The sequence below is a fragment of the Pogona vitticeps genome, chromosome 2 (genome assembly GCF_051106095.1).
Source record: "Pogona vitticeps strain Pit_001003342236 chromosome 2, PviZW2.1, whole genome shotgun sequence".
NCBI lineage: Eukaryota > Metazoa > Chordata > Lepidosauria > Squamata > Agamidae > Pogona > Pogona vitticeps.
The window spans coordinates 94,001,672-94,115,997 of record NC_135784.1 but is presented as its reverse complement, the minus strand read 5'-3'; the positions used below and the strand labels follow the sequence as shown (position 1 = coordinate 94,115,997).

The 114,326-nt window shown below is 42.1% G+C and overlaps 3 protein-coding genes across 8 annotated transcripts in view; 1 reads left to right on the top strand and 2 right to left on the bottom strand.

Annotated features, from left to right (window-relative positions):
• Nucleotides 1-14,837: 14,837 nt before the first annotated feature.
• Nucleotides 14,838-71,178, bottom strand: ANXA6 (annexin A6). Of its 5 annotated transcripts, none has more exons than XM_020809951.3 (26): nucleotides 71,042-71,178; nucleotides 65,953-66,008; nucleotides 54,312-54,402; nucleotides 53,980-54,074; nucleotides 52,271-52,384; nucleotides 51,816-51,906; nucleotides 49,472-49,551; nucleotides 49,256-49,312; nucleotides 47,835-47,928; nucleotides 46,423-46,518; nucleotides 43,012-43,070; nucleotides 41,058-41,180; nucleotides 40,283-40,341; nucleotides 39,169-39,247; nucleotides 36,082-36,163; nucleotides 29,143-29,237; nucleotides 28,336-28,449; nucleotides 28,102-28,192; nucleotides 27,178-27,257; nucleotides 26,059-26,112; nucleotides 21,497-21,514; nucleotides 18,892-18,985; nucleotides 18,357-18,452; nucleotides 16,999-17,057; nucleotides 16,263-16,385; nucleotides 14,838-15,220 (listed from the first exon to the last, which is right to left on the bottom strand). In XM_020809951.3, the coding sequence occupies exons 2-26, from the start codon at nucleotides 65,968-65,970 to the stop codon at nucleotides 15,161-15,163; spliced, it is 2,022 nt and encodes a 673-aa protein (XP_020665610.3). In that variant the 5' UTR covers nucleotides 65,971-66,008; nucleotides 71,042-71,178; the 3' UTR covers nucleotides 14,838-15,160. The 5 variants fall into 5 exon arrangements, with proteins under 5 accessions (XP_020665610.3, XP_072846148.2, XP_020665612.3 ...); XM_072990047.2 differs by having other exon boundaries at nucleotides 14,838-15,217; XM_020809953.3 differs by lacking the exon at nucleotides 71,042-71,178 and adding an exon at nucleotides 70,572-70,734.
• Nucleotides 71,179-78,876: 7,698 nt separating this feature from the next.
• Nucleotides 78,877-90,068, top strand: LOC110087957 (platelet-derived growth factor receptor-like protein). Of its 2 annotated transcripts, XM_072990046.2 has the most exons (7): nucleotides 78,930-79,195; nucleotides 81,506-81,839; nucleotides 82,467-82,618; nucleotides 84,294-84,587; nucleotides 87,495-87,634; nucleotides 89,371-89,582; nucleotides 89,743-90,068. In XM_072990046.2, the coding sequence occupies exons 1-7, from the start codon at nucleotides 79,141-79,143 to the stop codon at nucleotides 89,750-89,752; spliced, it is 1,197 nt and encodes a 398-aa protein (XP_072846147.2). In that variant the 5' UTR covers nucleotides 78,930-79,140; the 3' UTR covers nucleotides 89,753-90,068. The 2 variants fall into 2 exon arrangements, with proteins under 2 accessions (XP_072846145.2, XP_072846147.2); XM_072990044.2 differs by lacking the exon at nucleotides 89,743-90,068 and having other exon boundaries at nucleotides 78,877-79,195; nucleotides 89,371-89,715.
• Nucleotides 90,069-91,374: 1,306 nt separating this feature from the next.
• Nucleotides 91,375-114,326, bottom strand: part of CCDC69 (coiled-coil domain containing 69) — a 44,430-nt gene continuing 21,478 nt past the window's right edge. The window contains exons 2-9 of the mRNA XM_020809955.3: nucleotides 112,601-112,670; nucleotides 107,797-107,969; nucleotides 101,881-101,968; nucleotides 100,156-100,229; nucleotides 99,232-99,333; nucleotides 97,359-97,478; nucleotides 96,643-96,740; nucleotides 91,375-96,020 (exon numbers count right to left, since the gene is read on the bottom strand). Of these exons, the coding sequence (XP_020665614.3) occupies nucleotides 95,855-96,020; nucleotides 96,643-96,740; nucleotides 97,359-97,478; nucleotides 99,232-99,333; nucleotides 100,156-100,229; nucleotides 101,881-101,968; nucleotides 107,797-107,969; nucleotides 112,601-112,670 (891 nt within the window). The 3' untranslated portion in view covers nucleotides 91,375-95,854. The remainder of the gene's footprint in view (nucleotides 96,021-96,642; nucleotides 96,741-97,358; nucleotides 97,479-99,231; nucleotides 99,334-100,155; nucleotides 100,230-101,880; nucleotides 101,969-107,796; nucleotides 107,970-112,600; nucleotides 112,671-114,326) is intronic.

Genomic DNA, 114,326 nt, shown 5'->3' with positions numbered 1-114,326 from the left:
GAATACCTGAAATTGCCTGTGAGATAAGCTACAAATAAGATAAGCTATTGATAACTCATTAGGTAATTTTAGAAGTTCCTTCCTTCCTTCCTTCCTTCCTTCCTTCCTTCCTTCCTTCCTTCCTTCCTTCCTTCCTTGCAGGGTGTTGCATAATTTAAAATTGTAATCGTTTATGAAATATAGGTAAAATTAAAAACAAGTTTAAATGGTAAGATAATTAGACTGATTTTGACCAGAAGTGGACTACTTCAATAGCATGATTTCAGCGATTTGCTGGACCTTGTGCACACATGGTGGGGCATAAATTACATGCACAGAAATGCTGCCTTGACTTAATTTATCTACAGATATATTTGTCTATATCTAAGTAGCCCCATTTTACTTTGATTATTCTTTGATCTTCCTACTTCGCTTCAGAGTCTGTTAAGCAGCTTCCAGAAGGTCCAGCCACTTGAGTCTTGCCCACTTCTCGCATTACAATGTGAAGTTTACCTTAATCATACTACTCACATCCATGTTCCATTTGTATGCATTATGCGGCATTGGACTTTCGCTTCGCTAGGCGTCCTTTTGGATTTAATCTAGTTGTGTAATTGCCAACAGAGTTATTCATATTTGTCCTATGCACTTCCCCAGTAGCTGAATGAGTAGCTCTTGCATGCACAAATTAATGCAGTGAAAGGATCTGAGTGTGTTAAAGAAGCTGAGAGCAATGATGTTAGAAGGCTAGACTCCATTATGAGTCTGGACTCCTAGCAGGATCACACAGTGCAGAGTGGTCAAAGCTGAGATACCAGAATAAGGCACTTCTACCCTCTTCAGGAGTAACGGACGCATAATCAGGAGAGATGATGGTTGCAATGGTGATGTGGCTGGAAAAACTCCTGGAGCACAGCTATTGGGAGGTGACACTGTTGGGTGATCTTTCACATGGCATGGCAAAGGTGCCATGGCCTATTAGGGTTTCATAAGCTGCCTGACAGATGCTTTGCAGAGTCTCGGAAGAGATTAACTATTTTTTCCCATACCCTATTGTGTGTGTGTGGTCTCTGCTGTCAAGTCAGAATCATTTTATAGAGACCTTAATAGGACTTTCAAGGTAAGTGAGATATCTAAGGAGTGGTTTCACTAATTCCACTTCCCAGTATGTTCTATGGCCAAGTGGGGATTCGAACCCAGTTCTACAGAGTCCTAGTCTGTCACTCTATCCACTACACTATTAACCTGATCCATTTAATGGGAAATGCCAGGAACCAAATCTATCGTTAACTGCTCTGCTCAGACAGCACTGGCTTTGCTTATTGAGTTTCATGTTATGTAATCCTCTCTTGCTAGTGCCCCACTCCTTCCCTGGCAATATTGTCTTCTCCTTAAGCTGTCAATATAGTTTAACAAACAAACAAACAAGGTTCTGCAGACTAACAGCTGCGGCTCCCTTTACTGAGATAATCAGTCTCATGTTGCATCTTGCTCTTTTTCTACTGCCTCCACTACCACTTTCCCAGCAATATTGTCTCTTTTTTGATCAATTTGGTATTCTCATTATATGTTCAAGCTTCAGTTCACTCAGTTTTTCTGTATGAAGAGTTTGGGCTTGACTTGATTAAGCACCTACACACTGATCTTCTTTTCTGGTGTTTGCCAGTCTCTTCCCCAACAATACAGTTCAAATAAGTGGATTTTTTCACCCTGTCTTTCTTCACTGTTTGTCTTTTGACCCTGGTTTCCAGTGATGATCTTTGCTGACTCTGAGCCCTCTTTCTCTCTCTCTCTTTTTTTTTTTCAAAAGCCAAGCGGACATCTTTTAGAAAAACAGACAATATGTCCATAGAGCTTTTGGACTTACTGTATGTAGCTCTTCTTCCTCAGCTTGCCTACTCTCAAGAAAGGATTTGGAATTTGGAAGATAGCTTTCTAGTCTGCGTTCTGTGGATGCAGATGTTTCTCCATTACTGTATATGTATTGCACTAACTCATACCTGTACTTCAACCATTTCATTTAAGTCCAAAACAGCCCTTGAAAGTATTTTGGCACAGAGGGACTGTAGCCTCATCCCAGAGTTTCTTGGTTCTGTCCCCCCCCCCCCCAGCAACTATAGTAAATATCATGTATTCATCTTCTGGGATCATCTAGAACTTTGTAAACCTACATGAGGGAATTTTCTGTTGGAATGTGTGTGCAGTGTACGTATATGGAAACTGACATTTAAAAAAACTAGGAAATTCAATTATTCAAAAACCTCTCTCTTTTATAAATGTGGTTTATCGTACTTCTGTATCCATGATTCAGAGTGCCAGAAAATGGCTCAGTATTGCTAAACAATATCATGCCTACATTGTCGGCATGAAAAAAAGATGCCAAACTTTACATAGCAAACAGCAGCCTGAATGTTGGCAACACCCATGTCAGCAGTCAAGACAGTCTACAGGATATCCTCTTGTGCTCATTAGCATTCGTAAAGAGATAACAAGCAGGGGAAAATCCCAGAAGCTGACTTATTTTTTCGTCAGGTAACCACTTCTCACCCAAACCAAACCAGTTTTCAGGGTTGAAAGCCCCTAAGAGCCTGCTTGGGTTGATTTCGCTCCACTCTTCTACAGATCCCTCGCACAGAGGCAGTGCCTCTGTGCGTGCATAATGCAGCTGTAAAGTGCACCAGCTCTCACTTCCATACATCACTACAGGAAAAACCATAGCTTTGACTATTCGTACTTTTGTCGGCAAGGTGATGTCTCTGCTTTTTAAGATGCTGTCTAGATTTGTCATCGCTTTCATCCCAAGAAGCAGGCGTATTTTAATTTTGTGGCTGCTATCTCCATCTGCAGTGATTATGGAGCCCAAGAAAGTAAAATCTGTCACTGCCTCCATGTCTTCCCCTTCTATTTGCCAGGAGGTGATGATCTTAGGTTTTTTTATGTTGAGCTTCAGGCCGTTTTTTGCACTCTCCCCTTTCACCCTCATTACAAGGTTCTTTAGTTTCTCCTCACTTTCTGCCATCAGAGTGGTATCATCTGCATATCGGAGGTTGTTGATATTTCTTCCGGCAATCTTAATTCAGGCTTGGGATTCCTCCAGTCCAGCCTTCCTCATGATGTATTCTGCATATAAGTTAAATAAGCTGGGGGACAATATACTGTACAGGCAGCTTACATTTGTTTAATTCCTTGTAGGATCAGGTTCTAAACAATTTTGCTAAGATGTACAGCATATCAGTGTCCTCAAAAGTTCTGATATAACCACCAATAAAATCTGCAGCTGTTCCTGGTCATGTGATGGGTTGATGATGTTCCAGCCGAATCCAATTGGTATTTTTGAAAGCTCTCTTTTATAGGGCAAGTTGCTTTGAACTGATCAAGAATGAAAGAAGGGGTTAGAACCCACAAGTCAAGGAGGTTATATAAAGTACAGGAGTTAAGGTGCACAGTTTTGTGTGATGGTCTCCCTGTCAACATAAGGAGTGGATGTTAATATGATTTGTTGTCTCTCCAAGCTGCTCTGTTTTATTGCTCCTGGCTGGCCTGAAAGAAACCAGTGAAACAAAATAATGATGCCTTCGGAGCCCAGGGAGGAAGTTTTGGTCAGAGAAGGGGATTTCCAGAATACTGAGATCTCTGATGCCTATGCAAATCATGCATTTGGGTTAATCTGAGTTCATCTGAACAGGCCCTACATAACACAGTCTTCTGCACCACAGAAGATGAGTCTTAAGACCACCCAGAGTGAAAAAGGACACAAGGACCAGTGAGGGAAAGGTGATACGAAAAGCCCAAAAGGGAGAATGGGAAAAGACAAACTAATGAACAGAAGCAAAAGCACTGCAGGTGGCTGATGAAAAGCAAAAGGGCTTAGGCAAAATCATGAAGGATAAGTCTATCCACAGCTACTAACAGAATAGCTGTATGTTTTCTGGTAGTAGCTGCTACTATTACACTGGTACTAGAAGGCGACTATTACACTGAAATCCCCCTTGTAGACTCACCACGGGCATCTGGTGTCCAGCGTAGGAACAGAATTCTATATTAGAAAGGCCTTTGGAATGATCCAGCTGGGTTCTTCTTACGTGGTTCATATTCCTTCTTAGCACCAAACTCAATCTGCAGTGACCATCTCTATGGTCATTCTATAGCCACCCCACAGTAACTAGGACATACGGTATTGATAATGGGCTGCCGGTGCCCCTTCTTTTAGCCACCTGAGTTGAGAATACTGGGGGAAAACTTGATCGTGTTTTCTGTGGGGGAAAACCAATGGTTTTCATTGGGAAAACCATTCACTCATAAGATCATGGTGCCACAGCGCAGGGCTAGAAGCCATGCCTTGCCCAGAGAAGATCGCAAGCTGAATCACTTCACAATTCCAGCCAAAGTCCTGCCAGTTTTGCCCCATGGTTCCCCACTGCCCGCATCAAATGAACTGAAGGCACTTACTTCATGGGAAAAATTGGGCACTTCGTGATGCACACTGAAAACTTTTTTATGTGCTTTGCCACTCCACTGTATGTAATTCAGTCTCAGAGTCATAGTCGATGATATGCCTAGCATATATTTAGAAACAATATTCCCACCAGGTTGCAAAATGCCTATCACAGCACATGCTTTTCTTCCTATTTGGGTCTTGCAATATAATATGCTGATGAGTCATTGGAAGGCCAGATTTGCAAGTCTGATTGCTGAAACTTTCAAATTTCAGGGCATCCTATTATGGGAAGAAGAGTGAGTTTATTGCAAAGCATATTAACTTCCCTTAATCTATCAGCTGACCCATAGTCTCAACTCAAAATGAGGTATTTAATCACCTTCCCCAACAATCAAAATGTTAAAACATCAATTAAAGGATGAATAATTATGCTTCAAGCTGTACTAGAAAAGGCAAGGGAATTCAGGCTGCAGATCACCTCTCTTTGTCAAACAAAACATGGGCACGTGGATGTACCACTGGGCACAACAGCAAAACCCCACTGGTTACTTTCTAATCACTAATGTCTCTTGCACAATTGCCATCTGCTCTGCATTTCCTCATCAAGACTCTGGCTAAACTTTGATAGTGCCAACATTTGCAAAAAATTAGATTTGCAATAGAGTCCTAACTGCATTTACACCACCTTATTTGTCTAGTTTAATGGTTCCCTACATTGGGTCCTCACATATTCTTGGAATACTTTACCACTAGCTGGGTGTTGTAGTCCAAGAACATCTGGGAACCTAAGTTTGGGAACCATTGGCCTAGATGAATTGATCAGTATTTGGAAAAAAGAAATCTTGTTCTGATTAATGGGCTTAATCCTAGATAAGAGAAGAATTCTTCTTTTCGGGAAGTCAAAGTATGAACTGACTTATATTTACTTGTGGTGAATGTTAAGATACAAGGAAGATATATGATTGTGTCCAGGTTTTTTTAAATTAAGGATGGGGTGGAGAATGTATTTGATTTCAAAGGGAGAGGTTCTACCATAACTATTTGCTTCAAAATTGAAGACATTTCCTTTTCCTCTTACTGGGAATTTCCCTGTTTTTCATAATGTAGGACATGTGGGAAAAGAAAACCTGTATTTACTAAATAGCTTAATAAAAGAGAAAAACTAAAAGCCCCATTTAATAAACAATGGAAACAGTCAACAACAATATTTGCCAGAAAAACATTTCCTAACCCAAGACCTGGGTCTGGAAGCAACCACATCCACTCACCAAGGAGAAAGAATTGCAATGATTTGGACAACTATGATCATCTATTTGTCCCAGATTTAACAGTTGTCAACATGCTATTCAAAGATTTCCTGGGAAACACACCAGAATGAGCTGTATTCCATAAAAAAAAAGCTTGCCAAAGGGGAGAAAAAAGCAGTCTCTGCTGCTCCTTTCTGTTGGAAGGTAAAATGGAAATCTATTGTATAAGGAAATCAGAACTACTGTAAAAATCCAAAGGGAGACTTAAAATTCACCAGTAAAGAGTGATTTGAATTTTGGTGAGGGCGGGTGGAGGAAATGTAATATGATCTGGTTAATTGATAAACACTTACTGGCTTGTCAAATGCATAGCCTTTAAATAAATTTATTTTTATTAGCATCCAAAATCATTATTTATGAGCCAGATTTACTATGTACTGTACTGGCAAAAGTGTGACCTTTAATTCTTGATCAGATAAATTTCTGATAGTAAGAATTATGGTAACATGATGTGCCTGAATGCCTGTTAGTTCAAATATGTGCCGTTCCAACCTATATAAGCTACAGCACATGGGTATGCATGCCTCTACATTTATATGCATTTGTCTGAGGTAGGGCTGTATATGTCGACTCAGTACTGATGTATGCATGCATGCATGTCTGTGTCTGTGCATGGAGAGCTAACAGAACAACATCAAAATGACATAACAATAAAAGAAAAAAATCTGAAAATCCACAAAAAGCTAATAAAAATATGCCCCCCCACAAGAGCAATCTCTCAGAATGTTATACAGTGTAAGAGTACTTCTTATACCATTTCTTTTGAGGAAGTGTACAGTGACTGAAACCTTAATCAGGGCCAGTCTTACCATTTGGCAGACTGAGGCAGCACTTTTAGTAGACAGACACTGGGAGGCAGCAGGAAAGTGTTGGAGGAGATGCATGCTGCACCCCAAAGTTAGCCCATGCCCCCTCAGGTGTGGTGAAGGATGCCACCCCACTGCTCCTAATGAACAAAGGTTCTGCTGTCAGTCAGATCGGGTTTTGTATATGGAATGGAAAGGGACCCCACCTTGTCCTTTATCCCTGGCAGCTCCTTGGTTGGCCTGAGCAGCTGAGAAGGAGTGCTAGGAATCTCTTCTGCTGATGCAATACTGGAACACCACCTTAGTCTGCAGTTCGGACCAAATGGATCAGCAGAAGCTGGACTCCCTCCATTTTTATTTTTTAACAGGAAAAGATCTAATTTATTATTCCCATAATTATTTTCAGCAATGCTTTGATTCTAGACTATCTTGATTGTCTGTTCATAAGGTCGGCCATATAAAATGGCAGGTGGCTATTTTTCTTGTTTTCATCCACATACAGACTGAGGCTTCTGGATTAAGCAGCTAAATTAATTGGCTGGAAACATTTCCCTCAAGTGAATAGATTCACAGCAAAACCTTGAAGCTCTGTTATGTACCTTGACCACTTCTCAAATTCGATAGTACAAAGGCTGCTAAAAATCTCTCAGCGTGCCTGGGAGAAAAGAGACCACTAACAATTCATTTTTACCAAACAGCCACTTCTTCGTTTTCCTTCTGTCCAGAGATCTTCTGGGTTTTTTTTGCCTATTCCTTCCCATCAGGCTAGTTTTGTACTATCCAATCATTTCCAGCCCAATAGGGATTTTGAGATACATGAGATATTCCAAGAGTGATTCACCATTTCCATATCACTGCAACAAGATTCCACAGCCAGGCGGGGATTCAAAGTGTTGCGGGGGGGGGGGGGCTCACACTGGCTCTCTTAGCTTCAAATGCCCCAAAAGGAAAATGATAATGATCTGGACTAGTTGATTTATTGTGACTGTTTTCAGACACAGCCTTAGAAAGCCCTTTTAGCAGGAGGCGACCACAGTCCTCTATGCCTTTTCAGACATAACCCCCACTGAGTTCTAGGGGGTTTATGACTAGGAAATCAGAATCTAAAACTTTCATGACCTCTTTGGGTAATAGAAAACACAGAATTAAATGCCCAGGAAAATGTCATCTTGAAGGATCATGGTTTGTATATGAGTTTCTGCTTGGTTACGCTTTGCACTTATATAAATTCCTGTTCATAAATTAAAATTTGTATTCCTTAGGACTACAGTACTTGGGGCCGCATTAAGTTTAACTGATTTGTGCTAGTCTAATGATACAGGTGGGTGATATATTTTAAATGTGTTTGTCCTCTATTTTTTTTTCATTTTTAAACATCTGAGTTGTTTCATTTCATAAAGAGTTGAAATTAATTTGTTTCTTTTCTTATAACAGTATTTTATTGTTCAAATTCATCTGCATGTGGTCCACACCTTCATCTGTAGTCTTGAGACTACGTTTGCAAGGGCCCCCTGTGAGTTGCAGTCCATAAACATCTGGAGAGTCATGCTTTCCCCTTTCCAGATATACAGTAGAAGACAGACTGCCTGTCCTCTGAAGATGCCGGCCACAGAGACTGGCGAAACGTTAGGAAGAACCTTCAAAACCCATAACAACCAGTGAGCAGTACCGTTCCCACTGAAACTAAATGAAACCAAAGTTAACGCAACCAAGACCCAACTGCTAAACTATTATTTAGATTCCTCCCAGAATCTGTTACTGCAAGAATAAGTTGGGAAACATTCTCGCCAGCTGAGTCAGGAGGGTATATTCCAGACATCTGGATGCAATATGCATAATGTTAACTAGTTTTTAAATGTTGCAAGTCACGAAACACAATCATGCCTTTACTAGAAGTTTCCCTGGGATGCCCAGTACAAGGCAAGGCTATGCAACAAACAACTGTATGTGGTTATGAACCTGTGACTTTTAGTAACAACATTTTTCCTGAGGAAACAATTTTGGGTTTGGCTTTCCTTGTGTCTCGTCCTTTCCTTCTCGCAATTTTAATGTGAATTTCCCAACCCCACACCCATCTCCTAACTTGTTTCTGTTTCATTTCTTTGAGAGTCCCTTAGTGGAGGCATGAGGTAAAGAAAAGGAGGGACTAAAAGAGAAAACTGACAGAAAGGATTCAGGCCCTTACTATTGTGGAACACTAAAGGTCTCTCCAGATGGGTATATAGATCAGCATTTGGACTGCTGTTGGTACGGTTTGGTTTAAACCACATTTGGTTGTCCACAAGTGTTTCTACTTAGATTGATCCATCCTGCCCCTTTAACAACTGCCCCATTCCTTTCTGGCAGAGTACGAGGGGCTTTTTTTTCCCCACAATTCAGTGTACGACTAGTTATGACGTTGTAGCCTGTGGACAGTTAGCTTGCACTCAAATGAAGCTGTGGGCAGTGTTATCAGAAGTGACAACCCTGTGACCTATTAGGTGCATTGTGACATTAAAAGGGAGAATAGAGAAACCCCCTCCTCCTCATATTTTGAAATAAGACAGCACAAGTCTAACACCATGCTAGCTTGATACATCCCTGTTTCAATAGTCCACTTTATTTATCAACAACAAACAAGTAAAGCCACTGCAGCTGGCTGAATGATATCTGTGAGAAAAGGTGAGAAAGAGGGCTATGTCTGCTCCATGTGCTCCATCACACAAGGCAGTGCAGCCCCAGCAGAGCCCTGGCTGAGGAGAAAGGCGGTGGAGTAACCTCCTTTTCATCTCCCTAACCTTAACTCCATTGTTTTTCCCTTGTGTCAGTACCACTGTCACGGTTACTCACTGTTACCTGGGTCCACTTACATACAAGTAAAGCTGTGATCCAAAGACTTGTGTGGCTCTTTCTCACAGGACAATAAAAATCTACAGTGTGAATGGAAGGATTGCTCAACTGAGAGGGAACACTTTTAACTGTGAAACAGACAGCTCCGAATTCCCCTCTCTGGACAGGCCCTAAGACTAAGATTCACCCCCCCCCCAATTCTGCAACACACACCCTTTTTGATTGTTTTCCCCTTGAAAGCATCATTTCTTAAATTTTATTATTTATTTATTTGTTTATTATATTTATATCCCACCCATCTAGAGTCCCAATAAAAAAAATTATTTGTGGACTAATGATTGGCTATCTCTGCTATAACTAAGTCGTAGTAAAGCTCAAGTGGCCGCCTACAGCACAGAGATGCTCCCTTAAGTAATTACGTTCCATTATGTATTTCTTCCAAACATGTTGCAGGTCATAGTTTCCACTTCCCACAATTAAGGTGTATCCCTGTCTTAGATGTTTGTGCCTTGTGTCTGAATGAATAAGGTTCTGTAACAATGTGTGAGGCCTTTATTGCTTGTGAGGTAGACTATTCTTCAGCACACTGTTTTGGAGAAACAGGGTGCTGAAGAGGCTCCCAAAAATAAATTGGTAGTTTTCCCAGTTTAATATTAAAAACAATCTTCAAGAACAGGTCCGGGAAGCCAGTAACAGTCAACTTGTCAGTTTTTAAATCAAAATCTGTTGGGAAATTTCAAAGTTTCACAGACTTGAACATGAAAACACTTAAAATAATCCATGGCATGCAGAGGTGCTCTGAGTGAATAGTGGTTCACCAGACAGGAATCTTTTGACAGGTTTTAAATCCTTCTAGTGGCAGTAACTGGGCTAGGTCAATTAACAAGCTTCCCCTTAAAACTGGATGTATTGTTTACTTTAGTAGGCTCTGTGGCTACCTCTTAGCCACAAAGCTCATGAAGTGATGGAAGGAAACAGAACATGCAGAAAAATGGTTGGATTAGTGCCACCATTACAATCTGCGTGGGCTGGTACAGATTTAGATATAAGGTGAAAATTGTATCAGATTCTAAAGAAGACAATAAGAGAGCAATCATCAAGTTTGATCAGGGGGCCATTTACCTTCACATGCCTTCCTGAGTATGGTAAACATTTACGATTTATGCACTAGAAATCTTTTCTTCTCCCTGAATCCATTTCAACCATAGCTTAAGCTGAGTTGAAAGCAGCTAAACACAGTATCAATTGCTTTTGCCCCTCTATTTTAAAAGTAACAAACTGTAATGTCAATAAGCAATAGCTTTAGGTGTCTGCTCAACTAAAGTCTGCCTTGGAAGCTTGAAGTCTACGTGGGTAATGACCCAACCCTAACCCTAACCATGGAACAGCTACTTTCTACTTTCCTGGATGGCCTTCGAGCATAGCCCAGATGTGAGTAACCTGTGGCCTTCCAGAAATGACTGGATTACAACTCCCATCACCTTGACCCAACATAGACAATGGTTTAGGGGTTATGATGTAGGGTTTCAGACTTTGGTCTTCTTGAGGCTTAGGTTCTGAATCTGAAATTGCATGCTTTGAATCTGATGTCTCCGGAAATGGAATACTTCCCAAGTGGCAAGTCAGGTTTTGGGAATTTTTTTCCCCCTCATGGCTTCAGCTACGTTCAGGAGAATACCCCTACCTGCCTTTTTCATCACCTTGGACTAAAGCTACTGCTCTTGAAACTGACATGCAGCAGAGTGTCTCTAAAATGGCAGACACACACCATTTCACAGTTGTTGCTGCAAGGCCAACCACTGTGACATTGCAAAGGCCCACCTTCCCTGCACCACCACCAGTACCTCACCTTAGGGTTTTAGACTTTGGCCTTAAACAATGGGATGTTGCTGAATGTATTCTTGAAGGCTTTCACGGCCGGGATCTGATGGTTGTTGTGGTTTTTTCGGGCTCTTTGGCCGTGTTCTGAAGGTTGTTCTTCCTGACATTTCGCCAGTCTCTGTGGCCAGCATCTTCAGAGGACTGGAGTAGGAACTCTGTCCATGCTCTGTTGCTGTTTGTTGGATAGTTGAGTATTTATAGCTGTGGGAACAGCTTTTGTCCTTTTCAGGAGATAGGGTGATCAGCGTGTTTTTGTTGTGGGTGTATTGTGATAATTGGGAGAGATTATCTATCACTGTGATTGATGGGTCTCTTTAGCTGGTCTCTTTTGTGCAATGATCCCTGGTCCTTTTGGTGGGTAGAGTTTGTTGACCTTCTGCAGGCTGTATTTTCCAGTGCTGGAAACCAGGCCATGTTCATTTTCAGACTTTCCTCTTTTTTTTGTTGAAGCTATGCTGATGTTTATGGATTTCAATGGCTTCCCTGTGCACTCTAACATAATGATTGCTGGTGGTTGTCCAGTATTTCAGTGTTTTGGAAGAGAATTTCATGTCCAGCTTGTTTTAGGGCATGTTCAGCTACTGCTGATTTTTCTGGTTGTTTTAGTCTGCAGTGTCTCTCGTGTTCTTTGATTCTGGTGTGGGTGCTTCATTTTGTGGTTTCAATATATACCTGTCCACAACTGCAGAGTACCCAGTATACTCCTGCAATGATAAGGATGCTGCTGACTTGGTAATCTTGACTGATGAAAATTGCAGTGCAAGGACATCTGTGCCCACCTTAACATAGACAGAAGTCTGGTGTTCCTTTTCCTTCTCAAGTGAAACCGTGAGCAAAATGTTAATTTTAGAACTACACTTTGGTGGAGCCTTGAGGGTCACCTGCTTTGAAGGTATAAGATATTACAGGAAGCTACCTTTTTACAAGATTAGATTGTTGAACATTAAATTCTGTCAGTCTCCCACAGATGTATTTCTTACCCTTTGCTGCCTGAAATCTTTTACTGATAAGAAATCCTTGTGGACTCTTGCTTTCTTAAAATATAACACTAACTGTATTTCCGTCCTCTGTATTTGAGGACAAATGAATCCCAACACAATCATAAACCACTTGAGGGGTTATGCTATTAAGAAATTCTAGATTTCATGTGAAAGAAGAATTCTTTGAACAGGCTGAGTGTCTTGGCGGAAACCTGTTTAAAGGCTTATGTGTCTTTCTAAGAGTGTCAGAGCTTTAAGAAACCTCATCAGTAACCCCCCCTCAAGCTGTCAGACAAACTTCCACCGTCATCTGGATGACTTATTGCTTCTTGGAATAATAATTGTGTAGAAATGGAAAAACTGGGTGACAAAAAAACTAAGTTATAGGAAGCCAATGAATTTTACTTACTACAGGAGAGTCTAGTAACTAGTATTGTAGGTTACACAATCCAAAATGTCATTATGTTAGCAACGTTTATTTAACTAGGGCCAGGATGATGTAGTTCATTCTACTCATTCTAGGCTCCACTCACCCCATTCTGCTGTGGAGTAATATCTTGTTTACACGTGCATTACTTCACAACAGGATGAATTACTTTAAAAATCTTCTCAGGTAAGCTGAGCCACAAGTGCTTTAAATACATTAAAACCAACACATAGTTTTCCTCCACCAGAAGCATTGGGTACAATTTTAAGGAAACTGCATTAGCTACATACCCCGTGTTCAAATCAAAACTGAAAACAGAAGCAGGATTTTAAGGTTTATGACGTGATTTTTTAATTTTTTTAATTTTTATTTTTTTAAAATCCTCATACGCAAGAGGAAAGATGATACTTACGTCAGCCTTTCTGGCACAGATGGATAGGCCACATTATGAGCAATTTCACCACTGGGCCTCTGGCCAAAAGCAATGAAAGGTAAGCAGATTACTATTCTCCCTGTTGGTTCCCCCCAGCTCCATGGAAGCTTTGGTATGCTTGCCTTTTTGACCTGAACAACATGTTTGTCGTTTTGCTAAGCCAAGAGGTGTATCCTCCCAATGTATCCAGAGGCAGGCCAGCCATTTCCTTGCTCAAAAATGGAGCTATGCCCATAAAAGATGATCATGCGTGCTCACAGTTCCTTCATGTAATGCAACATTCTCATCCCTTGCATATCTAATAATATAGTCCTAATCTAATTTGTTATTTCCCTTGGGGGTGATGTGACTATTATGGCAAAAATTGACTTTATAGAGGAAATACTACTGGAAGAGGAAAATCTTCAAACGCTGTTTGTCAGTGTCATGGCAAAGGCTTGTCTCACTTCCCATAGTGTGCAAAACAGTGTGCAAATTTAACATCTAACTTGCTTTGTTTTGTGATTGGTCTTCAGGACTTTAAGCAGGGGATTCCTTTAACATCTAACTTCTCAAACACAAAACTTTGACAAAGTTACCTGCAAATACTTACAATGCTACTGTCTAAAACAGGTGCCTCCTACTACCACAAATAATTGCAAGAAAATTCTAATTTGTTATTAGAGTCAAACAGTCTGCTTCCTACAGTGTTTTGTAAGAAGCAGCTGCATGCTGTTGGATATGAACTGGGATAACAATTTCATTGCAAAATTACACTTAACAGGTTTTTTTCAGCTTATCCTATGTGCTGTTTAAGCAAATGGCAATTCAAACTATTCATACCACATCTCAGGGAAACAAACAATAGGAAAAAGGAGCTTAAAACCAACAAGACAGACATGAATCATACTGCTTCAAGATAGATGTGTGTGTAAAAAGCATTTCTGTGTCCTACTACATGTGACTAAAACAGTGTCTTACATTATTTTATGCTATGCAGAAGCCCTATGCATGAGGGTAGGTCTAGGAAGAAAGCCACACTGGTGGGCACATACTGCATTTGTAGAGGTTAGCAGGCATTCATGCACACTTTAAAGGAGATGTTGGGCTAACCAGGACCAGGTAGTTTTAGATTTGGTCCACATCTTTGGTACCCAGATGTTATTCATGGTCCCTGCCGTCTCAGACACTGCTTTAGGAAGGAGATTTTGGGCTAGGAGTGGAGAACAATTGGTTCTCTAAATGTTTTGGACTTCAACTCCCCAAAGAACCAGCTAGCATAGCCAAGAGAAACCAAATGGAGAAATGGTTTTCCAAAGTATCCACAGGGCCAAAAGTTCCCCACCTCAGAGAAGACAGAGGAAGTATGAGATCTTTGAAATGAGCTGCAGAAACAATCAGAACAATGGAAACCTTCTTACTACTTGAAAATCTCTCACAATTCCAGCTCAAGAACAAATATGAGACCCCAATTTTCTTCCCAAAAGCTGGACACAAGACCTGACCCTTTTCCCATCTGCTTCAGCTGAAAATCATGGACAGAATGTTGTTCCTTCCTTTCCTGAAGCTTAGTTGCAAGAAATCCCACTCTGCCCATCTCTCAGTTGGTGCTGGGTCATGTACACAGATGTGGTCCACCAGTGACCACCTTTGCAGATTGTTGCATGGGAAGCATGCGGGTAAATTCCCCCCCCCCAAGTCCTGAATCTTATGTAAAATTATACTCTTTCATTCTTATTTGCTTTTCCTGAATTTTTTTAAAAAGCACACTAGAACCATTTCTTGGCCAGCAACATTTGACAATTTATTTCTTTGGTTTAAAGCACCCATAACAGTATTATGTTGTTGGACGTGTGTTTACGAATCAGATTCATGCCCGTTCAAAGGATTCCCCCCAAGAGAACTGAGAATCCCCTGTGAGGTTCTTCTGTGTTAAGTTCTGCGTGAAAGCTATTTTTCCCCCCAACACAAAGTGAATCTTCTCAGTGGCTCCAAAACATTCCCAGAAGCTTCTAAAAGCAACAGTGACACCTAGACTGCACATATGTGTGTGACAACAGGTCAGACAGGACAACGGGCTACTACATCGGTCAACAACTGTTTAATCTTCTCCTCCACAAATTGCTAGCAGTGCTTTGCAGTAATCTCCGGAGGTATCCTTCTGGGAAGAAGAAAACAAAAGTCACAAGATCAAAACATCAAGCTGTCAGACTGAATGCGTCACTCAAGGATAAAAGAAACATTTCACTAAGCTCTTAACATGCACTGGGTGCGTGTGTGTCTGAATCCCCTGGGTGGGGAATCTGTCCCTGATCAAAAACAACTGTAATACTTCTCAATTATTGTTGATGGTGGCCAGTGATGTGAGGTGAGAGTCCAGCAACAACTGGAGGACAAGAGGTTCTTGACCTCCAAGGGACTGTGGGAACTGTAGTTCTCTAACAGTCTTACACCTGTCACTAGAACTCTTTGGGGAAAGCTCTCAATGCTGAAACGAGCATGTAGCTATACAGCAGAGGTGTGAAGTGTTGTGTTTTTGGACTACAACTACCAGAATTCCTGGCTGCAGTCCAAAAACACAAATCAAAACACCTCTACTACTGTATATACATATGCAATGGAGATACACCTTTCTTTTGCCAGCAGGCAACTCTATGATCATACTTTTTACAGAGGCTGTGTAAAAATAAGACTGCTTTGCCAGTTACACAGCTCAGTATGGATAACGAGAGTGCATACTTCAAAATTATTCAACCTGAGCAGGCAGACTAGGAAATGGCTAGTCCGACCAGCTCTCTGATTACTGCACTTCTAGTAGAACACATACACATTTCAGATATTACAATAGGCACTTGATCTTTACAGGAAGATAATTAGGGGATTTCCAAAGAGGAAATCCTAATGTCTGGTGCATGCTATGACTCAAAACTTAGAAAAGTTACTTTTTTGTGGCCATGACTCCAAGAATCCCCCAACCAGCATGATCAGTGGACACTGCAGTCTCAAATTAACTTTCCAGAGCTCTGCTACAATTGCACCTTTCAGTATATGCAGGAAGTCTGTATTTGTCTGGATTGAACACCTGCCTCACTGCCAGGAGCACAATTCCTGCCAATAAGGAGGCAAGTTCTAAAAAGGGAAGCAGAGTTCCCTACTTGGACATAGGCAAGGTTTTGCTCATGAAAGGTTGAACCAGTGGTTACCTCAATCATGTGGTAGAGAGATTTTTCGTATATCTCCCAAAATTCGTGCCGGATGTTGAGCAGATCAATCTCACTCCTTGAAACCATGATCCTGATGAGAGTTCGGTCATCTGTACCGACACCCTTGTGAGATTGAAAAAAAAAAAACAGTCAGAGAAATAGAGAGAAAGAGGCAGAGGCAGGAAGTGGTGGGATTTCCCCTCACATTCTGTTTGCAAAATATTTTGAAGAGGTGGTAACAAGTAAAGCCACTCGGAGACAGGGTACTTTTGTCTACAACCACCAAAATGGGCAGGGAACTGAATGACAGCTTCAGATCCTGTTTTGTTCAATTGACCCTAGCACTGAAATGTACATTCAGTGCAGAGCTGGGGCTCGTTTCCTACTGCGAGTGCCTTCATTTTGTGGCTCCTTTCCCTCTTGTCCTTGATTCCTACGCCTGTGATGGGAGAAACATGCCACGTCTGGCAGCAGAGTGCCATATCTCCCATTGCTAAGTCTATCTCCTTGACCGCTTTATCGAAGTGACACAGCGCTGTTTGAGCTGGCTGGATCATGCAGGGATCTCTCTGTTGTTAGGGAGGTCGCCTCAGGGGGACAATCATAAGTGGTGCCAAACCACTTCTGGCCCTCTCAAAAGCAAGCTAGCAAGTAGGCTGCCCTTCCCACTTTTTTCCCTATAAAAGTTACTAATTTTTCTTAAGCAAAGATAGAGTCATATATAAATGCATATTACCTTCATAGAGTTGTACAGCTTGTTTGCAAAGAAAGCTTGCTTGTTCTTGACACTCATCACTTAAAAAAAAAGGGGGGGGGACAAGAAAGAGCACAACATGAAAGTATTGCCAGGGAGGGGCCAAGAACTGGCTCTGTACAAAATTTTCTCCTTTGGCAATCCCTCCCCAAACATTTCAAAGAGACAACAGACAATTCAGGTTATATTATAGCTTGTCTGTATAAACATATATTCCCTTCATGGAGTGCAACTACAGTCCAGACACATTTATGCCAAATATTTGCTGTTAAAGAGTCACGCGGCACCTTTAATTTGTTATGGCTTTAATTTTTCAGGACTATGGTCTACTTCAATGTTTTCTGAATTAACAGGCATATATACACAAGCACCAGATTCTGTATGTGATGGACTGAAAACATCCAGGTCAGAAGGAAAGGAAATGCAGCAAAGACAGTGGTGGTGTTATTACTACTAAAGGCTATTAAATAGTGATAACACAGGCCTCGTGGTGTTGGTAATGAACACCTGCAGTGTGACGGCTGCTTCCTGTTGGCCTTGGTGAACATTCTCCATAGTAGCCTACTGAGGAGAAACGGTAGGAAGCAGACTACTGAAGAAGTCAACCTATTAGGGCTGATGAGGAAGACACGAGAGAATGTTTCTGGATTTGCAATCTAAACATCCAAAAACAAATTGCAAAACTAAGATGAAGTTCTTGAAGCAACCCATGATGTGAATGCGATTCTGTGCATAACCAGCAGCAGAATTTTAGTCTTAAAGATCTGAAACGTTCACACCACTGCCATGCCAGGTAGCATGGAAAACACTTACCATCCATGGCACCTGACACAGATGTGGGATGCCTGGAATTCCAAGTTCTACTTGACAAGAAAGCAGTCTCCCCCCCCCCCCCCCCGACACACACACTCATGCAGAAAAGACAGAAAATAAGTTAGCAGATTTAATGGGAACTTTATCTTGATTAATGACCCTAAGTTACTGTTCCCAGTGGTTTGAATGAATGTTGCCTAGCTTCCCTTTCCCGGCTGCCACAAACTATGTTCCCAAGATATTCAGCTTCATGTGTGACTCCTGTGCTACAAAATAGTTAAATACTCTGAAATATCATACTCCACTTGTGAGTTGCTGTGTTTTTTTTTTGGGGGGGGGGAGGGCCAATGAAGTAAAAAAAAAAAAAAGATACTTAGGCCAGGTTGCATTATCTGTGCAAATTATGCAAAAGCATTTGACTGTTGTGAAGATTATGTTCAGTGTGACAAAGCTTAGCAGATAGGACCCACAATCTATAGGGAAGGTATTCATAAGCCTTGTGCTATACTCATGCAAGAAACACTCACCAATGGCTAAGAAGGCATCCCGCTCATCTCCAGACATCCGCTTCTTGATGGCATGTGCCACGTCATGGTTGGTCATCTTAATGAACTCCTGGAACACTGCAAAGATAAAGGGCAAAGCATAAGAATCAGAAACAATGTGCTTGGCAGAACAGATCGAAAAGGTATGTTGGAGTGCAAGACACCCCCTCCACTAAGCCTCAGGGCAGGCAACAATAACAGGGCCACAAGTTTCTTCACAATGTTTACGTTTCTGAGCAAAAGTGAATCTAACAAAAGGAAGCTCTTGTCCCCTGGGTTCCAACTGCCAGACAAGCAGGTTTTCTTGAGTTGAGGGAGAGTTTCTATTTTCTTGTAATTAGCTGGTTGCATCAATAATCCCCTCCTTTTCTTCAAGGTCCATACAGAGTGTGTGTGTGTGTGTATGTGTTACACCAGCCTCCCCGCCTCCGAAGAGCAGTAACAAAAGCCTTGAAAGGTCATGTTAGTTAGCTTATCTTGGCCATGAGCTCACACAGACTCCCTGAACTTTCTTTACCTCTCCTGAGTTGAGGGTAGCTCTGTGTGCACAAGATGCTCAGGAAGCGTGTCTCGAGGGATGTAGAGTCATCGCTGGAAACATCAGCCAATTTCTGAAAAAACAAGAAAGAACCAAGGGGTGGGAGGGACGAACAGCAAAGAAAGGAGGTACAAAACACTTCGTTTAACTTACTGAATCTGCATACTAGTACAATTCTACACGATGATCAGCATATTGCCTGTGTATTTCTACCTGAGGTATAACGTGGTCCATCCAAATCTACCTAGTTTAAAGGAAACTGTACACTCTCTCATTAACAGAGCATTAGGGGATCAAACAGCATATTACTTTAAGATACATGTAGCAGCTAACACCTTTTCTTCTTCCGTATTCTGCACACAGGAGACTCAGTCCAAACTTAGCACTGAGCTAAGGGAGCCTTTAAGGGACATGGTGGCACTGTGGGCTAAACCGCAGAAGCCTGTGCTGCAGGGTCAGAAGACCAGCAGTTGTAAGATCGAATCCATGCGACGGAGTGAGCGCCCATCGCTTGTCCCAGCTCCCGCCAACCTAGCAGTTCGAAAGCATGCAAATGCAAGTAGATAAATAGGGACCACTTTGGTGGGAAGGTAAAACTGTGTTCCCTAGTCACGCTGGCCACGTGACAACGGAAACTGTCTTCAGACAAGCGCTGGCTCTACGGCTTGAAAAACGGGATGAGCACCGCCTCCTAGAGTCGGATACGACTGGACTAAAAATGTCACAGGGAACCTTTACCTTTACCTAAGAGAGCCTTTAATCCATAGTTCCCTGTTGTGACCCTTATCCAGATCAGGGGCACCTCACTTGCAATTTACATTGCCAAACAGCGACCTGTTGAAACAAATTACTATAGTAACATGTAATTTGGACCAGAGAGCCTGAGAGTAATTCAGATAAGCTTTTGTACCCACTTTAAAAAGTCTGTTTATTTAATTATTTTATTTAAAATATTTTTACCCTGCCTTTCTCCTTGTGTTGGCAACCTATGGTTTTTCTATCCCAATGACTAATGGGAATATTGTTTATCTTATATTCTGCCAACAGGTTTAATCACTGGCAGATGTTCCAGTGGGTTACGGCACATGAAGATGACTGTTTTAGCAGGAATTCTACCTGGAACACTCAGTCACTCTAACACTACCTCTCCATCTTCAACTGACTACTCAATTGGCCTTTCCACCTGGTCCAAAACACAGAGGTCACCTCTTGTCCATCCAATTCTACCAATTCTTGGTAGGTTACAATAAAAAGGTAAAGGTTCTCCTTGACAATTTATCCAGTTGTGTCTGACTCTAGGGGGCGGTGCTCATTTCTGTTTCCAACCCACAGAGCTAGTGTTTGTCTGAAGACAATCTTCCATGGTCACGTGGCCAGCGTGACTAGACATGGAACGCCGTTACCTTCCCACCATGGTGGTACCTATTTATCTACTTGCATTTGCATGCTTTCGATCTGCTAGGTTGGCGGGAGCTGGGACTAGTGACGGGAGCTCACTCCGTCGCGTGGATTCGATCTTACGACTGTAGGTATTCTGACCTTGCAGCACAGAGGCTTCTGTGGTTTAACATGCAGTGCCGCCACGTCCTGAGGGTAGAATACAAAGCAACAATGCAAATGAACAAAGTTTGGCAAAATGGTGAAACAAAATGATCAATTAAAAGGGGAAGGGACTGTGTCCCGATAGCAACTATTTAGTTCTCTTATACTGTGAGAAATCAATGGCACATCTGGGAGAACTAGGTCAGGATCTCTTTCAGATCAGTAGACATATCCCCAATGAATTTAGTAGTCTTCACTGTCTTACAGACTTTGCTCCTCCCCAAACAACTTAAGTCAATTCATCCATTTGAATAGTGTGACTGCACTAGCTATTTACCCAGTACTGGATTTGGCACAGATAAAATTGAAGTGCAAAATGGCAACTACATGGAAAGCTCAAGGTGGAGAAATCTTTTCACTGGGAAAGTGTCTCTTTATGTTCAGCCAGCGGGGCGTAGTTTGCTCTGCTTCATGTGGGAACACTTTTCTCTGCTTTCTGACATGCATGACTGCTTGATCCTATGCAAAAGAGTGGTTGTAAGGGGTCAGTGGGTGCACTATTACACTGGCTCCCCTCAACTGAGTGCTTGTTGTTTCCCATCCTCCAGCCAATTTTTCAATTTTTTTTAAAAAATATGCTTGTCAAAAGTAGCACTAAACCGCATGAGCATTATGTCATTTTAAAAGGGGGGAAATATAAAAATTAAACTTCTACGCAAATCCCACAGAATTAGTACTAAAATCCCAATTTACCCTTGGTCCTTCCTCAGAGTAGACAATGCTATATATGATGGTTTCATGTTTCAATCTGACTACCTCTCTCAAGGCAATTTGCCCCCAAAATAGGAAATGGGTGCCTATGGGGAAAGGCCCTTATATCTAGATGACAGGGCTACAGTGAAATTGTAGAGGTGAAATTTTGAGAAGACCGCATTGAATGCTGGAGAATGCAGAATCCTGAGAACACAACATGGTGTTCCTCTAGATCAATCTTATCCTTAGATGAGAGAACTGTCAAAGGACAAAAAGGGCAGGCACTCACCAGGGTTTCAGCAACAACCTAACAACAGAGAGAAAGAGAGAGGGAGGGAGAGAGGAAGGCAACAGGGTCAGAGTTGGTACTGTACAAGCCTTTCCTGGTGTTTGACAGATAAAATGGAGTCAGTCCCATGATGTAGGCACTATTATAGACTACTGAATAATGGAAGCAGAGGAAGATTTTATTTCTCATTTCACCTTCAGAGACTCAGACTATATCCTTCAAAGGATGTTAAGTATTTCCAATTAAATGGCTTAAAAAAACACTTTAATTTGGGAACAATCTGTTCATAACAAATAGATGTACATCTGAGTGTGTGTAGCTTTAAAAGCAGCAGGGAAAAGAAGAAGAAACCAAAGCTTGTTTAGTACAGGAATTAAAATTAATTTATTATTAATCATGTTAATGGCTATTATATAATTAATTTGTTGCATTAGCAGTTAGCAATGCATTTGTGGGTTGCTACTCTTGAATAAAGAAGATATAAAATGGATAAAAATGGCCTCCACAATTTAATCCCCCAAATAATGAATTAAAATTGAGTAAAAATATTTAGCATCATTCACACAGCTAGCATCGGTGATGTTAAATAACTAAAACGTGAAGTTTTAAAATGGTTGTCAAAAGTTATAACAGACAATGAGTTACTAATTTTACTAAATTAGTTACTAAAATGAAATAATGTCAAGCTCTGAAAGCAACTGTGTAAAGCAACATCCGCTTGGGACAGAGACTTGATGTGCGCATTACATTTGCTTATCACAGGCATCCATGTGAAGGCCTCTGGCCCAAGGTGTTCCAAGTATAAGGAACAGAGATGAAATGAGCTTAGCCCATGAAGTGTGTGAAAAGAAAAGGAAGAATAAGCATGTAAATTGAGATCAGCAGCAAGATGATGCAGGTTGTTGTGTGAAGCAAAAAACTTGAGGGGCAATGAGTGCAAAAAAAGTGATGTAAGGAAGTACTTTCTGTGGCCAGCCTCAAAATCCTGGATATGCCATCTCTGCTAGAATGCAATGCTGTGTAGTTATGGAGGAGTCTCTCTAGCAATACCATATAGATGTATTTTGAAAATTCAGCTGAAGAAAAGGGGAAAGTTAGGCTCTGCTATGAACTGCCTATAAATATAGTATTTTAATCACCAGCCTCCATCTCTCTCTCTTTCTCCTGCCTAAGCAGATGCAACAGTAATTAAGAAAAACATGCACAAACATGCATTCCCTCACAAGAAAACAAGGCTAGCTGCACCTCTCTGCTTCACTCAGAGTACAGCTAGAGGCATACAAATAAATCCATCCCCTCTAGCTTGATATATATACAGTATTTAATATGGGTTGCCTAATCACTTTGTATTCTTATTATGGCTATCCCTTACAGGGAAGGCTTTTTAGCTCTGTTCAGTTTTCATTAACTAAGATGGCTCAGTTTTGAGCCATCTGAGTTAATGAGGCTGGTTTAAGCCAACACACTGAGAAACACAAACTGTGTGATGAGAGAGTAGCAAGGGAGCATAATGTACGGTTAAAAACATGAGCTACAGCAGCCAGTGCAGGATTGGCCAGTCTTATCAAGAGGAAAAAAACATACAGACAACATTGGCCATGAAATTCCTTCAGAGCTGTATTCCGAACCCCCTTCCCCCAAATTCAAGAAGCAGCCACCAGGAATGGCAAGGATCGTTACTTGAAGAAATCAGGAAGGGAAGTAAGCAGCATTAGTGGTTTGTTTTTAGAGCATTTCTTCACACTTCACTGCAGCGCTCCTTACATGATGGCCAAGACAAATGAGCCAACTTTCTCAGCCACAGACTGATGGGGTTCCCCCCCCCCTTTGCTTACGGGTGGCAAAAATGGTGCCTCAGTCAGTTTGACCTGTAACTTTGCATCAAGCTAGAGCAGGGGTTGGCAAGCTGATTTCATGCATAGTTAGTTTTATTTCATTGTAATGATTATATGGCTAAAAAAAATTTAAAACAAGATTGAAAATCATCTTGAGCACTACTTTTATAGTGGAAACTTGGGATGTAAACGTAATCAATCATCATTATCATCCAACATTAGCTCTAGATTAGGGCCTAACAAGCTGGTGCCCTCCAGATACTTTAAACTACAACTCTCATAGTTCCTGACTCTTGCCTGTGGCATTTTATAGGAATTATAGTCTCTTTCCCACAGTCGTTTGTGGCCTGACCCTGTGCACTCCATACAAAAGATTCCAAAGTCAATCTTGGGAATCTCTACCTGGGGCAGTAAAACTCTGGTCTGATACTCTAAAAAACCATTGCCAAGTAATGCATATAAGCAAACCAATGTGTCGCAAAAAAGGATTAAGTCCAATCTTGCCTCTGATATGTTCTCCCTGTCTGTACTAGTGGTGGATTTTCATGACAGAATATAAATATGTAGCCTCCAGCCCTGGAAAAGAGCTGCCAATTAATTTGGGTGTAACACTGAATGGTGGGGTTTGTTACATGAACGAGCCTTTGCAGACATGACACTGGAAACGCATATTACTTCTTTTTAACCAACTATTATACCTCAGTGTGCAAACCTGAGAAAACTGAAGTTAGCCTTGTTGTAACAAGCCAACATGAAGAATCCAATTATGATAGTGACTTGTTTCAATAAACTATAGTTAGGATTAACCATCATTTAGGATTCAGCTACAATGTTGAACAGTGATTATTAGAAAATAGAGGCAAAAACTTCCAGTTTCTTTCTGAACACAACAGGGCTGGGTTGGACTGGGCTGGGCAGACATGAGCCATAAATTACAATTACATTCAAACAAAGTCATTACTATATATACTTGATTTTAACAGCAAGCATAAATACAGAATTAACGTATAACAGATGGAGGACTTCACCCATAGATTTCTAAAATATTCTAAGAAAAGTGTCAAATAAAGCAGAGTAACTGCAAGAAAAAAACAACAACAACCCTTCTGTTGGATCAGCCAAGCAGGTTCAGGTGGTTTCCCCAAAAAAGCAAGATGTGTGGCTATGCCAGGCACAGAACTTAGAAAGCTCAGGCTTTCACCAGAAACCATCCTCAATGGTGAAAATGATCTTTGATAAGGAATTAGGATAGAATAGCCAGAAGCTGTTATTTTATGGAAAGTAAAGTTTATAGTGTGGAAGACAGGAGGGCCCAGCATGCTCTGGTCCATGGGGTCAGGAAGAGTCGGACACGACTAAATGACTAAACAACAACAAAAAAGTTTATAGTATCAGCTCTGTTCCCAGAGATAATCTGCCCACAAGTACTTAAGGCACAGAATTACTACTGCATCGGGCACTTGGCAGGTGGCTGCAGTTCAGGTCAGAACACCCATCACCCACAGGATTAATAACAGGGAAGCTTCTCACTGACCATTCAGACAGGCTGGAAGGATCAGAAAGGGCAATGCAGCTGCTATCGCACTACAGAAAACTAAACTCTTAAAATAGAAACAATCCCTTTATCACAACCTGAATGTTGCAAAGACACCCCATCCCATATAATACAGCCAATGGTGTCTGAGATATTTGGGGGAAAGCCTTCTCTCAGTCCTGCTGCCATCACAAGAATGTTTAGTGAGGACTTGAAAGAGGGTATTTTTGGTGGCTGCTCTCAGTCTATGGAATTCTCTGTCTCGTGAGGCTAGTTGGCTCCCTCCTTACAGTTCATTCACTGGGAGGTGGAAACCTTGCTTTTAAAATTGTCCTTTGATCTGTGAATGCCAGAGGTCAAAGGAGTGTTTAGCAGGGGATGCAGTGTATTTTTTTAATCCTGTATTTTAAACCTGTTTTATTTATTTCAACTAGTGAAATTTTTAACATACTTCAGAGTTCAGTGATATTTTTAACATCCTTCAGGCTTACTTGTATTTTAATATTAATGTCTTACTTTATTGTGATTTTAACATATGTATTTTTTTCAGCAGTTGTGCAGAAGCTTGAGTCCCTGCACTGGAAGAAACGCAGGAAAATGCAGGATATAAAAGCAAAGTGTGCTGCTTATATATCATACATAATGCTTAAAGCACTCCCTGGGCAATTTCCAATTTAATTATGCAGGCTACACATTGCCCCCCTCCCACATCAGTGAGCTGACTGCTCAATTTGCCAGCCTCGGAAGGATGGAAGGCTGAGTGAACCTTGAGCCAGCTACCTGGGACAGAACTCTGGCTTGTGAGCAGAGTTTTGGCTGCAGTACAGCAGTTTGACCACTGTGCCAAGATGCTCAAGTTATAAATAAACTAAATTAATTAATAAATAAAAATAAATCTGGGTGGCATACTCAGGTTTTCAATCTAGCCACTGAAATACTAAGAAAAATCACTTGAATAATGGTCACTGTGTATTATATCCTAGAAAACGTGTTCTGAAACCTATTTATTTTACTTTTAATGAATCTGAAACTAGAACATGTGATGTAGCACAGAGTGCAGCAGACGGCTTCAAGTACAGAGAGAACCCAGCTGATACCAATTTATTCCAGGCCATGGTGAACAGACAAAACACAGCAACAGTCTTGATGCATTTGGTTTATTCCGAGTATCTAGAAAATTGTGTATTTCTTACCTGGGCATCAGCATGAGCTTTTGCAAAATCTTCACCTCCTTCATCACGGGCCCCCTGGGTTTAAACATTAAAAAAAAATGACTCAAGGTGCAGAAAGTGCCTGTACCACTGCATGGCTGCCCCAAGACATTCTGCTGCTTGAAGAAAAGGGGGAAAATGTCCCCTCTCCTTGCACTATCACATTCAGAAGCAAACTGGCCTGGCAACTGCACCACTGAACATGGCCAAAACAACAACATAGTCTATTATCCCTGAAGACAGAGGGGTAGTTTAGCAGTGTAGGATAAGCACTAGAGATAGGAGTATGTATTCGTATATGAATATCCCCACACAGGTGGCAATAATGAGGGTCCAGCCCCATGGGGCCAGACGGTCCACTCACTGATCTGCCATGGATACTGATGGTGTGATTCTACCAATAGTTCTGCAGAGTGCAATCTGCTCGCTACTCCTGGCAGGAGGTGGGAGGAGAAGCTTTACTGGAAGGTCAAAGAGTGGCAAGCGGATCGCGCGCTGCAGAGTCATTGGTAGATTGCGCCATCCGTGGTGGATCAGTGAGTGGACCATCCGGCCTCATGGGGCTGGACCCTCGTTAATGCCACCTGTGCAGGGATATTCATATACAAATACAAATACTCCCGTCTCTAATAAGCACACATAGATAATAGCTCTGTCCTCCACAGTTTTAGGACAGCCAAAGTTTTCCAGGGGAATGTTTTGAGTTGGCTGCAACTGCTGTCCCCCCTGCACTTGCAAGTTGAGACACTTGCCTCATTCTGCCTAAAAGCAGGGCTGGCTCACTATAGTGACAAACAAACAAAAACAACAACAGACAAACACATAGACCAGAAAGACACACTGTGTCCATGCCCATGCAACTGTCATGTCAAAATAGTGCTTCTTCTGTTCTGTAACAAATGGAAGCCTGATGAAAAACAGGATTAAAAAAAACCTACTACATGTAACTGTATCTCCTTTACTACAAATAAAGGAGAGACAGAGGATGGGAGATAGGACACATACCATCATGTGACAGCTGCACATTAGGAAGAGGGCACAAAAAGCTTTTGTTCCTAATAAAAGGCTGCTACGGAAGCCTGAAAGTGGAAAAAGTCTTACCAAAGCCAGAGAAATGAGGATCCTTTTGAAATGTCCTGAAGTATCTGAACTCAGCGCATCTTCCAAAGTAGTATGATAGGCTGAGAAACAAGGCAGAGAAGGAGGGAGAGGGAAATATATGTTGCACTGGGGATACTAGAAATATACATCAAAGTACTGGTTGCCACCCTGCATCCCAATGCTTCCTCTGTGCATTTTAGCTCTACTCCTCATGACTCCTTACATGCTTACAAAATACCATGTCTTAGGGAAAGACTGCACAAAAGAGCAGCCTAATGTTTCAACCAAGAGTGTTCTTGAAGACCTATAGTTTTATTATGGCATACATATCAGTAACTCTTTCTCTTTAGAAAGTAATATACTAGCATTGCATTAAGAGAGAGAGAGAGAGAGAGAGAGAGAGCAAAGAGAGAGTACTGGCTAATACAGAATGTTTTTCATAAGTGGAGGTGTTCTCAAGCGTCTGTTCTGGAGCTAATGGGATAAAAGATGTAGGCTTTGAGCACTGCTGTTAACAGTATAGGAATGGGTGCTGTACCAGAATATACACATCCTATTATTATTGTGTTGTCATTATTCAACACCGCATATTATAGAGCATATATCCCATCTACAGTACTCTCACAATGAGCACCTAGAGAGCAAAACTGTTTCACGGATACACGTTTTTATCACTTTATGTCAATTCCAAGTTAAAGAAGTCTAGATAGGTTTCTAAGAGAAAAATCATTCTTAACCTTTTGGTTAAGAAAACTCCAACTGCAGAAGCCACTCTAGCACTCTAATAAGGTGCTGGTTGTGTTTGAGCGCCATGCATGCGTCAATACTGAAGATAGTACTGGTATTCATGTTTCTAGGATACAACGGACAAGCAGTCTTCTGACTTTGCAGTGCTCCTGTGTCCACATCTCAAGAGCATTTTACCTTCTTTGTATGCTTCATTAATTGCCTGGATTTCCTGGTTGGTCCGAGTGGCCAGGATTTCAATGAGAACACTTTCATCAGTTCCAGCGCCCTGAAATGACAATGGATGGTTATGTTTCTATATGGATATATTCCCAGATCACAGGCATCATGCCATTAATAAATACTAGAGCATGTTGACCTCCAGGCACATCTCTTCAACTCTCCCAATAGGCATTTAGGAACAAAGTATACCTCCATGGCTTTCTTCAACTGCTTTGCATCATACTGTGCTGGGGTCATCATCAGTCCAAGGATAACCTTCGCCAAAGGCCCCGATATTTCAGATTTCAGGTCTGCTATCAGATTCTATTATGGGAGACATTCATGAAGAAAGATGACAACTCTGAAACCCGTCAGGCTGGCGGTTGCTGAACTAGATGAAACACCAGGCCCTGCCCCATATAAAACAGATTCCTATATTCTTAAACAACAGCTGTTAGAGATGCTAAACTTATACCCTCTCTGGCTTCCTGCCCCTTCCAGAGCAAGAAAGAATAATGCAGGGGAAGAAGCAAGGATGACCCTTTCCCCTTGGATTATCTCCCTCTTAAATGTATGTTCTGGATAAATAATTAAATGTAATGTAAAGTACTGTATAGTATTGTAGGGAGGGAGGGAGGAAGAGAGAGAGAGAGAGAGAGAGAGAGACAGACAGACAGACAGATAGATAGGTAAACAACTGTCCCCCAAAAGGAAAACAAACAAACAAACCAGAACATCTAAACACATTTCTTTCCATTATAAATGACATTTGAGGAGAAAGTAGTAAGTACTCCCTTCCTCACCCAGTCATATTGCCATGATCCTATTTGTATCCCCTGCCCAACCCTGCACAAATGTTCTGTTTTTCACTAACACACAAACGCGTGGAAGGGCAGGTCATTGAGCTCAAGTCAAGGAAACAGTGGCATGTGAAACAAGAAGTCAATGTGCATGCGTATGCACATGCATGCAGGGGGATACATGGGAAGAGTTGCATGCAGAAACAATGTGAATTACCCGTCCGTAATGAGACTTATATGCCTGGATGATTTCTTGCCTCTGGCTATTACTCCGCTGTGTGACAACCTCAATTATGGCATCTTCATCAGTTCCTGAAACCCCAACATAAAGAAACTATGACTCACTCTGTTTGAGACAACTCATGCCACCTGGCTCTAATCAGAATATTTGGCTTGGACTCTCACACTTTCTTGGGGAGCAACATAATGACACAGTCCCAGTGGGAAGAAAGCTGTTCACATAGATTCAAATTGGCTTTGAGTTGATCATTCACACATCAACAGTTATCCAACTGATCTCAGCTGAAGAGAAGGTAGAGGAAGAGAGCAAAGTTACTTTGGAGAAGTTACCCTTTTAAAAGAAGGTTTGGGGTGACTTGAGGCCTGATTAGTGAATTCCCTCAGAAAATGGAATGACGGATATATAAACGAAGAGTTTGCTTAGCTTAGCCTAGTCTCTCTCAAGAGAATGATACGTTCACCTGCTGCCTTGCTACCTGATTTGTACTCTGTATGTGTTCTGGAATCATGCTTACGTTCTGCTTGAATGTGAATATTAGGGTTAGTTAGCTTTCTTATTTTCTGTGGGAACTGTCTAAAATTGTCTTTGTCTCAAGATCTTTTGAATGTTTACTTGCACCATACTTTTTAAAACTGATTTTGGAATTTTTGAAACTATTTGGAACTTTATCCTTTCTATCTTCTTTTTGCAATACTTTCAATAAAATACTAAAAGTTTACAACAGTTGAGAGCTTATTTATGGATGCAGCTTTCCAATGCTCTCTCTCATCTTTCCTTCCCTTCTATCTACTGACTCACTTTCATTCAAAGGCAGGTAATGTACCAGGAATCCTGGTGACGGAACATCTTTACAACAGCTCTTTGTACTGCATAACCACTGCCCCTTTTCTCTAGCAAACATAGCTTGCAAATGTATGTGCTCAATTTCCCTTGATGAGGCAAAGCTCAATGTTCAATTCGTCTTACATCAGTTTCACTTAAAACTAAAGTACGCCACACATTCAAACAGTACTTATCACTGAACATCAAGACTACATGTAGCATCCAGCCTGTTCCGCCTTTCTCCATCTCTCCAAAGTTGGCCCTCAAACCACAGAGGAAATAGCCAACAGAGCAGCACCATCTACTGGACACCAGAGGAAGCACTAGGTGTAGAAATTTAATTTGATCACAGAGATGGGGTATTTCTATACGAATACCCCTGCACAGGTGAAGATGGCAAGGATGGAGATAACTATTGGCTAGCCACTCTTGGCAGGAGGCAGGACAACATGCCTCTCTGCCAGGTCAAAGAGTGGCTCGCCAATCACAATCTCCGGAGTGACAGGATGGGAGTGCACACCCCACGGCATTAGCGGATTGGTGAGTGGACCATTTGTATTTGTATATGAATACCCCCATCTCTAATCATGAACCATTAAGCAGCAAGGGGCAAAATATCTCCATCTCAACTTTGGAGTAAGGATAAAAAGCTCGCTCTCTCAGGGTCAAATTAGGCAAGAGATGGTTCTGTATCTAGAATCTAAATTTCATCTTTACACGGAAAAGAAAGTCTAAAACAAGCAGTGCCTTAATCTGTGTGTAGTATGTTACTTTGCTTTTGTTTTGCACCTGGTCAGATGAGAAAGACAGCACAGCTTTGTTTGCCCATAGCATGTAGCACTCTATGTATGTGAGAAAGCATACTATTAAAGGAGAAAAGATGCTTTTGCTTTCACATATGATCTGACCCTTAGATGGAAAAAAATGTGAACGCTTTGACCATGGTACAACTCAATGGAGGTGGAGCATTTTCACCAAGTATGACTTGTACCCATTGAGTCAGATCATCACCCACCATTAGATATCCCTTCCTTCCCCCAGATGATGGAAAAGGGAGAGCTAACAAGTTCTCTCAGAAGTATTCTTTTATGAAACGAAACCACATGCCCCCTTACCAGCCACGATGGGGGGGGGGGAACCCCAACACTGAGCTAACTCACCTGTCCTCCATTCCCCCACGGCCTTCCTCTCCGACTGTCTTCTATCCCGCACAGGTGACGCTTCCAGCCTCTTGAGCCGCAGGCTCCGCAGCCGGCGGCTCAAGAGTAACAGTCAAAACCTGTGAGATCCCACCATAGGATCTTGCAAGTTTTGCTTACTGCCATGCTGGGTGACTGGAGCCAGAGCTCTGGCTCACTCAGCGGCAACAGGCAGGCCGGACTGGAGCAACAACCGGCGGGCCAGCCAGGAGCGGCTTGCCGGCCATATGTGGTCCGCAGGCTGCACTGCCCAGGTCTGATCTATTAAAATGCCTTTTTATGCAATTGTGTTGGGGGTGCTGGTTATATGGCTCTTATAAAAGGGGGTGGCAACCCCAAAAAGGTTGGGAAACCCTGTTCTAGAAGGACTAGGCATCCCTAAGCTCAGGTGCTTCCAAGAGATAGCTCCCCGGAGGTCCCCACCAAAAGGTACTGTACACATGGTGCACTGTTTCTCCTTTAGAAAGGTGGTAAAAATGACAGGAGGAGACGTGGGAATGCATATGGATTACAAAAGAATGACGATAGCATCCAGATCCTCTGTATAATTCTGAGACAGGGCAACTGCAAAATTAAAAAAAAAACACACACAAAATGCTTGGAAGCACTCTAGGTCTTCCCTTTTCTGAATCTAGTAAACTTTTCTAAGGCATACTAATTTTTTTTTTTTATTTAATTTATATGCCGCCCACTCTACCCAAAGGTCCCTGGGCGGCTCACAACAATTAAAATTCAATGCAATAAAATAAAATAATTAAAATACAGTTAAAACACAATTAAAATACAATTAAAAATACAATTAAAATTGCCATCATTAAGACCCACAGTTAATGTTATTTCAATTAAAAGCCTTCTGGAACAGGAAGGTTTTGACCTGGCGTCGAAATATCATCAGTGTCGGCGCCAGGCGAATTTCAGTTGGGAGGGCGTTCCATAGTCTGGGGGCAGCTGCCGAGAAGGCCCTTTGTCTACAAGCCATCCCTCTTACCTCCTTGAGGGATGGCTCTTTCAAAAGGGCCCCCTGGCTAGATCTTAACAGCCTGGTAGGCTCATATGGAAGGAGGCGGTCCTTCAAGTATCCAGGGCCCAAGCCGTTTAGGGCTTTATATGTCAAAACAAGCACTTTAAATTGGGCCCGGACAGCAACTGGTAACCAGTGTAAATTATACAGAATCGGCTTGATGTGCTCTCTGGCGGCCCCACCACTCACCAGCCGCGCAGCTCGATTCTGGACCAGTTGCAGTCGCCGGACCGTCTTCAAAGGCAGCCCCACGTAGAGCACATTGCAATAATCAATACGAGATGTTACCAGTGCATGTGTAACTGTCATGAGACTCCGCTCGTCCAGGTAGGGCCGTAGCTGGTATAGTTTCCGCAGCTGGAGGAAGGCGCCCCTGGCCACCGAGTCCACCTGGGTTTCCAGTGTTAGACTGGGGTCCAGGAGCACCCCCAAGCTGCGGACCCTGTCCCTTAGGGGGAGTGTAACCCCATTCAGGACAGGGAAGTGGCCCTCCAACCTGTCCGGCGAAGCACCCACTAACAGCACTTCCGTCTTGTCTGGATTGAGTTTCAATTTATTAACCCTCATCCAGTCCATTATCAGGTCCAGACACGAGTTCAGCACAGAAACCGCCTCACCTGGATTGGTGGAAAACGAGAGGTAGAGCTGAGTGTCGTCAGCATATTGCTGACTCCTCAGCCCAAACCTCCTGATGACCTCTCCCAGCGGTTTCATGTAGATGTTAAACAGCATGGGGGACAGTATCGAGCCCTGAGGAACCCCATGACATAACTGCCATGGGGCAGAGCAAGTGTCCCCCAGCACCACCCTCTGGATACGGTCAGCTAGGAAGGAGCGGAACCACCGTAAAACAGTGCCCCCAACTCCTAACCCAGCCAGCCTATCCAGAAGGACACCATGGTCGATGGTGTCGAAAGCCGCTGAGAGGTCCAGGAGTATCAACAGGGTCACACTCCCCCTGTCTCTCTCCCGGCAAAGGTCATCATACAGGGCGACCAAGGCTGTCTCTGTACTAAAACCCGGCCTGAAACCCGATTGAAATGGATCCAGAAAATCCGTTTCATCCAGCAGCGCCTGGAGTTGCCCGGCCACAACCCGCTCCAACACCTTGCCCAAATAAGGGAGGTTCGCCACTGGTCAGTAGTTAATCACCAGCCTTGGATCCAGGTTAGGCTTTTTAAGGAGTGGTCGAATTACCGCCTCTTTCAAGGCGGTAGGGACCACTCCCTCTCTCAGAGAGGCGTTCACGGCCTCCTGGACCCAAGTGCGAACCCCCCTGGCAGATCTTCCAATTAGCCAAGATGGGCAAGGGTCGAGCGGCGTGGTGGTAGAACGGACAGATCCAAGCACCCTGTCCACATCCTCGGGTCTCAACAATTGAAACTCATCCATTAAAGTTTGACCTAAGCACGGCCCACTGGACACATCTTCCGATTTTGCAGTAACAGTGGAGTCCAGCCCACTGTGAATCTGAGCGATTTTTTCCTCAAAATGAATAGCAAACTCATCACAGCGAGCTGATGAGCAGTCCGGGACCTCCACCGGGTTTCCCGGTTGAAGAAGATCCCGGACCACCCGAAACAGCTCTGCTGGACGACATTCTGAGGAAGCAATACGGCTGGAGAAATATTGCCGTTTCGCCAGCCGTATTGCCACGAAATAGGCCCGATAATGGGCTCTAAGTCGTGTTCGATCGGATTCCCAGCGGGACTTCCTCCACCTGCGCTCTAGCCGTCTCCCCTCTTGCTTCATCACCCGCAGTTCAGAAGTATACCAAGGAGCTGTCTGGGCTCGGCGAGCAGGGAGAGGGCGCTTAGGCGCAATCGTGTCAACCGCCCGGGTCATCTCCCTATTCCATAGGGTGACCTGAGCTTCGACAGGAGCGCCAACCATATCAGACGGATACTCCCCCAGAGCATTCAGGAAACCATCCGGATCCATTAGTCTCCGGGGGCGGATCATCTTAATCGATCCCCCACCCTTGCAGAGGGAAGAAGAAGCTAATAGACTAAATTTGACCAGGAAGTGGTCTGACCATGACAATGGGGTCACGACCAGCCCCTCCACATCCAAACCACCACCTTCCAGTCCCGTTGTGAAAACCAGGTCCAAGGTGTGGCCCTTCTCATGTGTCGGGCCGATGACACATTGAGACAGCCCCATGGTTGTCATGGCGGCCATGAAGTCCTGAGCTGCCCCAGTCAAGGCAGCCTCAGCATGGATGTTGAGGTCCCCCAGCACCAGCAGCCTGGGAGTCCTCAACACCAGGTCCGAGACTGCCTCCGTCAGCTCAGGTAGGGAGACTGTTGGTACGCAGCAGGGTGGGCGGTACACCAACAGAATCCCTAATCTGTCTCATGAGCCCAACACACAATACAGGCCCTCAAGACCTCTTCTCAAAGGGATAGGAAGCCTGGTCAAGGAGATAGAACTCCTATAGACTATAGCAACTCCCCCTCCCCGACCCTCTGAGCGACACTGGTGCTGGACTGAGTACCCAGGAGGACACAGCTGGGAGAGGGGGACACCACCTTCCTCTCCCACCCAGGTCTCAGTAATGCACGCCAGGTCAGCCCCCTCATCCAGAATTACATCATGGATGAGGGCAGTTTTGTTTTGTACTGACCTGGCGTTCATCAGCAGCACTGTGTGGCTCGAGGGTTTGCTGATATGGTCGCCTGATACCATTTGGTTGGAGGTAGGACTAGAAGAGGGGATAGATGTAAGATATCTAACCTCTCTTCTCCTACGCGGGCATGTTCTACCCCCACCACCATTCCTTCCCCTACCCAGCACCACCTCAATGGCTGCCCCCTCCAACGCCCTCCCCCCTTCCTGTTCCATCAGGTCCACTGTGGGTCTCTATGCAACCTGATGGCAATTAGTAATACTAACAATTAAAACAAACAAACAAGAACAAACCCACACACCCTTCTAATGCCCCTTCTCCCCTCCCAGCCAGGTGGCTGGTGTTGAGGAAGGGGTGGGTTTGCCCAAAGCAGCAGCAGCAGCAGGGTCCCGGTCCTGAAGGGTAGGGGAGTGCAGGCCAGAAATACTCCCAGGCACTGTCTCTCACCCAGTGCCTGGGGACGGCAGATGTTACCAGCGACTCCCCCGAAGACAGGAACGTTGCTCTCAGAGGGCCCTGGCACCGGCTTCTTGTTTTTAAAGCTTCCCTCCCCTCCCAGCCAGGTGGCTGGTGTTGAGGAAGGGGTGGGTTTGCCCAAAGCAGCAGCAGCAGCAGCAGGGTCCCGGTCCTGAAGGGCAGGGGAGTGCAGGCCAAAAATACTCCCAGGCACTGTCTCTCACCCAGTGCCTGGGGATGGCAGATGTTACCAGCGACTCCCCCGAAGACAGGAACGTTGCTCTCAGAGGGCCCTGGCACCGGCTTCTTGCTTTTAAAGCTTCCCTCCCCTCCCAGCCAGGTGGCTGGTGTTGAGGAAGGGGTGGGTTTGCCCAAAGCAGCAGCAGGGTCCCGGTCCTGAAGGGCAGGGGAGTGCAGGCCAAAAATACTCCCAGGCACTGTCTCTCACCCAGTGCCTGGGGATGGCAGATGTTACCAGCGACTCCCCCGAAGATTTGCATTGTTTAAGCAACCTAGTCTAGTAACTCCCTTCTTGGAAATTTTTAAAATATTCTGGCAACTATATTAATAACAATCTTGCAATGAGCATGCTGACACAACAACCTTAGCATTTTCTATAATTGTATGTCATCTATTACTTAAAACAGAGGAAGCGAAATCCTGAATATGCAGGCATTTGATAACAAATGCAAAAACACACACACAAATATTAATTTTCTACAGGATAACAAAGGATTGATTGCCAAATCCTGCTTGAATTACAACAACCGCCCCAAACGTTTACATACCTAATCCTTTCATAGCTTTCCTTAGCACTTGTGCATCACCGTCAGCATTGAAATTTGAAGCTGGATGTATGGTTCCTTTCGGCTACAGAAATGGGAAAATAAGTTTTAATTGGAATGTTGCCTACTGTCACAGGGTGGTGGAAGAAGCGAGTGAGAGAGTGGTAGAGAGAAAGCCAGGTTAAAGGCAAAGCAGTTATCAAGGGCTGAGCAAGCTGGAAGGTTTCCAGAGGTGCTGTGGTGACTTTTGAAATGGAGGCACTCACTATGATAATTCCCACAGGCAGGACACATGGGGAGTCCTCATAGCACGTTCTGCTCCATATTAACAAACCAGTCTTAACAATCTTTCAATGCCGACAGGAGTCTTTTGTCAAGTTAACAGGTCTCCTCAATACTAAGCCACCTCAAAATATTTGGCACTGCAGCAAGAAAAGCTCACAACAATACACTGTTGTTGTGAAAATCTTATTCTCCCCAGCTACTGTAAGCATTGCAGTTAAGCTCAGAGAGAAGAAAGGAGCTAGAAGAGGCTGGCAGTTGATATTGTGGTCCTTGCTAGTCAAAACCTCCTGTCTCTGCCTCCACTGCACCACTGGAAGTTACAACTGTCTTGATTACAAAACAAAACAAAAGGAACATCAGGCAAGCCAGAGAAAATGTCAAAATCATTTCAAAGAAGTCCCCCTGCAAAGGTACCAGTGCATTTAAAAGAAATGTGAATAGAAACAAATAAAGAGAATCTAGATGGATATCATGCCAGGGATCTCCCAAAGTTAGGAAAGGAAAAGCTGTTCATGTCTTTCAACGGTATTTCAGGAAACCAAAACATCTTCTGGAAACCCCCCCCCCCTTTTTTTTTTAAAAAAATTCAGTCTGGTAGCTAACATCTCCATGAGTCAATGAAAAGGTTCTTTTGATGCAGGATCTCCAACAGCCTCACATGACGACCAAGAAATAGGGTGAGTTCACAGACCCTCTTCCAGTGATGACAGCTATCATAACATCTTATCCCTTCCCAGTTTGGTTCCTATTCTCAGGCACTTATTTGATGTGTTAAGAAGATAAACTGTGATAATAGCAGGTGGGCATAGAACTTTTATATTTCTTGGACTTCAACCTGCAGAATTCCCCAGGAATTCTCTCAGACAGGATTCGGAGGTTTTTAGCCAAGGTTAGGCTAAATGTATTTGCGAAGGCTTTCACGGCCAGGATCTAATGGTGGTTGTGGGTTTTTGGGGCTCTTTGGCCATGTTCTGAAGGTTGTTCTTCCTAACGTTTCGCCAGTCTCTGTGGCCGGCATCTTCAGAGGACAGCACTCTGTTATCCTCTGAAGATGCCAGCCACAGAGACTGGTGAAATGTTAGGAAGAACAACCTTCAGAACACGGCCAAAGAGCCCGAAAAACCCACAACAACCATTAGGCTAAATGATTATCTATCTAGAAAGCCCAAAACAGCCTGGCTCCAAGCTACCTCAGGGGCCACTTCTCCCTTTATAGGGAGCTTTTCAGATCATCAGGAGAGGTCTTTCTCTTGATCTCACCACTTTCACAGGTATGTTTTTTTTTTCCCCAGGGGAGGAGGGTAGAGACAGAGGAAGACAGGCTTCTCTGTTGCTGCTCCCAGACTCTGGAACTCCCTCCCACAGGAGGCCAGGCTGGCCCCATCATTGCTGCCCTTCCACAGGCAGGGAAAGACCTTTCTCTTCGGGCAAGCTTCCTCTTAGTGACTGGTTGCCTGGGGGGGGGGGGTTAAATGGATGGTTCTGCTTTACTGCTTTGAATGTGGTTTTTGGTACTGTTTTTGTTTACCGTCTTTTAGAGTATTATTTATTTGACCCTTTTGTAGTGTTTGTATCCTTACTGATTTTGGGGTTAATGTTGTCTTTTAATGTTAAGGTGCCTTGGTTCCTTCGTAAGGAGAAAGGCAGGTTTTATATATATATAGGCTCTTTATAGGGTGCCTCTAAAAATAAATATCTACCAGTCCTCTAATCCCCTGTGGCTCCCACAGAGCTTATCCACTCCCACTCATTTCATCATTCTTTCTCACTGAAACATAATGGCAGATTGTGCCCTGCTGTGAATAAATGCAAACTCCCCTGAGTACTGATTTCTTGGCTAAAGCCATCGGAATTCTGGCAAAGGAATTCCTAGTGAATTCTGAGGGCTGAAGTCCATGAAATATGGAAGTTCCATGCCTAGCAGCAGGTTTACTTGTCATCCAGTAATGGCGGTAGTTGCCGCACAATCACCCTTTCACAGTGATTAGTAGATGCTCAATTTCCTGAACATTTTGAAGAATGGTCCCCAAATGTTTACTTACAAACAAATCTTATAAACTGCAATCTGCCTTTACTATATTTTGTAAAATATAGTTGTATAGTCAACTTCAACTTCAATGTATTTTATGATTGATTCTAACTGCTGTTGGCTGCCCTAAGCAGCATTAGGGCATAAACATTAGGGCTACACCCTATTCATAGTCCCAACAAGAACAGACATCATTAAACAAATGGGATCTTCATATATCTAGATACATAATTCAGCAAACGATTTATGGATTTATTCTTCATGGGGTTACAAAATGGATTTGGTTCTAGAAAGGCAAAATATATGTTTTTATGTTGAATGAATATAATAAAAATGTATGGATTTCTTTCTTGGGTCCAAAGAGCACTAAATCAAAGCAGGGTCCGTAAGACACGCCTCTAGTTATGCTCCACCATTGCACAAGGGCTCACAAGGCTGCAGTAGCCTTAAACAATGCATACAAGTAGAGTTTTCCCCCACCACTAGATTGTTTATTCTTTCTTACCAGCAAGTTATTCCATGCTAAAGTGTGCAAGCATTTTAAAAGGGTTAGTTCATAAGCCCTCAGAAGCAAGAGAAGGAAAAAAAGTTCTATAAGAAGTTGTATTTGTTAAGAAGGCATTTTGAAAAGGTTTGGTCAGAGCAGTGGCAGCCCACTGGACAGAAAGGGTAGCCACGGGGCCTTGCAGGAAAGGGTCAGCAGCACGCAGGGTGAAGCAGCTGTGGGTTCAAGCCAGCAAGGCACATATGGGGAAGGGTTAGGGTTGGGTTCTGACCTCTACTTTAGCCACTGCACTAAGTTCCCACATCTGATAGGCCACCTGCGCAGCTTCAGGGAAGAACTCACCTGCGGCACTGAAATCGGAAAGGGGAATAGGAGGACACAAGGTTGTGTGAACATTGCGAAGACAAGAAAGCATGGGTCCAAACCTGCTGGTTCCACTGTATCCCCTCCCCTCTCAACTCCAATCCTACCAAATTCAACAGCAATATCACATGCTCTCTTCTGACATTACAAACCTAATAGCATTTGGAGGAGGCATAGATGGGCACTGAAGCTCCTTTGCTACACCTAGGACTTCCACGTGTTCTGAAGGAAGGCCCACAAGGGACTATAATTGTGTCCCACTGAAAAAAGTTTTGGACCTTCATGCAAAAGGGAAGCACACTGCATCAGACATTTCCAAAATACAAGAGGGCGGCACTAGCATTGCCATTTCCCTCCATGCTGAAAGCTTCCAGGCATTTTATCACTTGAAAGTGACCAGTAAATAACCACAGAAATGTTGTTAAAATTAATATTTTTACTGGCCAGCAATTTTTTTCTAGCCTCCTGTCCACCCGCAAAGGGAATGTTCTCTCCCAACCCACGGTGTTTCTACCTTGCTCCTGGAAGCAGAAAGACTCCTCGTTTTCTATGGTGACTCTAAAGAAGGGGCACGACATTTCACAAGAGCTTCTCCCATCCATGCAAACTGTGGATTTTGGGGCCTCAGTGTGGAATGGAACTACAGAACAAGGGGAAAACTGGTAATGCCCCCTCCCAAGCTAGAGTCCTTGTTTAGATCATAGGTCTCTCTCTCCACCTCAACCTCAATTTGTGTTCCCAAAGAAAAAAGCTGCAACATAGCTGATCCCAGTATTCTGGAAAAGTATTGATGTGCTACAGATATATTTTCTAGTAGCGTATCTCTTTTTTGTCACATTCTTTGTGATCCACAATCAGAACATTAGCAAGATTTCAGAGGGTTCCCATTCCCTTTGTGTGGCAAAAAGCAGAGCTTGCAAAAGTCACTTCTTGAACCACAGCTCCAAGAATCCTCATTCCCCTTCAACCTCCCAAAAAAGAGGCATTGTGCAATTTTTATTTCAACCAGAAGAAGAGCTTACTCATCATCTCCTCCACATAGTTTCAGAAGAGCTTTTTTGTATTCACCAGATGTGTCACTCTGCAAGGAAAAGACAAAAGATCTGAAATGCACACCGTCAAATAATCAGCTGCTGCAGACAAGCTCACCAAGATTAAACACTCATTATCTCCCAATTTAGGGGGTCTAACCTGTCTGGCATATTTCCTATCCCCCAAGGCAAAGCAAGAGAGCCAAACCTGCATCTTAGGCCAGCAGGTTACAGAGTCTTTTTATCTTCTCTATTCAAGAATTTTTACCTGAAATCATGGAAACCTCTAACTGGAGGGTGTACATAAAAGCCTTGTCCTCTCCCCTCACCGCCCATTCCACCTGGACGTTACTCAGGTCTTTAAACATTTAACATGAAGATTGAGCAGCCAGTAAACATAGTCTTTACACTGTAAACCGTCACACTGAGCATGCGGAAATGTGAGTGACTTCTGGGTGGGGTCAGAATATGGCATGCATTTCTCCCTTCATCCCCACCAGAGTGTTTTCAGAATCCAAAATTTCCAAATGCATTGCTTACTAATGGGGGGGGGGGCGGCGGGCGAGAAACAGTTTTGTCTTTTTAGAAAGATAGCTCAACTCAAGCTGTTCCCAGAAGTTACATAATTCTGATGCTCTCTATCAAGGATAAGACAAGTTGCAGGAGAAACATAAGGGATGTGTCATGAAAAAGAAGAGGACATAGCAGAAGTCTTCCTCGATTTCTTTGTCACAACCCACTTACAGGGCAGTCATTCAATAGTTACCTCAATCATGTGGTGCAGAGACTTCTCATATTTAGTTCTAAATATTTCCCGGATGTCCAGCATGTCAATCTCACTCCGAGATACCATGATCCGAATCAATGTGTTGTCCTTCGTCCCGAAACCCTGCAGCAGATCAACTTAGTTCATTAAGATACCTACAAAGATCAGGGTGTACCTGAATATATCACATGAAAGCACCACAAGCAAGAGAATGTGACCACCAGCTCGTTTATTCTTTAGCCAGTGGGGTAACGTTTGCCCCATCACATATGAAGTAATTGGAAATCCTTGCTATGCAACATCGCTTGTGTGTGTGTGTGTGTGTGTGTGTGTGTGTGTGTGTGTGTGTGTGTGTGTGTGTGTGTGTGTGTGTGTGTGTGTGTGTGTGTGTGTGTGTGTGTGTGTGAGAGAGAGAGAGAGAGAGAGAGAGAGAGAGAGAGAGAGAGAGAGAGAGAGAGAGAGAGAGAATGTGTGTGTGTGAGAGAGAGATCTCAAAGCCATAGAGACAACAGAGACACAGAGAAAAAACAATACCTCAACTGTGCTAGACTTGTCTCACTGCTAATTAAGACTAAGAACTTTTGTTTTCTACTATGTGAAAATTTAGGATACATCACAACAGGATCTTGCTTTGAGATAACTGCTCATAAAATGTATTCCTACTGAAGAAAGAAACTTTTAAACATGTCTGTCAGTAACATTGTTTTCCATTGTTTTCATGTCACGGCAACCATTTTAATATTCATTTAACTTTTGTTTATTGCCAAATTGTGCTAGATATGTTTCAATGATACTTTATTGCTCTTATTTATTATATATCCCTCTCAATACAGTTTGTTAAAATGGCTGGTATAAATATAACCCAGTATTTGAAACTGGATGTGAATGTATGGTTACACACACACGTTAAAATTTGTATACATATTTTCATTTGCTGCCTTAAAAGGTTCAACTTCACATTCTAGTGAATATACAATTTTACTTTTTAACAACATGGAACACTCATCGGCCGAAATCTATGCTGCATGTTGAGTACACTCAATGAATCACAGGGACTTATGCAGAAGTTTACTCACTAAATCCTTATATAGTCCATGGGTCTACTCTAGTTGTAACTTACCAGTGGAATCCAGTCACTATTTCAGTATTTGTATCATTCAGGTTAAAAAGACACATCCACACAGAATGAACCTGTATACAGTGAAAGGCAGAATCTGCTCCCAAATGCACCTTTACAAATAGCCCTACTGTCCAAACAAAATCTGCTCCAGGGCCTGCTTTAAAAGGAATCACTGGCTCACATTAATAAATAATAAACAAACATTTAGAACATGCTTATTATTGTTTCCCCTATTGGGGTTTTCTTTTCTTTTCTTTTTTCCTTTATTTTTTACTCCAAAAAGAAAGATTTCTTCCTTTTTGGATACAAAAAGGTATGATTTTAAATCTCATGTGATACAAATGCAGATTAGTCTTCATACATTTCTTCTCGTAAGCTACCTATTAATAAAGAAGTCACTGTTTACATAAATTTCTAAAGCAGTCAAGTTCCTATTCTCTGAAACTGAAGAGGCCACGATTGTCAATCTGTCTAATTCTTTAACCCAAGAGGTCACACTGTGGGCATTCATCTGATTCTCAGTGGACCAGGTATCTAGAAATGTTGTCTCTTTACACTGGAGCCATTTGCCTTACTATTGCTCAAATATGTTTAAATAAAGATGGAGAAAGTGCCAAAGGAGGCTTGCTACCCACAGAAAAGCAAAATAACTCTGCATTTAACTCCTCCCTTTACCACCTCCATCAGTTAAAGTAAGTGGACTAATTAAAGGCAGGCAGTGTTGAACATCATGCCTAGTTCTGTATTCAGAACATACAGGTGTTGTGTGCAACATCACATGTGGACTTTCAATGTGCAGTGCAAAATCTGGCGTGCATTTGGAATGGTACTCACTTTCATAGCTTTGAAGAGTCTGTCAGCAAAATATTCTGCAGAACTCCTAATATTCTTCACTGTGAAGAGAATTGAGGGAGAGTGAACTTTTGGGTCATGCTTCCTGTGTTCAGCCAGTAGTATTTAATCACTTACTTAGACCCGGAGTCCTTAAAAATGCATGGCCCAGAGGCAATAAATGTTTCTTATTCAAGGAAGAAAAGCAAATCTCACAACAAAATGTTGTAGTGCAGTATGTTCCCATTCAGCATTCAGCCCATTGGACATATCTTCCAGAATGCTCCATTGCACTAGCTCTTTCTCCATTTTACACATTTTGTTCCAGATACAGCAGCCAATGGTCTACTGAGCTTCCATGGAGTGGACAGTCCTACCAGCAAAGTAACTCACAACCCCCTTCCTTGTATGTTGCTTTTGCACAAGCAAAGATTTAAAAAACAACCCAGAGATCACTGCTCTTGTAATAGCAATACTCACACAAGTGATGCAATCCCCTTCAATTATCAAAATGACAGAAAACTCTGTTCACAGCAGGTCATGATGTTCTCTGACCATTAAGCATGCTCTGTTTGATTTGTTTAAATTTAATATTGTAGTAAAAATGCAAAGTCATGCCTGTAACGTCAAGTCAATGGATGACTGATAACATACAGACGGGGCAAGCTTAGGTAATGCTTGTCAACCACATTCAGCTGTTTGCTGTGACAGGCTGCTCTCACTATTTAAGCAAGGGAGTGAGAACAGCACTTTGCCACTCAGTTGTGAGTCTGGTGGTCATTACTTTACTTGAATGTGAATGTTATGTTGCTCTGAGATATCTATGTCAGTGTATATATTTCCATGTATATATGTCTGACCAAATCTAATAATAATAATAATAATAATTTATTGTCATTGTAAGTATATACACATACAACGAAATTCACAGACACCCAGAGACCAGACACATGCACACACATAAAATTCCCAAACACTCCCCACCCACTAAAAGTCCCCCACTAAAAATACAAACATCTACACCGCAGGCCAAGTTACACAGTCCAACTAATTATTCACTACTGGTGGTCTTTAAGCTCATTATTAATTGCAATTATAGCTCTGGGATAAAAACTATTGAGAAAACGTGTGGTCCGAGTCTTAATTGTTCTATATCTTCTGCCAGATGGTAACAGTTCAAAAAAGTTATAAGCAGGATGGGAAGAGTCTCTCAGGATGCTATGTGATTTCCTTAGACAGCGGGATGTGAAGATGTCATCCAGGGTTGGTAGCTGGAGCCCGATGATATTCTGGGCAATTTTAATGGTTCTCTGTAGAGCTTTTTTGTCCGCTACAGAGCTACTCCCAAACCATGCCAGAATGCCATAGGTTAGGACACTCTCAATGGTGCTACGATAGTATGACAGAAGCAAATGCTGAGATAAATTTAACTTGCCGAGCATTCTCAGGAAATACAGCCTCTTCTGTGCCTTCTTCATTAGCATGTTGGCATTTATAGTCCATGAGAGGTCCTCTGAGATGTAAGTACCCAGAAATTTAAAACTACCAACTCTCTCCACTTCCTCACCGTTTATGTACAGTGGTAAATGTACATATCTCTTCCTCCTAAAATCAATTATGAGTTCTTTAGTTTTTTTGATGTTAAGTGTGAGATGATTTTCTTTACACCAAAGTATCAACCTTTGTACTTCCTTTCTATAAGCAGACTCATTGTTCTTATTTATGAGCCCCACCACTGTCGTATCATCCGCAAATTTAATAATTGCATTGGTGTTATACAGTGGGGTGCAATCATGTGTGTACAGGGAATAGAGGAAGGGACTTAGCACGCAGCCCTGGGGAGCTCCTGTACTTAGTACCAGGGTAGAAGAATGGTGAGATCCCATCCTTACTGACTGTGGCCTATCTGTCAGAAAATCCTTTATCCACATGCATATCTCCTGAGGTAATCCCAGGTTGATCATTTTAAAAAACAACCTATTTGGTAGAATGGTATATATTATATATTATATATATATTATATATATATTATGCTATAAGTATTATTATATTATTAGAACTCTCTCTGTGAATTTTCTCATACGTCCGTGTCTTTGCTTATTAAGAGGAGGATTTGGAGCTACCAGATAAGAGACTCTGTGTAACTTGTTATCTTGGGCTCCAACGTTTGTTTTCCCTAACAGAATGCTCTTGGAAGCTTCACTATCCAAATCTGACTCCAAGCTTTGTGAGAGGCAAACGCCACATCAAGCATTTGGAGTTGGCCCCACACCAACATGCTCAGTCCCAAGTGGGTACCCCTTTATGTTCCCTTTTCTGAAGTTTCTTTGTACTTCTGCAAATCCTAAAGCCCCTCAGCCTTGGTGTCCACATCTTTTATATACATATAGTGCAATGTTGGCTAGAAAAATACTGACAACAAAAGAAAAAAATGTACTATTAGGATGTACGAAACCTCCTCTCTCTCTTTTTCTCTCTCTCTTACTCCCTCAAAAAGAAAAAGAGAAAAAAAAAAAGGAAACCCAAATGTTTTATGTAGTCGTATGTTTTAAACCAACCCGCATCTTCCTAATTTACAAAGGACACCACCACATGCAAGATAACTTTCATGCTCCTAATTTGCCATGGTGCATCTTTGTTGTACATGAAGAAGAGACTTTCAACCTAAGATGCAACAAGCAATGAGAAACTAGTCTGAAGTGGGGGGACACAGAGGCTCCACAGAGGCATTTCATGCTGAAACATTGAGCTGCACAGCTCTGCTTGTAGGACCTTGATTTGAAGTCCTGCATTAAATCTTAATTTTGAAAGTTGTACGTCTCACCAATAACTTAATTTCAACATTATAAAGAACTCTTTCTCTAATATATGTTCTAAACACCTCTCAACATTGTATGTATTTATTTTTAAAGGAAATCTAGACTCTGCCTACATACATTTTGATAGCATTATAGTTACAGTTACATTAAATCTGATAATTAATGTAATTGTATAAAAAGTTTTGGCTGCACACTAAGTTTCTATAAAAATCCAGTTCATGCACTCATCCTATATATCTTTGTTCAACAATTGTACATAGTTCTGGGGCTAAATTCTTCACTTCATATGCCTGAGGCAGTGGATTGTAATCTATCAAAGCTCTGAAATAAACATTTTAGTCTTTAATGTGTGACCATTCTTTGCTTTTATTATGCATACTGAAACAGATTAACCCAGCAAGCTCTTTCAAAACTGTCACTTAAAAATACCTTTACCATTTAAAAACCAGAAACAAAACAGTTTAACAAATAACCTTGAAACACTGAGAAAAATAATATTAAATATATGCCAGGATCTAGTCTGAATGATTCTACCTATTACAGTCACTTCCACCCTGTTTTTCCTTCTTCAAAATGCAAGTTGGGGCTAACCTACCTACAGCTAACATGAGTTTTTCAAAATCCCCAGACAGCTCTGTTCGGATGGATACCTCAATGGGTCTGCCCGCAATCTTGAGATACTCATCGAAGACTGTAAAGAGAACACAAAAGAGAGACAGTAGCACACATAACCGACTCTGGTCCATTGCTGCATGCAAAGCACACATCATACTGTACCCCGACAGGGAATTGCTTCATTAACATTCTGTAACTTCAGTGGAATACTTCATATTTCTACTGCAATACACTGTGTACAGAAACCCTTTTATAAACTGGACTAATTATCTTCAGTATGTTTTCAATCTGTGGATCTATTTTTGGCTACTTTTAGAAAACGGCCCTTTTTATGTGTCTAGCTCTGCATTAAGTGGCACACTGCTGTACAATGAAGCAAGGTACAAAATGTTTCAGTTGGAATAAAAAACATATTACTTTTTTTTCAGTGGAAAAGCACATATTTATGAGCAGAGCAATTCAGGCATGAGAAAGTACATACAATAACTTTTTTTTAGCAGTTTCATTTTTCGTCCCTACGTAAGCTGAAATCCTAAACATAATGGTTAGGAGGTACGTTCCACTGAGTTTAAGGAGATTAACATCAGAATAAGCATACCAGTTTAATACTGCTGTTAAAATCCAAATAGTACAAGGAAAGTGCAAGTTTTGGGGCCTGATGTCTTAAAATATATAAAAGCATTCAAACAACAACAACAACCCCAATTTCCAAATGTATTTTTGTTTGACTATGACTTCTGAACCAAAATCAAGGAAAGCCAGCATGGCGTCGCAAAGTGGTAGACTAGGACACCTGGGTTCAAATGCTTGTTCAACCATGGAAACTCATTGAGGGTGGCGGCGGCAGTGATAATACCACTCTTTAAATAGCTCAATCTCTTTGAAATCCTCCTGGGTCACAATAAATTGGAAGTTACTTGATAACACATAATGAGCAAAACAAAAGTGCTTTACAGAGTACCATTTCCCATCAAATACCTCAGCTAAACTAAATGTGTTTATTGGGAAAATTATTCAGCCAAATAAATTCTACTCAACAGCGGATTCAATTTTTAAAAAACAGAAAACTCACTTTATTGCTGCCAAGTGACAATAATTGTCTACATAAACAGGCATTTCACTTCAGCCTTGGTTGTCTTGCTTTTCTATTGAACATTGGCAGGGAAAGGTCCCCAATCTCAGGAGCCCGTGTAGCATACAGTATTCATTATCTTGCCCAAAAGGTCTAGGCAGCTTGTTAATTCAGCCACCAGATGGCAAGATCAGGACTCTTCTTGTGCATCAAAACCACATCACAACTTCCTCGGTGAAGAAGGACATGTCTTGCTGAAAGGAAGCCCAATTTGGGGTTAGATAATCCTATAATCTCTTTGAATGCAACCTCAAACTCACCTAGTCGAAGATGTTGTTTGCTTCGGTTTCCAAGAATGAAAATAAATTCAGCTTCGTCGGTTCCCCATTTCAGCTCTCCAGCTTCCAAAAGGGCCTTTTGGAACACAAGCACACCAATAACATATTAAAAGCAAAAGCAAAGTGTGCTGCTTATATACCGCCCCATAGCGTTTCAAGCACTCTATGGGCGGTTAACAAGTTAACCGCCCCCAATGAGCTGGGTACTCATTTTACCAACCTCGGAAGAATAGAAGGCTGAGTCAACCTTGAGCTGGCTACCTAGAATTGAACCCCAGGTCGTGAGCACAGTTTTAGCTGCAGTACAGCAGTTTAACCACTGCGCCACAAAGCAATACAAAGAGGAAAGCACTAAGATCACCAGATCCCACAGAACATTTCTTCTTATAATTATGTAAGAATTTGTGTTAGAAAATTGATCCATGCAACTCGAGACATTAATAAGTTATCAAAATTGATATGTTTCATGTTTCTTAAACTGTTATCGCTATTTCATCCTTGGGTTTTCCTATAAAATAAGTTTCAATGGGACTTACTGAGAACTATTTGCTAATAGTTCAAAAATCAAGCCTGTTGTGTAATTCAGAAACATTCGTCAGGGGATCAAAATCTTATTTCTACTCATATAATCCAGCATGGTAAGTTTCTGCTACCAGGCTTCAATACCTCAATTCTAAGGTTTACAAGAAACACCTCTCTAAAATTCAAATGCTTGGTGTTATTTAGCCTGACAATATAAGTTCATTTACGGGGACCTTAAAATTAGCAGTTTCAAATCAGGATTTCCTGAGATACCTACATCTTGATGAATATGAGCAGTAGTAAAACAGTGGAAAGTTTACAAAGCATTGCACACAGAAGCAGCATTGATTCAATAATTTAAACTAAATATTTATGCTCAAGCAGCCCAACTCCTTATACAATCAGGATTCATTACTTAAATCAAAAGACTAACCAGTTTAGCTCTGATAAACCAAACCTCCCCACTGACTTTCCTAGAAATTCTCCTCCATCACTGTAAGCTGGTTTGAGGAGCTACTCTTAGAAATATGGTATGTTTAATATTCATGTTTATTTTTATTTTCAAAGCAAGTCACTGCAGAAATTGTCCCTAACTGTATAAAACAAGTAATGCTTCTTTAGTAAATTCATTGATTTGTAACTTTAACATAACTTTCACAGGCCCCAGAATTTACCTTAACCATGTGGCAAGACTGCTTAGCAGAAATACAAAAGTATCAAGACATTAGAGAAAGCTCAGATGAAAACCTGCAAGCATCACTTGGACATGGATCAAATGACAAGAGTATGTAGGTTTGAATTTGTTCCTACACAAAATCTAACTCATTCTTTGATTCCTCACCCATTGGCCAAAACTACTACAGTATGTCCCTCACACTCACCTGAGCATCTTGTTTCACTAAATCCTCACTCACAACATCATCATCTTCTCGGGTGCCCTGTAGAAACAACAGTGGATCAATTCAATTTGGAAAGCATCAGGGTGTAAAGGGATAAAAGATGAAGGGAAGCATAAAATAGGTGAAAGATGACCATGACTAAAATGTCTTTAAACTAAAAATAATATTGAAATATTTGTGAAATAAAAGTGGCCGTGCCTGCAGAAGAACAATAAGCATCTTCTTGAAATGTCCTGAAGTATCTGCAATGACATCTTCCTCTAGGTTTCTCTCATAGGCTGTGGAAACATGTAAAATATAAAAATGAAGTAACATTCATGAAACCTCAGAGCAGGAGCAAATTCATTAGTACTGAAAGAAGAAAAGAAGAAAGGAGGAGGGCCTGGAGAAATGGGGATCATTGGTTTAAAAAGTGGAACACAGGACAAAGTGGAACTTCAATAAAGGGATGAATTTTGAACCGGGGAAGGCAGATTTCTATGAGCGGACTGATCAGTCGAAAGAGCCCAGCAAATATTCATTTATTGGGAGTGTAAATGTTTACATTTTTAACCACATCAGAAATGTTTTAAAGGGTGTTTTAGGTTTTAAAGCAGTGTTACAGGAAGAGACCTCAGAAGGTAAGCAAGAGTACAGAATTCACTCCCAATGGCAAAGCACTTTCAGTTACAAGCTAATCTAAATGACAGGTACTTGCCACCTGCCCAAACCAGTACAGTCGGGGATTATGGGATCTGCAGTTCATAATATCTGGAGGACACTAGGACACGAAAATGAAATTAGACTAACAATAATATTAAACCATGAATGAAATAAAAGCAATTTAAAGCATATCCATTACAAAAACACACACAAAAAGACCCATACAAACAAAAACACAGTAGTATAGCACAAGTCTTTCCAGTTACAAAAAGCCTGCTGGCAGAAAGTCATCTGGGAATACAGTCTCCCTAGGCAGGGAGTTCCCAAACTGGGGAGTGAGTACTGGCAAGGTCCTCTCTTGCAACCTATAATGGCACCAGGGCCGAGAAACCCTCACCCCATTAGCAAGATCTCAGAGCCTGAGCAGGCTTATACGAGAGAACATGGTCCTTTAAGCTAGAAAGCCAGCAGAGGATAGAAGAACAACTTTTTATATCCTACTGGTTCAGGAGTCTGACATCCAGAAGTCAGGAAACAAAGCTGACAGGAAGAGCCAAGAAACAATGCTCCTGTTTTTAGCGTGTGTGTATGTGTGTGTGTGTGTGTATGTGTGTGTGTGTCTGTGTCTGTGTGTGTGTGACACCTTTACCTCTCTCCTGTTATGAATTAACAAATTAGTTTCTCAAGTAAATCTGCTAATTAATCATCATCATAATACAAACCATAATTAACATAACAACATGCTTTTAATAAAATTTGTGAAGGCAGAAAACCAGCAAGGGTGTGGAAGCTATCTGTTTAATGCATTAAGCCTACGGTGTATGACTCTCTGTCTGCTATGTAGTCAGAAGCTGAGAGTGTCTGCTGTTCATTTCTTTGAAGCCAAGGCTGCTGACTTGAACAAGCTGATAAAAGCACAAAGGATGGTAGAAAAAGCTTTCAGGGCCAAGACTGTGGCAACTGAGTCCAACGAGAACAGTTTCTCTGGAGTCAAAGAAAATGAGGGTATTGGAAATGAAGGATGTCACACCAAAGACAGGAAAATAACTCCTTTGAAGAGATACATTATTTGGCAGAAAAATAGACATTTGCTTGCATCAAGGATTCAGTCATTAGGAGAAAAAAGACAGCTGTGTGGCCAGCATACAGACTTCACAGTAGATTGCCTGCTCAGTGTAAAGACCACAGACATACTCTATCATCATCAGAACCTAGGAGATGGGCCTTGGGCAATGTTAATGGTCATGGTGGCACCAATGAGGAGGCAAAGCATAGCTATAAGGTTGTGGAAATGAATTTTAAGTTTTGACAAGCTGAAAGGCAGGAAGACCTCTCACTTGGATTTCTCCGAAATGCCGTATGATCTAGGTATAGGGCCACAGTGTAAGTACATGAGGAGCGGTACTTGTCAGGCATATATAGAAGGAGCAGGTTCCAACTAAAATTAAAGCAAAGGAAAGAAAAACTTAAGATAAAAATTGTGATAAACCAGCTTTTGAACTTAACCCTGTGGGGAGGGGGGAAATAGAAGCTGGCAAGAATTCAGTTAGTGCTGAATCATCTCTGATAGATGACGGTGAAAATGTTTCTGATTGTTAAATGGGGACAGGATTGAGACAGGCCACAATGAAGCAGTGGTTCCCAAGCCCCTGATAGTCTTGAACGACAACTCCCAGTGGCACTAGTCAGAATAGCCACTGGTCACAGTTTTTGGGAGTTGCGTTCCAGAAACAGGGGACTCAAAGTCTGGGAGCTACTCGTACACAAAAGCATGCTTGTTTGCTCAGCTACTGTGCTCCTCAGTGTGTGTGTGTGTGTGTATAGGATTGCATCTTTTAATGGCAGTTGGAATCCATTCAAGATCCAGAGAAGGGGCAAATCCCCTGCTCTCTATATTCACCATCTTTGTAGGCCTCCACCAGAGCATGGATCTGCTGATTGGTCCGAGATGCCAGGATTTCAATAAGGCACTTCTCATCAGTCCCAATGCCCTATGGATAAGGAAAATTAAGTCAGCTGTTGCAAATGTAACATGCCAAAATCTAAATGCCTCTCTCTGCAAATCCATGAGATGAGCCTAATATTCTACACTAGCCAAAATCTTGTTACCTAGCATAAAGCAAATCCTAGTTTTGGTCCATCTGTCCCTGGTAAACAAAGCATCACCACCCTGAATCTCAGGACACGTGTAGGCACCCTCAAGAATCCAAACAGAGAAGAATGGAATAAAAGTTACAATTTGGCTTTCACTAAGGAACAGAATTTCAGCCACTGGATATTATATGTGAAGGGAATGGTGAAGGGAGTCTAATACTATCATGTATTGTTCTAAATAATGACAATCAGGTCCTTTACCTTCAATGCATCCTTGATTTCTTTGGCATCAAAGTACTCCAAAGGCCTCATCAAACCCACAATCAGCCGTTCAAATTTCCCAGTCAGTTCATATTTCAAATCTGCAATCAGGTCCTATTAAAGGGTAGGAAAAATAGAGACATAAGAGGAAAAGTAGTATCATTTTCTAGATGCCTGGCAGACTCATAACAAAGACCCTGTGGTTTCATATCCTAATGACCCTGTGGTTTATTCAGCAGAACTCCAAGTTCAATGTTAGCATAAAAGCACAGTTCAATTTATTTTGCTGGATTTGCACATTGGCATCTTCCTAGAGAGGCAAGGAAATGCAAAATGTACACAGTAATTTCTCCTATCTACTGGAGAAAGAGAAGACAATCCTTCCCACAAGTTCAATTTCCTCCACAATCTGGAGCAGAAGCAGCACAAAGCAAGCAACTTCCCACAGTCCGAGTTCTCCACAGACCTGTGTATTTGTATATTGCATATGTGTTGGGCACTCGTGTGTTAACAAAACAGCAGGGCCACACTTCTGCCTCAACTCTTTCTTCAATGAGCAAGTACCTTGCACGTATGTAATGTGTGAATAGGTCTTGTGATGTTCAGAAAACTCAGGAAAAGGGAGATGATATTTTCCATTACTGTGTTATCAGGACAGCTATCAGAGCAAGTGAAATCATCACCACCATCTACCTGGTACCCAGATCTGTAGATCTCCAACAAGAGCTTGTCTGCCAAGTTTGTCCTTCATGGTCTCTGCTGATGAAAACTATAATTGCTGCAATTACAGTTAGCATGTCCTCTAGTATAGTATGGAAATGGAGCAGAAGATTTATGCGCATGGTGCACAGGAAGGGTAAAATGAACAGCACACACTCTTTAACTGTCATTCTGTCTGTTTTTGTTATATGGGAGGAATTCAGGATAGGAAGGGATACAGAACCTGCCATCCATAGCTTAGCAAACAGACAGAAGTTTAGACCTAGCACTTATTCTTCCCTCCATACTATCCACGTGCTTTCTTTGAACAGCATGACATACAGTCCATCTTGCCTGAAGAAGCTGTCAATATTCCTCTTTTCCCAGAGAATGAGTAACTGGTTTTTACAGACAAAAGATGGACCAGCAACCAACTGACAAACATAAAGCCCAGCCCTGCCAGGTCAGTTTGGCTTTACCCCTATGAATCACTGTGGTCTCTTTCTTTTTGGAAAATACCATATATGGCTGCACAGACAAGCGTCTACTATAAGAGAAGTGGATTTTACAAAACGTTCAAAACAGAGGTAAAACCTCTCTGTCCATCCTTAATTGGCACACTTTCTTAGATCTACAGCTAGAATTTAATCGCCAGCTTTGCTACATACTGGGACTACATTTTCTTTGAAATGATAATAAAGATGTCAAAGATACCTGCCAATACCATTTTGGGACTGAGTTTATTGCATATCTCCATGGTTTAAATCAGTTTGCCAATTGTTCACATCTCCTTCCTTCTCCCCCCCCTTTTTTTTATCATTTACGCTGCTTTGTGAACTGATCATTGATCCTAATAAAGGCATGGCTTTTGTGTATTTCCCCACCATAGATCAATATGGCTTCTCCTCCTCCTTTTTCTTCATTTTTTAAATTACAGCTGAGAGTTTGCCCATAGCAATCATTTTGAGACAAACAATGAAGACTCCTATTGCTTTCTCCCTCAGGCTTACCTTCCCATACAGGGCCTTGTAGGCATGGCAGATCTCAATTCTTTGTTTATTGCTTCTAGATGTTATGAGATCCAGGATGGCTTCCTTGTCGCTGCCTGCGGGAGGAAAAAAGGGACCAGTCATGGCTAAATCACACAGCTCATTTTAGAATCTGCTTTCAAATTCTGGATTCGATTCTCTCCCTCCCACCTTTTCACTGGAATTCCCAGAGCAAGGGCCATCTGGAATAAACAGACCTTCATGAAACAATAAATTGCACAAAGCCAGAAATGTGTTAACGTCACAACCAGTTTTATTTCAAGCTTACAAAAGACAATAAGTGCCAGACTTACCAAAGCCTTTCATAGCATTGTACAGTGCCTCAGCATCTTGGTTGGCATTGAAGTCTGGGTAATCCTTCACTGAACCCCTGTATCTTCCAGCCTAGAAACAAAGAAAATGAGAGAGATTGGCAAGTTGTACAGCTCACGGAAACAATGAAGCCACGCAGAAGGATGTTGCCAGGGAGTTATACCATATACAAGAAGTTCCTTTCCCTTAGATTTCACCACAGTTCATACTTCACAGTCACCAGTTTTAAGTTTGTGGAGTGACTATGTCACTGTGATCTTTATATGCCAAAGTCTGATCAAGCCCAAGGCAAAGAGGCAGTCCTGAAACCAGCAAAATCAGGGAGCTGGGCAGGAGACAGACTGTATTTGTCTTCAGTGTGGAAGGGATGGTCACTCTCGAATTGGCCTTCTCAGCCACACTAGACGCTGTTCCAAGACCTCCATTCAGAGCACATTACCATAGTCTCTCGAGACTGAAGGATGCCTAATCTAATCTCAATGCATTTCCAGTATGTGCCTATTACAAATATCTTCAGCCTTGTTTCACAAGTCATTCTGCACTATCTTCACTATTTTTGTTTTGTTCTGCTTTGCTTCTGGCTGCCATATATTCACTAGGTTTCAAGGTATCTTGGGAGATTCTGGCAACAGCTTGTGGGTATAGTTGCCAATTCAATTCTTCTTTGGTTCTCTCTGTCAGGTAACAAATTTTGGGGTGAGCACCATTAGAAGAAAGAAAAAGTTGTGTTCATTCCCAGATGGGACCAGGACTCACAGGCTTGATGAAAAGGTGTTTTTACAAGTGTTGTGCTTGTATAACTTTTGCACGCACCAAAAAGGCAAAAGCAAGGGGGAGGACTGGGGAGAAAGCCAGTGGATGGGTCCATCATGTTCTTTGGAGATCGGATGGGAATAACATGCCGCCGTTGCAGCTCACCCTCTAATCAGAGCACGTTACCATAGTCTCTCAAGACTGAATGATGCCTAATCTAATGTAATAATCTGATCAAGCCAATGTTCTGGGCTTATGCCATGTCCCTCCCCAGCTTGAAACTCTGAATCACAAATTATAGTAGAGTTACATTTTGAAATATCTTTGCATTATTGTCCTTGTTCAGCAGCCTTTATTATTTTCTGCCTAGGAAAACGAGGCAAAAACTGTTCAGGTTACAACATACATAATTCTCTCACAGGAACTAGAAGGAAGAATGAAGCCACTCTCTCGGCTGATGTCAAGACTTCCATCCCACACAACCCTTTCTTCTCTCTGATCAAATGGCAAGGCAGCACAACACAGACTGGGGAGAATGTTGGTCTTTTCCTTAGGAAGTTGGTGGAATGCTGCCTTCTATCATCAACCAGTTATGCATCATTTCTCAGTTGCTCACTTTGTGATGTGACCTGTCTTAGAAACCCTTCTAGAGCATTGATCCCCAACCTTGGGCCTCCAGATGTTCTTGGACCTCCACTCTCAGAAATCCTGGCCAGCAGAGGTGGTGGTGAAGGCTTCTGGGAGTTGTAGTCCAAGAACATCTGGAGACTCAAGGTTGGGGACCACTGTTCTAGAGGATTACTGAAGACTCAGTATATATGACTACTTTATTCTCTACCTGAGCAGCTGCAGAAACATGTGGGAAAAACAAGTGTGAACCAAGCAACCCATTAAACAGGGGTAGGGAATGTGTGGCCTCCAAATACTTCCATGGTCAATGATGACTAAAACATCTGGACAACCCTAAGCTTTCCCTCCCAGACACAGAAGGATACACATGACAATGACGTCCATGACTAACCATTGTTGCCGTTTACAGAACAAAGTTTCAAAGAAAGGAACTGAGTATCAAAAAGCAGTCATAAGGTCACTACCAGGTGTGAAATGCCAAATTGATTCACTCAATCTGCAACTTGTGCCTACTAACCAAACACTATCTCCTTATTGTGGAGCCATATATAAATGTATATAAATTTGCCACATCCTCACACTGTTATGCCTGAAGTGGACTATGTCCATGAAAGCTCACACTGAAATATAACAGTTAGTCTTTAAGGTACCAGAACATTTTTGTTTTCTTTATTGTTATTTTCTTTCTGTTGTTTTGTTTCTTGTCTGATATGGATGCAAAGATTAACACAGCTGCCTCTTTGAAAACTACTTCCATAACTGCACCTCCAACCACCACATTCCTGATTAACTGCCACCCTCCATGCTGGTCAATGCCATCCTTGTTTTCCTGCACAAGCAGATGTCTCGTGACATGTCACACAAGAAGCACTCTTTTGGACATGAAAACAGTGGTGCAAACTGGCCATAAGGAAGCACGGACAATGTTCTGAAGACAGCTTAAGGGATGGGACTGTCTCACAGGCACTTCTTAAAATATCACAAGTATACTTAAAGTAAATTGTACTTCCTTTCATCCCTTCCCCCACAACCATGAGTCATCCTGGCTTCTTGACAGATGGTCAGAGCTCTTGAAGTTATAAATAGAGAAACCGTTCTGCCTGGAATTCTTCTCCTCTGGCCATACTACCCATTTGTTTCACAACAGCAGTGCCATGTCCATACACCTCCTCCCCTTGAAGTTACACACAAAGAGCAAAACCCATCTTCTGCTACACTGCCAGTTTCCCTCATCTTCTACCCCCATTCACAGATATTTTCGGAATCCTTTGCTTTGAGATTCAGGAGAATGAGAATGATGAGTCACTTTAAAACGATTTGTCTCTCACTCTCTGGAGAGGGATGGTAGAACATTTCCACATAACAAGATGTAGGAACCTGAGATATCATCTTCCCAGGATTTCCCGCAAATACAACCTACTGCTTTCCCGATGGGCATAAACTTGGCCAACTCCGAATGCATTTTGAGGACTGTATGAGGACTCGTATTCATGCAGAGATTATCGACCACAAAGAATTTCTTCTAGCAAACTCAGTGTGTCATGAAATATGTTCCTGAATGTATCTATGACTTGGAGAGTTTAGACCCCGTACATCCATCCCAGAACACAAAATTCTAGTCTCCCTGATCCAAGTGCAATATGTAAGCCCATCAATCCCATTGATTCTGTCCCCTGCACTTAATTACTACAAAACGTGGCAGCCACTTGATGAATACCTGCATTATTCTATGGAATTTACTTCTATATAGAAATTATGACTTTTTTAAAAATAATGTACACCTTACGATATAGGTACTGCTGTTTACATGAGAAGCATTTCTTGCACAAAGTGAATGCTGTAGCAGAAGACTCCATTTTAACAAATGCTAGTCTTATGCACTTCATGTCTTCTGCTCCACTAAATGAGCTTTTTTATCATTCAAGTGATGCTTGCCATCTCTATCAAGTAAAGTCAGCTGACAACATTATGAGTACTGCTATGGAGAAAAGAAGTGTCACATGAGCACTGCATGGAATGGTCAGTCTCTAGAATAAGAAAATAACACATACTAAAAAAGTTCCTGAAGGTTCTGAGTGGGACAATTTTGTAACACATCATTAATACTGATGTAAGTATCCAGCAATGCTTGTGATACATTCACATATAGCAGTGAACCTGGGACTTCTCAGTCTTGCTGATACTTAAACTGCAGGTAGGACAATTTGGGGGGGGGGGGGGCTGAGACAAATAAACAACTACCTGTCACTCAAATATTCCTACTTAAATTAAAGATATGTGGCAATCAATGACCAGAGTCCTATCATTTATAACCACCAGTGTAAGCGCAACAGCTTAAATCACAGTGACAAATTGCCACTAGTTAAGAAATTGCTGCTTGTAATCCTTTCTCACACATCAAATTATGTAACCCATACAAGCAGCGACCCTTAAACTAGTGGCAATTTGCCAATTATGCCAGTACATGTATATGTAAGCAGCAGTATTTTGCCCAATGTGCAACAACATCATTTTGGTTATATTACAAACAGATTGTCCAGGAAAGCATCTGGAATCAATGGATCCTCACAAAACAGATGCTGTGTGGCCTCATTTTCAAAACTTGCAGTTTCGACAATTTACATTTCATGCATTTTTAGGCATGGATAAAACTCTCCAAGGTGCAGCCATGCTGCTGCTTGTGGGGGCTAGGGAGCTTTTGTAAGACAAAAACAGATCCTACAATTTGGACTGCAGAATGCCTTGCTATTTGTTGTTCTTATTTCTTTACATGACCCATCACAGAGGCACCTGTATTCAGTCCTTAGGAACCAGCAGTCCAGCGTTGACAGATGCCTCTCATTGTTTTGGCCACAAAACTGAGGCCTTTTGTTTAATTTTTTCATTTAACATTCATTTATGTTTGTCTGCAGTCTAATCACAATGAATGTTGAGAAAAGGGAATGAACTTTGATAACATATTCAGAACAGTACAATTCTATATTTGCAGCGAGCATGCTAACTCCCTCCCTCAAGTATCTGTTTTCAAAGGGAGTGGGAAGGAAAGTGAAAAAGATACTGCAACATATCTACTGTGAAGAAGAAAATTGGAAGAGAAGAGGTTATTTATCTTCTGGAGGCCATTCAGCCTTTTACATTCCATTCTAGAGAATTATAAATGTTTGCTTCTGCACATTTTTTCCTTCTTATCCACTATCCTCCTTATACACTAACAATGTAAACCCTTGCCTATTGTGTTCTTCCAAGTGAGAATGCAAAATTTCTAAAGGCTTTTCCCCAGTAGATAAGATAACCAGAGTTTTTGTGCATTTCTTTTCCATTTAGGGGCTTTTGCAAAATAGCTTGTGAAAGTGAGAGGTAATGCAAAATCCTTGTTATTTTATGCAAATACATGTGCAAAAACCCCTGTTGCACTTTGCACAAAAGATACAATTTTGTGCAAAATACAATTTTTGCCTACACTACAAGATAGAAATCCTTTGTTCAGTTTTAAAAATATGTTTTTCTTCCACTGACATGTATATCTTTGTCTATGTTTTCAAATGTACACATTTTGTCATGTATATTTTGGAAGCATATGCATTTTTCAAATGCAGCATCTGGCCCACACATAGAATTCCGAGCTTGTAATTCTGTTTTTTTTTTTTTTTTAATTCAAATTGTGTTCAGTTCTGTGTTTGGGTCTGATGGTCACAGCTGAGAGAATCTCACATAAATTTGCAAACTTAATGAATGTCTCAATGAAGGTATAACAATTAGTGTAATCTACAGTGATGACAGTATTGGCTTTGTATACAGATTTGAACACACAAATTCTTTTAAAAGCAGATAGTGCCATTAAATATCCTGTGCTTCTTGTGCAAAACAAGTAATATCTTTACTGGAATGACAGAATCTAAAAAGTATGTTAGCTTTTGAGTCCTGCAAGACTCTTCATCAGGCTGGGAATTATAGACCTCTTTCAAATATTTGTCTGATGGCCCTAAGCAAGCAAAACATCTGGTTTTGTCTTGCACATTTTCAATAACACCATGCCCTGTAGATCACTGCCCTTATTGTCAGCCCACTGTGCAAATCTTATCCTCTGTACATTTACAGATAAGCAAGGATGGAATATAATTATCTGCATTTCTGCAGGTGCAAAACTGATGCACAAGCAGTATGAGGAGCATGAAGCTAAAAGAAAATGGGGATATTATTGTATTCCTCTTTTGATTTCAGAGCCCAGAGCACACTGTTTTTCAAAACTGAAAACTGTTACAGATTTATCTTATTTAAAAAGTGCTCCTTCTTCGAGCCTCCCCCCCTCATACTGGTCTCTTGCTTCCACCAGCCACACCTGTGTTCCCAGTTAAAGAAAACACTGTCAATGGCCAGAACTGTCCTCTGGGCACAACAGCTGCACAAAGAGCAACAGCTGTGTGTGGATTTCACTGATACCTGATCCCAGGGATTTCCACCAAGACTCCTTGAAATATTTACCAGGGCCCTAGTGTTAATGGAAGGGCAAGACAGCAAAGGGGGATCTATTGTGTTTTATTGCATGTGGGGAGCTTCTCCTGTGAGTGTAAGACACTGCTGGGCTACAAGCAGTAGACTGAGGTGTTTGTTTTTTTTTTTTAAAAAAAAAAAGATTGTCACCTCTCTAGCAATAAGTATGATAAACAAGAGCAGCAGCACACAAAAATGGGGGCAAGAAGAAAAAAAGAAAGAAAGAAAGAAAGAAAGAAAGAAAGAAAGAAAGAAAGAAAGAAAGAAAGAAAGAAAGAAAGAAAGAAAGAAAGAAACAAAGAAACAAAGAAAGAGAAGATGGGAGAGAGATAGAGAGAAAGGTAAAAAATATTATGCCAGACCATGGATGGATGTAGGAAAGCAGCAATGGATACAGAGCAACAGAAAGCCTGATGATTTTGTAGTAACCACCTCAACACCATCATTGCCAGGCTTAGCCTAGAAAAAGTGTTCCCAGAGAGATAAAAGTGGACTCACCGCTCAATGGTGTCTAGTGTGTGCACTTAGCCAACTTTCATCTCCAAGAAGCAGGTTTTATTGGGCTTTCCCTTCTAAGACTTAAAACTCTTTTACTTCACCAGAAATAAGAGGGAAGGAGTGCACATGGGCCAAGTGTTGCCATCTTTCCAACTCATTTTGACTCTTACAAAAATATCTACAAACTGGACTGGGTGTGGTCTTTTCTGCTGCAGTCAGAATTTAGCATCCTGTCCTCAAAGACATTCTCTGGCTTCATCTGAGATTTATTTTTATCTCTTCATGCATGTCTCTGACTCTTCTTCACCCTCACTCCCCCACAGTGTGCATCTTTGATCATGGTTTGGAATCTTGGTCTGAGGGCAATCTGAATAGTTAGCTGATTAGTTAAAATTTATGCTGCTTCTAGGAAGATATTTATCTGTTAGCTGAAGGCCATGGCAAAGGGGCCCAGGTAAGCCCAGGTAGGCTATGGCACTTCATAGTTTGGGAGCAGCCACCAAAAAGACCTCCTCTCATATCTTATTCTGACTTGTGATTTGCTCCACCATGCCTACAAATTATGAAACAATACTGTAGTTTGCTGGAAGCTTCTAGCTCCCTCCACATTTTTTCAAAGGAAAGGGGATGACTATGAACAGGAGCCCCAAATGCTTTCATTTTGAAAAAGACAAAAGCTTTTACATCTGAATTGAGTAGTGTAGTACTTGCTAAATTCTCAGAAATTAAGATAAATGGGTTTGGTGTGACAAAGTAACCTTGAGAATGAAAATGAGGGAAGAACTCTCTATCCATTATATATCAAATATATAATATGTACCCATGTTTTTATTTATTACAGATATTTATCTACTGTTTGGTAATAAAATTATCAAGAAAGGCTCCAGTAAAAACTCAATAACTTACAATTTAGCTAAAAATAACTATAGCTAAACAACTAATTAAATGATAAAATCAAATAAGTATAAACACAACCAATGACTGGTGTAAAAGATCAGGATTTTTTAAAATGCCCAATTGTTAAGTAGTTACCAAACAGGAACCAGGAAAGTCTTTAGCCCTCTCCAAATACTGTACTGAAGTTTGAACACCTCCCATGAAAACAGGAAGAGTATGCCTTTTCTGGCTCTTTTCCATTTCTAGTGTGACTGCTCTTTTATTTGTGTTAGGCCAAATGGTGGAACCTCCATTTTCTGTGAGGCTCAACACATGCACCCCCTGAATGGGCCACTCTCCTATTTAGACCTGCTGCCCTCTACACATAAGAGGGCAACAGAAGGTGAAAGAGAATAACACTTTCTCCAACTTGAATGTTTATGCCCCAAAATGGCTCCTCTTGCAAGAACATCTCATAATTTCTAACCCTACCACCAAGAGGGCCCTCTCCTGGTAGACAAGTGGCAAGGGACACTTCCATCTGCACAGGGCTCTCTTGTTCAGGGAGACGGTAATATAATCATAATGCTCAGTCGAATTCAGTGACGTAGCCACCATGTTCTAATCTACCTGGAGTTTCCAAATCATCCCCAGAAGCAGACCCATATGCAGTGCACCACGATAGTCTAATGTAGAAATTGTACTTCTTCTGTTAAGGAGCTAAACCTATGAGTCACCTCTGCTGAAAATGTGTCCTTTTTGAGACATAATAAAGGATGTGAAAGCTGTTTGATTTATGTCTACCATGAAAGTTTCAAATTTATGAAGTTATTACATCCTACATATTGACACAATGCATCTACTTGTGCACAGCATCATATCCACTTCTCTGCTTCTCAGTTCTGTTTGGTAACAAGGCAAGAGAACATAAAACCCCATTTAGGAAATGACTTTCTCTGCATTAGGCCAAACTACCTGTCCAGCTAGGCCAGTACTGTCTCCTCAGACTTCCAGTGGCTCACCGGGATATCACCATAGTGCTGAGGGGATCCTCCTAAGACAGCCAACTATACCAAGACAAATCCACATGCAGAATGTTATTAACCCTTACCACCTTAAGTGTGGTAATATGATGTTAAACACACTTAAAGTTACATCATACTTACCATGAAGCAAAGGACTAGGCTAGGAAGAAACACAATACAGGCAAGAATGAGCAGAAGCAAATAGCTTTTGCCCTGGGGACAAGAGTAGGTTCAGTGCCCAAGGGAAGGCTACTAATTCAAAGACAAAGATTAAAAAGCTGCTTTATGGATCCATGATCAATCATGTAGAAGAAGGGTTGATCTGGGGGCAGACATGCTGTTAAGGCAGAAAACTCAATTGTGAATTTGGCCTAATTTGTCCCCCATCTGTGCACCCCACTGGTAGGTTACACATTGCTACTGAAATAACTGTTGCAGTTTTAAATTTCGATTAAATTCTGTGCAGCAGAAGTATAAGGATTCGCAGAGCAGAATAGCAACATGTTCCTCAGAGCAGTCCACCTGTCTTCTCATTAACTGGCATTTACAGTCTCAGTAACTCACTCTGAGACATTAGACGGAGAAAGAATACAACTGAACAAATCAAGCAGCAAACTAACAGACATCACTGCTTTCGAGAACAGACCTCAACAGAGTCTAGACAAGGAAAGGAACATAGAGCAGTGAGGTACTGCTCTCTTTGAATTCAGAGGCAGGGAAGGAACAACTGGATAGACCTGACCATCATCTCAGCCCAGAAGGGTCCTTTCGAGCCAAACCTACTAAAGGCAACATGCAAGATTGCAAAAATAAATGAACACACACAAAACACAACAACAATAACCAAGCTGGACTGGGATTTGGCAGATCCAGGTTAAGGTCGTGAAGTTATAAAGCCCACTGGGTAAATATGGATGAGCTATTCTTGCTTAGCCGCAGCTATTTCAGACTTAGAAGATAAAAGTAGGGAAGAAGAGAGACACTTAAACTCTTTGTAGAAATGATGGGATATAAACTGAATTAATATAATACCAAAGTTGGTTAATAATCCACTACAGTCTACTGCACAAGAAACCTAAACCTACACCACTCCATAAATAAAGTGCTGAGCATTTTGCACTGAGACATCTATTCTTTACAGAAGGCACATTACCATTATGATGCAACTTGAAATTATTTTTCTCACAACCCATTAAACTAATTCTTTCGAATTAGTTAGAAAGGAAACTTGGAAATATTAGCATTATGTGATAAACATCAGTCTAGACAAAAAGCGAAGTGCTTCTTTATAGTTTAGGCTCGGAACCAAAGAATCTGTTCAGAACTTGTAATGGAACTTGTAAACGTGCTTCACGTTTAAGCAAATCAAGATCCTGTATGAACCAAAAGATCACACACAGACTGTACATCCTGTGTACTTTAAAGGAGAACTGAAATCAAATTTGATACACTCAAGTGGACCACATGATTTCAGACTCAGAAATCCTTCAAAATGTTACCTTAGTACAGATTTGGGTCTTTTGGAAACAGCACCCTTGTTGACTAGATCCCTTAAATGTTGCATTTAAGGGATCCAGTCATGGACATCCCGGTTGTAGAACTGACACCCTCTCTCCTTTGATCAGGTTATTTAATCATTACCTCAGTCACAGAAGAGCCATGCCCTCAAAGGTGGCTCTCAAATGTCTAAAGCAACGTTTGAAGAAAGATTTCATTTCAGGATGGTTAAGAGCTCCCTCCCTTCATTTCGTATTTAATTTCAAAAAAATATGTCAAAAAGGAAGACTTCTTTTCAGATTGGTTCCACACACAACATAACTTGTGGCTGCCAACAATGGTAGTTACATACACCCAGTTCTTTGTGCAATAGTGTGTGAAAACAGCTAAAGCTGGACCAAATGTTTTGTTGGAAACATTTCCACAGAACCTCATGGAGTCTGGATAATGCTGCTAGGAAGGGCTAGCTAATACATCTTCAAAAGAAAGGACATAAAAATTAGAAAATGTTTAGCTTGGTCTGAAAAGCACCAAAGGTTTTTCCCTCTTCACTTTTTCTCTAGGAAAAACTCCCTCCAACAATCATGAGTCAGATCAAATGGTAAAGGAAATATATATTTTCATACCTCCCACTGAGGTATGCAAATCCTGCAAGGCTAGTCCCTGAGAAATCAAACCTACAAAATAAAGCCATGCATATCTCCTGAGGGCAAATGACCAAATAAGGCTAATTTGCAAAATGCATATTGAAGAAAGCTCATGTTAGAATAAACAGTGTCTTATTCTATTAAGTGAGCTCTGCTTCTAATGATAGAGTTTGGTGTCACACTTTGCTTATAATGCCTTCCCTGAACACTGTACATTGCTGTGCTGTAGTATTACAATGTCATGACAGAGCACTCTTCCACTGTGTATACCATCATATGTAACGTTATGCAGTCAAATACAGCAGGATGTTTTTCTTCCCGGAATACTTCCAAAATGACACAATGTCTCAAGCCCTGCATAAGTTATGACAACAAATACATGAGGAGTGAGTATATTCACTTCAGCCCCTCTAGCACTGGGTTCCTCCCACAACCAACAACCAAGAGAATCTTCTCTGTGGAGGTCCTGCATACAAACTGGAATGGTGGGAAATCAGTTTTCAGATGACATGGAAAACTTACATTCATTAAGTCTCCTTCAGAGTACAGCTATCTCTGTATGGAGCAAAGTGCAAGGCTATTAAAGGTTCTTGGACCAGAACGTTTAGGCCAGACTTTGCCTACCTGGTGCCCTCCAGATATGTTGGATAGTAACTGGGCACGCTCGCCTGGCAATAATGGAGGTTGTAGCCCAGAACAGCTGGAGGGGGCCAGGATGGGGAAGGCTGGGGCAGGCTTTCAAGGGAGGGGCTGTAGGCTTATCGGAGAAGGCCTGCAGGAGGAAATATGAGCTGCATCTACTTCAGTGACTGAACAAACAGCACCTCTCTCTTCACATTTCCATTTCTACTTGTTCTTCCCCCCGCCCCACCCCATATCCATTCTGCTCCATCTTTGGACTTTAAATAACAGAGGCTTCACTCTGGAGTCTGTGTAGTGCATCTGTTTTGTATTTAGAACCAATGCTGGCTATAGGAAGAAAGAACATAAGTTCACCAAAAATTAGAACAAAACAAAACCCTCACCGCTGTTTAGAAGCAGGAAGAGACAACTAAACAATCATGTATTAACCATTAGATTACCCTCCATCATTCGGGAACATTACAAGATCAAGCGCTGAAATGAGTGTCTACGGGTCTGGTGGCTGTTCCTCGCCTTATGCATCTTCAAGGAGAAAACCCACAGAAAGGCTGAAAGTGCCTTACCTTTCCTTTGCTTGACATGGCTTCTGGAATGAAATTAGGAGACGAGTCAGAGGACACTGCAGAAAATAAAATGAAAAACAACCATACATTAGCCAGGTAACATTTGCTTTTTATTTTCCTAAATGTATTAAATTGCAAAATGCTTCTCAAGGTTTGATTTGCATGTGAGGGAACTGAGACTGAAGCCAGTGACAAACCTCGCATAAAGAAGAACTTGCTTCACTGCCTCAAGATTGCACAGAGCACTTGGTGCATGCTATTGGGCACCTATCTGTGGCTTTCCTGCAGAACCACTGGAAGAGGGTTCCTCAATAAATAGTTCTCTAGAGCAGTGGTCCCCAAACTTGGGCCTCCAGATGTTCTTGAACTACAACTCCCAGAGGCCTTCACCACTACCCCTGCTGGCTAGAATTTCTGGGGGTTGAAGTCCAAGAATATCTGGAGGCCCAAGGTTGGGGACCACTGCTCTAGAGCCATGGTAACACAAGCTAAATGAAATAAAGCATAGGGATCAATTCTTCTTTCCTATCCATTATATTTCTTTTTTCCAGATGGCCATAAATGTCTCTGGTAAAATTTACACTGCCAGATTGACACAACATCAGCCAGGAGAAGAATGATGAGTCCATGAATGTTGGGAACAGACACTTGATGTTACTGTCCACTGCCATTAATTTCTTGCATCAACTTGACAAACTGTCCAATGATTTCCAAGCATGCTTTCGCCATAAAACACGAATTTGGAGATAATTATGTAAAGATATCTTGGAATTGTTAATGACATATTTGTACTACAGCTATTAGAGATGGTATTAATGAGAAGCTGTGTTTTACCATAAATGAGAGAAACATGGCGAATGTTGACATTTACAGAGGATAAAGAAAAAAAGGCCACCCTATCTGCTTTCTGAGTTTAGCAAAGCATGCTCTCCCATTTTACAAAGCTGCAGGTATCCTTTATTTTTCCTTCAAAGCTCTTGGCCACAGCCTTATGTTAAAAAAAAAGAAACAAAAAAGGAAAGCCCACCTAGTAAAGACTGTTAAGAACAGCCACAGATCTCTAATGGGTGGACCTTTCCAGCCAGGGAAAACGCAGGGCCTCTCCTTGCAGACAGTGCATCGCTGCACTGCGGTTTGTCTGCTGGGCTAAGATCCAATAAGACAGTAACCCTTTGATCTTCAGCAAGAATGCTACAGAGTAGCTTAGGAGAGACAAAGGAGACCACACCTTCCCAAGAACTGCATCTCACACCATGATGTAATATGTACTGCTACATATACACATAAAGAAATAACTTCTCTTTGATGCAGCAACTACAGTACACCATTACTATGTCATATGTCATGATATACAGTAGAAACTAAGGGCCAGTCACAGATCACCAACAAACATATAGTATCTGCATTTCCCATTGGGTAATACAGCAACAGGGAATGTGCGGTCCTTCAGATGTTGCCAGACTCCAAAGTCCCATCATCCTTTCCAATGGCTATGCCTGGATAGTGCTGCTAGGAAGTACAGTGGAACAGCATTTGGAGGGCTACACATTCCATGCCTTAATACATTCAGTCTTGTCTCTGGTGCATTCACCTAGAAAATGCACGCGTTATGGTGCAGCTCAGCCATGAAAGCCTTTCTACATAGCCATGATTTGAGTCAAGAACACTCTGTCAAACTCCTGCGGCTTCAGAATGCTACAACAAAAAAAATTCTGGGGTGTGTGATCAAATTCTTGCAGAACTGGCACACAGATGGCTGCAACATCTCGAGCAATAATCCATTTAGGAGTGTCCTTTATATAAAGGAACTGAGAAGACACTAGATCTCAAACAGAAAGGAGTATTTCATTTTGTGAGTGGTCTGCCTATAACCACGAAAATCCCATCATCTTGGCTGCTAAAAGAAAAAAAACAGTCTTTCAGGCTATTTCATCATTTCCTTAAAAGAAGGAGTATAGTGTGGGTGACCCGAAAAATTCTGAAGAAACTATGACTAGAAAGGGAGATATGAAAGAGAAGGTTTCACATAAGCCACTTCTTGCTCATCTTTCACTACCACCTACTAATAATTTTATCAGTAGTAACTTTACCCACCTACTCCTAGGTCTGCCAGCATGAAGGCAGGAAGTTTTGCCTTGAACTGGCTTTAGATTTCTTGATGTAACCAAATCTACCTGGTACATAACCCAGACATAAAGACAAATCTGAGCAATGGCAGTCTACTTGCCTTCCCTGATGTTGTGTCGTTCAGCCAAAGGTGTGTGCTCTTGTGTGTGTGGAGGGGAAATTGTATCAAACAGCTGTGTGGCCACGGCCCTACTGCAGAGCCACCAAGGATGAGGTCCAACCAAGTTGTCCACTCCTATTCTAGTACTACATAACACATGAGCATGCTCTGGTTTGATTTCTTATACTAAAGGCATGAAGCGACAGCTAGTTTATTCCATAAATTTACAGGCAGTTACATCCCAGCAAAGAGAAGACCCATGGTTCTTACACTCTGGCCAAAGTATCAGCATTTGTAGCCACATAGAAGAGGAGTAATACTTCAGTGTGGCATGTTGGAGACTGAGTCATTTCCTGTCTCACCCCCTAAATCTCATATCCTGATAATCTCATGTTCTGTGCAATGTGCATGCAATTTTCAGTTTTTGGAGATTCTCATTTATCTGGAATTGAAAATGAGATTTTAGCTAGCATGTTGAGGGGACTGTAACTCATCCAAGCTTTCACATTTAGAGAAAAGTACCCAGAAACAGATACAAAGTTCTTAGTCCAAAGACACACTAATTAAAACAAAACAGAAGCCCCACTGCTATTGTTACTCCAAGTTTTGGGGGCATACTCAGTAGACAAAGCTGAACTTAAGAGAAGCCCAGTGACTCTTATCAAGTTTAGACCACCACGACTGGTCTCACAGTTAGTGGATCCAGCAATTCCTTGCACCTAGCAGGACTAAAATACCAGACTCCCAGTTCCAAGACCTGTCAGATTTCCATGGAATTGCAGCTCTGTTGAAGGAGTTAGGGTCTATGTCTCCCTATGACAGTACCTTTTTGGAGAACAAACCGACAACGGAATTTACAACTTTCAGTCACCAAAAAGCAAACATACTTGATTGAAAGGACAAGTGATAAAACACAAGAATACAATGGACAAGCAGCAAAGGCGTTGTTCTACAAAACATCCAAAGGCCATGAGTGGAGGGATTCCATTCACACACACGAAGGAAACTCTCCCAGTCTCAGAAGTGAGACTATCCTGGATAGCTGGAGGTCAGCTGTCTACAGTTGCATCCAGGGAAGCAATCCTAACACTTTCTTTCCAAGATTAATTAGGTTCTCCACATATTTAAAGAAAAGATGCTGCTGCAAGTTAGGAAATGCATGACCTGAATTGTTTTGTAGGAGCTCAGAGAGAAATTTTTGATAGTACACTATTAAATGATTTGCAAGAATGAATGAATCTGTTGCAGGTTAGTTTCCCTATCCTTTTCTTCAGTGACTTCTCTATTGTTAACAGCAAGGAAGGGATCAGGGCACAGAAGCCGCTAGTACTTATTTCCAAGCCTTCTAGACAAACAATGATAATTTTAGTATATAAAGCATCCAACTCTATGAATTCAAGCTAGCAGAGCAAAAAGGAGGGTTATTTTAAAGCACTGTAGGCAGTATGCTATGTCATCCGCAGCCTCTGAAAAGTTTTTACTCCCCATTTAAACAAGTAGCCATGCAGGCCTTGCATGTGTCATCTCAGAAGTAATTCTGATTGAGTTCAGTGAGGACTACTGTCCTCCAGATGGGTGCGAGGCTGCAACCCGTAAAGCATTTCCAGAAGTAGTATGGCACACACAGACCACACCCAATCCAAAGAGAATGAGTGCATGAGGCTAGGCTGACTGTAGCGCTTTAGCATATAACTATAACAAACATCAGTTGCCAACATACAGAAAATGTTAGCAATTTTTTTTCAGAGCCCAAACCAATTCTTACACCCTTGGAAACAATGTTTGTGAGTGTTTTATTCCTTCATAAAAATTAAGTGGGCAGTTGAGCTGAAAAGTCTACAACTAAGCAAAATATCTGAAATGCCATAATCTCTGTTCACATGATTTTTGAGGCAGGGTGGGGAAGGGACATGGCTCATGATATTTTAACCCTTACAATCTTCAGTGCCCCTTTTGCTCAGGAACAAAAAGGCATTCACATTATAATCACATGGGAAAAGAGGTCTCTCCCTAAGAAGGCCCCAACCATTGCAGTGTGTTTAGCCTTTGCCTGCCAAAGATCCGGAGGCCAAGAACAGTTTATTCTGAAATGCAGCCACAAAACGGCTGTCTCCACGGCTCCTGCAGTTTAATCTCTGCACAAGTGATATACAGTCTATGAAGCTTTACAAGGGGGAGGGGAGAGGTTTCCTACAGATATGGATCAAGTCAGGCAGACACGTCACCCTCCAGATTGGAATCTGCTAACAGTTTTTACAGTGCCCACCATTCTCATATTTTTTGTCTTTTGGGGTGGATGCGCGGGTGAGAGAGAGAAAAAGTAGTGCATGAATTATTGGTCTCCCTAAAATGGCAGGGACCTTCTCCATTTTCTGGATGCGGGAATATTTACCCACTCCGATCCCACAGCTTTCGCCTGGCACGCGCAACTTCAGCCCTACGGCTTTCGCTCCTATCTTCTACCGTAAGAGATAGATGCCCAGAGCGATGGGTTTCCTTCCCAAGAAGAGTCGACGGCAAAAACCTCCCCCGCGATCCATCCCCGCTCGCTCTCCTTGGCCATGTGCCCGGACCACACCTACCGGCTTCCACAAATACTCTACAACGAAACCCCCCAGGCAAGAGAGCCTCTCCTCTTTAGCAAGACCTCCTGACTTCAGGAGGCGAGGCTGAGGAATCCCCACCGGGCTTTTGCCATTACCGTGCAAAAGGAAAGAATCAGGCTGAGACACTCAAAAAAAAAAAAAAAAAAAAAAAAAAAAAAAAAAAAAAAGAGGTTTTGGGCTCTTGTAGGTTGCCAGGCTCCCCTCCCTCCCCACTGCCCTAACCCTTCTCATGCCCTGCCCGCCGTTGCAAACTTACAACTTCACAGGGCCCAGACCTCTCCTGCTCCGGCGGCACCTCTCTCTCCCTCTCTCCCTCTCGTCAGCCCGGCACTCGATACGGTGGAGCCAAGGCGCGCTGACCTCCCCAAGCAAGGCGGCGGCGGCGGCGGCGGCGGCGGCAGCTGTCTCTTTCCCTCTCCGATTTGCTCCGCTCTGCTCGAACTGCAACGTCACACGCTCCAGAGCCTTCCAATCCTGGCTGGTCCTTTAACCCCAAACTCACCCACCCACCCCCGGTTGAGGAACGGAGTGGCGCCCGCTGCAGACATGCCTTTATCGGGGGATACCATTATCGGAGGAAATGGGGGTGATTGGGTGACAGCGCTGCTTATTCTTTTGCGGGGTGAAGTTTGACTGTTTGTTGGTGCATCCTTTGGGTGTGTGAATGGATTTGGGTTATATACCCCCGGAGTAAAAATGGTACCCAGTCTGCTGAATAAAGTCAAATGTTGTCGTTTTTGCAAGATCAGTACCTCAGTAGAGAGCCAGTATAGTGGGTAGCGTGTCCAATTAGGACTCGTAAGACTTGGATATGAATCACACGCAGCCATGAAAGCTCACTGCATGGGTGTGGCAAAGGGTAAAGCATTTTTTGAACATCTCTCGTACCTCAAAAACTCAATGAGGGTCGCTGGAAGTCAGAAGTGACTTGACAGCTCATAGCTGGTCTAGAGGGGCGGGGTATAAATAAATAAATAAATAAATAAATAAATAAATAAATAAATAAATAAATAAATAAATAGCATAGCTCAGTTGTTGGAAAATAAGTGGAGGATCTATCACGGTCCTATGTGTTTTTTATGATGATGAATTTGGTGCCCAGTTCCCAGTTCTTGTGCATGTGTGTGTGTGTAAACTTGCGTGTGTGTGTGTAAATAGCCTAAACAGTTTATGTGACCCAACACCAGAAAATGTGAATCTATATTACCCATTATGACAGGTCTCCATTATGGAGAAAGTCTCTCCCCAGAGAGAGAGACATTCTCTGCGGTAAGAGGTTGATTATCATGGAAACTCATCACATGTTAATATGATTTGAACAACAAAAGACAGTTTTGATTGTTGTGAGCTGCAATTGAAATAGGAAAAAATACTGTATGTTCAAAACACAGTGAAACACCCTCTTTCACATATAATTAATTAAATCTTGGAGCTTAATTTATAAAATTGGGCCACGAAGGCTCTCAGGACTTCCTGGCAGTTAGTCTCCTCCTGGCACCCCTGGAACATGCTATTAAGGGACAGCCCCTGGACCAATGAGTGCCAGAATGAAATGCCCTTCCCCCCCACCACCCTCAGTGTAGGAAACTGGCATTTCTCTTGCATGTACATCCCTGTCTGTTTACAGTCACATACATCCTCAACCACACACGGCACATATATGTGTATACATTTGTTGTTGTTTAGTCATTCAGTCGTGCCCGACTCCTCGTGACCCCATGGACCAGAGCACAGCAGGCCCTCCTGTCTTCCACTACCTCCCTGGAGTTTGGTCAAATTCATGTTGAGAGCTTCGATGACATTGTCCAGCCATCTTGTCCAGGAGATGGTATGCATTTACAATATGATAATTGTACTAACTAAAAAACTAGCATGTGAATTTCCCCTGAATCTCATTTCACTGCTCTCTCTCTCTCTCTCTCTCTCTCTGGGGAGGGGGTGGGCAAGTCCCATTACATTCAAAAGGATTTATTTCCCAGTCAGTGTAAGTAAAAAATGCATCCTTGGTCGTGAGTAGAGAGTAGATTTTGTTGGATTGTACCCAACCCCAATAATGGTAAAACCAAACCAGACCCAGTCAAAGAGCGTCCCGAGAAAATCTGCAGTTTGGGCTCATTCAGTGAGTATAACCAAGTTCCTTGACTTGTTTCCTTCATGTACTTATATCTCTGTCCTTGACGAGCCACCCCTTGTTTTTCTATCACCTAGAAAGCCCGCTTGAGGTATGCAAAGCAGGGGGGGGCTGTGGCAGCGGGAATGGTTTATACTTCTATTCAACTGTTTGGAAGGGGGTGCTTTCTCCCCACTTCTCTCCTTGTAGAGACCAGTGGGCCTGGTGAGGCCAGGCAGAAGGGCACAGAAACAAATCTTTCCATGTTCCCTGCTCTTGTTATCCCTTCTTCCTTTCTCGCCTCTCCCTCTCACCCCAGAAGGAAGGCTTGTGTGGTGGACTTGTCCAGTATATCCTTTCTGCCTCAGTCCTTGGCCCTCACAGAGGGACCAGTTCTGCCGTCCACGGGTCCTCATTTTCTACCAGCACCCAGCCCTCCTAAGGTTCTCCAGCTTCAAGGGTTTTCATCTCAGCCTCTCCTCCATTTCTGCTGTCACAGTCTCCTTTTCCTCCTCCTCTTCTTCTAGAAGAATCCTCCTCTCTCCTGCCTCCTCCTTTTTTTTTGCCTTCCTCCTCTCCCCTGGGGGTCCTAGCTCCTATCTCTCTCTTTTTTCCTGCTTTTTCTCCCTGTTCTCCCTGTTCTGTGTCAGACACAGGGCCCCCTTACATCTATAGGAGAGCTACTTTACTTTACTTTTTACTTTTATTGAATTTATACCCGGCCCCTCTAGACAAAGTCTACTTGGGGAGGCTAGAAGTGGGATGATTTTCCAGGGCCATTTGGAAGCTAGACAGTTCGGCCAGCAGAGACCAAACGGTCCTTGCCCTCAGCCTCACACAAGGGCAGCCACTGTGCCCAGAAATGAAGGAAGGAGAAGAACTGTTGAAGTGTGTCACGTGACATCAAGAGCAACTTCCATTAAAAAAAATTCTGAGGCCATATATGGTATGAATAGAGAATGTTTCTTTTTCTCTTTTTTATACATTACAAAAACAAGGCCTGGTTAGAATGGCTTTCTCTCCTCCCTGCTGAATGAGATACGATCTCTTAACAATTTTGCTTGGGCAAAAAACTGTTTTAATTCAACAAAGCCTAGCCTTGAACGTTTAATTCTATCACGTGTGCCTCACTCCTGCTTTTGTTTTCAGGATCCTTGGAACTGCAAACTTGGACACACTCCCCCAACACCGGAAGTAGGCATTTCTCCTTTAGAATAACAGCCTCTTGGTGAACAGGAGAACTTCTGTGCTGTGCTTTAAATCTGGCTTTGGTTAAACCCGTTGAACACATGAGCAATGGCAAAAGTAATAAAGTATCATTCGTTATAATAAGTAGCTTGATCCAGCAATATGGGTCTGAAAGTTCTAGCACTCCCCCCTGTCAAGATGACATGTCAGGGGCACCATTTGTCTTATCACCACAGCCCTATCTGAAGGAAGCAGGGTCATCTCAACCATTAGCTGGGGTGAGACAGTCAGTTCAAGTCTGGAGGCAGTAGCGGCAAAGCCCCCCCAGTACCACACACTCACTGCCAGTTGTGTTGAAGCCCTTGGACTTTAAGTAGCCATTTCAGTGGCACAGTCACTTCTGTTTCAGCTATTTTAATAATGTCAGGCCCTGAGGTTCCTTGGGGCTAAGGTGGTATGGGAAGGGTGGCTGCTCCTCCCGCACTGCCTTGGTCCTGAGGACCCTTAGAACCACGCATTATTAAAACAGCCAAGAGAAAAGTGCCTGGGCCATCGAACTGACCATTCAAAGATCCAAAAATGCCAAACCCTCTCTCTCATTCCTTCCTCTCTCATTCCTCCCTCTCTCATTCCCACCTCTGTGTAGCAGAGCTGAAGGGAGTGGGAGAGAGGGGACTCGTTTCAGCATGAGCTGTTATGAATCAAATTCCACTTCTTCAGCATATGAAGTATGCATACTATGCACTTTGTATTTATACCTATTCCTATGGCAGTGAGGATCATGACCAGTTGAGAATACAGGCAAGAGACAAAATGGCAATGCACTTTGTACTTGTGCTTGGCACAGCCTCAACTAGGTAAAAAAATGATGGTGTTTCCCCCCTGGGCCTCATGCTGAGCTTTTAGAAGATTCATCACCAGCCCCCCAGTGTTCTCCCTTGAGACTTTGTGCCCATGTGTATGCATTCCCCAGATTTCTCCCTTTTTGAATAAGAAAGTTGGGCAGGACTGACACAAATACAAACACATGTGGTGAACCTTGGCACACCTGGGAAGAGGCAAAGATAAGCACCCAGACTTTAAAGCCACCTCTCTCATACAAGCCCCCCCCCCCAAGTTTCTGCCACCCACCACCCCAGCACCACTTTCCCTGAGATTTGGAAACCCAGGGAAGCACAGCACTTTGCTAAGACTTTGGGCAGGCCCTGAGAGCTGACAACCTTCTTCCCAAGTAGTAGTCAGGTTTTGAGAAAAGATGCATGCCTAGTTTGAAATGCATCTCCACCCCCAAAGCAGCTTTCTTGATACATTCCGAAGCATGACTCTGTTATATATGCTCTAAGTCAGGAGTGGGCCACTGTGGTCCTCCAGATGTTTTGGACTGCAACGCCCATGGTCCCTTACCAGCTATGCTGGTTATAGTTGCCTGGAATTGTAATCCAATAACATGCAAATGCCAAGAAATCCATACAAGCGGAACCTGCAACAAAATTTTGCAATGCGTGGATTGCTCCTGACCATGATTATAGCTATCAATTTCAATTTTCAGGGTGCTATATTCCATTTTCCCTTCCTGTAGTTTTCTTGTATATATATAATATAAGGAAAGTGGTTTTTTTCCTTCTTTCCTTTCTTGGGTTGTATATATTACATTGTATCCACCTACAGTATACCAAACACATTATCTCAGTGTATACTGTAGGTGTTTGGTATACTGTAGGTGGATACAATGTAATATATACAAGCCAAGAAAGTGAGTCAGGGAAGAAGGAAAAAACCCACTTTCCTCAGTGTATGACAATGTTCCTTCCTAACTTAGCATGCTTACAGTCAAGCTGGCAAAAGTATGTAAAGTAGCATTTTGAAATTGTGTGCCAATGAAAGATAAGCAGAAATCTGTTAGTTGGTTGTTGTGGTTTTTTCGGGCTCTTTGGTCGTGTTCTGAAGGTTGTTCTTCCTAACGTTTCGCCAGTCTCTGTGGCCGGCATCTTCAGAGGACAGAAATCTGTTATCTTAGAAGGATGTGCAAAGATATTAAATAATAGGATATACTGTATTAATAGTTGAAAAGTAATATCATCAAAATGGCAAGGAATATCTGTAACTAGCCCTAGGCAACAGTCTTTATTGCAGTAAGCATCTCCCTCTATTCCATGGACCTACCTTTCTGTCTCCAGCATTCTCATTGCTACATCTTGTCCCCTTTGCAGTCTGATCTCCCATCCTTTCAGGGTGGTGGCTGCTTTCCATGTCAGCCATGTCTGACACGGATGTCTCTTCCACTGAATGCAAAACTATTTCTTGCTGTTTCACCAAGAAGATTATCATTCCTTCTGTTACTGCTATCTGACCAATTATAAAGCACAGCTTCAGACAATGCTGCTGATTATTGTGCAAGACAACTCTGCAACCTGCTGGTTGAGAAAGAAAACAGCAACTGATTTGTAGTTTACTTAGAACAAGTCTTTGGTAGTACAAGTGACTTTTTATTAGAGGAAGTAGCGATTAGGTGTGTATGAGAGAAAGAGGTATTTCCCTGATTGGTCCAGGAGCTGCTCCTGTTTGGCTACATCTTAAGGTGCCTTACAAATGACATTGGTGTTTTTCTTTCAATGGCCAGTTTGCAAACCCATCTCATCTGTCTGTTTCTAAGAGATTAATCATGTCACCACAAATCAAAATATAACATGGCTTAAGGAAGCATCTTTCATAAAAGAAGCTTATTTTAAACCCAAATGAAAAGCAAATTGAAGGCTTCCTAACACAAGCCTCTGACAGGGAAATGAACTTTGCATTTGAAGTGCCATAGCGCTAAACTCTGGAGTTTCTGGATCCTTTGTTTACACCTTACGGACCTGATATTACTGATCAGGGTAACCTTTGTACCTGGAGTTGGTATCATGTTTGGTAATATTCAGGGACCACACCATTGTGGGCAGAGGAGGGAAAGGGTTGGGGACTAGTTCAATACAAAAGGGGTCATAACCACAACGGGTGGACCACGCATTTTTATTTCCAGCGCAGGAGAGATTTACCAGAATGTTTTTGGAGATACAAGGCGCACATACACCCCGATAGGGTGTGTCACAGGCTGGAATACAATTTATTAACAAACCTCTCCATAATCTCACAAGAAGGAATAGTTGTGGAATATAGGTTATTTTTATTTATTTATTTATTTATTTATTTATTTATTTGATTTTTACCCCGCCCCTCTAGACCATGTCTAGACCATCAACTGTACTGCCCCAGTGAGCCATGTGACCATGTTGGCAATATTTAGTTGCATTATTAGCCTAGCAGAAGGGCAACTGCCACCAAGAGCTCCATCCACTAATGTGGTAGTTGAAGCTACACAATTGTTGGCAAACTCATTGAATCTACATATGCCGCCACATGCCAAGGGATTCTCAGACAGGCTGGCCATTTTATGTTCAACATCTAAATTCAACAGAATCAATTAAATCATATAGGACAGATCTTCCAGATGATGCCACATGGGACATAAAAGAACCCTCAGCAAGAGGCTTTCTTAAAGTGATAAAACCTGGTGCTGTTACCTGGTGTTGGGGGAGTAATGGAAATGGCCCAGCAATAGGATATAGTAATTGCAGGATAGATATCAAAATGAATGGTGCAAGAATGTCAGGTGGCATTTGGGCTACAGGCCACAATATAATGGCACTAAATATTACAGGATGCTATTTACAATGGATTATGAGACAATAGTGTAGCAAGGTGTTTCCCACATTACAGGAGCATTATTTTATTTGTGTGTGTGTGTGTGGGGGGGAAGCAACAACAAAATCATGGAACAAAAGAAGCCAAAAAAAAAAAGCATAGAAAGGCAGGCTAAAAGGCATTGATCATACCAGATGAAACATTGCATTGTCTGGATAACAGAAAAAAACACCAAGATTACTAGTGCTTAACGAGGTGCTTTTGTAGGAGCAAATGCTGTCTGGCCAAGCCCATTCACATACACACCGTCCCTTCATAACTCAATCCTTTTTGTGGGTGGTAGGTTTTATTCTGCACATGGTTGCCACACAGCAAACCCATTGATCTGACCCCCACTCCTTTTGCCCTTTTTGATTCTGATTTCTATAAGCAAATCGGCCCTTTGTTTTTTGCCCACTTGATTCAGCATTCTGGAAAGACTGGTAATAGTTGACATGTGGGAGGTGAGAGAAATAATAATAATAATAATAATAATAATAATAATAATAATAATAATAATAATAATAATAATAATAATAATAATAATAATAATAATAATAATAATAATAATAATAATAATAATAATAATAATAATATAAAAATAAAAATAAAAATAAAAATAAAAATAATTGGGGTACCTGGCTGTAGAGCCAGAGGATGGGAGTTTAATTTTCCCCTGTGTCTTTTCGGAGAAGGCTCAGCTTGTGTAGCCTTGGGCAAGTTGCACAGTCCCAGGGCCCCCCCCCCAGAAGATGTGAGTAGTAAATCATTTTAAAATACTCTGTACCTTGAAAACCCTGGAAAGACTCACCATAAATTGGAATCGACTTGAGAGCACAAAATTATCATTATTTACATGTATACATGGCTCGTTCTCCGAGGTGCTTATCTTAGCATTCAGGGGTGGTCTTGTGCAGTGCCTAGAACCATCAGCTGCCTCCTCCATTCTCCCTGCTGTTTTCTGTGGCATGTATTTGAAAAAGGGCTCAGCCGTAATATTTTGTAATTGGAACTTGTTATTTTAAAAGCCTGGAGTGTGTCACATAGAGAGCAGTGCTGAATAGCTCCATTCACCTCCTCTGCGGGATCCTGAACTCTTGTGGCGTTCATGTGTGAAAGGGATTTTGTTTAACGAGGCCAGGGGAGAGTCTGTTTTGCACTGATTTCCATGAACTCGCCAGCTCCTCACCTCCCTGCTGCCCGCATCCCTGACCCAGGAAGACACACTGGTGCAAGGTTTCTTCTTTCTGGGAAAGTTGCAGTAGTGGCAGCAGCTTTTCAGTTGTGAGTTGGCTGTACAGAGGACATTATTTTGGTTGTGCCTGGTCTGTCCCAGGATGAATTCGAAGGGTCTGGCTGTTTGGAGCTGCTGCCTTCTCCTCTTCGTTTGGGGTAAGCCTTATTTTTCTCTCAGTAATTCTTGACCTACTACACAGTTCCTTGCCTTTTCTTAGCAAAGCGCTTGGTGCTTTTTGTGATTTTTCACATATGAAAGAGGGCCATGTTGGCCAATTTTCCTCATTTCCTGCCCCAGGAATCAGAAGCCAAGAGAGATGATCTGTGTGTAGATAATTAATTTCCGAGCTTTGGCCTGGCCCCAGACCAAGTTCCATTGTGCAAAATTCCTACCAATCTGAGCAGGCTGAGAGGAATATGTAGAAAACAGCTTTGAAGTTTGTGTGATGGAGAATGGCAAGAAAATAAATTGCCAACAAACTTATACAATCTCATTCACTGAGGATTGGGGAGGAAATCTAGCTGAATGTTTATTTAGTCATTTAGTTTCATGCATATTTGTTTGAACGTGGAACAATATAATAAGATTTCTGTAGCAAACATACTTATTTTGCTAAAGTTATTTCCTTTGGCTTCCAGCCCTCCTAGTACTGTATTTAATTGAGTAGAAAGCATTATTAGAAACAGAGTAACCAAGAAGCTCCAGGTTATGACCAGATTCTTTTGCAAACACTAAAGAATTCAAGAAGGTTGAAGAATGTCTAGGAGTTTGAAAAGTAATCAGCCTCAGTGTTTGTGGGTCATAACTTCAAGGCACATCTATTTATTAAAAGATTTTGCTTATCAAAGCCCCCACCCCTAACAATATACAACTGCATGAAGATAAAACGTTATTTTAAAATAAATTAAAACCAATTTAAAATAATTCATTATTAAAAAGAAAAGATCAACAAAAACTCGAAAGGCCACTTTAAAATCAGTTTTTTTAAATACAAGAGATGAAAATCGCAGTCTTGGTTGCCTACTGGAAACTCATCAGAGGTGGGGCCAAATGCCAAACTGACTTCCCTTGGAAGAGTTTTTCGAACTCAAGGTGCTGCAACATAGAAAACTCTAGCTTCTCAGGGTACTGTGGGACATCATTAGGGTCTCTGCTGAAGATCCAGGCAGGATGGAAAGAGATGATCTTGCATATATTCTGGCCTTAAGCTGAGAACGGTCAGTCCATTTTACACTGAAACAGTTGCAAATACTATACCCTTATATTATATCTACCTACCTACCTACCTACCTACCTACCTACCTACCTACCTACCTACCTACCTACCTACCTACCTACCTACCTACCTACCTACCTACCTACCTACCTACCTACCTACCTACCTACCTACCTTGGATGAATAAAGTTTGTCAACAGGATCTCCAGATATGTAACCCAAAGTCCTGACTATAGGAAAAATACGGAATAAATTAAAACTACATCTTTATGTGTAACTGTGTGTGCCTTATGCATGCATTGAAGTCTGAGGACAGCAGACATAGACCGTCCTTCCTTAACCTCTTTTTTATTCAGGAACATTTCCACAATTTTTACCTTTTCATTCTAACTAAACTTAACTTGGGTGCTATCAGGATATTGACATTACACTATCTTGGGAGCAAACAACAGGGGTATATAGTGGGGCCATGGGAAGATTAAAGATGATAACAAGGACCTTCCAAAAACTTTCAGGTGTAGAATTCCCAATGGAGTTTGAGCTGATGACACAAAGAAGGCTTTTGTTGAGATAACAAATAAGTGAGCCCATAAGGATAATCAAAAATTGTGAATAAAAAATTGGACATAATAATTTCAGCAAGATAGCTGTCAGAAAGAAAAACAGCAATGAACCTTACTTAAAGAAATAATGAAACTGTCTAAAGAGATGATAAAATCCCTTGTACACTTTTTGATTTACTTGGATGACAGAGAAAAGGTAAAGAAGATACATACACCATTATGAAAATTGGAATATACTAGGACAGAACAGATATTACAACCCAAATTTAGCTTCTCTGGCCAATGGATGGGGCCAAATTGGTCTCTTCAAGGTATCCTTCCTGGGATATACTCTTGGTTCTTTGGCTGAAAGCAAAGATCAAGGCACTGTGTCCTCTCATTCTGCAACCTCTGTTACTATGTGTTTTAATGTGAGCTATCACAACATGGTTATCAAAAGTAATCAAGAGAAGGTTGATGCAAGAGATAGCAATGGCATCCCCACATTTTGAATCTTTGTTTAGGTGTGCAGTGAAGGCAGAGATGGGAAGGTACATACTTAAGTATGATTTTCAGAATTTCCCTGGATAGCACAGCCAGTGGCCAGTAGCTGGCTGGGGGATTCTGGGAACTGTATTCCAAACAGCCAACCTGCCCAAGTCTGAGGAAACAGTACCGCTATGATGTCTACAAATGTCTCTTCACAGTTGAATGCCAAAAAGAAACAGTCTCCAAAGCTACAGAGAAGAAGCTCATGAAGGAGCCAAAAGCCAGAGAGACGAAGTTTTCCAAAGTGACTGGACAGAAAACAGAAGAGGGGACAACAAAGAAAAGCCAGGTCAAACCCACAGTGGTTTCGGGTCAAGGACAACCTTCCATGTCTATCCTAACAAGGGCAGTGGCAAAGGGGAAATTTCAGAAGGTTTCTGACACCTTGGTGCTTAAAGCAGGAGAAACATTGGACTTGCGCTGCAAAGGAAAGGCTGTCAAATGGAGATATCCCCTCTACCTGGAGGATGATGATGTTGAAAGACGTCTCCGGTGAGTTTTGATGGTGGGGCTCTAGTTTAAACTTATGAATGGGATGGATGGGGAGATGTGTCCCCAAACCCCATCTTCCTGGTAGAAGAACCCAGGGCTGTCCATGGAAGATGAATGATGGGAGGTTCAAGAAAGACAGAAATGATGGCCTTCTTCACACACCACGTAATTAAACAGTGGCATTTGCTACTGCAAGAGGTAGCAATGGTCGTTGGTGCCAATGGCTTTTGAAGAAGATTGGGCAAATTCATGGTTACTAGTCAGGGATGATTATGTACAGATTCCAACTTCAGAGGCAATATGCCTCTGCATGCCAGTTACTGGGCAACAGAGGAGCACAAGTTTACTTGCATCCTGTTCATGATCTTTCCATAAGTTATTGTTTGTACAATGGGGGCCAAGAATGTTGGATTAGATAGTCCTTTTGGCCTGATCCAGCAAGCCTTACATTTTTAATGTTCATAGCTTCCCAGCGTCTGTGTCCAATACATGTAGGTCATTACTTACTGTTGCATTGAGTGAGGAATGTGTTTATTGAGGAAGCTTTCTGGAGGGGAAAAGTGCTCATCACCCCTTTGCCCCACCTTTGTATGGCCATGTTCCTCTCTCTCTCTCTCTCTCTTTTAGAATCAAACACTTTGAGAGGCACAGCCAGCTGATAGTTCTCAACTCCACGGCTGCCGATACGGGAGAGTATAGCTGTTGGTCCTTCCAGTGCCATGACAGTGAGTGCCATGACGGAGAGGACAGGCAGGGCCAAACATACATCTTCTTCACAGGTCAGACTTTTATGGGTTTAAACATGAAACAACTTTGTTGTCTTGGCTGGAGCATTCCCTGGAGGCCTTGCTGTTCTGTGATTCAGTGGAATGCAAAATGTTACAACAACCTTTTCCAACTTGGGGTCCTCTAGAGCAGTGGTCCCCAACCTTGGGCCTCCAGATGTTCTTGGACTTCAACTCCCAGAAATCCTGGCCAGCAGAGTTGGTGGCGAAGGCTTCTGGGAGTTGTAGTTCAATAACATCTGGAGGCCCAACGTTGAGGACCATGGCTCTAGAGGATTGGACTGCATCCCTATCCACCCATAAACACTTTGGACATTGTAGCCCAGATATCTGAAAAGCCACGTTAGGGACAGTTGCACTAAAAGGAAGGCCCCTCTTCGCTGACGGGACTGGAAACTAGTTTTAGGCCATCTACTTTTGAACCTCTTGAAGCCTGTTTTGTTGTTGCTGTTGTTATATGCTATCAAGTTCCTGCCAACTCATGGTGACTCTATGAAAAAGTGATCTCCAACATGTCCCGTCTTCAACAGCCCTGCTCAGCTATTGCAAACTCAAGCTTCCTTTAGAGGGTCAAGACCTGAGCAAATGTTTTATGCAGAAGTGGGAAACATGAGCTTCCAAATGATGTTGATCTGTAACACTCCTATAATTGCCAATGGTAAAGTATCAGGGGTGCTGCAGTTCAACCATTCTGATGGCCTCGCACACCCCATTCCTCAGTCATCCAGGTGTGGTTATCTGGAAGTTGAGTCACAGGTGAAACATTTTGCTACTCATCCAAGCAGCTCCTTCAGCCAATGTAAGATGAATTGTAATCTCCTGTCCTTTTCCTTCTCTTCTTGTATTTATAAAGCTAGTAATATAATGCTGAACTTCTTCATCACCAGTTATTACTTGAACAGTGGGCTGAGCAATTAGGCACACAAGATATCTGCCATTCTTTCCCATTATATCAACCCACATTGTTGGTCCTATTTAAATAAAAGCACCTATATTAAAAGTTGCATTATCTGTATAAATTGGCATATGTCATGTTTAGACAATCCATATCTTCTGCCATGTATTTTATTTTATTTTGGCAATGCAGAACTGCCCAGTCTAAATTTCTTCAATATTCCTGTGAAGATAGGAGAAGTACAGGTGAAAAATTAAGATTTCACTATTGAGTAAATTTACGAATTCACTGGACATTAAAGAAACAAAAACAAACAAACAAACCAAAAAACCCAGGCCTGGCCTGCTAGTTAATGTGTAAGCTAGAAAGCCTTTTCATGGCATGAACTCCCAAAGTTTTGGTGAGAGATGCTCCCATTTCCCCAATCCACAAGACAATTATTCTTTAGCTACCATAAGAGAAACTGTCTCTGCAGGTCAGAGCAGAGATTGGAATCATCACTTTTTGGATTACTTGTTCCATATTGTACTTTTTGGATTTTACTTGTAGCCACTGGCTAGAGTATTCTGAAGCTGGTAGTCCAAAATGTAATTTTGTTTACTCCGATCAGAAATTAAAAACATGAGGTTCTCCAGATGTTACAGAACGGTAACTCTAATCATCCCTCATCAGTGGCTTTATTGGCAGTGGCTGATGAGATCTGCAGTCTGACATGTTCCCTGCCCTTACAGGTCAGTGCTGTTGTTCATTGTGTCCCCTTTGGCTTTCTCCTAGACCCTCAGGAGCTATTTGTGCCTACAGAAAATTATTATGAAGTCATCCAGATGCGGACAAACCATCCCACACTTTTGCCATGCCAAGTGACTGATCCACGGGCCAAAGTGACACTACACCGGGAGTTCCCACCTGAGAAAGTGCCGGTGGATGGCATCAACATCTCCTATAATGTGAAGAGAGGGTTCACAATCCATCGGCCGCATCCTTCCTATGCTGGCTCCCTGTACTGCATGGCAAACATGAACAGAGTGAGGCAGATCTCCACAAAATATATGCTGATTTATGTGAATTGTAAGTTGTCATAAGGATAAACGGTAAATCTCCTCTTTCTCTTCTGTAGACATGGGGAGGAGATTAGTTTTAAATGTAATTCTCAGAATCCCACAACCAGTATGCTCATGCTGGCTGGAGGAATCTTGAACTCATTGTCCAGAAAAATAATGACATTCTCTGCCATTTGCACTCAGATGTTTAGGAGAGAAACATGCTGCTGATCTATTTGTCTTATCTATCTATTTGTCTTTCTCCCTAGTGTATTGCAAAGTTAGAGTATTACACTGAAATCAATTCAGTATAGAATGTTAAAAGAGATGAGGGTTCTTAAGAGACAAAACAAGCTCCATCCATTGAAAGTTCAATTCTTCTGGAAAAGGAATATTGGTATGAGATTCAAATGTGTGAAAACTCTGCACGGATCATGTTTATGATCTAGATGCTAGCTAGTTGTTTAAAATGCAAGTCAGTGGCAGGAACCCAGCTGGCCGCTGTCACAAATCTGGAAGCTGCATGGAATTGGAAGAACTGACCCCTTTAATCAGTCAGGGCTGAAGAAAGTCATGGGTGCAAGTCAAGCACTGATGTTCAGAGAAAGATTTTTGTAGCAAAGCTTGTCTGCCTCAGGGGGGTTTTCACACGGGGACATAGATCACAGTCTGGATTGCTTGTGGAGCAGTCCAGAGTGGCCAGTTTCCCAGAAATCCCACAATGCACAGAAATATACCCAAACCTGACCCCAATCTGTGCTCAGGCGGGATCGTTTTGCTCCAGCTGTAGGGCTTCAACCCTTTGGGGCAAGGAGGGAGCAATTTCCTGGAAGACGGAAGTGTCCCATTAAAGTGACCCTTTCTGGTGTGATCAGGCACATACCTTCGCAGCCATCCGATACTGAACAGGAATCGATGCCATTCTCAGCCGGATTCCTTAGCAGCACCCTTTGTCAGTTTCAGGCTTTAACACTAACCCAACCATTTGGAACTGAGGGGCAAACCAGCTTGAAATTGGCAAGGGCAAAAACTCTGTGGAGAACAATGCTTCAGCACAAAACAGCACAGGACTGTCCAACTTGGATCTTGCAAAAGAATTAAGTGAGAACAGGGATGGGGGACAGTACCTGCCATATTCGCCTGCTGCTGCTGCTCCAAGAACACTCTCAGTTTCCTGGAGGGATTCCCCATTGGGAATAAGTGTTAAAAATCATTGGGACTGGAGAAAGTAGTAAACCCATATTGCCTGAAATCCTGTTGGTTAGTGGAGTGAGTTGCAACTACGGCAGGCTCATTGAATCAGTGGAGATTTAGTGAGTCAACATCTCTGTAAGTCCCACTGATTCGAATGGGCCTACTCAAGTTGTGACTTACTATGCTAACAAACAGGATTTCAGTCGTTATATCCCTCCTTCAGATATCTTGGGTTACAATTCCCACAGTGGTTTGGAGTCGGCAATGTGGGGTAGCACCGGTGGGAATTCTAGCCTATAATGTCTGAAGGAGTCAAATGAACTCACCCCTTGTCTTGCACTTTTGTCTGAGCCATATCAGAGGAGAATCTTGGGCTGTCCAGTGGCTGAGCAGAATAGATTTGACTGTGGCCTCCTGGTGCCCTTCGGATGTTTTAAATGCCAGCTGCCAAGAACCTGTGGCCATGATTTGTGGGTCCTATTGTCTGAAAAAACTTCTGGAGAGCAACAGGTTGCCTACTAACCGAAGATAGTAGGAAATTCAGATCCTAGGCGGGAAAGGAGGATTAGAAGCAGCAGGAGCTTGGGACAGCAAAGCCGTGGATCTGAAAAGGCAAGAAGTCAAGAGAAGTGGGTGGGAGCGGGGAATTCTTGGGAGACAACGTCTGGGTAAAGGGAAGGTCCAAAAAAGAGAAGGAAATTGGGGACAGAATAGGCAAAGAGGGAATTCGCTGCCTTCCATTAATTGAACATAGCTAGGCAGATATGTGGTTGTAAAACCACTGTTAAAATACAAAGCTAAGGCCATAAATACTCCCCCAAACATTGTAAGAATAAAGAGGGCAAGAGTATCTACCAGGGAGAGAAATTCAGCACCATCGCAGATTTTTTAAAAAAGAAGGTGAAGTGAAGCTTATGTGCCAATATGCTCAACTGGGGGACTTTTAATGAATTTTCCTATGGGTGGCAGATGCAGCTACATTGTCATATTTTCACAAATATAATCTCCAAGGGAACAAGGCCGATGGGAAATTGGCTACCTGGATCAAATAAGAAAAGCCATGGCTTGCAGACCCTATGTTGCAAAAAGGTTGAAACTGACCCAGGAGTATATATAGATCGCCGCCCTCCCTTTCCAGCCAATCAGGAACTTGGTTGTGATCAGGTCCAGTCAGAAGCTTTTAATTCTTATGAGACGATGGAGGAAGTAGTGACACTTTCATAGTGTTTCACAGTGAAGCATGTTAGAAGTATCACCTGCAGCATCTTTCCCCCACATTCCCATTCAGTTTATGTTCCCATTGTGGGATTTCACTATAGTACAGTCCTAATATTTGGAAGAAGAAAGATCAGAGTCTACTGGTACAGCTCTTTGTAATTTGTGGGAGATCAGTAAAGGCATCTGACTTCTGATGATCTAATAATACTGTCAACAAAAAGTATTTTTCCTTCCTAAATGAAGTTGCTGAAAACAAGAAAACTGGGTGGAAAATTATTTGTGAAACCCTAAGCGTGTGCTTAGAGGCACCATGCTTTGTAATTCCACGCCCGCCTTCTTGCTCAGTTAATGGACCTTTAGTGAAAAAAGAAATAACATCCGATCAGTCTAAAGTCTGCCCACTTCCGTCCATTATGAAGCACTGGTAGCAACTGATCTTGGAATACATGCCAGCAACAACTGAAAAAGAGAGAGATGTCCTTGTGTGCACAGAATGTTTCACCTTTTCTTTCTGAACCTGCAGATCCCTCCTCAGTTCCTAAACCTGCTGTCCGAGCCTCATCTGCCCTCTTTCAGATTGGAGACAACTTCAATGTCACCTGCACTGTGTTTGGGGAACCAGAAATAGCTGTTGACTTCACCTGGGAATATCCAGGACAGCAAGTAGGTGGCAGGGTGCTGATGGGGTCCAGTGGGTGTTGGAACAACAAACTGGTTCACCTCCTGCTACACGACTCTTTCAGACTTTTTGCTCTACTGCCAGTCTGTGGCATTTTTCTCTTACAAATCTGAACAAAAGGTTGTCATGGCCCAAGAAACTGCCACGCCAAGACAAACCAAGACAAATACTATAACAATTGGGCTGACCTCCTTGAAGGAACAGGTCAGAGACAGACCCTGTGCTTGATCAGATGGGCATTTGTCTTGCTGTTTGTTCTGCTGTGAAGATGGGTCAGTTTGCTCTCTTTTCTTCTGATGATCACACATTGTAATAAATGAAGGAAACCAAACTGTCTCCAGAGCTGTCCTACCTGCACCTGTTTGACCCCATGTGAGAGGCTTCTACTTTTTGCATATGTCGGTAAGATCACTCTTTTCTGGTCCATTTCCAGTGTGTGTGATCACTGGGAATGTACCAAAAGTGAGCCTTCCCAGCTGTCAAGCCTCCTTCCAATTGGAGTTTCCAATATTGTGAAGTGGCTTAATAAGTAAGCTACCTCAGGATATAAGGAAACTGAACACTTGTTCTGCTCCTTGATGGAGGGGCAGAGGAAGTGAAATGTCTTTTAAGATTTTGGTAGACCAAGATTTGGTAGACCACAGAGCAGGAATTCCTTGACCAGCCTTTCAGACAAGAAAATATTTGTTTCCCTCTTTTAAAAAAGTAATGCCTACCAGAGTCATAAAACAAATTTCACTTCCCCTTCCCCTCTGCCAAGAAGCAGAGGAAGTGTTCAGTTTGCCAATATCCTGAAGTGGCTCACTTATTGAGCCACTTCACAACATCACAAGGAGTCGGACCAAATAGGGTCATTTGAGCTTCAATATGCCATTTGGATGCAAGGATCACACCAAATGGCATATTGTACCTTCATCCAACCCCAAGCAACCCCAACACATTCACCCTCTCCAAAAGACCCAGTGTAGATGAGCCCTCTTCTTGTTTTTGGAGGTGGGGTGTAACACCCAGCGAAATTATCATGTACAACATGAACACCTGGTTTTATTTTATTTTACTTCATTTTATTTTATTTTGAATTGGTGGGCAACTGTAACCCTCCAGAAGTTTTCTAATTGCAACTCTCACTGGTTATGATTGATGGGAGTTGTAGGCAGAACAAACAGACACATGCACTCATAGTTAGAAGATCACAGTTGCCGACCCCAGATTCTGTAGTTCATACATTGGGTGCTTCCAGATGGACAGCTTTTTGCACTTTCTGTAGAAAGGCATTGTGCAGTTATTTCATATTTTAATCCTTAAAGGGTATTTTGGTTTTTTAGTATTGTTTGCTTTTTTGGTGGAAGAAAAAAGATAAAGTAATTGGAAAACACAGGAGGGTGCTGAGGACAGCTCTTCAGTAACTACCCTAATTTCATTGAGTTAGCATTTTATGAACTCATTTTACTTTCATTTTAAAATGTTCTAACTCACCTTTCAGGGATCACAACCCCAAGGCACCTAACAAAAATTTAAAACACACAAAGGTGTGGGGGCTTGAAAGCATGCCGGAGAGGAAATCCAAAGAACAGTGATAGAGATATGAATCCTGACAGCACAGACATGACAATTACCCTGTTGCATTTCTGGTAGTCTCAGATGTTGATCAGCTTGTGTGTTCTGCCACAATTTGGTGTGAGAGAAGTATTTATAGAAGAATGCTTTTCCTCCCTTTCAGATGGGTAGGCCACCATACGTTCGTGAGCGTGCAGACTTGGTGCGACATGGCGGGCAGGTGCGGAAGGAATCCGAAAGCATCCTTTACATAGATGAAGCACGGGCTGTGGATGATGGGCTGTACCATTGCACTGCTGAAAATCTGCAGGGCACCACCACAGTGTCTACTCGAATTCGCTTGCTTCCCACCACACCATCTCCAAAGAAGACAAGGTCTGGGTAACCCCCCTCTGTCCTGGCTGCTGTGTGAAACCAGCAAACTAGATTTGTCTTCCCTAACGTTGCTCTTTACCCCTTGTTACTTATTCATTAAAATACAGTAGCTAAGTTTTTTCCCCTAAGCAAAGATACTGAATTTTCCTTTTTATTACAGAATATTGTGAAAGATGTGAAAACATTATCAGGTATTCAAATTGCTAGAAGAAAAACTGCCTCAAGAATTCTGTTTCCAAATAAATGCCCTGGTTTACAGGGCCAGACTACATGAGTTGATGGTGGTGATCTAATCTCTCTTAAATGTTGGCAGTTACATGCTGAGGGTGGTTCCAGTCTGGATAGGGATCATGCTGCTAGGGAGAGAACAGCATGATCCCCAAAAGTGTACCTTTCTCAATAGAAATCTGGCAGATTGCACTCATGCAGCTTTATATATGTAGACAACTTGCATAGCTTAGCATAAAATAAAAAATGCAAAAGCAATACTGAATCAAAATGTGAAAAGCAAGAAAATATATATCAGGTTTTCTTGAGTCTTAATGCCAGTGTCACTTGCCAACACAAAGCACTGAATCAAAGCCAAAATGAACTTTTGTTGAAATTAAAATATTCACCATTTTGCTTACAAATTTAGATTCTGAGACATGAGCTTAAGGACACATTTTTAAAAAGTTATTCTTGATTAATTCTGATGTCCTAAACCTAATCTTTTACATAAAAGATTAATACCACACCTACTGTAAGTCCAAAAACATACAGATCGATAAATATCAAGAACACCACTTTGGTGGGGAGGGGGGATCTGAATTTTGAAAACAGATTCAGCATGGATTGTCTGGTATTTTCAATGCACCCATTTCCTGCTCTACATCATTTCATCTTTAGCTCACTTTCCCAGAGTTATGAAAAATTTGCTGAGTTAATTGTTGATGAAGAAGAATTCCTTAGCCATGAGCAAAGTCTGCCATTGTGCACCTTGTTGACCCTTTCCATACAATTCTATGACTTGCTGGATAGGAGTCCAATAGCATATCTCCATTAGTATATGCAGAGATCGCCTTAGAACTGGCTAATCTGGGCAATGGCCTGGGACATCAGCTTGTGCAGCCAGTGCCACAGTAGATGAGAAATCAAGATTTCAAGGCAATATCATTAGTGATGTACAGTCACTACCCATGAAGAACCACCACAAAATAGAGGCTTCATTTGGATCCTAAAAGTGGAATTGGAGATCACTGAAAGGAAAGCAGAAAATACCTTTTCATAGCCAGTGCCTGGGAGAAAGCCAGGAAGTAGCAGGGCATTTTACACCACTGCATTATGCAGCCCAGTAGCGTTGCATGAGGAGGCCACTGGGCCAATTTGCCGTGGTCCTTTGTAAAGAAAGGGGGCCTCTGCCTCCATTCCTGTCTACCCTGACTATGCCCCATTCATTGCTCATTGATATTTTGACTAACATTTTCACAAAACAAAGCAATAGCATTAGAATGGAACATGCCAATCTGAGGCTTAAATGATTGTTTAAAGCGGAGGTGAGCATAAACCTGGGAGAGAAGATATTAAGAAAAATTACTTCTGGTCCTCTAGTCAAATTTAAGCTGGTTGCAGAACTTTGTCCTTGGGATGCTTGAAAGGAGCCAGTGGTCTCTGTATCAGATGGCGCTGCAGCCCAACCGTAAGGGTGTAAACAGTCATTGTAAGGTCAAATGTTTCTTTAGGTTTGCAGAGCACTAGAAATTATGTCTGATTTTCTTAAATTGGGGGAAAAAAGAGAACAAATAGACCCAGATTGGTTTCCTCAGGAAGTTACATTTACTATTTCAAAGACACCCATTTATTTTATTTTCATTCCTCCCCCCCCAATTATTTGTGATGTTCCACTTCATCTTCTCCCCTTTTCACTGGTTCTATGCAACAATTTCCATGGCATCTTTCCATCCCACACTAGCCAGTTCCCTAGCCAGATTTCCTTAACTTCTCCGTGACCCAGAGCACTCTATACATATATAACATCACATCCCCAAATGGTCTGCAATAGGACCAGTTGTTGCAAGTCTTCCAAAAGATGCATCATCTATCAGTGAAGGACAGTTAAACTCTTTGGCTTTACTCCAACATAACATGCACACAACATCTTTCACCTTCATGTTTCCATCTGAAAAAAGTTCTTGCACAGGACACAGGACTGTGTGAGGACAGTGAAGTCACACAGTGTGATTCTAGCCATGCATTCAGACATCCCACTGAACACAACAAGTCCTGCTGTCTAACCTTTTAGTTCTCAACCTTGTTTTATAGATGTAGCATTTTGACCCCCAGAAGTCCCGGCTGCTGTGCCCAGTAGTCAGAGATTTTGAAAACTGTAGACCAGGGCTGGGTGATTTCCAGAGTACTGGGGACTACCCACATCCCCAAACCTTGGAGCATCTTGCCTACTTTCTCCACTCCACTTTTCTTGGAAAAATGCTTTTCAAAAAAAAAAAAAAAGGTCCAATGTATTCTCGAAGGCTTTCATGGCTGGGATCAGATAGTTGTTGTGGGCTTTTTTTGCTATGCAACCAGAGCACAGACAGAGTTCCTACTCCAGTCCTCTGAAGATGCCGGCCACAAAGACTGGTGAAACATTACGAAGAACAACCTTCAGAACATGGCCAAAGAGCTCAAAAAATCCATAACAACCAAAAATAGGTTCCTTATGCCTTTTAGGGACAACTTTACTTTATTTTGGGGGTGTGGGGTATAGGAGTGCCAGGGTGTTGTGGGAATTTCAAAATATGCCAAAATTACCCCCATGCTCACATGATGGCACAAAAAGACTTTTCTGTGCAATTTCCTGTTCCATGTCAGTGTTTTAAAAGGAGGGTGTGCAGGGGCTGAGGGGCAGTGGTTATTTGGGAAGACAGGATGACTCTTTTGATAGGCTAGTCAGTGTCACCTGTTGGATTTTGTTACAGAAACTGCTTGTAGCTGTTCTTCACTACAGAGTCAAGTCAGAAAGTTAGGGATGTCAAGAGCCACATGGCCACATTTGTCAAAGTGTGTGACTTCTCAGTTGGAGGATCTCAGAAAAGTTGTCACCTTTATTGCATCACAGAGGATCTTATGCTCGTGACAAATTCACAACCATAAGTAGTCCAGAGCTGTTCTGTCAGAATGGAGGTTGAACGCTAAACCAAGCCTCGCTGGTTGATCTTTGTTTTTGGTGGAGCTAATGCATGAGGAGTGAGCACTTAATATGTAAGGCAATGCACATGGCAGGCTGAAGTTGCTGAGGCTTCTATTGTTCAGCAAGCAGCTTTTGGGGGAAATGTTTGGGATTCACTGCACTCAAGAAGGCACTTGCAGATCCTCCACCATTCTGTGTTCTTGGCAAAATGCGGCTGCCCCCAAAGCCTGCAAGGTTTCCTTTTTCATCTCCCTCCCCCAAAATACTCATTTCCTGTGGCATCTACCTGGTGCTGTGTACCACATTCTGGACAAGATCAGGTATGGAAATGTCACTGAGACTCTATTTCCAAAGGGCCCATGTGGGAAATGTGGCTGCATAAGAAGAGTTATTTACATTTAGGAACTGTTTTCTGACGCCTGGATCTACTCCTAGCAACAAATATCATGGTCAGGAAAGGAAGACCATGTTTAAATCACCTTGCAGCCATGGATGCTTAGGAAGGAAATCTGTCTTGTGGGGAGAAGACGAACAATTTCTTTGGCTATCTGATGGGAGGGACCTTTCTGGACTGGGGTGACTGTCAATCTGTCCAGCACTAACCGATCATTCTTTCCCTTCCTCTGAATTCAAAGAAAGCCCCACCTCTCTGCTCTGTGTCTTTTTCCCTAGAGTCTGCTGACATCTGCACTTGAAGGCAGTTATGTTTCTCAGTTTACTGTTGGATCTGTTCACAACTATAAGTAAAGAAAATGTTTTTATTCTTTCTCCTATAAATTTCTCAGTGTGAGTTATTGAGACCTTAAGTGCCAGTTAATGAGAAAAGGGGTGCACTACTCTGATGAACTTGAAGCTATTCTGCTCTGTAAATCCATTCACTTCTGCTGCACAACAAATAGAGGAATTTCGAAGTTCACAACTCTGCAACTCCTACTCCAGAATTGCCTATTATACCTGAAAGCAGCTTTCCAAGGTCCTGGGCAGAGGTGTTTTTCCGGACTGGCTATATTTAACTGGATATGACATGGCCTGGAGCCTTCTGCATACAACGAACATGGTCCCTTTCCATTGACCCTCTCAGAAACCCCTTAAGCAGCCCTAGGCCCGTTAACTTCTGATATCAGTTATGGGACAACAAATTTATAGGTCCTCTCAGCTGCTGAGGGTGACTGGGTTGTGGTCCGAAAAGTTGGGCAAGGCTGAATTATGAGCAGGATCAGTCTCCTAGCTTTGCAGCTTGCCAGCTTGGTACTCCAAAAACAACTGGGGTGGGTAGCAATTTGTGGGCTGCATTGGGCTAAGGCTATCAAAAGTGGTACACCTTGGCTTATTTTCCCAGGGAGAAAACTGAAAACCACTGGCTTTCTCTAAACATCATGTTGTTCTCTGAACAGGGTTTAATCACAGCATGCTCTGTTTCGCATGGGCCACTACATCTACCAGGACAAGGAGCACAAAATGCTCCTTCATTTGAATAATGCATTTTACACTGACTTTGTTCCAACTCAGATTATGCATGTTAGACCCTTCAGTTTCCTTCCCTTTTCTACCGTATTTTCTGCAGTTTGGACAAACAATAATTCATTTGTCATTCATTTCTCTGCAACTAATGATCCTGCATCACAGCCAGTAGAGGGCACCCTCTCTTGTTATTATCACAAAATAGTCACATTAAAAGGAGGGAAAAAATGGAAGTGCCCTCCAACCCCATTTCCAAATGCTTGCATTTTGATGCCCTTCCTAACATGCTATTCTCAAATAACTGACAATCTGAACTGACCAAAAACAATAATCCTGTCAAAGCAGGCAAAATGATTTTCTATTGAAATATTAATATCTATATTGGAAAGAACTGAACTGAGACCTGTAGAACTGTGACTTTTCCTCTTTTTCCCCCTCCCAACTGTGTGTAAGTTGCTTATTGGATGCAGCCCTTCTGATATCTAAACAATCCAAACATATGGGTAGCAGTCGGTCACCATCATGGGTTTGAAAGGGAAGACTGACTAACTACAGTCATCAAACCCTATACATGTTGCCATTTTTTAAAATGTTCTCCCAACCTCAAGAGAATCATTCATAGACAAGGAGCTGCCATTTGACCATGGGGAGAGCCTGAAGAAGTTACTTATTTAGACTTCAACCCACAGAATGTTGTTGGCAGAGATGTGATGCTACTTCTTTGGACTGCCACTCCCAGAAGATCTCAGAATCTCTGGCTAGGAAACTGTATTCCTAGAAACTCCCATCTCTGATGCAGCTCCCCAGAACAGGCCATGCTGGCTGGAGGAATCTTGGACCTGCCATCCAAAAACAAAGCCTGTCCAAGCGGATGGAGAACATCTAAAACACACCTTAATTACAGACGTTCATATTTCCAACTGAGTTCTCCACTTAAGTATGTGGACTAGGTCTAGCTCCTGCAGCTCAGCTGGAAACAGCTGCATGGAAATGCAAACGTTTCTTTCCTCAGACATCTGGCACTGGAAAGGGAACCTGTGGCTTACCAGATGCACCAGATATAGTCACCACTGCTAATGTTGTGTGATGACAGGGACTCCAGTCTCACAACATTCAGAGGGGCACCTGTCCCCATCCCAGATGACAACATGTGGGGAACTGGGCAGCACATTTATTCTGTATCTCCTCTCTCATTTTTGTTTTGTGGTTTTCGCCCACCTACAGCTAATACTAACTGAAATAGTGAACCAAGAGTAATGGTGACACCACCTTACCTCATATAAGTCTAATGTCTGAGGCAGTTATTTTTTCTTGTTTCCCTAGCCAGCCTGGCCCATGCTTATTTGCCTACAGTGAAATGGAAGCCAGGTTAACAGTGTCTCCTGGCTAGCATCAAAGCTGACCTTTGTGTGGGGAGCAGGGACAGCAACTCCATTTGTGAGACACAACTGCTGGGCCTGTTTCAAGAGCCAGACATACGAGGCCTTCGACAGAAGAGAATCAAAGCACGCAGTACCTCAGAAACCTCCCACAGCACTGAGCTTTAAATCTAGCTGACAAGAGAAGGACTAGAATGGAATGACAGAACAGTCCCCCTGCTATCCTGTTATTTTTTTTTTGCTCTTATCAGCCTTCCAAAGTGCTACGTTGCAATGAGTGCTGCTTCCGTGGAGATAGGAAAGAGGTGAGCAGGATCACCATTGAGCACTCGATACAGCAGCTCTTCTTTCTCCCGGTGAGCTTGTTCTCTCAGCTGTGACTCCTTCTCCAGGGCCTCACGAGCACCGAGGAGCTCCTCAGAGAGTTGCCTGTTAAGACAGAAGCACATTGGCAGGCATAGGCACACACGGAAGGCTGCCAGTGGCAGTACAAGATGCCCCACAGACTAAGGTGGCCACCCTCAATGGCTGCGGTTCAGAACAAGTGGGCTTGCTTTTCCGAGAACAGTGCTAGCTGCAAAGAACAGCAGGTGCAGTTCCTTAGAGAACTGTCAACATCCATATGGCTCCCTCTGAGCCCTCAGAGGCCTCTGTGTACAAGGAAGCCCTGAGACATCTCTCTAATAATGTCTTATGATATATCTACATACTAGAGATGGGCACAAACTGTTGAACCAGTGGTTCATGCCGGTTCACCCTTCAGCTGAACAGGTGTTTGGCACTTCCCAGGAAGCGCCCACTCAGAGGCAGCACCTGGAGGAGGCAGGGCAGGGAATCCAAGGCTCTACCTCTGAGTGGATGCCCATTGGAGGAGACAGGGCTGAGAAGTGCTAAACACCTGTTCAGCTGAGGACAAACTGGCATGAATTGTTGGTTCAGAGATTCGTGCCCATCTCTACTACATACTATTGACCTTGAGGCTTTATCTAGATATTCTGAACACACATCTCCCAAACTCCTTCACAAAGACAAAGTGGGCCAGAGGTTTTACCTTGTCACTGCTATGTGGTTTTGCATCCGTACTTGGAGGTCTTCATTCTCCTGTTGAAGGAGTTTCACTTTCTCTTCAAGTAACAAGTTTCTCTCCATCTGTGGCAAGCCCGACAAGCGTTTAAATATAGCAAGACTTAACACAGATATGATGCATAAGTGCAATCCTGGAAACTCATAATCATGCTGTATTTTTCTGTCTCTAAGATGCCCCCATGTATAAGATCCCCCTCCCCCACTTTTCTAACCCCAAATTAAGAAAACTTAGCTTTGGGTATTCAGCTTCTGGGCTAGAACACTCAGACATTACAAGTCCCTGTTGAATCTGAGCACTGTCTACAGGCTCCACCTCCAACAAGGTGTGTTCCAATTGGTTTGTACAACATCAGCTGACATCAGTTACATAAGGCTCGTGATTGGAGGAAGCTAAGTCTCCTGACTGTAGGAAGCTAAGCCTCGTGACTGAAGGAAGTCTATTTGCAGAGGCAAAGTATGGGCCATTTTGTTCTCTCCTCAGCTTACTTCTGTGTATAAGACGACCCTCAATTTTTAGTGTAAGGATTTTAGACAAAAGTATCATCTTATACATGGGAAAATATGGTATATTAAAAACTGAAGAGACACAACTGGAGAATAGAGAGGCAGCTCAGATATAAGACATAAAAGTCTCCCTCAGAAATTCTTGTTATTTTTTAGGAACAACCTCATCAAACCTACCACTGTTTCCAGGTTCAGCAGCTTTTTGTCCAAATGATGGATGCGTTCATTCTTCATTTCGATGACAAAATGTAGACTTTCTAGTTCCTGTTCCCAGAATTGGCTGGGGCTCCCATAATCCTAGAAAATAAGTGGGGTGATTTAAACATATACTTGTATAGGATTGTTAATTGCAATTATAAGGGTTAATTTGCTAATGTAAGTCATTATGTCCAGTAAACTCCTAGCTATGCCTATTAAGAATAATGCAGTGAACTCAAGCTGGATTCATTTTGTCTGGGCACAATGGTTAGCCTAACAAAAGTTATCACTTTAATATGTGTTTTGGAATTTACTTTATGCCAACACAGCTATCTTGGCTTCTGTTTGTAACTTTGGGGATATCTCATTTAGCCATTGGAAATATGGGACTGATGAAGGAAAAGTTTACATCAGAGATTGAGCAACATAAAGCAAAACAGGTAGAGCAGCACAACTTGGCTACTTTGACTTTGTTTATCTAAACTATTTATCTTTGGAAACTATTTCCAGCATAAAATCTGCCTTGTGGCACTCTTGGTTTTCCATTGACCAAGAAGCCTGTGTACCCAGATAAAATGGATGGGACGCTAAGTTCACTGTGGGGACTTGACACTGTCCAAGATGATGTGCCAAAGGTTTCCAGCTTTTGAGCTCTGAAGAAATCTGTCTGGGCTATGCCAAGCTATACCTAACACCATTATCACCTGATGAAATGCAGCAACCCTCCTGCATTACCTCCTGTGACACTATCTTCCTCTCTGCCTTTTCCCCCATCATGCTGACTTTTTATATGTGCCTAATTAAGACAGCAGTCTCTCAAAATTTTGCACAGTTGTATGCGCTTTTCCACACTTTTTGTGCCTTTTTGATTGGCCCTAATAAAGTATTGGCTTACTATGTATTTTTGAATCAGTCCTCTGCTGATATGGCCCCTCTTGCTTTCATAGCCCATTGCTAGGCCAAATGTCTGGGATGCCAATGCCTTGGCATGGCAGCTCTGGCTTAAAGAAAGGCATATTAGCATTTTACTGTTTCCCCTATTTTTAACCTCAGGAAACACCTGACATTGTTTTCTTTTTTGTACTGCCCTGTTTCAGGACAACTTGGAAGGAATGGTTTCTAAGTAAAGTAGTTACTAATAAAGAATTCCTCTCTTTTTAGTTAACAAAAGGCATAACAAAATCACCTTTTAAAAGGACATAACAAATAGGAAAAAAGCTACTCCTTTGGTAGACTGCATGGCATTGTTCAGTCGCTTTGTAAAGATATCCATAAGAGGGAATTTATAGGCCCTTTAGAAGCATTTTGATGGGAATTTTTCAAGTTTCCTACTATCCTCATATTGTTCCCCTTTTTAAAGTAACAAAAAAATTGAGCAATGCATCCAGTTACTTTTTTAAAAATATTAACAAATGACAACAACAAAGCACTTCTCAAACACAATGATAAGCAGCTGGACCTATTTACTTTTTTAAAAATAATAACAGTTCAAATTCTGTCCCTCCAGAGGTTTTCCTCTGCATGTTCAAACATAGATTGGGATTCCCAAACATCTCCTGAAATATTCAAAGCATGGCCAACGGAAAGCATGAATATTTGTCCTTCAGACTTTTGTCCTCAATGCTCCAAGGTTGAGGATGGGGGCAGCAAGGAGGGGGACTTTGCGGGTGAAATTAGTGCATCCCATTCGCTTCTCTTCAGGCACTGTTTGAACATGCGAGAGAAAAATCTGGAAAAGGTTTCTCATCTTTGGAATGCGAGAAGGAGGTGGCCTTATGGCTTTGTTCTTGTATCAATAAACAGATGAAAAGAGACCCACACATCAGACTATGTCTGATTTTGATTATGGCACCTGGATGTGCTTCTTATAATCTCTGCTCAGGATTGACTCTTCCACCCGTTTCATTTTCTCTTGGAAGGACTTCATCTGGGAACTCAGACTGTCTATGGTCTCCTAGAGTAGAAAGACGAAGCAGGATAAATTAATGTATACCCATGACACTACAAGAGGCATACACTCTATATACTCAAGGACGAAGACATAGACACAGAGTGCTACAAATAAAAAGACATGCCACTCTGAAAGCTAGATGAGCATTTTGGGTGAAATCCAATGAGGTTTTTCCATGACAGAACTGCTTCCGTCGGTGATACTGGTACATAGCAAGTGCAGAGGACTTGATCCCAGTTGGGACAACAGGAGAAGGCACAAGCTTACAGCCAACCCCGTGCTCCACACCAGGGTCCTGATCCAGACCTTTCTATCTACTATTTATTTTTAAAAGCTATTCATGAAGCTACTTTCAACTGATTTCTACCTAAATGACAGATGGAAAACTCTTGGCCATTTGGAAGCTTTGGCCCACAATTCCCATCAGCCTTACCCATCATGACCAGTGCTAAACAATTATAGGAATTGTAGTTCCAAACATGTAGAAGATCAACAGCTCCTCACATCTGATTTAAATGAAAAATTGTTTATATATGAATTTAGCAGAAGTAAATAATATGCTAATTGCTATTACCTAGTGACCTGAGCTATACAAGCAACTTCAAAGGATGAATTGCTATAGAGACCATTTTTAAATCTGGTTGAATATGAAATACAATTCAATGTGCTGCTATTTCATCTGCAATGTATTGTATTTCAATATAATGCATTGTATTACACATGCAGCGCAATACTACAAAAGCCTGGCAGAGCTAGGATGACCTGTGACATCATCTCTGTGGATACTTAGCATTTGATGCAATGAACCTGGAGCACAGTCAGCACCTGTAAAGATGACTTGGATTTCTCGTAAGATTCGGTCAGAAGCAGTTTCTCTTGATCACATGCTTTCTGGAGCTCTGAAGGAGGAACATGAAAAACAGTCAAAGGAAAGAAATTGGAAGAACTCTACTCTCATGTAGTCAGGGCTGTATAGCAAATGATCACGCTGCCTCTGTTAGGAACATATTCAGGGGAAAAACCCCAGAAAATGAGTACTGCTTCATACCAACAGTGTGAGAACATAAGCATTAAGCCCACAAAGGTAACTGGCAAAATTGGAGTTCGTCCAGATTAAGTTACACTTAGAGTAGGCAAGGAGTGTAGTCATAAAATCAAAAGTGTGGGGTCCTTCCACAAGACTTCACCCACTTACTTTCCATGTGCACACCCACTTCCTGAGTGCACACATTCTCATTATGACTTTGCAGCTACCTGGGGAAAGGGATGAGGAATCAATGGGGAGGAAACAGAAAGGTCATCTAGAGACCAGGACCCCCACCTTTTTCTTACACAATTTGTAAAATCAGGAGGTGGTGGCACCTGCTGGGGCTTTCCTACTATGCCTCCCCCATGTTTCTACTCCGTCCCCTCCTCCTGCTTCCCAGCTCAGCAATAGGACATGGAGCAGCCCAATGAATGAGTTGTAGGGTGGTTCCTCTTCTGGGTTTCAGCTGACATCTTTTGTGTGTGTGTGTGTGTGTGTGTGCGTGCGCGCGTGCGCTGACAAAGACTGGGACACAGAAGGCTGATCAGGCAGGCGGGGAAGGCAAATGAGAGGGCAAGCCAGCTCCTGCTGCCTTGGACAAAGCATGGGCAGGAACAAGATTCCCCCACCCATCCAAAGCGGGAAGAGAGGAGGAGAGGAAGGGAAAAAAATCCCTATGAGAAGTGAAGGGAGGGTGGTTTTGAAGAAGGGGCCAATCTAAAGAGCCAGTGGCTGGTTGAGGGAAGGGACAGTGATCTGACAGAGCCAACAGCAAGAGATCCTGCAAGACCCTGGCTGCAGGAGATGTGCCGGCCCTCTGGCTACCCATGGGGTGGCAGGTCTACACCACAGGGAGTAGATTCCTTGAAACCAATGGGACAAGTTACTTGAGGTTCTCCTGTAAGCCTTATTAAGTCTGCAGAACCAACTCTCAAAACAGCAAAGAGGATGGCCCTGTGTAACCATAAGAACATTACACAGAAAGGACTGTTGATCCATATAATTCAGTTATGAGTGTCTGTTTATTATTTTAATGTACACAGATAGATGATTCATTATGTCGGGGTGGCCCCAGCTTTGCATGTAAATTAAGGTAACATGCCACTATGTCGTTTTACACACAGAGAGAGAGAGAGAGTGAGAGAGAGAGAGAGAGAGTCCAGTCTTTGACAATACTGACTGGCAGCAGCTTCCAAAGTTTGAGGCAGGATTCTTTCTTAACCCTACTCGGAGATGTATTAGATTCAGCCTGCGACCTTCTGAGTGCAAAACATGTGCTCTAACATTGAGCTACTGCCTCTCCCCTACAGTCCTTCAATTAGTTGTTGTTAGTTGTTTTGGTTGTTGCCCCTGACAACAACATGTGCCTTTGAACTTCTGCTGTTCCTATCTTACAGACCCCATCACTCTAAAATAAGGGTGACACACCCAACACCCTTTCGGAATTTGCACGTACATTACTACTCGGCTAGAAGAAACTAGAGGAAATTCCTGCATATTGTAGGCAAGCTTTTGACTCTTACCTTGGAGTCTCATCTCCTGTTCTCTTTTCAGTAGATCATACTGCTCAGACAGTTGCTGCTTACATTGTAAATCTTTCTCATTTTCTACCTATAGGGGAAAATTAGTAGTGTAGAATGTTAGCTGGCTAATGGATAATAATACATACACATTATCATCTCCACTGCACATAATGGCTTACAGCTTTAATTTAAGAAGGATACTTGGCGGAACGCTTACTCCCACCCAGATCTACCCGTGTCACCCGAGCGAGTCAGGAGGTGAGGCTGAGGAGCCTGATGCCGAGGGAGGCCCAAAAGGAAAAAACAAGAAACCGGGCCTTCTCGGCGGTGGCTCCTCGCCTCTGGAACAACTTATCCCCTGAGATTCGCGCGGCTCCCTCGCTGGGTATTTTCAAGAAACAACTAAAAACATGGATGTTTAGGCAGGCCTTCCCAACAGATGACTCCTGACGATCTTTCCCTTTTCCTATAGCTCCCCATTTTGTTTAGTATATATTTTTTCTCTTTGTTATGTAAAATGGTTTTGTGTATATTACTGTATTTTTTTATGTTGTTAGCCGCCTAGAGTGGTCCTCACACAACCAGATAGGCGGGATATAAATAAAATAAATAAAATAAAATAAAATAAAATTTCACTGTATAACAACAAGAGACTTGAAGGAGAACTGCAAGAAGCATGATTTCATGTGATGTGTTCATTCATATGTTTTGACCCAGTATCACTTCTGCTCAGACAGGACTGGTAGGCATGCAAAATCCTCTTTGACTGTAGACAATTGATTACCACATATGTATGAGAGAACCACACAGTGATTGGACAGAGTATCATAAATGTACTGGGAACTTAAATCCACTTTTCCATCCTGCTAGTGACTTTGTGCCACTTATGATGATTACTTACTTCACTAGCCTTTATCCTTATTGTAAGGATAAAAACAGAGGTGGGGAATCCATGTTTGCTACTATTTGAGTAGGATACAAATGAAATAATTTTTAAAAAATATATTAAAAAATATCTGTTTTCAATATTGAAAATATTTCCCTTCTTCTCTATCCCCCAATCCCCCAAATACATATGTCAAGGATATGCAGCCTGATCCTATCCATCTTTATTTATTCTGTTCGGATCTTACCTCCAAATGAGCATATGACAACACTCTATTATATTCCACTGCTGATTAAGGTTCATTTGGAGCTTTCTATACCTCTGGCAGCTTCCACTGCAGAACTTGCATTTGGCATTCACAATGAAATGATAGATAATCCAGGAAGGTGCATGGCAAGAATTAGCACTTGGAAAACAGTCTCCCATCCTATTAACACTGCACTCTTCTGCTATGCTAGCCAAGGTCAGTAAAATCAGACACCTATGTCTGGGAAATCAACATGTTATCAATTTGCTTATGAAAGAAGTCCTTTGAAGAGAGAAAAATTACCAGGTTGCCAATTAGAGAGGGAACTCCTTATAAATGTAACAATTGGTGACATGTTGTGATCCTAGCCAAGCAGGTAGGTGCTATCTGTCTTAAAGGTATAAAAGAACTACAATACTGAGCCTTTGTTGAGTTTCAGCACATGCCATTCTGGAAGACATTGTGTAGTTCCCACAAGGGACACTGGGATTTGGATAAATAGAACAAATGCCCTGTTTCCAGGGGCTCCCAGTGGCACAAGGGGTTTCAAATTGTATCTTTGTTTTGCATTAGAGTTAGTCTTTCATCCTTTTTTATGCTATTTGTTGTATACTTATTTAACTAAGACTCCTCTCTTTTTCTATTCTTTCAATTATTTTTAAAGTCTTTTTTTCTTTACTGGTGTGTCATTGCCTTGGATCCAAAGGAATATTTTGCATGTGGCACAAAATCTTGTCCATCTAATGTGAAACAGAGCTAACTGTTTAAATCACTTAAACATTCTTGGGAAGTAAAAGAGTAATTTGTTTTTCCCCCCATGAAGATTGTTCCTATTTTCCATTCCCTCTGACTAAAGAAGATCACACACACACACACACAAACAGAGAGAGAGAGAGAGAGAGAGAGAGAGAGAGTCACACAACCAACACCAATATCTCCCTTTCCTTAGAAACACAGTCCAATGCATGCTTGATCTGAAGTAAGTCCTTCTGTGCGCAAGGATACTTACTCCCAGGAAGTACGCTCTTTCTATGTGCAGAAAAAGAAGAAAAGAGAAGGAGGCAGGTAGACATGAAAAGTGTTTTTGCAGCAACAGTAAGAACAATGGGTTGGAGTATGATTATGAACAGAACTGCTTGGGGCCTTTTCATAATCCATTGTTTCCTAATTCTAATATAAGCTGCCCCTCTTGAATTGCCTCACCACTTGCAAGCGGAGGTATGGCTTCTGCACTGCTGGCTGGGGTGGGCCTGCTGCAATGGCTGGAAGAACGTATAATGGGGCTGCCCAAGTGGGTCATCCTGCCTCTTGGTTGCAGCAGAAAGGGTGGCTAAGTGAGGCAGGCAGGCAGCCCACCTACCTGCCCACCAGCTGGCCAATTCCACACCTTGCCTTCACTCAACCAATGCTTCCTTTTGTGCTCACTCTTGAGGAGGGCGCAGAAGGCTCTACTCTCCATGTCAGGCTATCTGCCTCCCCAGCAGCCTGATGGCCAAGAAGGCTGCAGGATCTAGAAAGTGGCCCACAATGAGGAAAGAAAGCAGATGGCAGCTGCCTCTTCCTGGCTTTCTGTGCCATGAGCAGAAGTACATTAGTACACGTCCCAGGTGCTGGTAACCCAAACTTGAGCGACCAATGGACTAGGGATGACGCTATTCCTTCATTGCTGACTAAATCCTGCCTCTTAGTCTTCTCCTTCTCCCTCACCCTGCTTGAAGTGGAAACACTCTTTTCCAGCACCTGTGGCTGAACCCGCCTGGAATCTACATTTCCTGGGAGTGGAGAGAACACAGGACTCCAGTGTACACAACACCCACTTCTGGGCAAAACATACCCTTCCTAGCAACTACGATTTTTGCAGCCAGTCTTTTTGAGGGCCAAGATTATCATTAAGGGATACCTACCACATAATCTACACACTGCAGAACAAGTAGGTAAGGCAATTATGAAGGCAGCACTTATATGATCCAGTGCTATATTTAGAAGAAGCATTTTGAAAAAAAAAATAGGACAAAAAATTCAGAGGAAAGATGAGGGAGTATCAATGAAGGGGGATCATTATGTTATACTGGCACACACACGCACCAATTATCACTCTCAACATCACCCAGGACAACTTGCTCCAGCCCTTTTGAACCAAGGCAGGCAGAAAGAAAATGAAGCAAAGCAATGTGTGCACAATTTCCATAAAATAGTAGGAGTCCCAGTGGACCAATCAAAATGCACCAAATGACCTTTTAAACCTTCATGATATAAATAACCACGAATGGGTTCCAGGAATTATACATCCATGAATCCCCCCCCCCCCCCAGCTCCACTGTGAGGTAGTTTCAGAGTTATTCCACCGAAGAAAGCCAAGAACTTACTTGAAATTTTACAGTCACACAGGGGACACAGTCACTGGGAATAAGCAAATAACACAAGACCAGCCCTGGAACCTCCACCTAGCAAGATGTTTGAGGAGGAAGTTCTAAGTGTGCACTTAATCATCTTTTATAATTTACACATTTCATCCTATATTCTCTAAAGAAATGAAAGCTAAGCTATAGATACTAAAAACAGTGTTGTGTTTCTTTAAACATGCTGTGAGTTCTTTTAAGGAGTTCCCCACATTCCTGCTGACTTGCTGCCAGAAATCTGCTAGAGTAGAATTTGTACAGTTGGATCTTGCATATACAATCCAAGTAAAGCAAATTGTTCAAAACAACACATGGATTCCTCTTTGTTTATTGCTATTCACTCTTAAAACAAGTAACCAGACGGAGAGCTCTCCAGGAAGTATCTAGCAGCTTTTCAAGGCTCATTGACCTGTGACAAAAAATTCTTCCCTGAGCCCTCACTCATATTACCCCTGCAGTCTGATCGTAACTTGTCTCACTGAATTCATTGTAACTCAGTAGAACTGAAAGATATGCATGCTTGAAAGGATAATATTGCAAGACAACCATTTGCTTTAATATATGATCTGATTCTCATTTGAAACTACATACGCTTAGGGCAGCAACTACATTTACATTACATTTCTGGATATCTACCGATCAGTCTGTAGATTGACTGCTAAATGTGCAAGTATGTGTAGATTTATTTGGGGATAAGTTCTATTCAATGCAATATTTACTTCAAAGTTTTTTAAAAATGGATTGGGCTATATCTATTAATTCATCCTTTGCATTTTGAACCAAAGTATTAAACATGGCAAAAGTTAAACTGCAAAAGGTATGTATGGTGTTGTCATGTATGATTGGCACATGCACATTACTGTAAATAGGCATATTTTTCCACAAACATGCAGTGGCATGAGCTTTTCCCAGTTATTTCTTCTTTGTTTACAATAGGGCAACCTGACTTTTTAAATGCATGTGAATCATTTTCAGTTACCTGCCCAGCACAATATCATCATTTAAACAAAGAGATGTTAAACATTTCTGTTTCAAAATTGATACTTCAGCAAGGATTGTATTTTTAGGTATGTTGAATGTTCAGCCATTCAGAATATATTCATCATTCTTTAGGCCAAGGTGAAGATCCAAAGCAGCAGATTCATCATAAATCTTGTAAAAATGCAATATTCTTGCCCTCACTTGAGACTATTACCCATTTAAATATTTCCTTTCCTGAAACTTAGAAGGCAGTTAGTAGAAGGATTTCTCTAAAATGGAAAAAGTTTTAAAGCATGATATTAAACAGCTGTGAGTTTTGTTTTTTCTAAATGCACCAACATTTATTGACCTATTTCAATTCCAGCAAGGTAGCTGATTGTATATACTGCTAAAGACGAATACTGCAACTGCATAGAGGCATTTCTTTACCACCCTATTCCTTTTTCTGGCAACATTCACCTATCATGGTTTTGCATTGATTCAGTATGTACTAACAAACCTGACACGGTGTGCCATGCACTGTGTGGGCTGTGTATTCAGTGACACAGAATCTGCTGAAACTGATCAGGGCTTCTGGAAAGCATGAAGGAATTTCAGTTTAAGATCTTCCAGCTGAGACAGGGTGAACATTACCAAATCAGTACACAGATCATAAGTGGCAGTCTTCTGAGCTCCAAGGCTACACATAGCCATCCCTAGACTGGAAGGTGCTATACTCACTCCTATGAACCCCTCTCAACTGTTTTTCTAACAAAATCGGCCATTTATGTATTTATTTATTTATGAAAGCACCGCTTCTGCCCTCTAGTGGCCAATTTTCTTCGCAGGCTGTGGGAGGCCTAGAGTGTAGGCATCCTCCCTCTCTCTCTCTCTCTCTCTCTCTCTCTCTCTCTCTCTCTCTCTGTGTGTGTGTGTGTGTGTGTGTGTGTGTGTGTGTGTGTGTGTGTGTGTGTGTGAGAGAGAGAGAGAGAGAGAGAGAGAGAGAGAGAGAGAGAGAGAGAGAGATTGAGATTTATATGCTGCCTTTCTCCCAATAGGAGATGTAAGGTATCTCGCTACCTGTCAAAACTATACAGTAAAACAGCATAACATGGCAAATCCCCCCATGGCCTGGAGGAGTGCAAGGAGACATTTTAAGCCACAGAAAAATTTTAAAATAACAGTGTTTCAGTGCATGTGGGGCTGCTAGGAAGCTCCAGTCCTGTATTTGGGCCCACGGATGGCACGTTGCTAAGACCACTTTCATTTTTACATTCAGGTAAACATGAACTGCCTTAATTGGAATCAGTGCAGTGACAATGTAAAGTTCAATCTGAGCAATGAGATAGTAGGAACAGTTTGCAATATGAAGAGAAAAAAAACATTACTGTCCAAGAGAATGCTGAACAGGATTGCTTCCTAACCTGGATTTTAATGTCTTGGCTAAGTTTCTCAATCTCAGCAAGGTGAGCTTCCTTCAGACACTCTTTTTCCTTCTGGTGTTGATGCTGGAGTTTTGCAGCCTCATTTCTCTGCTTCTCCAGCAGCCCCGTGTCAGATTTTCTGGCTTCCGCTTGTAAATGGTCTTTGTTGGCTTCTTCATGGAAAAGGAGGAGAAAATATGTGCATGTATATAGCTATCATCATCATCACCACCACCACCACCATCATCATCACCTCCACTACTACTACATTGTCTTGCCCTTCCTTCTATACTGACTTTAAATTCAATTTATTAGCTTCAATGTCAGTTTACATTTCGGAAAGACACTCTTTATAAATATGAAATATCTGAATTTCAATGAGGCCTCCTGGCAGTTTGCCAGAGATAGTGAGATGCTGCCCATACAAGTTATTTTAATACACTGAAGTTTGACTAATTCTAGGGAAAAACTAGAGTTGGGACCGTAAGGAATGAAATCAAAGACATTAATACTCAACTTAGACATGTTTTACCCAACATAAGCAAGTCACTTATTCACACCAGAACCAGGATAACAAATACTAAGCAGACCTTACAGATTTGTCACAACTAACAATATTTTATATATGTGAAAAATTTGAAAATTATATAATTGCAAAAGCTGGAATCCTTTGCACACTGAATAAGCAGTGTTGATTACTTCTGAGGAAACATTTGTAGGATAGGACTAATTGGTATTTGATTGGGGGAGGGGGAGAGAGAAATACAAGCCCTGTGTTCAGGTTCACCTTACCTAACCCTCACTTAGGAGAGGATTGTTGTTGTTTTTTATGGCAAGAATGCAAAATCTTTGGCTTTCCAGAGTTGCTATTTTGCTGCTATTTGTGTAACTTTATATTCAGTCTGAAAAAAAATCTCCAAAACAATATCAGAAATCCAGAATTATCATGTGTGGATATGTGGACAGGTCACATCACCCACCAATCTGTGGATTTCATCTGGGTTTATATGCTCATAAACAACTGATCCCTTGATGCTTGGATTGCCTATATTATTTGCCATTCAATAAATCTTGCCTTGGTGGTGTGTGTATAAATGACTGATTGTTTATGTGTACTGTACTTCCATTTCATGGTTTTAGCCATTCATCTTTGGTCTTGAGATAGATATATCTCTCTCAAGACCAAAGATGAATGTCTAAAACCATGAAATGGAAGTATAGTACACATAAACAATCAGTCATTTATATTTATATTTATAATGTATGTAATCATTTGGTTTGATTGTTCATGAATATCAGTTCTGCTGTTGGTTCACATTTCTAGGCCCTTCTCTAATTTTGTGTGGCTACGTCTTTGCCATGCCTGTTCATTGGGGCTTTCGAGCATTGGAGTCCAAAACATCTAAGGGGCCAAACCCTTATTTTAACATCTCAAAAGACTCCAGCTAAGGTCTGCATCAGAGAAAGGTCTACAAATAGAGCCCCATTGTTTGTCACACAATTATTACACTCATCTGCATACCATGTGTACAAAAGAGGTTCTACCAAATGGTGGAGATGAAGTAGCCCGCTTTTGATCAAAAATAGTCTACTTATATTAACATTTTAATTTGTTTTACCTATATTTTATATACATCCATAATTTTAAATTGTGCAGTGGTTTTGTATGCATAAAAACAGATCTGAATACTCAAATTGTTCAAGTGGAAATAAATGCTTTGAGCAGTCCAATTTATCAGTGTTCAGTATATGGTGAAAGTTCCTGATTGGGCAACTTTTAGTCAAAACAGAAACAAGATAATGAGTAAGACGTATGCATGTAAGTTGTTTAGAGCCCTTGAAAAACTGAATATACCACATGCTTCTGCTACATAATGATTATGGTTTATAATTATTCCCTATAGTTCAGCAGCTGGATAAAAATATTTTCACGAATGGCATGCCTGAAACCATGAGTTGTTTTATAATAGGTAAGGTGTCATCCATAACATCTGTGCTGTGATGTTGACCAGTTACATACCTTAGGAACAAAGCTCACTATTATGCTGGCACAGACCAGCATAATTCCTAAAGAAATACAGTCACTGGGTGCATATTGCCATTTGGGTCAAATAAGACAGAAGCAGTCCCTCTTTCCAAACATTTTGCAGTAAGGATCTTTTTCTAAGACCTTGGCACAGACACTCAGGTAGCCTCACTCAGCCGGATGAGCACAAGGGTTGCCAAAGGCAACAGAACTGGCTTACCATGTTTGGAAGTAAGTGAAATAATATACCACCATATAAAAGGTGATGGGGTGGGGTGGGGTGTACAAGACTATTGGAAGAGTAGAATTACCCAACCACACCACTGTGTACAAAATGAGAGTCATCTTTAATGGTTACGAAGGCAATTGTCTGGATAAACGCCAACAGGCTTACATTATTTCTATAGGCAGCCACCTTTTCCCTTTAAATACCTTGCTGCTCTCGCCTCATTACCAAGCCAGAGTCTCTATTTGTTAAATGGATGTATTGATGATGGAAGGGAAATTTCTTGGCCAAGAGAGCTGGCACAGCTGTTACAGCTGTTTTCCCTTTGTCAACAAATATGTAATGAACCTCAGTAATTTCTACTGCCTCTTACCAGTAATTACCAGCTTCAGCCAACACCATGGATATCTCAAACACTGTATATGCGAGTGTATATCACTGCACAAATAAAATTACATGGAACAAATTTCTCATAAGGACTTCTAAAAAGGACTTTCAAAAAATTGATTGAATGTATGTTCCAAGCAGGTCTTGGTTACACAGATGCTATTGCTTTTACTAACCCTCTGCTTCTTGGGGACTGTTCAGTACTTCACACCTACCATTTCCAGCAGTTTCCCCTAAGCTAGTGCTCTGTAAGTTGAACCATAATGTCCAGCCAGCAAAACTATGACCATGTTATGTTTATGTTATCCACTGGCAGACAGTTGCTTCTGTCTACCAAAGCATATCTACATATATAAACACATCCAAAACATGTAATTTTCTGGAACACAAGAATTCTGGCACGAATCTGTACAGCTGAAAACAGATTACATCCTAATGTGCTGCACTGTTTTCAGGGAGACAAAAGAATTAAGATACAGTGGTGCCCCGCATAGCGAGGTTAATCCGTTCCGGATTAACCTTCGCTATGCGAAAACATCGCTGTACGGGGCAGGAAAAGCCTATTGGAACGCATTAAACTTAGTTTAATGCGTTCCAATAGGCGCCAAAACTTACCCCTCCATCGATGTTTTCGCTGGTCCGGCGGCCATTTTGGGGCCGCCGAACAACTGTTCGGCGGCTCCAAAATGGCCGCCGGACGCCCCAATCGGCGCAAAGCGAGTGCGGCGATTGGGGCAACTCCGTATAGCGATCCCCAAAAAGGGATCGCTATACGGATTCTTCGTTACACGGTGCGCTCGTTAAGCGAGGCAACACTGTACTTGTAAAGAATGCTATTTAGGAAATCAACAAGACTGGCCTTTGAGCATTATGTTAGGTTCATGTCCTGAAAACCTGGGCTAAAAATGCATACTCAGTCTTGAAAAGTTGGATAGTTTGGCATGTTTCCCTCACTAAGTCTCTCCATAGGTAAAGGTTAAGGTTCCCCTTGACATTTTTTTTGTCCAGTCGTGTTTGACTCTAGGGGGCGGTGCTCATCCCCGTTTCCAAGCCATAGAGCCAGCGTTTGTCCGAAGACAATCTTCCATGGTCACATGGCCAGTGCGACTTCGACACGGAACGCTGTTACCTTCCCACCGAGGTGGTCCCTATTAATCTACTCGCATTTGCATGCTTTCGAACCGCTAGGTTGGCAGGAGCTGGGACAAGCGGCGGGCGCTCACTCCATCGCGTGGATTTGATCTTACGACTGCTTGGTCTTCTGACCCTGCAGCACAGGCTTCTGCAGTTTAGCCCACAACGCCACCACGTCCCCATAAGTCTCTCCATGCCATCTTTAAAACTTGTATAGGAAACTAGTTTGCATGGTTGTTGGGATGTGATAAGGCTTGTAGAGTGCTTTACACAAGAAAGGCAAGTTCAGACCAGTTATTTCACGAGAATTTATAAAACCATCTGCTGGTAAAACATTCTGTTGATCTACCCTGTGATTCAAAAAACAAGCACATCTACTCAGAAACTGATCTTCTGACCAAGGAGAATTTATGCCTGTGTTTATAACAGCAGGTTGGGGTCTTTCTCCTGGGCACATTTGCCATATTGAAAAAGTCAAAATGCCTACACAGGAGAATAACTTCTTGTGAGTAAGTGCCACAGCCTGACAAAGAGTACTCACCCACCCACCAAAGTATACTCATAAGCAGCCACTTCTGTCTTTACTTTATGTATGAGATGTCAATGATATGTCAAACTACAAATGGGGAAGTTCAGATTGCCAAATCTACCAGGTCAAAGTAAAAGACAACTCCCCAGGCCAGCTCTACCATTGCCTCAACTGAAGTTGTTGCTTCAGGCAGGAGATGCTGGTGGGCAGAGCAAGCCTCTTGCCATCAGATGTGGAAGAGGATGCCCCCCCCCCCGTTGCACTTATATTTCAGTCCCATTGTATTTTTCATCATCATTGGAATGCATTTTTATCTATGGGAAAGAACGCCATGGAATGTGCAAATTTTTAAAAGATTTCCTTTTATCCACATGAATTCATGCTGAGGAACAGGGAGGACTGCCTATTTGTGTCCTATTTTATTTTAATTTTCCAACAAAACATATTGTAATCACATTAAAACAGAGACAAATCAGGATGGTATAAATCCATTTAAGCTTACCATTTTCTTTCTTCAGTGCTATCAGTTCGCAGGAAGTTTGGCCCCTCTCATGCTGAGTTCTGGCTTTTTTCTACAGAAAAGACAGAAATAGAATCACAACTTAACTCTTTTTTTTACATTATGTTAGAATGAACTAACGGAGGCCAAAGTAATGACAAATATCTTTGTCATTTCTTTGAGAAATTTTGATGCTGACCAGTACTGCAACAATTTTCCCCTGGGGCCTTAAAGCCAAAATAGATGAGGCAGGGGACTTCACTACTAAAAACTGAGCTGAGTGAAAGAGATTTGAGGATCCTATAATACCTTTCATAGGTTTGCAAGTTGCAAACTACCTTGCTTATATTTGGTGACTGGTAATTGGCATGAAGCAACAGGCTGTGTTTGCATTTTAGTTTTGCAAACACAGCACCTTTAAAAGTGGTATCACCTCCTAGTTGTGCTGTTCTGCATCTTTGCCATTTTTAGACCCTCAAAAATATGAAAAGATGCATAATTATACCCAATGTGTTTATTGGCTTGGACTCTAGAACTCTTCTTTGCATGTTTCAAGCAGGTTACAGTCCAAACAAAAGGATATGCCAAAGCATACTTGTTAGGTTTAAAATAAGTTAGTTTTTTTTTTACAGGCTAATATACAAATAACATAAATAAATAAAGGCATGCAAATAACATAAATAACTAAATACCTGAAACAAGTAAAAAAAAATCCCCAGGATCCTACACCATCCCAATCATGTTTCCTCCCTGCCACCCCATCATCAGGCAAGTTCAGTCTCTCCTGTGAAAGGCCTTGGTGACTTGTGAGTGAAGTGGGTGCCCCAGGAGTGCCAGCTCTATTAACAAAGCAGGAGGAAGCAACTTCCTCAGGTAATGGGATGGATAAAGTAGCTAGTGGGAAGCTCTTTTCCCTCTCATGCAATCCCAGAACCAGGGGACATCCACTCCAACGGAGTGTTGGGTGAGTGAAAACAGGCAAAAGAAAAGATTTATTTACCCAGAGTGTTCTTAGTCTGTGAAACTCCTTGCCACAGTATCTGGTGATGGCATCTGGCCTAGATGCCTTTAAAAGGGGATTGGACAGATTCCTGGAGGAAAAGTCCATCGCAGCTTACAAACATGATGGGGATGTATAATCTACAGGCTTAAAAAGGGAAGGTACCTTCAAATGCCAGATGCAGTGGAGGGGTATCAGGAGACAGGTACCTAGTTGTCTCCTGTGCTCCCAGAAGCATATGGTGGGGCCCCTGTGAGATACAGGGAGCTGGACTATACGGGCTCTTGGTCTGATCAAGCAGGGCTCTTCTTTGTGTTCTTAACAGTCCCTGGAGGCAGCAGTAACAGGCACCCTTGCCTCTTCCTGCTGTGCTCTTGACTGTTATGCCCTGGGACAGAAGAGAGCTGTGCAGGCGGCAGAGACCATCCTGTGCTCCTTTATTCGGGCGTTCATTAAATGCCTACCTCATATTTCTCCCAATAACATGCAGATCTAAACTAGTCAGTGATTCTCTGAGGGAAAAGAGACTGCCCCATTCTCAGTGCTGAAGTGAAGTGAAACAGCCAGCCCTTTTTATTTCTGTACATCAGATCGGATGGCTGCTTTGTTCTTTGCTTCAGGTGGCGACATGTCTTGCGACAGCCCCGTTCGCCTGATCCACAGAGAACGCGCGGGAAACGTATAAAGCACAGAAGAGCTCTCCCGTCCCGCCCCTTCTCTCGAGAAGGC

Coding starts and splice junctions, on each gene's coding strand:
- ANXA6 (XM_020809951.3), bottom strand. Junction 27,258..28,101: donor TAATGAAGCATACAAAGAAG/GTAAAATGCTCT, acceptor CTTGTTTCTCAG/CCTATCATACTACTTTGGAA. Junction 15,221..16,262: donor CTCTCTACCACATGATTGAG/GTAACCACTGGT, acceptor TCTTCTTCCCAG/AAGGATACCTCCGGAGATTA.
- LOC110087957 (XM_072990046.2), top strand. CDS start 79,141: ATGAATTCGAAGGGTCTGGCTGTTTGGAGCTGCTGCCTTCTCCTCTTC. Junction 79,196..81,505: donor CCTTCTCCTCTTCGTTTGGG/GTAAGCCTTATT, acceptor GTCTCTTCACAG/TTGAATGCCAAAAAGAAACA. Junction 82,619..84,293: donor AACATACATCTTCTTCACAG/GTCAGACTTTTA, acceptor GCTTTCTCCTAG/ACCCTCAGGAGCTATTTGTG.